A 121896-nucleotide genomic window follows, 5' to 3' on the forward strand; every position below is an offset into this window, starting at 1 on the left:
CGAGAAATAGTGCCTAGGCTGCCGGAAAGAAGAAGAAGACACTGAAGCCGGAAAAAGCCGAGGCGCCAAAAACGAAACAATTCTCTAAGTTAGAATAGATGTAAACAAACGATTATTTCCTAGTAATCGAGTTTATTAGTTATCGTTCAGACTCCTGAGTGTGACCATGGAGCCCACGGAGCTGTTCTTCTCCAGACTCCGGAAGCTGGCGGGGACTCTGGAGTCAGAAACCACCAAACTCCAGCAGGCTTTCGAGAACCGCGACAACAACGAGGTTGACAGCGGTGAGAGATACCGTCCAGCTCCTTGACAGTGTGTTTAAATACTTCAAGTAAAATTCAATATGTCCACACCAACTCCTTCTCTTTCCAGAAACCACCGCGAAGGCGATGCGAGCATACCACGAACTGAACTGCGACGTCGGGAACCTGAAGGTAGAAACTGTCCCAACCAAAGTCTGTTCAATAATCTCATCATTTAAATCTGTTTAAACTCCCACAAATACTACAATAACATGTATTACAAGTACTCCTGTCGTTCCCTCTATTGTATAAGTACTCATAACTTAACTAAAAGTAAGAAAAAAAAAGTGTCTGTCAGAGCCACCATCACAGAACTGCACTAAATATACCTGTCTCCTTGCACTGTGTACCCTGTACAACACTCCGCTCCATATACTGGAACACTTACTTCACATCATATGTGATATGTGTTAATATAAATCATATTGATATTATATATCATTCTATACAATAATATTGTCTTTTGCACACTGTCTACATATTCTTACACTCATAGTATATTATATTATCTATTGTATAGTCAAATTCTTATTTTTATACCTCTACTATATATCATATCATATATATACATATTTATACATGTGTACATGTTATTATTATTATTATTATTATATTTACTATTATTATTATATATACTGTTGCTGCCATTATTACTATATACTGCTATTATATTGGTGTAATTACTATCATATATAAATATATATTATGTTATATTATATACTATATATACTGTACTATTTTTATATACTGTCTAACAATAACATTACCATCATATCATCAGTACTATTACCATCATCTTGCCACTGCACCTTATCTATATATTTATCTTGTGTTTCTGTTTTTATTCTTTCTACCTCAATATTTTTTATTTTATTCTATTGTATTGTATTTTTTTGTATTCAAATATACTGGCTGCTATGACGACTGAATTTCCCTTCGGGGATGAATAAAGTAATCTATCTATCTATCTAATACATGAATATATACAGATATAATGAGATAAGATCAGATAATCCTTTATTCGTCCCACTATTGGAAATTTCCCTTATAATAATTTGTCTATGAGTGTGTTTACTCATAAATGAATTACTCCTCGTTTTGTGATTGCCTGTCATCACTGTTAATTTGACTACGGCCTCTCTGAATAATGTAATAAAAGTAATAATGATTGATTAATTAATAGTAGATCATTAGGGAAATACATTTATAGCTGCAGTGCTAAGTGGCAGCAAATAAAAAAAGAACTTTATCTGGGACAGATTAACACTTTTCCTCATTAAATATAATATGGAATTTCTACTCATAAAAGTTTTTTAATGTAACCTCCAGCCTGCTTCTAACACACCATCTTTATAATGTGTCAGTTTTGTGAAGAATATCTCGTGTCTGTCCTCGTGCAGGAGCAGGTCCAGGATCAGCTGACTCAACATAAAGCGCAGGACGACGAGGTGAGCAGCTTCATCAAGTCCTGCAGAGTGATGGAGCAGAGGGTCAGTCAGGACATCCAGACTCTGAAGGAACACTTTGAAAACTACGGCTACGAGGCTCCCAGAGATGCCCAAAGACCAACCAGTAAGTCACCAGCCGGCGGATGTCTGCACAATTTGGTACGGACTTTCTCTGGAGTTTGCCTTTTCATAAAAAAAAAGTTTTTGTGTCTTTCGCGAGTAGGGTTGCAAAATTCCGGGAATATTCAAAGTTGGAAACTTTCCATGGGAATTAACGGGAATATACGGGAATTAACGGGAATTAACAGGAATTAACGGGAATAAACTGGAAATGTTGTGGGTAATTTATACTAACTGTATTTACCTTGTCATATACAGACATAAATATAAACATTTTGTTGTGTCATAGGCTGATTTGAGCCCTGAGGAAACTTTGGGCCCTTGACTATACGCTTCTGCATCGTTGTGTCATTCTTAACATAGGTCTTTGCACAGTATTTGCTAATGCAAATCCTTTCCTTCTACATTGGATGGGGTGAAATGTCTCCACACATGAGATAGTGCACGTGGCATTGTTCTGTAGAATAAGATGAGAAAAAGGTTGTAATAAAAAAACTAATGCAATGCCAGAGATATAAATAGTTAGCCAACCAATTGGAATCGTCTTTAAAAATATTTTAGAATTGATGGATAAATCAATGGAAATAGGTTAGATGAACGGATGAACAATCCTCAATCAGCATGCTAATATATTTTCCTCAGTAATATCATCGAAACTTACCTGACTAGTCCTGCACTCTACAGCAGACCTCAATAGCCCTGCTGTAGAGTGAAGGATGCTGGGAATTATCTGTGCATGTGATGGAAGAATGCACAGTGGAGGGTTGAAACTCAAACTCATTCCATACATCTTTAAAATAGAGTTTTGAATGATGTTTTTATTGCTCAGCGTTTAATTTGCATTGTTTGTTTTTTTCAAAATTCCCCAAATTCTCGAGCTTAATATTCCCGAGGAAGGTTTCCGGAAAGTTTCCGGAAATTTACCGGAAACTTTCAGCCCCTTTGCAACCCTAGTCGCGAGTTAAAAATGTCATCAACACACCTACTCACTCGAGGTGAATCCTGCTGTATTCTGACATTCTCCAGGAGGTTTTACTACGAGGCTGGTCAGAGAAAACCAGGAGACTTTCCCTTGGACATTGTATTTTTACCCAGCTGCACTCAAGCTGTGTTATTATTGTGACCTTTTCTTACACAGAAGACAACCACCAGGACTCAGATACTGAAGAAGTGGCAGATGAAAGTGAAAGTAAGTCAGCAGGAGAAGAAGACGGAAGCCAGGAGGAGGCTGGAGATGATCAGGCCTCATCATCTCTGAACATGGGGCCACCGCCCATCACTGACGTAATGCGAACCCCGCAGCTCTCTGACTTTGGTCTGTCTGACAATATGCTGAAGAGATGTCTGGCTGGGGCAGAGTGGTGCTCTGAAGTGCCCCCCATGCCTGAGATGAGACTCCCTCATCCCACACTGAGCACGCCCACGCCCTTAACACCCAAGTGTGCCCTGCGGATGGATGACGCCGAGCTTCAGAGTCCTCAGATGCACAACTTTGGCATCTCCGAGCACACAATGTGTCTGTACAACGACTTCACTATGAATCTGATCAAGAAGAACATCGACAAGCCCCAAAGGTAAAGGATGAGTATTAGGAGCATTACAAAATATGTCCAGTACGGGATCTTTATTGGCCTCTGCTGGGAACATGCATGATTTGCAGCAGTACTGTCAGAGGTCTCAGGAGTCTATAATCACTGCTTTTTCCTACTTTATAAAAGTCTTCTGCTTTAACAGATCACCACAAGACAAACCTGTACCTACCTTGGAATCTCTAAAGGAGAGTTTACAGACTAAAGGTATGAAACCATTTTGAAGACATTCCTTAACTGACCATTACCTTTTCCTGTGAAGGGATTTATTTTCTGTTCTTCTACTATATTTCTCTGATTTTTCTCATGTCTTTTCTAAACACTTCCAGATCAATACCTATTTAACATTTGTAATTTTCTAACTCTAGAGCCAATAAAAAATTTGATCTGGTACCAAAATGTGTTTTACATTTAGAAATATTAACCTTTTTTTTTAATTAATGAATTAAAGACTATCTTATTGAACTTTGACATTCATTAAATAATATTCTAAAATGTCACCTAAGAGTATTACTAATGATGATGACATAGCAATGGTAAGATGCTTTTTTTTAATAATGCTACTTATAAATTAATTTTTTTTCAACGTCAAAATCCTCAATGCATGAAAAGCACTGAATTGAAACATGTTTGCTGTTCCCCCTCATATGACATTGCTCTTGCCATCAGCAGAAAACTTGGAGTCCCCAGAACTGCCTGTGTTTTGCACCCAGGGGTTCAAAATCAAAAAGACAAACAAACCAACAGCAAACTGCTCCCCAGCAGCGCCAGGCGGTGGTGACCCAGAATCCCCCACTCGTCCGGGACCCCTGTGTACCACCCCTGAGGTCCCCGCTTTTCAAACACCATACTTGAGCCGACTTGTGAGCACAAAAAAGGTAGGAAGAGTTTGAGTGTAATATTTTCAATTAGTTAATTTCCTCATCCAGACTGGCCTAAAACATCCAACTCAGAGTTTGTGCCTTTTGCACGTGTTCACAGAGCGCAAAGCAGCCAGAGCCTATCAGCATGCAAACTGATGAGGACGGCCACAGCTCGGAACTTTCGACGCCAACTCCTAACACAGCAACCGGCTCCAAACGCATGTGGGAGTACAATGTGCCGGAGATATTCATCATGGGTGAGGAGGACAAGCAAATGCCAGAGATGCCCATCCTGGAGTCTTGTTTGGGGAAATCTCTACAAAATGTACGACCAAATGATTTTTAGCCAAATATCAAATTGATCAAATTCACAAAGTTGACTTTAATCCTGTCTCGTCTCTACCTCCCAGAGAAGTGCGAAAATCCCAAAGAAGACTGGTGTGCATGAACAGGAGATGGAGGAGCTTGCTGTTAAGAGCCTGGAGCTGGATGAACCCACCCAGGAGTTCAGCTTGGGGACACCTCGCATCAGGAGGGACTACCAAGAGCCCAGCACCCCCGAGATGCCCGACCTCAGCTCTGTGACACAGGACATCTGTAAAGTAAGCTGTGTTTTCCCTTTAATGAAACTTCTCACAACTGAGGATACTATTTCCATATACTGGAACACTTACTTCACATCATATGTGATATGTGTTAATATAAACCATATTGAAATTATATATCATTTTATACAATAATATTGTCTTTTGCACGCTCTGTCTACATATTCTTACACACATAGTATATTATATTATCTATTGTATAGTCAAATACTTATATTTATACCTCTACTATATATCATATCATATTATATCATACTCTTTGTATATTCTTGTATATACACATATTTATACATGTGTACATGTTATTATTATTATTATATTTACTATTATTATTATATTTACTGTTGCTACCATTAATACTATATACTGCTCTTATATTGGTATAATTACTATCATATATAAATATATATTATGTTATATTATATACTATATATACTGTACTATTTTTATATACTGTCTAACAATAAGCTTACCATCATATCATCAGTACTATTACCATCATCTTGCCACTGCACCTTATCTACCTATTTATCTTGTGTTTCTGTTTTTATTCTTTCTACCTCAATATTTTTTATTTTATTCTATTGTATTGTATTTTATTGTAATCAAATATACCGGCTGCTATGACGACTTAATTTCCTTTAGGGGATATATAAGGTAATCTATCTATCATCTATCTATTTATATAGCAGATGTAAAATTCCACTTACCTCTCATATGCTTATTTTGTTCATTTTTCTCTTATGATTTCTGTTCTCTAGCTTATGTCCCAGGGTCAGTTGAAAAAGACAGGAGTGGCAGTTGTGCAACCAAACGTCAGGACAGAAAAACATAAAAACAGGTAAAACTGCTCTGAAATGTACTTGTTATAGATTCTCCCAACTCAAACGTAGGAAATCCAAAAATATTGAGTTTTATGTTGAATATATTTCAAGTTTTGAGGTGATTTGCTTTATGTACCGTTTATTTCTAATTAAGATTTATGTTTATTTCCTTCCATCCTGTTGCTTCATTTCCTGATATAATCCAGGCATGCAGTCTACAAATCAAAATGTTCATAGTAATGCATCCTCTCTCCAGTGCTCCGAGTCTGTCTGCGGTGTCAGAGAGCGAGTTCCAGAGTTTACCACGCTACATGAGGCAGATGACACTGTCCAACCTCAACCAGGGCGTCCAGAACATCAACAAGTTCATAGCAGAGTTTCCAGGTCTGTGCCACAGTCATTGCCCTTTTATGATTAAAGCAAATATATCGACTTTTTGTCTAAATATCCTCTTGGAGTTGTAAAAGACTTAGAAAACTACATCATTGCCACTTCCAGACTAAACCAAGATTAACCTGTTATTGGATACATGAAGGAGACAAGTTGGATGTCACAGTGAGACGTTGAACCTGATGTTGTAGAAACTGAGAACGGTTCTGAAGCAGCAGGGCAGAAATAGGAGCTGGTGTGTCGACAGTAAGAAAACACCTTGATGCACATGAGTGGTCATAATACTATCATACAGGTAATTGGGTACAGTGCCCAAAATATTTGGAAAATAGTGAACACAAAAAAAAACAGATAACCACAAATAGAGCCCAAATATGTTGGTTTTATAAGTACTGGCCGAAAAATATAAGACCCATTGATAGCACTTTTAGCATTTGATCCACTTCTCACCGGTTCCTGTTCTGTGCTGCCCTCTGCAGGAGAAAAGACTGAACTGAATATGGAGGAGCTGAAGAGGATCACCAACGTGGGGACCAAGACGCCCGTGTTCGTCCTGTGTCTGACCGAGCTCAAGAGGCTGCAGCAAGTGGGGGGAGCCAAGAACAACGCCGTGTACAAACTGAGCGCACATACTTAACTGTTGCTTGAAACTGAAATCTAGTTATATCTCAACTCACAAAACGCTGCTCATACAAGTTGTAGCTGCCGGTTTCTGGTTTTCTCAATTTGCACTAATGTGAGTTTATGGATCTGAATATAAATTGACTTGTATATAATAAATCAATATAATAAATCATTGAAAATTGTTTGGACATGTGTTCTCCAGAGGCTCGTGTAGTATATTTAAAAGTTTTAGTTAAAGTTTAACAAATTCTGAACAAAAGGTGATAGAAGTATTTACTAAATATTATTTTAACAAACGCTAAAACAAAGTGATGTCACCCCAAACGGTCCAATTAGATTGTTGAAATGTAAAGGACCATTAAGGACATCACAATTCAACTAGAAGTTTACCATTTTTACATGTTTTCTTCTTTTAAGTACCTGCACTTTACTTGTTTGGCTATTTACACCATGTTAACATTTAACATTCCTTGTATAACTGCATGACCTCCCCGTTTAAGTTTACCCAGATATTCCAATCACATTGTTGAATGCAAACAGCCGTTAATGATAAAGATACCATTTTGTATTTCTTTCCTTATGTCTCCCTCCTTTTGTCTTCTTCGTTTAAGTGATTATGGTTTTTATTATGCCGCTGATTGATTTGGTTTCACCCGGGTCTCCACACAAGTTAGAACCCCCACAGGTTAGTTATTAATCTAAAATACATTTGAAGGCTAGGACAGTTACATTTCTCTATATTATTATATATTATTTTTTTGGCATTTAAATTATATATATATATTTTTTCAACATATTTATTGAGTTTCACATATAAGAAACATACATTCAAACATTTATAAACATACAAACGTTTATGAACACCCCCAACCCACAATCAAACCCTAAAGAAAAAAGGCAGAAATTAAATAACTTAAATAAGATTAAATAAAATAATTTAAAAAAAAATATAAGAATAAATGGAAGTAAATAAAGACAAAATTATATAAATACAAATAAATTAAACTAAATCCCAATCAATCAAATCAAAAGCCTAGATAAATAACGTTCTCTTATTCATAATATTAGTCAGTTACAATTAATATTCATCCTATTAGGTGCTGCTATTTTATTCTGTTTCACTCATTAATTTCCACTTGGTCGCTTTCCAAAAATTGGTATATATGACTTTTAGTACTTTATTCTGATTTTTTTCCTTCTTTCAACCACCTTTCACTTTTCCACCATATTTACATTTATTTTTCTAAACATTTAAAACCGCACCAGAGTCAACTGACGTCACCCCAAACGGTCCAATCAGATCGTTGGAAAGCAAACGAGCATCAATGACGTCCCTACCATGTGGTGTTTTTTTTTTATTCTTTCCTTTTGTGCCCTCCTCTCGTCTTCCGCCATTTTGGGAGTCAAACGGCCACCGAGCGGGCCCGGCTCCCCTGCTCTCCTCCTCCAGGCTCCAGACGATGGTTCACACATGTGTGGTGACCGGCTGCAGGAACAGGAGGACCCCGGGAACCGGCCTCTCCTTCTACCGCTTCCCGCGGGACCCCGACCGGAAGCAGCGGTGGATCGAAGCTGTGAACCGGGAGGGCTGGATCCCTAACGACGGCAGCAGACTGTGTAGTACTCACTTCATCTCAGGTACTAAAACATAGACTGAATATAAAGTACCACTAATTAACTGTTTATAAAGTAACAAGCCTGTGAATAAAGTACCAACCATAGACTTTTTATTAAAGTACAAACCGTAGACTGTATAAAGGTACCAATCATGGACTGCATATAAAGTACCAAGACTGTATATAAATTACCAACCATAGACTGAATATAAAGTACCACAAATTAACTGTATATAAAGTAACAAGCCTGTGTCTAAAGTACCAACCATAGACTGTATAAAGGTACCAATCATGTACTGCATATGAGGTACCAAGACTGTATAAATTACCAACCATAGACTGTATATAAAGGTACCAACTCTATATAAAGTACCAAGACTGTATATAAATTACCAACCATAGACTGTATATAAAGGTACCAATCATGGACTGTATATAAAGTACCAAGACTGTATATAAAGTACCAAGACTGTATATAAATTACCAACCATAGACTGAATATAAAGTACCACAAATTAACTGTATATAAAGTAACAAGCCTGTGTATAAAGTACCAACCATAGACTTTTTATTAAAGCACCAACCGTAGACTGTATAAAGGTACCAATCATAGACTGCATATAGAGTACCAAGACTGTATATAAATTACCAAGTTCCATAGACTGTATAAAGGTACCAATCATGGACTGTATATAAAGTACCAAGACTGTACATAAATTACCAACCATAGACTGAATATAAAGTACCACAAATTAACTGTATATAAAGTAACAAGCCTGTGTATAAAGTACCAACCATAGACTGTATAAAGGTACCAATCATGGACTGCATATAAAGTACCAAGACTGTATATAAATTACCAAGTTCCATAGACTGAATATAAAGTACCACAAATTAACTGTGTATAAAGTAACAAGCCTGTGTATAAAGTACAAACCATAGACTGTATAAATGTACCAATCATGGACTGTATATAAAGTACCAAGACTGTATATAAATTACCAAGTTCCATAGACTGTATAAAGGTACAATCATGGACTGTATATAAAGTACCAAGACTGTATATAAATTACCAACCATAGACTGAACATAAAGTACCACAAATTAACTGCATATAAAGTACCAAGACTGTATATAAATTACCAACCATAGACTGTATATAAAGGTACCAACTCTTTATAAAGTACCAATACTGTATAGATATATATACTCTGCTTTCTCTGTCTCTTATTATTCTAAGTTTATTTATTATCTATCTTATTCGGTTATTGTATTTTTATTCTCTTGTTTTCTCCAATTTATTCTGTACATGTCATGCACTATTTTCGAGAAAGTCTGTGTAATATCTTGGTCTTGTAATAATTTGTCCAATGTCACTTATGTATTTTTTATCAATATATTGTTTTGTTTAGTTTAAAATAATACATATGTCTCAAAACTGTTCACAACGGCAGCTATAACTTTACTTTAATATCCCCCCGGGAAGATTAGACAGATCCTACTGTATATCTAACCATCAAAATCTGTTATCAAACTGCTCCTGGCACTTTATGTGTGGGACAATGTACCAGTTATGGCAGGAAAAACATGGCTGCATGCCCATCATAATGAGTCCTCAAACTACTGCCGAAGTAGACTGATACTGGGGAAAGTGCCAGAAATGGATACTTACATTATGCTATATTTTTCAGATTTTTCACCCCCAGTGTTTCCACATGCAGGTAAACAGGTGAAGAATCCTCGTTCGCCAGATTATGTTCCATCTGTGTTCACCACAGCTCCCTTATCCCCAGAGATGAAGGAGCCAGGTTCCCTGGAGATCCTGGACAAGCAGGAGGACCGCGTGGAGGCGGCCAACGCCTTGTTGTTCCTGCAGGGTCAGGGCAGCTCTGCGGCGGGTGAGAGGCTCCAGGAGGAGCACCCTGAGGAGAGGGAGCAGGAAGCCATCGTGGAGGAAAGTGGGTCCTCCTCCCTCAGCACTGACGATGAGGATGATGATGAATCTGTGAGTGAAAGCAAGAAAGGAAAGTTCGATGCGGCGGTGAACTTCGACGACATCCTGAAAGCCCTGAAGAAGGAGAACCAGGCCCTCAGGGAGTCTGTGGAGAAAATGTCTCTGTCTGAGAATTTCTTGAGGAATGATGCAGAGAAAGTAAAGTTTTACACGGGTTTACCCAACTACTTTGTCTTAGAGACTGTCATGTGGCTGCTGGCTCCACACATGGACGGGATGAAGAACGTCCGGCTCTCCAAGTTCCAGCAGCTGCTGCTCACACTGATGCGGCTCCGCCTGGACCTCCGCAACCAGGACCTGGCGTACCGCTTTGGCGTGAAGGTCGGCATAGTAACCAGAACAGTGCACCAGATGGTCAACATCATGTCCTCCACTCTGGTGCCAACGGCCGTCTTCTGGCCCTCCAGAGCCGAGCTCCGCAAGAACCTGCCGGCAGCTCTGCGCACCTCCCACCCGGACTGTGCTGTTATCATCGACTGTTTCACCGTGCCTTTTGAGGAGCCGGTTTCCCGGGGCAACCACCAGCAGCAGCAGCAGCATCAGCAGCAGCAGAGGGCGGCGGCTACCTCTCAGGGTGCAGGGACGAGTTCTAACATGTTAAAGTACCTGATTGGTGTGGCTCCGCAAGGCGTCGTCACCTTTGTGTCCAGGGGTGTGCTGGGAAACGTCAGTGACAAGACTCTGGCGGAGGGCTGCGGGTTTCTCTGCAAACTGCTCCCGGGCGACATCGTGTTGGCGAGTCGCAATCTCGACATTGCAGATTCTGTGGCTGCACGAGGAGCCATGTTTAAAATTGCTTGCAGCTACCAAGGAGAGACTTGCGGGAGCTCGGAGGCCTCACCGCTTGCAGATGCTTCCTCTGAGGTGGTGAGCGTGCCGAGGCATGTGGAGAGGGTTATCTCCATGGTGAAGCGGAGATACGCCATGCTCACCGGCCCCGTGGAGAGCCCCTTCACCACCGCCTCCGAGCGCACGTCCAACCTGTCGACCTTTGATAAGATTGTGCAAGTCGCTTGTGCCTTAAACAACCTGTGCATCTCTGCTGCTCCACTAGAGTGATTCGTACAGAAACACCTAGTGATCCTTACTGCTGGTCGGGCACTTAAAATCCCTTTACTGCTTTGGACCTTATTTCAGGTTCCCAAACTACATCCCTGTGTCCATACTACATGATAACTACAGAAGGTTAATTTACACTTATCCACTTTAATTATCGCTTGGAGAGTGCGTGTGACTTGGGCAGGTTATACTTGGAAACAGGAGCTTCTCCCAAATCCAGAAGCCACATTACTGAAGCCGTTTTCAAACATGACCTGCTGGTGAAATCTTGAGAATTAGCCACGGAGTTACTCACAGTTTTCCTTTCACACATGTACAACACAGAGGGAGGTTTTCTGCACAGATGCATTCACACCTGCATAAAATTCTCTGCATTATTATTTTTGTTATTTTTGCGTCTGTCACGCGTTCAAAGCATCATCATCGACCTCTCCTGGATTTCTATGAACATACTACTAGGTGGCCAGGTGGAGTGAGTCTTTAGAAACTGACTTTTGCGTTCACACCTGCACCTCATCCAGAGAAAGTATTGAGGAACGGCGGAGCTCAGTGCATGTCTGAAAGCACCTTAAGATGTGATACCATGGGGTTATGCAACTCAACTGACAAAGAATTACAGACTTGCAAAGTATGTTATTTTTTTAGACCCTGAATTTGCCCTGTATGACTAAGATTCATCTTTTTTAGTCAACCTCAGCCATTTTTAAATACCAAGGTACAGTATATAAACTGCAGTGTGGGTGGTGATGTCCTGTGCCATGCAAGCGTCTGCAAGTTCCTGTCACTCTCAGCAAACCCTACAGCAGCTGACTTCACTGAATATTTTCTCCCTTTGCAGGACACACAATGCAAAGAGATGCAGCACAGAACAGGGTAGATTAAAAAGAAAAGCATGCACAGAAGTGAAATGTCAGCTCCAGTGCAGCTCTGAGATGAACACTTCTGCTGCTTGTTTATCTTGCAAGGAATCATGGTTAATTACGGTCGGGATGAAATACTGGAAATACACCATTTTTATTTTTATACCATAATCTGGCATTTTCCAACGCTTGTTAGCAAGAGTTTAAACGCAAGAATACACTCACCATGGGATGATAAGTCTGGTGTTGATTAATGTGCCGGACTGATGCACTGTATAAAAAGATAGATGACGTATCTGCCGTACACGTTATGAACTTCCTTCTCCATGTTAGCAGATGGGACATGTACTAAATAAAACAGTTAAAGTAGACGTCAAATACATCTTTTTCAAAGATGCGAGGTAGGTCTATCACACAGATTTGTTCAGGTATGTTTTGTTTTAATTAGATATTTGATGAAATAAAAACTTGGGAAACATAAAGATGACTTCAGAAATGTCTCATGATTAGTCGAGCACGTGTAAAGTATGGACTTCATTTCTGGGGCATCAATATACTTATTTTCTGCTACTGGGACCTTTTTTTTTTAAACTCTTTATTTATAGATCATTTTCATCTGTTAGTACAGGGAGGTAGAACAAAAGACAAATACAAAACATTGAACAATTACCCAAATTCAAGGTCCAGGGGTGATCAATAAATCCAAAAGACAAAGTATCAAACCCAGTACGTGCATACAGTCTCACTCATTGGCCAAGTAGGCTTGCCATTTCTGCCATCGTTTTTCACCTTAGTCTTTTTGGAGTCTGACTGAATAAGTCATTTGCTCTAGTACATTTAGTTGTTTTACAATATTAACAAAAGAGTCTGTAGTGGGAGTGTTTTTCTGGAGCCAACATTTTGTGATGTGGACTTTTTACTTGCAGCCAGCAAGACCCTAAGTAGGTATATATCAGCTTTACTCAACCCATCTGGCATATTCCCAAGATAGAGAGTTGTGAACAATACATTCATATTAAAGCATAGGACCTTTAAAACAATTTTTGACACTTCTCTCCAGAAAGACTGGATGGACCAAAAAATATGGGCATGATCAGCAAAGACCTCTCCGCATTCTCTCCAGCAGGCCAGTTGTGCACCAGTCTGTTTGGCCTTTTGCTTGGGAGTTACTACTGGGACCTTTGATGTGTAATTCAAAATTATATTTACCACGCCATCTTATGTTTAACAACATTATTGCTTGTTTACTTTTGAATATTCAAACAATGTTTCTCCAAAATTTAAACCATTGAATACAAAGTTTCAGATTTTAAAAAAACAAACATTGAAGTGAAGTTGTTGTTCCTGATGTTTCCAGATTAATTATGAATATATATACTTAGCTTTATTGTCACATAGAGCGGGACAAACTCACAGGCAAGCGCTTGTGTACTGAGACTAAGATCCATTCTTGTACATGCTTCTGCAATTCTCCACAGTCACACAGCGTCAAATGATCATTACAAGTAATTGGAGCAAATGGGGTTATGAAAGGAAAGATTTCCCGAAGGCGACCAGTGTTCGTTCCGGGATGAGACAGCGCAAGTGTTGTTGATGAGGTTGTTCGGCTGAGCGCGTCGGCCTCGGAACTCTGAGAATGTACATTTTAATTTGTGACCGATTAATTCCCATCATCTGCTTTGTTCAATGTGTCCGGCTCTAATCGATTGTAACCGCGCTGAACCATGACTACATACCACTGAGAAGAGTACAAAGCTGGAGGCTGTTTTCAAGAATGGTTACCAGCCACTGCAAAGCTGTTGTTAAACAGTTTGTCTATCTTGGCTCCTATATGGGCTTTCGTGTCCTCATTTGAAGTGAAAAATATGTTTTGGATTTACAGAAGAAAATAACTTCAGTATAACCTGTGTGAAGAAAACCATGTTAATTGAAACGTATCTTCTGTTGTCCTGCGGTGCTGCTGACTTAGTTTGTAAAGCCGCTGTTACATATCAGCCTTCTCTACATCCTATAATATGCTTTAGACTGTTGTTCTGCTTTGGTTACGAAGCTTAATGTGCGTAAACACTCAGCACTGCACCATAAATCATCCTTTATCCCCGCTCACTCAGATCTGTGTGTGTGTGTACAGTGATAATTGTCAAATTTCTATTTGGAGGTATGTTACTCCCCCTTGTATTCTTAAACATGTACAAACACCAAATGATGTCAAATGGATGGAATGTACATTTCAACAGTGATTCTTGTGCTTTGGCTCAGCGCCTCTATTTAATCAGAGAATGTTTTTCACACGTTGAGAAGATTGACCCAGCGAAAAAGACAAAACCGTGTCAGTTCTGGTGCACGGCTTTAAAAGATGTCCGGTTCATAGGCATGTTGTGGGACCCCAAAGTGGATCGTGCCTTCTGTTCTCAGGCCCCTGCATATTCTTGTATGTGACTGGTTGTGTTTTTCATGTGTTCTGTTTCCATTCCTTCAGGTTCCACATCAAACTGAAACTGATTTTTTCCCCAGCTGTGATGTCTTTCATTACTTTCACCAAGAAGGTTTTTGTTTTCACCCCTGTATTTGTTTTTAAGCAACGTAACACAAACAACTGAAGGGATTCCATTAAACTTGATGGAAGAACTCAATTTTGGTGCAGATCAAGGAATGTTTTTTCTCTGTCTCTAACACTGAGATAGAAATTCTCATCCAGAAAGTAATTAATGCATCTTGACGAAAATAAATCCACATATTTAGGGGACTAATATCTATGGCTGTGTGAAGCTTGCTTGAATTGAATGGTCTCGGTGAAGTTATACGCTACTGAGGGTGGTCCCTGCTTACGTTAAGTCTTCCATTTACTCCAAAGAAAAAGCAAAAAATGAAATCCATTAGCAATCCTTAAAATTGAAAATTTAATATTTCCTTTAATAAATTTGCTTTTCGGACAAACCTCAATGCTTCCTCTCGAAGACAAACTTTGACTCACAACAATTTAATGTGCAAACTTCAATGATTGTTGGTTAAAAGATGAAGAACACAGAGTTGCTGCTACACTTAGAGGAATAGTTTGGAAATTGGTATTAAGACATAGTTATAGGTACTGTGCTGTCTTTTTTCCTTGGATTTTCATGTTGTATTTATCACTGTTGCCATCTCTGAAAGCATCATGTCTAGGGTTGGCATCAGGGAACACCAGTGTTAGAGGGGAAATCTGGTATTTTTCAACCTCAGCGCCAAGTGTATTTAAAGAATGGGTGCGTAAATGCATGGTTCTCCCAAGGGCTTAAGGAATCTGTCCTGTAGATCACTTCAAACAGCAGTTGCAGCAACGACAGCAATTTTATCATATGTATGTCATCTACAGACCCAGGGTAAAAATACTAAGCTTTTTCTCAACAAAAAAAAACAGATCCACTCTACTAATTCCAACGATTTTATATAATTATAACATATGGAACCAGATTGAAAAATACCAGAATTCCCCTGTAGGAATAGTTAATAATACCTTACATAAACAAGATGTTGTTTGAATTTATTTTAGCTGGTAGAGCAGATGTTCTTTTTTGCTTTGCATTTGACAGCAAATTGACTACTAAAATGAACAAAACCTATGAGTGGAAATGTGTGAAATGTGTTCAGTGACAACTGGTTGATGTCTTATGTTCTTTAAGTTGTCATTGTGCATCTCCACAACACCTCTACTGTTACTGTTTACCTTTATTTGTATGGGTGCATGAGCTTCCATGGTTAAAGTCTCCACCTTTTCTTCATTAGTTCCTCAGTGACTGATTCAAATAAAGTTTTGGGAAATGCAGGATGAGTCTTTTTTCCTCTACTGTGTCTGTGTGAGTGTGATTTCAGTTTTGTGGTGCATGTGCGCTCTCGTCTCTGGTCTTCGTGTTTGATTTATGATAACAGGGTATAGATCTTTATTTGCCTTCGCAATGACTCATGACCTTTGGCTCATTAGTATAGATTCCTCCCAAAGCCAGAGAGGATTGACTGAGTAATGTACTGAACTTTTTTTTCATCTATCAAAGACAGAAATGCTCTGGAGGAAGCTCCGCCTAGAATATGTGCGGTCAGAGTGGAGGAAAAAGCAGGAGCTCCCACTCTGCTTAATATTTCAGCCTCTGGGAAGCTGCCATACTCTCTTTTTTCCAATTTCTTGCAAACTATCATTAGAATAATTTCAAAGATCCTACATTCTCGTAAAAACCCTGCATGTAGTGGTGTTATATATGTTTTGGATTTATCCATCATTGATGCACAGTCTGAAGATCTGGTTTTATTTTATTTGTTACCATTATCTGGATCTGCTCTTGTTAAAACTGAGCGAAACAAATTTACATTAAAATTGTCCTGTGTTAGAACTATGAGGGCTCAGGATTTTGTATCATAATAGGCAGTAATATACGGTTATGATGGAAAAAGTCAAAATAATACTATAGTAAAAGTGTAATATTTGGAGAAAGCTGTAATATAACGAGAATATATCAAAATTAAGAGGGGGGGGTCACTAGATTAGGAGAATAAAACTGTAATATAAGAAATCCTCATAATACAATAATAAAGTCGGAATGTTATGTTATTAAAGTTGTAATTAGGGTTGCAAAGGGGCGGAAGGTTTCCGTAAACTTTACCGAAACTTTACCGAAACTTTCCATGGGAAGTTAAGCTCGGGACTTTTGGGAATTTTGAAAAAAATTGTTCATCTGTTCATCTAGTCTATTTCCATTAATTTATCCATCAATTGTAAAATATTTTTACAGATGATTCCAATTGTTTGGCTAACTATTTATATCTGTGGCATTGCATTAGTGTTTTTTTTACAAACTTTTTTCTCATCTTATTCAACAGAACAATGCCACGTGCACTATCTCATGTGTGGAGACATTTCACCCCATCCAATATAGAAGGACAGGCTGTGAACATTTGCAAATACTGTGCAAACACCTATGTTAAGAATGACACAACGATGCAGAAGCATATAGTCAAGTGCCCAAAGTTTCCTCAGGGCTCAAATCAGCCTATGACAATACAAAATGTTTATATTTATGTCTGTATATGACAAGGTAAATACAGTTAGTATAAATTACTCACAACATTTCCAGTTTATTCCCGTTAATTCCCATAAATTCTCGTTAATTCCCGTATATTCCCGTTAATTCCCGTTAATTCCCATGGAAAGTTTCTAACTTTGAATATTCCCGGAATTTTGCAACCCTAGTTGTAATATTATTCATTTTTGGGTGAACTATCCCCTTAAGGTGAATACTGATAATTCTACTATGCAAAAATTAAAATGCTAGTAAATAAATGTAAACATGGTGTTAAAAAGCCACAAATCTAAAGTGCAGGACGTTAAGAGAAGTACAAAAACAAGGAGGGCAGGAACACAGGAACACACAGCTGGAGCACATCCTGTCTTTCGCTGACGATCTCTGGCTCTTGCGCTGACGTGCGTCGGGCGCGTCATGTGACCTGAGGAATGTTAACAATGCAGCGAGTGTCCAACTTTGTGCTGGTTTTCTGAGAGTGTGGAGAAAATGGAGTCTGCGTTCATCACGTCCACACAGCCCGTCCGCCTGCACTGATCCCCCCGCCGGCCACCTCCCGGCTCCTCGCTCCGGGGACACGGAACTTCTTTTTTGGTCCTGGTGGGTTTTAACCGGGGGAGTCGCTCCACGGACCCGGAGACTTCGAGGCTTCTTCTCACATGGTGAGTCCGCCGGAGGGGAGTGGTGCTGGGGCTTTCTCTGTCTGCACGACTCCGGGGGGAAACAAGCTCCTCCGAGTCGAGGGGGAAAAGTTCAGGAGGAAAAGTAGAGTGTGTGTTCTGGTTGTTTGTGCAGGGTTTTAGGGGTGAGGGTGGTGGGGGGTGAGGAGGGTCTCTGCCGTGGCCCCCTCTCTCTCTCTCTCTCTCTCTGTGTCGAAGGCCACAGGACGTTCCAACAGGGATTTCCTCTCATGTCCAAGGCCCCTTCAGCACAAACTACACAGACACCATTTTGTAACGGTTCTAAAGCCCTGGCCCAGATGTTGAGTTGAGGTTACAAACATGAGAAGAAACAGAAAAAAGTTAAAAACACACAACTCCAGCTGGAAAGTTGTTGCAGATATGTTGAGGTGCTTGCATGTGGCCCCCCAGGTCCAGGGCCCCCATGCAAAGAGCTGGGAGGACTTCAGTGTTTCTGTCTTTTAAAAGGGCTCCAATTTAAACTATTGGATCATATTTTATTCATAATTTTACAAGTTGGGTGAAATATCTCTGTAATATGAGTCTGGTGGCATAAAGAAAAACTCTTAACTGTGAAATACAATGGTTTGTGTGCAATCCTTGTTTTTCACACTATTTTTTATCTCATTCATATTTTTCTATAGCTTTTATATTCCTTACACTTATACTTATTACTTACTGATGCCTATTTTTAACTATTAACTATTTTTATATGTGTTAATATAAACCATATTGATATTATATATCATTTTATACAAACATATTGCTTTACACACTCTGTCTACATATTCTTACACTCATAGTATATTATATTATCTATTGTATAGTCAAATACTTATATTTATACCTCTACTATATATCATATTATATCATACTCTCTGTATATTCTTTGTATATATAAGTCTATATACACATATTTATACATGTGTACATGTTATTATTATTATTATTATATTTACTATTACCATATTACCATCATCTTGCCAATGCACCTTATCTACCTATTTATCTTGTGTTTCTGTTTTTATTCTTTCTACCTCAATATTTTTTATTTTATTCTATTGTATTGTATTTTATTGTATTCAAATATACCGGCTGCTATGACGACTTAATTTCCCTTCGGGGATGAATAAAGTAATCTATCTATCTATCTATCTATCTATCTATCTATCTATCTATCTATCTATCTATCTATCTATCTATCTATCTATCTATCTATCTATCTATCTTGACTCTTGCTGCTGTGATATTGCACATTTCCCCATGTGGGTCAAATGAAGGATGATTTTTATCTTATCTCCAAAACGTTATGGTGATATTCTAAAGTAATTGCAGTTATTCTGAAATTGCCAGATGTTTGCATGGGACCATTTGAAGTAGATAACAATATATATCCAGGAGCGATGCTGTTCTGCAGGTGTGTGTGTATCTGTCAGAACATCCTGTGGTAATTTCAGTGTTTTATTGAACTTTCACTCTGTCTTTTTGACTGTCGTGGGGAATAAGTCTTCAAATTATCCCACAAACTATTGGGAAATAAAAAAAATATTATTACCCAGTGATCATTTCAAGTACCTGCATGGTTCCCCATTTTTAGGGCCATCAACAGGGATCCAGGGGTTATCCCATTTTATACACATGAGCGTGTACGTGATCATTTCAGTCTTTTAGTTTAACTTTCGCTGTGTCTGTGTGACACATGTTTTAGAAGGTCTCCCATTTAATCCTGAAACGATTGGATCGTGTTTTATTTATCATTATAACATGCGTGGGTGAGTAATATAAGTAATATAAATTATGCTAAAACTGCCACGTTTTTTCAGGTGTCAACATTTTATGGCCCTATAAGTTGATAGCAAATGTGATTAGAAGATATCCCTGTGTTTTAGGACCTTTTCCAGCATAAACACACATCTAGTCAGGACCAGTGGACCTCATGGGGACCAACGCTTGGTCCTAATGAGGCAAAACATCATTTCTGAGCTCCTGGTTAAGGTCAGATGTGAATTGTGGTTAGGTTAAGGTTAGAGTTAATTGGTTAAGGTTAGGGATAAGTGTGTGTGTTCTCTCTGTGACATGTGTTTAAAATGTCAACAATTTAACCCACAAGGTATTGGATCATGTTCTATCTATCATCGTAACATGCTGGGGGACATTTTCTTAGTCTGGAATCATAAAGGGGGGTTGATCATGCAGACGTACGAGTGAGCGATCATACAATCATCATAAATCATGCGGTATAACACATAATTGTTCAACCTCAGATCTGTTTAACATGTGATTTGTCATTCTCTTGAAACCACAACAGTCCCTCAGGAGCTAAAGTCAGTATTTATACTTGATGGAAATTAATCCTGATCATGATCAGTATTAGCTGATAGGAAACGGGCCTCCTGATAACCTTTAGGCCATATCACAGAGCTGTATGCAGAATTTATCATTGAATGTGCTCTTTTCACTCAACTCCTGCATAGTTTGGCACTGATGCAACCATGTGCTCCTTTCAGGTGTGCTGCTAATACTACAAGGTTTGAACACTCTCTCCTTCTGCCTGACACACAGGCTCCACTCCTCTGATTGCTCAGCAGCAGGCCTGAGTTATGCAAAGTAGATAATAGCACCCAAGACACTTGCCAGTTTATTTCCCATGGGTGAAAAGTCACTTTTTCTTTTTGTAACAATACGGCCTATTATACTGAGGTTGTGCTGGCGGTGCAACAGTGCGTCATCAGGTATTGAGCCACAGCTGGATCTAATTCTGTCAGGCGGTGCAGAGGCATCTGTCAGGGAATAATCGCAGGGAGGACTGCGGTGAGAAATCACCCGCTGGACTACAAACGGAGCAGATGCTGGCAGATGTTGGCCGTGGCCATTTTAAGGTGCGGGATTTTATTGTGCATCAGCAGTGAGCCAGATCCCAGCTCTGCAACAAAACTTAGCTCGAACTGGGTGTAAAGATAATGGGAATAGCTGAAGGTGAAATCTGGGAACGAGATGATGCCCGGGCTTGGGCTGGTTTTTCATGTGAGTGTGTCTGTTGTTGAAGATGGATGGATGAACTCTGTGGGTGTGTAGAAGTATGCACAAGGGATGTTTCAGATGTCCAAGTAGAATTTCTCTTCACTTGAGCTCAGATTACAGGGTTTTCTACAATCCTGTTTTTTTTTTTTTTTTTTTAACAATGTTTTTTTTATTAGTTTCCAATAAGAACCTACAAAACACATTGACACATACCACACAAGTTGCACAATGAAATGCAGACGAACTTCACTGCATACACATACATACAAAAATTTAAAAAAAAATAATAAAGATAAACACGCACACAAACATACATACCTACATAAAATAAAAACAATAATAAATAAAATAAAATAAAAATGTCACACTCGATATCCCTACAGATAGATGTAATCTACCGTTGCCTGAGAAAGTCCATTAAGGGTGCCCACACCTCTTAAAATTCCTGTGCTTCACCCCTGATTACATAGGTTAGCTTTTCTAATGTAACATACATTGCCATCTCTCTAATCCAAGATTGTGTAGACGATACTTCAGTCTCTCTCCGAGATAAAGCAACCATCCTCCTGGCCTGCAGGAGGCCAAAGTTGATCAGAGTCTTAAGTCCAATTTATGCCTCTCCGTTTTTTCTATTACGGACAGATAAGACCGCCCTAGCCGTCGTGAAACGTCCCCTCCGAATGCTTCGGACAGCTTTTCGTACACGTCTGATTTTTCTAACTATCCGTCTTCATGTTGGAGACCCGACGGACCGCTCTTGGCTGTGATTGGTCCGCGAACGACATCATTTCCGTATGACGTCATTTCCGTATTTCCGGACCTCAAACTTCCTGTTTACTAGTAGCAACAAACACGAACACAACTATGATTCTACGATTAATGTGACGTGTGTGTTAAGCCAGCGGAGTTGTCCGGCTGACGGTGGCTCGTTAGAGCACTGAGGGCATGTGTGCACGGTCACATACGGTTATAACGAGCTTTCAAAACGGCGCTAGCAGGCTAGGCTAGCGGGCTAGGCTAGCGGGCTAGCCACCATGCTAACTGCGGTGGTAACAGTGCAAGAACCCGCCGTCACGACTTTAATTCCACTTCTACCATGACACTGTTTCTATAATACCGTCAGGTTAGAAGCAAACACTGGATAGTAGTTGTTAGTGCCGGGAGTCCCTGCTGACTGTGTGTGGAAGCTGGGGGGGAGCTAGCTCCGTGTAGCTTCTAGCTACATGTAGCCTCAAGCAGATTCAAGCTGTGGAATCAGCAACACAGTTCGGAAACAAGACCGGGGAACCGCTGCGCTAAGAAACGAATACATCAGCATCTTGACCCGCTGGGTGTCACTTTATTTAGTTCTGTTAGTTGCCATGGTTCAGTGTGTGGGACGCAAGCTAACATGTAAACAGAGACACGTGGACTTCTTCTTCCCAAATGGGGTAGGCTTCTCTGAGCTCGTCTTTCGTTGCGCCACCTATGGGTTTGGCGGGGAATTGTTTTTAGACGGATAGTCGTCGGAGAAGTAAAAATCAAAAAGACTCTTTGCCCCCCGCTGAGACCTCTCCGATAAACGGATACGTAGAAGTATATAAGAGCCTTTACACTTAGAGTTGACAGAAAAGCAATCTGGGTATATCCCTAAAATACAACGTTTTTCTACGCAGGGTATCTGAATACCTGTGATTTTACCTAGATTTTGAACAACCATTTTCCAAAAAGCTCAATCCTGTTTTTTAAGTAATCTAGTGTCACATAAGGAGTAACTGTTTGCAATTCATCCAGTGTAGAAAAATCAGTCACACCACCAACAGCAGTGCTAAAATAATCTTCCCAGGGGGGTTTACACACCACTGCAGCTTTCTGCTTTGCAGTGACAGAGACGTCTTTCTCTCTCAACTTCAGATGCTTTTTCCTCAAGCTTTCTCTTTGTCTGTATAAACATGGACAAATTGACCGTGCCGCTGGCTTTACCCTCATCTAAATGGCATCTGATATAAAAGGTATCCGGCTCGACATGGTGGCGCTCCTGAGGACATATCTGAACTGGGCTCTGTCGATATACAAGCTTGAAATACAGGCTCGATTTTAAGATTAGAGATGTTCTGATACTGTCTCTTTTGATTCCGGGACTTTGCATATTGGTCGATACGAGTACCGATTCCAAAAGCAGATCATTTAGATCATTTAAAAGCTATTTGCTGCTCATTCTTTATTAAAGTGACAATTACTGTCGTTGTTGTATGGCCTGGCTCAGGTTGAAAAACGAATATAGCAACTTTAAAGTCTACTGGATCAGTTCATAGATTTACGTACTTGTAAACTCTTGATCCGGCATTTTCAGTATTTCCTTGCTTGTATCGAAACATTTCTCAAATAAATAGCTTTACCCATGTCTCAATAGCAATATGAAACTCGTCAGGTTCTATATGTGCCATATATACCAATTACATATCCAAACTTAGCATTGTCCATATAGAAAATAATAATTGGACAACTCAGCTCAAAGGTTCAGTGTATAAGATTTTGGTGAAAGTGATCTATTGGCAGAAATTGAATATATAATAACGATTAGTTTTGCAAAATTCCGGGAATATTCAAAGTTGGAAACTTTCCATGGGAATTAATGGGAATATACGGGAATATACGGGAATTAACGGGAATATACGGGAATTAACAGGAATAAACTGGAAATGTTGTGGGTAATTTATACTAACTGTATTTACCTTGTCATACATAGACATAAATATAAACATTTTGTTGTGTCATAGGCTGATTTGAGCCCTGAGGAAACTTTGGACACTTGGCTATATGCTTCTGCATCATTGTGTCATTCTTAACATAGGTCTTTGCACAGTATTTGCAAATGTACACAGCCTTTCCTTCTACATTGGATGGGGTGAAATGTCTCATCACGAAGCATTGTTCTGTAGAATAAGATGAGAAAAAAGTTTGTAAAAAAAACACTAATGCAATGCTAGAGACACAAATAGTTAGCCAAACAATTGGAATTGTCTGTAAACATATTTTACAATTGATGGATAAATGAATGGAAATAGGCTAGATGAACAGATGAACAATCCTCACTCTGCATGCTAATATATTTTCCCCAGTAATATCATCGAAACTTACCTGACTAGTCCTGCACACTACAGCAGGCCTCAATAGCCCTTCTGTAGTGTGAAGGATGCTGGGAGTTATCTGTGCATGTGATGGAAGAATGCACAGTGGAGGGTTGAAATTCAACGTGCAGCGTGTGCTGCATTCCATACATCTTTAAAATAGAGTTTTGAATGATGTTTTTATTGCTCAGCGTTTAATTTGCGTATTTTTTTTTTTTTTTGTTTTTCAAAATTCCCCAAATTCCCGAGCTAAACTTCCCATGGAAAGTTTTCCGGAAACTTTCCGCCCCTTTGCGACCCTAATAATGATAGTGATGTTTTCAATATTTTGTTTCACCCAAATTGTACGAATAGTTAGAATGGGCCTTTTATATTTAAATACTTTATTTATTTGCATCGGGAGCGGGTCGTTTTTATGACAACTGCAGGATACCAAGGTTCTCTTTCATGTTTGGAAGGGGAGGGTGAGTTGAGGAGTCTTCAGCTGCAACATGCAATTTCACCACTAGATGTGACAAAATTTGACACAGTGAAGCTTTAAGATGGAATAGTTTACCTCTACCAGATTCAATTTTTACATCCTAATTTTTTATATATATGTATAGTTTTTGTTTTTATGTATTGTTTCCGTTTCTGTTTTCTTTACAAGGTCACGCTTTTTATGTGAGGCTCTTTATAACTTTTGATTTGAAAAGTTCTGTATAGGTAATGATTTACTCCTCTTTGCTGTCTTTTCAAACCTGTAGACTTCACAAATTTTGTTATTTTTCCTCTGTGTACATATTTTCATAGAATCATCCAGATTCTCAAATCTATAACACAGGTTAGATTTCATCTGAGCTGCAGACGGTGAGAAAGGGTCGAATTTGAATCTGTGAACTCGTGTTTTCTTATACTCACATTTATTTTCCTTTTAAATTATTCAGGTTGTACTCAAACATCCTCCTACCACTTATTTCCAGACAGCAATCATCCATAGATCTTTGTTTTTCCTTCAGTTTATTTCGGTCAGCACAGTCTGTCCCATGATTCATCGATGGTATGAGTATACTTGTAGTTACTTGTGGAATGGCATGCTCGTTGGTCAGACATGGCGCCTGAAGCATTGCAGGAATGGATGCAAGAGATCCCAGAGATGGGGCTTCATTTATGCAGCTTGTCCCTGCCCTTCCCCAGCTCCCAAAAATATAAAAACACCAACATGTTTTCGTCTGTACAGAGTTTTATCTGTGCAAACAGGGAGAGCTGTGACATTCTGAGAAATGTTCCAAAGGGATAGAAATGGGGGTGGAAGGGGGGTTAAGTTCAGCAGTTCTCTGGTGGGAGCACAGCGATCTTCTGCATCTACTACATGGATACAACTTATTTCTTCATATCTATGATAGAGAATATAAATATATGTAAATCACATAAAATCATCAAATTCATTTTCATTTCATGAGCTTTTTTCCACTCTGTCACTGAACAACAGCTAAATCTTCATGTGGTGGTTTCCTTTTAGACATTTTTCATTTATTTCTGAGCAGTGTTTCAACTTGGTATCTGAGAACTCATTAAGTCAGATGGTCTGTTGCATAAATACTACAATATCTAGAATCCTCAGCGGCTGTGCTATGAAGAAGTCGATCAGATGTTTGAATCAAAGGTGCAGCAAGTCTCACACACTTAATTGTAGTAGTTATAGTGTGGAGTTGAAACAGGATTTACTTTCTGCTTTATGTTAGCAGTTTTAAATGGTGTTTACCTCCAGATGCCTGGATTTACAAAATAATTTTCTGCTGACCTTGTATTTCAGTAAACAACAGTGCTCTGGCTTCAAAACTTTGTCGGCTGTCAGTTAAATAAAGCAAATACAAATCTGTAGGTGTAGGGATTGTTTTTGGTAACTGCAAATATATACATTTATTAGCAAATGAAAAACATTCCGAACATCATAGGTATGTTGATGTTTAGTTTATTAGTTTACAGTCTCCATGAACAACAGAGCCTTTGAGCTAGTTTGCCATATAGCTTGTTTACATCTGCAGAAAAGACAACACCGTACAATATATTTGAATTTAGCTCAAAGCATTGCATTCCCAAGTACAAGCTTACTTTACAGAAGAAGAACAATGGCCTTGTGCTGTTTGTTGCCTGTATGACGCGCTGTATTTACTATCTACAATGTTTATTTTCTTAGCAGGACAGCTATATTTCAGATATTAAGTCAGTTGATCTGCCAGCTGGTATTTCACCAAGCAGTAATATCTCCATCCTTTGGTCTGATACAAGGTCAGTTTGTTATTTTTTGTGTTCAGGAAATTCAGAAAGGCATGTTGGCAAATTCAGTTTTAATCCATTGCTTGACTCGAGCTGTGACAATGGTCAGCACAGTAGGGTCAAAGTTCAACGGATTTGAACTTTGAATGCATCCCCTCCTCGAATCTGTGCAGATCTGTTGTAACAGTCAACTGACAACATTCCTTTCTGTAGTAATAGGAATAAAGCAAAAGTCTGGTTTACATCCTGCGGCTGTCACTCCTTAGAGAATTGTGTCATTGGAAAATTGATTATCGATTCATACACATGCACCAAATCTGTAATTTTTAAGTTTACAAATGGAAATTGTGCAGATACAGAATATAAGCTTTCATCAGCTATACACTGGTACCAGCACGAGGTTTTCGATTCAATATGTGTCACTTTTCTGCATTAATTGTAGATTTTTTGCCCGTTATCCTCAATCCATTGCTCCACATCTTCTCTTGTCTCACTCCTTCTCCAAACACTGTACATCCCACTGTTGCATTGTCCATGGTCACGTACGGCGTCTGACAGGAACATGTGCATTTGTTCCGCACGTCATCCCATCTGCCCCGGAGGAGTAACGCTGAGTATGTTCCTCCAGATAAGACTGTCAGATGGTGTTAAGTGTCGGATCACAGGGGAGCATCGCAGGCAGAGCTGCGGTTTGGTGGGGTGGGGGCTGAGGTTGCAGCAGGGAGGGCTCCTGACTTGTTTTGATCCCACGATGCAGCGCTGCACTCTCACAGGGGTGTTTACTGATGACCACGTAGCAGAGGTATGCAGTGACCGGGCCTGACTTGTGCAACAAGAACTATGCATAGATGTGATGCAGAGGAGGGGCGGTGGGGCTCAGGTGGCATTTCGGCATTTCATCACCCCTTACTAGGGATGGGGGGGAAAATCAATTCAGTTACGAATCTCGATTCTTGTGAATGAGATGCTGCCTCTAATATCTATTTAAAAAACAACATATTTATTGGTCTATATGGGGGGGATATATGGGGGGGGGGCAAGTTGACCAGCTCTTGTTTTTGCACAAGAATCTAAACATATCCAAGCACTAGCTTTGCATCGCCTACATGCAGACAACAATGAAGCATAGCCTACTTTTTGTTTATTTCAAAGTTGAAATAATGAATGAACTTTTATTCATTCTATTTAATTTACCTTTTATTTATTGTTTAAAAGTAGCCTAAGTGGCATACATTTCTTAATCTGTCAGTTTGTGTGCAGTTGACAGGGGCTAAACAATAATAGGGCAAATTTTTATTTATTTTCTCTATTGGCTGCCCGGCAGTCATTAAGTTAATGTTAATATTTGAAATAAAACTTGTAAAGCTCTAAGTGAATTTGACTGTCTTGTATTTGTACTATGATTCAACTTTTTTCCATGGTCCAATATTTAAAAAAAATAATAACTAAAAGAAATCGCAGTAAATCGTAATATCGAATCTCAATACTTACAGAATCTCAATACATATCGTATCGCCACCCAAGTATTGTGATAGTATCGTATAAGGAGGTCCCTGCCGATTCCCGTCCCTACCCCTTACATTCCTGTATTTTGCATTCGGTATTCACCAATGCTGCTTCTGCACCACTGATACTGAATCTGGCATCCAGGTTTTACCAGATTCTAACTGGAGCCATGATTGAGACGTCACTGACAATATTCTAATCATGATATTCGGCTGGAATAGAACTTCCTCGTTTCAAATACCAGATAACAGCTGATCAGGTCAGCCACCTCTGATGTGATGCGTTTACTTTTAATCATTCAGAAGACAATGCCACCGCAAACCTTCCGAGCTGAAATGATGAACTGATTTATTAAGAAATTTGGTTGTTTTGGGTTATTCTTCAAGCCCAACATGTATTTGTCAAAATATAGCAAACATATTTGTTTAGACATGATATCACCTTGGGCTCTTGGAGGAGGTGGTTTGTTTTTGCTATTCTCTAGCATGTAAAAGCCAATACAACTTAACAACACGTCAAAAAATCATTTTAATTAATCAAATCCTGTAGTTTGCCAGTAATCTTTAATGGTTGTTTGCATAAAAGTGGCGAAAGATGATGTTTCCATAGAATTTAGATATTGTTAAAGGATTTTAGGGGGGCCTACATCGGGATTGAAAAAATGTTGTGCAATATATTGGCATTGATTCCTAAGATGCCGTTTTCATACTCGTATGAAAAAGAAATGTAACTGAGTCTTTTACTGTTAAACCATAGAATTTATTATAAATAACTATAAATAAAAGGACAACATAAATACAACCAACAGAGAAATGTCGTTGAGGCTTGTTATATTACTGTTTAACCATAAAGTTTATTATAAATGATAAATAAGTCGGGCTCTACATGTTAGTACTGTCAATCCTTTCCCTTTTCCAATGTACTGACAGCTGTTCAACATACAACATGTCTGAGGTATTAAAGCTCTGTTCACTGAAAAGCACTTTTAAGGTTCCTGTGCTCACGATGTAAACAGACCAGTGTTGGCTTTAAGTTTAGAATCTCAGAATTTGAAAAGCACCAACACTTTAGGTGACCACACTCTTGATGCTCAAACTGTGTCCCTTCCTCCACAGGCGCAGATTGGCAGCATCATGGTTTGGCTCCGCAGTGCCCTCGTGACCGGCTGCATTTCCTGGAATAAGCTGGAACCTGAACCTTGAGAGCCGCACCATGGAATGTTTGTAGTATCCCCACATCAGCCTCAGCCACCCCCCCCCCCAGCATCGGCAGGAATCAGAAAACACAAAGAGAGACGTAAACAAATAAAGGGACACACACACCGGGACTCCCAGATCTTTTGCGGGACACTCTTCATCTATTTAGGTCAGCCGGCTTGAAAGGGATCCTTCGGAGGGTGCAGGGGAGTGAGTGTCAATTTTGTGTGAGTGCATGTGCGTGCGTGTTCCCCTTTTAGAGTAGGTGCCTGTCCTCGGGCACTGAGGCCATGAGGCCAAAGACTTTCCCGGCCGCCCCGTACGTGGGCAACACGCGCCAGAGGCTTCAGGAGATCAAGGAGGGTCTGAAGCAGCCGGCCAAGCTGGTGAGCCAGGCCCTGCATGGGGGCAGCTCCCGGGGCGACAGCGGCAGAGGGGCCGACTGCAAGAGCGGAAAGGACACGGCAAGCCGGCAGCAGCAGGTCCGACCCCCGCAGAAGTTTAACAACTACCAGAATGCCCTGCGGGAAATCCGCAAGTCGCTCATGCCCTTCGCCAATGAGTCGGGCCCGTCCTCGGGGTCGGGGCACCCTGTAGGCGCCGGGGAGGTGAACCGGCAGATGCTGCAAGAGCTGGTGAACGCCGGCTGTGACCAGGTGAGCCAGAGAGAGAGGAAGAGAATGTGTTGTGCATTTACTGCATGTGTTTGGTTTTCATTAGTCTGTGTGTTTTTGTCCTGGGCGTGAGAATGTGCTTCAGTTCGTTCTTTAACCAAGGCAACCGTTACTTTAAGATCATTGTTGTATTGGTTTCTTGCAGATGATGGTTTATATCACCACCATTGACTGCTGTCATGTGATATTAGATTATCAGAATTTCCCCAAAGATCAGCGGCAAAACAAAATGTCCTTATTGGATATTTGATCAATAATGATTAAACTACCATACTTTTTTTTTGTATGATTCAAATTTGAATGGATGAGATGGACAAATGTCTCAACTTAGTTGAATAAACATTCTCAATACCTCGGTTGGCCACAAAGAACTTCATATACTCTAATTAAACAGTTATTTTACAACTTTAATCGCATGAAGCAGATGAGATTGCTTTAATAATTAACAATGTATGAAATAATAAATAGAACGGAAAATATCTGAAAAGATGAAGCTGCTTTTACTTAACAATTCTGTATCTCTACTTAACAAAAACACTATAGTATTATGTCCTGTAATGATCGCGTAATCCTGCCGACAAACAAACAAACAAACAGTGATGAAAACATTAGATCCTTGGCGGAGTTAATAATTAGACAGAATCTTTGTCAAAAAGGAGCGAATACCTCGACCTGGTTGATTAAAAGTTCTCAAACACCTCAACCAACTTCATAAACTCTCATTTAAGATTATTTGTATACATTTTTTCTGTCAGTGTTGATTCAATGACGTTTAACGGCACCATGTATGAAAACCAAACCGGAATCATAACGGATAAAGTTACTGTTTTTGCTTGAATTTCTTTTCATTGCTCTGATGCATGATACAAGAAGCAGAAAGAGATGGGATGTGCTGTGTCTGAATGCAGTTCATGAATTTGTTGCTGTGTTTCTCTCAGACATGCAAAGTCACTCTGCCTCCTTCAGTTAGGAATTCTTAATGAAAGCAGAGAAAGAAAGGGACAGCGCTGCCATTACACAACACAGGCCTGAGCGTTGATATGTTGAAATATGGTGTGGATTTCTTAACCGTCCGAGTTGAGGAATGCAAATGCGCCATCAAACGTCTAGAGAGTTTCCATGCCTGTGCTACTCTCGACCTTCACTCTTAGAAATCACTGAGAATCATGTGGATCCTGTTAATCAGGGGTCACCGCCCTCGAGTTGCAGGAGAGGTGATGTCAGCATCACACCACTACACTGCAGCTCCAAAGGTTTAGAGCAGATTTCATCTCACAATTTCAGAGCTCATCTGCAAAGTGAATGTGTGAAGTGGTGCTGGTGGATGTTGCCGTTGCATCAGGGATGACACTTAGTTAATTTTCACATCAACACCAAGGTTTGAGTTGTAGCAGATTTATTGCTGTGATGTTCTGTTAGAAGACAAAATATAACCAGAAAGTCCATTCAAAGCTTTTTTAACACTATGACCACATAGTTTTGCCTGATACAGGATTCACTGTGAAATAAATGAGCAAGTCTGTATGTTTTGCTTCGGCAACATTATCACACTTAATGTTATTTCTCTACATGGAGAAGATGAGGAAGATGTTAGGTTCCCTCTCTTTCACTGGACTTGTAGTTCATCAGAGCAGAGAACACAAACTTGTCAGCCTCTCAGAGACTTGCGACCTCGGAACAAAAAGCTTTAAAGCTTGAGCCATGATGTATTCCATTTTTATTAAACTGCCATCTACCTATTGTCTACACTGCACATGTTATAGTCACTTTTACCAATCTGAATTTGTTATTTTATTAGTTTACCACATTATTTTCTCAGAAAATGCTCAAATATAGTGTAGTGAATGGGGAATTACATAATTCACCCTTGTGCTCGGTATAGTTTCACACCGTTATTTACTTAATGTGTTCGGCGTCAGTCTCCTACGTGGGTGATGACGTCGACCCCAGGGCATGCCGGGTTGCGTGATGACGTCAGGATTCCAATGCATGATGGGAACGTAATCACGTCTGAGACCCCAGGGCATGCTGGGATATTTAACGCCATCTTGGTTGTTTTGTTTTGATGCTAAATAAACGGAGCACCACTTGTGTTTCCGACTTGATGGAAGTTGTGTTGTGTTTAATCGCAAATTCCACAATAGCATATATTTGGGCTGCTAACAGCTAATTGATTGATCTACCAGTATTTTTGTTTTGCCCTAATCTAGTCTGACAAAAGTGAAAAATATCCTTACATGTTGGCTCATATTACGGCCATTAGTATTTTAGCTTGTAAAGTCGTGATTAAGAACCTGTTGCAGATTGACCTGCTTGTGTACTTTAAATCTGCGTGAGAGATTCTAGTTTGTGCAAGTTTGGGTTTAAAAACAGGATGAAAATGTGTAACTTCAACCAATTCTCTGCTCTGTGTCTCTTCACAGTTGTTCTTAAAAGCGCTTCTTTGTTCAGTGTGTTGTGTAACTGTTGACACAGACTTTATTCACACAGTTAATCTTTTAACAAATCATCCTAATCTTTTCTGCTGTCTCTAAATTTGAGACTGTAGTCATTCTCGATCATAGACTGTAAATCTTGCAAACAGGAGGAGAAATCTTGCACGAACAACTTTGCTTGGAGCCAGAGTTTCCACTGAATTGATCATGGCGTGGAGCTATGGTTTGGAAGTCCCGCCCGAAACAAGCGCTCGACCAGTTGCGATGCAGTCAGGCTCGCGGTTTACAGAGGCAGCAATTTCCTCAGCTCGTCGACTTCCATTGCTGCCACCTTTTGTGAATGTACCAGACCAATATGGGCCCAGTCAATACAAACAGGAAGTGAACATTCAATGGCAGCAGGGTGGAACAGTTCCTCCTGCTGCAGACGAGTCGCCTCCCGAGCTCCGTCTGTCCCAGTCTTTGTCCTTGTGTGTCTCTGCAGGTCGGTGTGTGTGTGTGTGTGTGTGTGTCTTGGTTCAGTTCTTGTGAGGAATGCACAAGTTGAATTATTTAGTTTGACTGATTCATTACACTTAATGAGTAATAAATCATAACTGAAGTAAATCCAATAGTAAAAATGTGAACAATGAAGAAACCAACACTTATTTTAGCTTGAGGCAGTTTCCACATTCAAAGCACATTAGACCAAAATATAGAGCACAGAGCAGAGTTTGTTCACAAGGCTGTTAAATACCAACAGGCAGAGGGACGTGGTCTATGGATGGTTGATCCAGGTCACGCTTTACTATTTTCTTTTATACGCAGACTACATTTTTGGTTAAATATTTAATATCAGACTGTTGACATGGATTTTAAAACCTAAATATCATGCACAGTGTTGGGTCTTGACCTGGTTTGATGTCTTTACTGACGAAGGTTGACTGAACAACAACGAACAGTTAATTTATTATTAGTTTTTGTGCATACGATTTCAGTAACTAGTGAATGCCTCGTTATAATCGAGTCCAAGTGGATCTCTTAATGTCTTGTTTTGCCCAACCAACAGTCCAAACCCTGAAGAGATACATTCTTCTGTCTTTTCTAAAATTTGGAAAACTGGAAGTTAGATTTCATTTTGTCACTTTGCCTTAATTCATTAATTTAATCGTTAATGATTCACTAAAGCCAGGATGTCACAAGAAACCCAAGTTTCTGAACCAAACTTTAATATATTTCAGCTTGAACAAGTTAATTTATGTGGGACCTCTTCTGTGTAACAATTTTTTTTTCTTTCTGTCTTTAAAACTTTATTTTTATGATCCGATTCTTTTTTTAAATGTGTTTTTCTTTAAATGTATTTACAAAGATGGATCCCATCTTGATGCTGGATCGTGACCTTGCTGGCTGCTGACCAGAGATTGCAGCAGGACTGCTTGACATATAGTATTGAAGTTATCCTTATCCATTGCTGCTAAAACCTTTATCTTGATGTTTTCCTACACTTGACATATATAGCACTTCTGTCCGTCCTGGGAGAGGGATCCTCACATGTGTCTCTCTGAGGTTTCTACATATTTTTTCCTGTTAAAAGGGTTTTTAGTAGTTTTTCCTTACTCTTGTTGAGGGTTAAGGACAGAGGATGTCACACCATGTTAAAGCCCTATGAGACGAATTGTGATTTGTGAATATGGGCTATACAAATAAAATTTGATAGATTGATTGATTAACTATTTGTTGCAGCTTCACAACACCTAATGTTTGCTAGAAAGCTGCGTTTGAAGATGGATTGCGTCACAGTGTCGTGACAAGGTTGTTCTATTTCAAAGGCCGCTGCAAAAGTGCCCTACAAACATGTCCCTTGCTCCAATAGTTGGATCCTTCTTGGTCGACCTTTCCCACGATTCAGTGGGCTTCATTGACATCCTTTTTTTGTGAATACCAATAATTCACCTTTGACACTTTTGCCTGAGCTGAATCTATATTTTTGTATCTGTTTCAAACCAATCCAGAGCAACAATGTCAACAATCAGCTTCTACCTCCTTCGAGGTCACACAGTATTTATTATCAACAAGCTGCTTCTTCCGCCTCCTCCTCCTCCTCTTCGTCTTTCCCGTCTTTTCAGTCTGAAACTTACAGTGTGCAGTGTGGCTCGTTACATAATCACTTTTTCTTTTTTTAAGGAGGAAATGCTTTGGAGGGGGAGTGAGGTTGGAGGGGGGGGGGTGTAGTGGCATGCCACGCACCAAGATGACAGAGAGAGAAAGGAAGTGAAGTGAAGGGAAAGGAGGGGAGCGGTCAGCGGCAATCCCAGCAGGCCTCCTCCTGCTGTACGTGCAGGACAAACTGCGGCAGCCAAGGAATCTGTAGCACGATGAGCGTATTAAAACCTTCAGCCTGTGATCAAGGCTGATTTGTCAATATGGTGAAACTTATTTATGAGTACTTTTTTGTTTGTTTTGTGCGTCACTGCCATGGTTGAGATAGAGGAATGGAGGAAGATGGCGCAGGTTTCAATGGATCTCTGTGTGGAAACGATGCGTCGCTCCTGAACATCTTCCATGTGGCTTTGATTTGAAGGGAGTGTGTTTCTGGTTTGGTCAAGTTCGGAGGATAATGTTGTTGACCGTCACAAGAGAAGACTGTTTGTGTGTCAGTCTATCAAGCTGTATAGGTGTGTGTGTGTGTGTGTGTGTGTGTGTGTGTGTGTGTGTGTGTGTGTGTGTGTGTGTGTGTGTGTGTGTGTGTGTGTGTGTGTGTGTGTGTGTGTGTGTGTGTGTGTGTGTGTGTGTGTGTGTGTGTGTGTGTGTGTGTGTGTGTGTGTGTGTGTGTGTGTGTGTGTGTGTGTGTGTGTGTGTAGAGTTTGTAGGCTGGTGATTATGCGTTGAGATAAGTTGGCGGCTCGCAGCCCGCAACCATTGTGACAAGAGTGAAAATGTGGCCTGGATATTTTCGACGGAGAGAGGGAGGGAGAGGGAGGGAGAGAGAGGGAGAGAGAGGGAGAGAGAGCGAGAGAGAGCGAGAGAGAGCGAGAGAGAGCGAGAGAGAGCGAGAGAGAGCGAGAGAGAGAGAGACTATCCAGATTGCAAATAGCTTGAATTCTTGCTTCCTGGTCTGAGGAACGTGAGCAAGGAACATCTGTCGCCATGACAGCCGGGGTCACTGGGCCCGCCCCTGCACATGCACGCATGAATGCAAACACATGCACAATCAAAAAGAGGAACAACAAACATAACTTAACATAAAAATATAAAATAACTGTCTCTGAACTGTTCAATGTCAGCTTAGATATCTGTGGTTAGGTTTTAAACCAAATGTTTATCCTCACTACAGACTATTCTTTCAAAGATGAGATAAAAAAAAATATCTCCTTATTTCTGTCTTTTAAATAGTTGTTGTTCGACACAGGGATATTTTTGACAGGCCCTCTAACCAAGATTGAAGAAAATGAATATTACAAATGGTATTTAAAGTGTTTGACTGTTCATTTATCTCTTGGTTAGATGTGTTTTTGAGTATTTTTTTTTTTATACATCAAATGCCTTTCTACTCTTACTGTAAAACACTGAGATCTACTTTCAGTTGCTTAAATGTATCCCGTCAGGCGTGATTTGGATGAGTAATAGTTAATCTTGCAAAATCTGCAACATTGTCTGTAAAATACTGTATTCCAAAAATCTGATGTTTCTGCATTTTTCATGTGTAAATCCGAGCAAAACATATTCACACGTATTTTCATCTTTTGGATGCGATAGCTTATGTTTTCCCACAGCTTGTTTTTCAGCCAATAGTTGTAAAACTCAAATAATTTTCACTTTACCATAATGAATGGCAAAAGAAAAGTATCAGATAATGACATTGAGAAGCTAGAATGCTTACAACCTATTGCATTTTCCCATTTACAAAAAAATATTCAACAATAAGTGGATAAAATGGTTGCTTAACAATTAACTAACTGATTGGACATTTGGCTCAGGACCATTTGTTCTTGGTCCTAAAGCTCTTCTTTATCAACTAAATGCAGAAATACTTAACAACCAATCATGGTTTGGTCATTCTGAATTCATTTTTGCAGTTAAATCCAATTAGTCATAATAGGAAAAATGGATATATGTGATAAGTACAAGAGAAAGAGAGAGAGAAAGGGGGACATAATGTGACATTACAGGGCGGCTCCGGCAGCCAGCTCTCTGCTCGCTACACAGGAATGCAACAGACACACATCCTCGTACACACAGGAAACAGAGTATAAACAGTTGTGTGTATGTGTGTGTGTGTGTGTGTGTGTGTGTGTTAGTGTGGTCAGGCTCAGGGACGTACAGTTATTTATGTGCATGGACATGTATATGTGAGGGGACAAAAGCAGGCATGTGCAAGCTGTATGATTTAGTGTGTATGTACACCTATGTAGATGCGCTGTGATGGACACTACACACACACTCACACACACACATGCACACACAACAGAAGCCATAGAAAGTGTGTGGCCTTGGTATTTCCTGGCTTTCAGAGCTGACTATGCCCACAGTTTCTGTGCACTTCTACTTTTAAACCATTTATGTTTGATTTAGTTTCCGCCTAATGAATCAAAGCATCCAGTCAGTCCGGCAAACCGCAGGAGGAAGGGGCACAAAATGGCCGCACAGGGGTTAAAACCTCTCTCCTGAGCTGTTCTTGCATTTCCTGACACTCATTCTCCGCTTTTTCTTCACTAAGGTTGTCATCAAGGTATTTTTTAACCAGCTTCAAAACAGGTACCTCCGTTACATGTGATATTACACAGGTTAATTTACGGTACATCTATCAAACATAGTCAACAAAGTTCAAAGTGTTTTTGATAAGGCAAAGAATTACATAACAAAACATCCCTCCATCCAATCCATTTTCTACTGTTTATCTTTTCTGGGTGATGGGGCGGGGGTTGACAAATGAGTTAAAATAGATAAAAGAAAAACAATGCAACAACAAACATTGTTGCAGAGCAGTCGCACCAGAGAAAATTTAAGTTTTAGGTTGTAGCACTAGCAAGAGCATTCTTCCATCTGTATTCTGCCTAGTAGCTAAATTCTAGTTTTACCACTTTGCTTCTGACCCCCAGGCTCTTTTATCTGAGTGCTGAGCCAGGCCGCTGACTGATTTATAAACTCGCAGCAGCCCTTTTAAAAACTTCTAAAATAATCTTGAAGCCATTGTAAAGATTTAAGAGAGGGAATAACGTGCTCACTTCTCCTGGTTCTTGTTAGAAGTCTGGCAGCCGCAGTCTGAATGCACTGCAGGTGTTTAATGGTCTTTCTGGGGAAGAGCTCAGCACAGCTCTTCCCAAAAAAGTTGTACATATTTAGTTGTATTTGTGTATTTTGTATATTTAAAAAAGAGTTGATGGTTAAACTGTAAAATATGTCTCACGGTTTTGAGAACAGCATCTTCACAATCACTGCCAATATCTTTTTGATTTATATGGGTATCCGGAAGTTTTAATCATTTCATCATGCATACAAAATAAAAAATAACAGTAAAAGGTATAGAAGATATGTTAAAAAGACATCAAGTTAAAAAAATGATGGGTATTAAAAGACTAGTGAGTCTTGAGCTGAATTAAAAAGGAAGATTAAATAGGTAGAACTTAAAATCATATTTTAATTTATCAATAGTAGGTCCTGATGCAGACAGGGAGACTGTTCCAGAGCTTTGGGGCAGAAGCAGAAAAGGCTTGGTTTCATTTTGTAGATTTTTCTTAAGGAAAATAAGTAAATACAACATCTGCAGCAAATATACATTAAAAATTAGTCTCTTTAAGTAAAAAGGCACCACTTCGTATTAGTTCATGGACTTTTCACATTAGGGCATGTGTAAATTATTTAAAAAAAATTGTTTTACTTTTCTCATCAAACATAAAAAACATGTGATTTGCCTGGGGCAAAGCTCTAAAGCAAGAATTTAACACTGTCACGGTTTGTGGTTCAACTCCTGCTGTGACCCCATGAATAATGGCATGCACTTAATGTCATCTGTAAAAGTCTCAAGCCCTCAATTTGTTGCTGCTGTCCCTCCGTGTGGCCAGCAGGGGCGCCTTTTCTGGCTCTGTCCGGCCGTCTGGGCAGAGGTCCGGGTATAAATGTCTCTGCAGTGAGGTCATAAGCCATACAAGAGGATTTCCTCATCTAGGTGTGGGTTGCTCTGTGGAGAGGGGACGACATAGTCTGAGTTTCTTATCTTTCCACCTCGGTGTCCTGTTTGTTTACCCGTGTAAAGAAAACTGTCAAATAATGAAGTATGATGGCATCCACCTGGAGAATATTTTATTTGCAGGCAAGGGGATGTTATAAAAGTTTGTTTCACTCTGCAATAAAGACAGGAATTCTCGTAAAAAGTATTATTGAAATATTCTCCCTGTTAAATCTATAATAAATAAAAATGCATAAATCCAACCCCATAGAAAGAAATGTAGACAAACAAACAAATAAACTTCATAATGATCATGATAATAAATTATAATATAAACCTGCATATACTATATAAAACACTGGCAGCCGTCCTTGTGCAACACCGTAGGCAACTATCTATGCTCTCACTACAATGACCAATATATATTCTGTAGCACTGCTGCAGCCAAAAGACGCTTTGTTATCATTTAAGTCTATGAAACTGTCGCCTAGGCTTTAGTTTGCCTGTGTTTTTTATTAACCTGATATAAAGCCAAACATTAAAAACTATCAATCAGAAATACAATTGCTCACTGTGTCTTAAAGGGATAGTTCATCCAAAAAAATCAAAATTCACTTATCTACTCACCACTCTGCCGATGGAGGGGTGGGTGAAGTGTTTGAGTGCACAAAACACTTCTGTAGTCTCAGGGGTAAACTTTTTCAGAGCAGAATCCAATACGATTGATGGCATTAGTGAACTATCTCAAAGCTCCAGTTTGTAAGATTAAGGTAAAAGGGATATTCAAAAATTCAAAAATAAAAGATAAATAATCCAAGTGATGTTTTCACAAGTATGTTTCATCTAAATTGTAAGATTGTTGTTTTATTTACCCAAGAATGTCCCTTTATATTTAATTACTTTATATTTACATCAGGGGGGCCACCATGTTTCCTGTAATAGCCCAGAGTGAACAAACTAAACACCTTTTGAGTTTTTGAGTTGAGGGGTTTTCAGCTGCAACATGACACTTCACAACTTTGTCACTAAATTCTACACACTGCAGCTTTAAGAAGAATAAAAACACAACATGACTCGTATGGAGTCATACGAGTGTCTGGAAGCGTCAACATTCATTTTCGACTCGAAACAAGGTCATTTACATCGTGTTTTAAACCTAAATGACTGCTGATAGCTTCCAACAAGGTGCATTCAGGGGCCGTTGGAAAATGCTAACGTCCGTAGCTTAGCCACTTCTGGTGTACTTTTAGCCCTAAAACACAGTGGAAATTTATTTTATCTCGAGTTGAAAAGCTTCCTACATCTCCCCCTTTTCAAATTAACATGGACCAAAGGAATGATTGGCATTACTTAATAAAAGGGCCATAAACAGGAAAGGAATGCCCTGCATGTTTACTCCTTCACATTTTTTGGGGCCGCAACATTTTTCACATAGGTGACCTACATACCAGAGGGCTTTTTACAGTGACCCACCTGTTGGTAGCACAAATCCCCGGGCCTGGGATGAGATCCAGATGCCCTACCTGTGGGTACGAGAGGGAGGGAGACAAGCCGAATGGCAAATAAAATACAGAATTGTATGAGGAGGATGCCATCCACTTGATGAGAAGAGCCTCAAGAGAAGTTATGGCCACACACAGTTAACTTTAATGCAAATAAAACACTTGAGAGTTTTTTAATATCGAGGCCAGGTCAAAGTTAATAACTTGGGGGGTGCATTATTGATGATGGGGAAACTCCCGTATCCAAGTTTTCAGAGTTGGCGGACGAACAGGAATCTTTTAATGCAGCAGGATTCTTTCCCTAGATGTTTTTCAGAATATCCACGTGTGAACTCTTACCTGGCCTGTGGAGATGCTGGTTGCAGGGTTCATTGTGAAACTGTAAATGTGACCTGTAGTGGTAAGGTCGCAGAAAATATAGACTGACTGCAGGACTCAGAAAGCTGTAGCTGCACAAAGAGCTGTCTTTACCTTTTTTAAGTTCATTGAAGCTCATTTCAGAACGTAAAGCCTTGAACTGGAGAATCGATTGTCGTTGCTGATGTCTTAATTGTTGAGCTGATCATTCAGTTCAGTTTATTCATATTGAACAAATCCTGTGATGGTACCAAGTTCAACACTAAACTTCCTTGGGCCCTTAATAATACAAATGACAAGTGTGAAGCCAGTTAGATGAACACAAGATATGCGAGCCACATACAGTGATATCTGGATTACATTAGATGGAACTGTAACACAATGTAACTGTGACTGAAAGTAAAGATGAAATGTGATTCACTATATCTGCACAAGTAGGTTTTTGAGACTGTTGATTTTAAATGAAGTAAAACAGAAACTCCAGTATTGTCCCTAAAAGGTATAAGTGTACTGATTTCTAATAAAGCCTGTCTGAGGTGCATACAGGGCCGCACCCTGCTGACAGGCTGCAGCCACTGAATCATTGGGTGGAATGCATTTAAGAAACTCGTTCTTCCGTAACTTTACCATTTCCATTTGTCATGGTTAACTCTTTGGGTGCGTTTTGAAATCACATGTTTACCACAAAACAAACCATGATTAAAAAAACACCATTCATTTGACCCATTTCATTTCCATTTGTCATTTGCCCTCATTTGTTGTGGTATACTTTTTGTGTGTCGCTGGTACGTGACCCCACGTTTGGTGGATGCAGGTGCTTGACCACCTACTGGGTCACAGTGGTTTTGAAAGTTTGTTTTAAATTTGGGTTGGACACATTCTAAGCAGATTCAGCTCATTTCGTGTACGTGTGTTGCAAGCATACATGTTTTTGTTTATGTATTTTTTGTGTGATTATTGCAGATACTCAAGCAAGATTTTCCAATGATCTTGTGTGCTTAAATGTCTTTCAATTTCCGGGTTTTCCCAGTTGTCACCAATCACATAGTTCCCTAACTGATGTCCCAATGTTAAATTGTATTATTTAGGCATACAAAATCTTGTGCAGCTGTCTGTGTGTAGATGACATTTTACATGAAAATTGTGTCTTTACTTGAGAAAAACGTGTGGATAATGGAGAAAGTACTTAAGTAAGGTGTCAATAGGATTCTCAAATTGTCTTTATTTGTATGTGTGTGCTTTGCAGGAGATGGCGATGCGGGCATTGAAGCAAACAGGAAGCAGGAACATCGAAGCAGCCTTAGAGTACATCAGCAAAATGGGTTACCTTGACCCTCGCACTGAGCTCATCGTCCGTGTCATCAAGCAGACTTCACCAGGTACAAATACGTCCTCTCAATTACATACACTCGCTGTGTGTGCATATAATCGACTTTTAACCACACAGTTAAGATGCCGTTTCTGTTTTATGAGTGATATTTATTTTCCTTACAGGAAAAGCCGGCATGCCAAACGCTATGGACCACCGGCCTACGATGGAGGGTTCAGGAGAAGCAGCTGTGATGCCTTCATATCATCAGATGGGGGCTCCCATGTATGAGGGGGCCGGGGGATACGGTCCTGAGGGTGAGATGCCCAGACCCTACATGAGCGCGCCCCCTGGGATGAACTACATGATGCCCCAACCTGGTGCAGCACAGGGCTCTGCCATGGGAAACCCGATGGGTAGGCCTCCCAGTATGGGCACCTATCCACCAGTGATGGCCTCCCAAAACAACCCAGCCAACACCATGTACCCTCCAGGGGGGCAACAGAAAGGCTACCCTGGGAGTATGGAGCAGCACTGTCCCATGATGAGCTACAATGTTCCTGGTCAACCATTGCAACTCCAGCCACAGCCACCAGGTGGCCCTGTTTCAGGTCCACACTACGACTACGGTCATGCCAGGCCTCACATGATGGAGCCTGCCAGCTATGGCGTTAAGAGGACCCCCTCCTTCCAGAACAAGATGGCACCGCCCCCCATGGTGCCCCAAGACAACTACGTCAACATGCAGGGGAAAGGGGCCATGGGTCAAAATGGACCTGGGGGAGGAGGAGGGGGAGGGTACCCCGCTAACCTGTACTTGCCTCCTCATTCCCACCCCCGACAGGCAAGCCCCACCTCCCACCAAGTCCACATGATGTCCAGGTCTCCAGGGGGAGTGGCAGCCATGGGCCCTGACTTCTCAGATCTGCCGCAGAGCCTGATGACACCGTCCAGAGCCAGCCTCAACCTGGACCTGTATGAGCACCACTGGGCAGGACCCCCAGGCCCTGAAGGGGCCCCTCCAGCCAGGCAACCCCAGCCCCAGGGCCCATTCAGGGGGGAAGTGCGTGTCCCCAGTAGAACCAACTCTTTCAACAGTCGCTCCGCAGGACCCAACGTTGTCCGGCCTGCGATGGCTGCACCGCCTGCAGCTGGAAAACAAGACCCCTCCTTGGGCCAACCAAACACCATCACGGCTGTAACCTCCCCACCGATTCAACAGCCCGTCAAGAGCATCCGTGTGATGAGGCCAGAGCCCAAGACAGCGGTGGGACCGTGTCACCCAAGCTGGATGACGGCTCAGGGCCAGGATGCATCAGATTCTCTGGCCTACATGCCGGAGGAGACTTACCCACTCGAGCCTGCTCAGGAGCCGCGCTGCCCACCCCCACCGTACCCCAAAAGTCTGCTCATGTCTGGCACAGCTGGCGAACCAGGGAGCCTGGACCTAGCCATGTGCGGAGCCCAGGACCACAGCAACCCTGCAGCCAGGAGCACACACAACGGCAGCGGAGGGAGTGGAAAGGGAGAAGAGAGCCAGCAGGTGAAAGAGAAGACGAAGATGGGCAAGGGAGAAAAACCTGTGAAAGACAAGAAACAGATCCAGACGTCACCTGTTCCAGTGAGGAAGAACGGCCGGGACGAGGAGAAGAGGGAGTCGCGCATCAAGACCTACTCACCTTTCGCATTCAAGTTCTACATGGAGCAGCACATAGAGAACGTGATGAAGACCCACCAGCAGAAACTCAACCGCAGGCTTCAACTGGAACAAGAGATGTCGAAGGTAAAACTATATTTTTACAGCTGCTCATTAACCCACACACAGGTAAAAGTGAAAGCCTCACTGTTATTAATGAAAATGTTTTGTGCCACATAGAAGCACATAATAGCATAGTTAATTTTTTTGAATGTCAGAAAGAATTTAGATATTAAAAGATGAAAAGATTGCTGTGGGATGCTGCAATATATGACTTATAATTAACATATCATTTGATGTAGCTCCTTAAATAAACTTAACTTTGGGATTCACTGAAATTCTTCCATAGGTGTTCAGGCTAATTTGATTAAATCCAGGCTTCATTAAAATATAAAATCTACCCAAAGAGGTTTACCACATGCTTGAGATCAGTTCTAGTTAAAAGTAGCAGCTATTTTGCAAGCAGCAACATTTTTTTATTTCATTAAACAGCCAAGTTCACACTATTAAGTGAACATCCTGAACTAAATTACAGAAAATTTATAATGGCAGGAAATTATTCACTGTGACTGGGTTTTTTTTAAGCAAGCATTGAGACTCTGGAAGTTCATTTTGAAAGAGAAAGAAATGGCTCGCTCTCTTCAGGTTGAGAATCAATACAGAAGCCATTTGTAAAATGGTCAGAAGTAGTGAACAAGCCATATGTAGTTAAAAGTCTAAAAACCCAGTGGAAAAGCTCTTGAGCAACTTATAGCAATTGAGATGAGAAAGATTATGTGTTGTTTGGAGCAGTGCTGTCCAAGACGCTGCCGCCCAGAAGCTTCTCCCTCCAGACTTTTTGTGATTGACAACAAAACCTTTGTCTTGGTGTCAGGAGTCAGTGAGTTCACATTAGTGTTTGCATGAGCTTGTCCTAAATCATGACTTTGGCCTCTGACCTACTTCAAATTGACTGAAAGACATTCTTCAGAGGAGACAAAATACCACAGCCAGACCCAGACAGTCCAATAACACAACGGGTTAAATGCGACCAAAAAAGGTCAGGGTGTGCTGGGTTGGGCTCATGCTGCATTCCAAGGGCGTTACTAATCATTAATATGAAACTAATTTCCACCATCTTTGTCCAGGCCGGACTGTCAGAAGCGGAGCAGGAACAGATGAGGAAGATGCTGAACCAGAAGGAGTCCAACTACAACAGGCTACGCCGAGCCAAAATGGACAAGTCCATGTTTGTCAAAATCAAGACGCTGGGCATCGGCGCCTTTGGTGAAGTGTGTCTGACGCGTAAAGTGGACACGTGTGCCCTTTATGCCATGAAAACACTTCGCAAGAAAGACGTCCTCAACCGCAACCAGGTGATTAAATTGTTCATTTTCTTACAGACTGAATTTATCCACTAATAATGTGCCTTTTGAATATCATTTAAGTTATTGCAAACTGCTGGTAACAAGTTGTTAAATATCAAATTTAAACTACTTCCTCTGATGCAGGTGGCTCACGTGAAAGCGGAGAGGGACATCTTAGCGGAGGCAGACAACGAGTGGGTGGTGCGTCTCTACTACTCCTTCCAGGACCGGGACAGCTTGTACTTCGTCATGGACTACATCCCCGGAGGAGACATGATGAGCCTGCTCATCCGGATGGGCATCTTCCCCGAACCTCTTGCACGCTTCTACGTGGCGGAATTGACGCTGGCCATCGAGAGTGTCCACAAGATGGGCTTCATCCACCGCGACATCAAGCCCGACAACATCCTCATCGACCTGGACGGACACATCAAGCTGACAGACTTCGGCCTGTGCACGGGCTTCCGCTGGACACACAACTCCAAGTACTACCAGAAAGGTGAGACACTTTATTATGCTTATGATGCTTTTACTAAATGACTTAAATATCTTATTATGCACATCCACACAAAAGCCACAAAAGCACCAGGAAATAAATAGTATTATAGTATATATTTGTGGCAGTGCACCATGCCACAGGCTCTCGCACACACAGCCCAAGACGCTTTTATTATATTTTATTAATTTCTCAACACAAAATGAACCTCAACTTAAACTTCTTCAGCTTTTGAGCTCAGTCTCTCCTGTGTGAGTGTCTCTCCTCAGTGTCTGTCCTCTGTGTCCCTAAAGGCAGCTCAGTTGCTGCCTTTTAACCGTTAAGATCAATCTGCCAAAAGCTCTCACCTGTGCTGATTGATCCTCTTTGGTGAAGGTGCTCTCCCAGCCCCTTCACCTCCACAATAATATATATGTGATATTTTAAATTAGTTTGTCAAATACAAAAATGTAACATGTTTTTTCGCCAAATTTACATAAGACATATTCATCCAAAGTTTTTCTAAATATAGAAACATGAACAAAATATTTCTCAAGCCTCCGCAAGTTATTTGAACTATTTTCACTGCACGTCATTATGTTGTCTTCACTGCATTTGACGAAACATTAAGATGTCATCACAAGCGTACAGCATGATGAAGGAGAAGAAAGAAGCCTGTGTATTTTTTGTGTGTGGAGTTTGACGACATTGTCCCTCTTCTTCTGTCTTCAGGAAGTCACATCAGACAGGACAGCATGGAGCCCAGTGACTTCTGGGACGACGTGTCCAACTGTCGCTGTGGTGATCGGCTGATGTCACTGGAGCAGGGCGCCAACCGGCAGCACCAGCGCTGCCTGGCTCACTCCCTGGTCGGAACACCTAACTACATAGCACCCGAGGTGCTGCTGCGCAAAGGTGGGTGACAATAAGACGGATACTCAATGGAGACAGTAACAGAAATAATAATAATAATAATAATACAGATACGTATCTGACAACTGAAAAACCTTTTTATTTTGTGAATATTGAACCAAATTTGATCCAGATTTAAGGGTTCAGATGCTCCTGCTTTGAGTCACATTCACGTGGAGGACATGTGACAACTCGTTTAAAATGGACCAGAGGCTGAAGAATTAAAAATATTCAGTCTTTGCATTTGTCTATTGACGATTTTAAGATTGTATATCGTATGTATAAAGTATGTTTATCCAAATATATGTTTATATTTTAAACTTTTATTTTAGTTTCCAACTTTATCTTCAGGGTGAGAGAAAACTTTATTCTTTGATTAGGGCAATTTAACATTTACTATTATGAGGGATCATGTAAAAAACATGACCCACCCTTGCATATACAATACTTAATTTTTGCATATACAGTAGTCTGTAAAGCATAAAACAATAACTATATTTGATTAAACACAGTAAAAAATGTAGACCTACTTTTCCAAAACTATAGAATTGGGTATAAAAAGGCTTCAGTGTGTGAACACCCTCAGTTAGTGTTTGATTTCAAATAAATGTGCTTAAATCACAGCATGTGTCTGTACAGATACTTATAATAGCTGATTGTGTGTGTGTGTGTGTAAAGTGAGCAAACTTATAGATACATTTGATATTTGGCCTTGTGTGCAGGTTACACCCAGCTGTGTGACTGGTGGAGCGTCGGCGTTATCCTGTTTGAGATGCTTGTGGGACAGCCGCCCTTCCTGGCTTCCACACCCACCGAGACCCAGATTAAGGTCAGTGAGGAAGACAAATATCCCCAGCTTTGATTTGCAATAGAAATCATTGATCAGCAGATGAGTGAATGTCAGCCTGGTGTCAGTTCAGGTGCCGCAGGCAAACTGTCAATCTCAAGTCAAGTGGTTATATAAACCTGCATCTGACGTGGGTGTAGCTGGTAATCTCATGTCTCTCCCTTCCACAGGTCATTAACTGGGAGAGCACCCTACAGGTGCCTGCACAGGTCAAACTCAGCCCAGAGTCTGTCGACATAATCGCTCGCCTCTGCTGCTCTGCAGAGGATCGGCTGGGCACCAATGGAGCCGGCGAAATCAAGTCCCACCCCTTCTTCACCCAGATGGACTTCTCCAGCAATCAACGGCAGCAGCCGGCCCCCTACCGGCCCAAGATCGCCCACCCAATGGACACGTCCAACTTTGACCCTGTGGAGGAGGAGGGTGGCCCCGGGGCATGGAGTGACAGCGGGGACAGCACCCGGGCTTTGGACATCCTCTTCTCCCCACATGGGAAGCACCCGGAGCACGCCTTCTACGAATTCACCTTCCGCAGGTTCTTTGATGACAACGGCTGCCCTTTCCGCTACCCCAAACCGCTTGAGGCCAGCGAGATGCCGTTGAGCATCACCGGAGCCAGTGGCATGGGAGAGGAGGCGGAACAAGACGAGGAGGATGATGAAGAAGAAGATGAAGAGGATGGAGAAGAGCAAGGAGAGGGATGTGAGCCAGTGTACGTGTAGAGCTGCAGACTGAACTCTTACTTACGCTCATCGTTCAGCTCGTGACCCTCCCGCCCTCCACTGCTCTTCTTCTGTTTATGTGTCTGTGTGTGTTTATACATATCTGGCATGTGTGATTGTTAACTTGAGGGAGCACGAACATCGCCACCTTGTGGAATCTATAATGCCTCCACCCTGACTTCAAATACAAGACTCCCCTGATCCGGGACCAAGAGACAACATTCAGCACGTTACTGACTGCATCTAGGGTGAAGCGAATGCGGTTGGCAGAGCAAGACTCAGACTGGTCAGGTTGCACTGAGATCCATGGGAACGTAAGGATGTCTGGATCCAATGGTTCTAGTTAGAGGACTGCTTCTGGTTCTTCCAGCAGTTTCTTCTCCCATTCCTTCCACCCTTGGTCTTACTGACGATCGAAACACCTTGACGGTGATTGTCTGACACGGGAAGTTACTTCCTGTTCTACCTGAGCTGCTTTTTACGGCAATGTGAAGAGTGGAACTAGTTTACTTGTTGATCGTGCACGGGAGGCAGAGGGGGATTCGGGTGGGGTGGGGACTAGCGACACACCTCTTTCACAGCTGCTGCAAAATAAGCTACAAAATGCATGCGTGCACGCACCCACACTTATTCAGTACAGGTCGTGTTCGGGTCACAAAGGATGAAAGTGCACGGCTCTCTGCAGATAGATTGCCTCTTCTCTCAGAATTCGTCTTAGACCAGAAAAAGTTGTTTTCGGCGTGAAAGAGAATTCGACATTGAATTTTCAATTTTTTTTTATATTTCTGTGCCTTTTCTCTTAAATTTCTACCTTTGTGACATGAAATTTAAAGGAGACATATGATGCTTTTTTCAGTGTTTCTTTCATGTAGTGTGTTGTCTGTAAAGGTGCTGCAATGCCAAAAAGCCCAAAGTCTGCAGTAAATGGAGCTCCTCTCCCCCGGAGATAACACTGCTCCTGAGGTCCTTAAACGCCTCATCAGATGTCCGGCTGATACTTCTGCACCATTGTGACATCAGTAGTATTGGAATTGTCGTGATTGGAAATAGTTGATCAATCACAACAAAGTGGGTCAGGTCTAGGATGGAGGCCTGAAAGGGACAGTAGCTAAAACTAAGTGTTTGAGACAGAAGCTGAGAGAGGAGCTGCAGCGATGGACACTCTGAGAAAAGTGACTTATTTTCTGAAACACTCTTTAGAATTGTCAAACTGAGTATGAGCAGAATATGTCTCCTTTAAAAAGAAAATAGAAAGAAACCAAACCAAATAGTTTTTGGTTGTTCTGTCCTCTACATCCACAGCTGCCTCAATTTGTGCCAACTGACGTTAATGTTTTGTCCTGTAGATGGAGCCAGATACTCCTTCCCTCAGAGGATGCTGTTACAAATATCCTCGTTATTGTGAAATACTTCATGTTACTGACTCTCTGTCTGGACTGACCATTTCAAATGTTACCTCCAGAAAAAATCCACAACCTACACAGACACAACGAGTCTGTAGAGTTTGCTTAGGGCTCTACAGCCATATTTGATTTCCAGTCTGATCCAAGACTGAACCACTTATTTAAACCATAAATTTCACTTTCAGCCTCACATGCAGTTCGTTTCTGCTTGTAAATCAGATGAAAAATACATATTTCTGTTCATATGATCAGTCTTGTTTATTGAGGGGGACAGATTCTTTCACACGTTAGCACAACAGTTTCTCATGGTATGTTTTAAAGACTTATTCACAAAGGCCTGAAACATCAGCTCAGGTCTCTGACTGAGAAGTACAAACACACACATACACTCAGATTGACCAAGATTTACACCTTTACAGCAATTTTTGAAAGATCAGCCCCACTGTTGCATTTTAACTTAACCAGCCTCATCGGATCTCCGGAGGCAATCACAACACAAAGCGACGCGTTCTTACAACAGCCAAACATGTGATAGTTTGACTATGTGCAATACAAAAAAAATACATTATATATAGTTTTCTAAACACTTACTATCCTTTTTTTGGTTGAGCTTTTAGTACTGAAATGTACAAATATATTGGTTTATATATATTTTCCTTTTCAGTTACATCATGCTGCTTATTAATGTGGTTAATATTATTTACATTATTATTATAATTGCTATAACATGTGTACCTGTTTTTTTCCTTTCAAAAGAAGTGTTGGCTCAGTTGCCGTGTGTGCGTGGGTTTGAAAGTAACGAGCTATGTGCCTTTTCTAATGAATGTTGGAGTGTGTCGCGCCCAGTGACAGCAGGCGGCGACGACGATGATCAGTGTTTGCAGAACCTTTGCTCGCTTTGCCTCCTGCGGCCGGGCTGGTCCTGAACGCAGGAGAGAGGAGCGTGGAAAAGGTTTCACGGTTCAGAAAGAGACGATAGAAGTTAGAGGAGGAGCGAGGCAGGTCGGCTTTAGGAAATGTCATTGTAAAATAAGAATGAATTGCTTTCTCTATTTTACGAACAAACGGTTAAACTTCAGTTAAGAGTTGGTATTTGGTACATTTTCTTTATTTATCCGAAATGACCACAACGTTTGAGTGATTTTTAACTCTGTACTTTTAACTACAGAATCATGCAGTGTTCTGTATCACTCAGCAGATGACGCGTCATCCTACAACTTCATGCTTATTGACAATCAGTAAACGGTGACCGCTCTCTTTGAACTGAGCTGTGCGCTTCATTAATACCCAGCCGTTCCAACAGTATTGTGAATTTGACTCGATGGCGAACGCTAAAGAAGTCAAAACCTGTCCGGTGATTATCTGATTCAGAACTGGTTGAATGATGAAAAATGTGTGGATAAGATTTGTTACAGATGATTTTTTTATTATTATTTTGCTTGACAATGTATTGAACGTTTAGCTTTTTTATGTAAATGTGCCTTGTGTTTCTAAAGTGAGCAGCACAATCTTTAAAAGATTTCCTTCTCTAAGATCTCTTCTTCACAGTCATCTGTTATTACTGTTGATGTGGGGAAACTGACAGAGCAAATTCTGATACACGTTCTCACTGGCTTTGTTTACATGCACAAATATTATAGTTGTTATTCTGGTCAGCAATTTACCCCAAGTAGAGCTAAGATTGCTCCCAGTAGAGCTCATACATCTGCCAACAAACCCCTTCATTTTGATCAAACCGTAAAACCAAATTGCACACAATATAAGCCACGGATATAAGCCCTCAAAATATGGGCAAATTTAATTTGATTAAAAAAATAAAAATAGATTTAATCAAGTTTCCTAAATTGTGCCCTGTGAAATTGGTGGGAATGTCAAAATAAGTCCCTATCTCAAAATGTTACAGAATTGGATGAAAAAAATATTCCTGGATTCGTCCCTTTTTCAGATGTGCGGTAAAATTTGGTGTGTAAAGAATTAAAGCTTCTGAGATCAAAGACTGAAACGACCTATCTGAAAGTAGCTTTTTTTCCTTGGGTGACACGAAAACACCATAAAAATTGTGTTTACCGTGACTCTGTTTACTTAGAGTTACAATATACAGCTTCAGGATGGTTTTATTTGTAGTGGACTGTTTAAATTTAATTTCATAGACTGAAAGACTTTTTTCAAATGTGAAAGTGTCTGTAAACTCAGCCACTGTTTCCTAACCACAGTCTTCTGCAGATCCATCACTTGTGGATGAGGTGACTTGCTCGATGGCACCATCACTGTGACTGTTACAGCAGGCAGACGTTGCTCTCTCACTCTTCCCCATCCAGTTGTTTCTGTGATCCGGTCCAGACGTCCTTCCACTTCTCTAAACCGCTCGTTGACCAGGACAGACTGCTGCATGAACAAATAGCTTTATAACGACTCTGTGCAGAGTGTGTGAGTGCCACAAAGTGTGTGAGGTGTTTCCTGGATGTGTTTTTTTTAAGGTTAAAGAGTGATGACTGACAATCTTCAACTGACTTGATTGCTTCACTTGTGTATCTTTTTCATTTTGTATTTTTACTCTAAGGAGCCTCTGCTCATTTTTGATGCTTCTTAATGTATGATACAATTCTGTTACTCTTGAATTTATATTTATACAGATATACATATTTTTTGTATCTTTTTCCCCCCCCCTTTGTGCTAATGTTCAAACATCCATGTCTACACAGTATTATAGATGATGTAATGTGGACAGCTATCTCTTTTTTTTACATTTATGTATGAACTGAGAATTTGTAAAAATGCTTTCACAGTCCTTGTGTGTAAAATGTATGTATAAATTAAATTAACCAATGTGGACTCGGGTGTTATTTAATTATATTTGACGTGTGAACAAGGTGACAAAGAAGCTTTATTACAATTTTTTTTAATGTTATGTTAGGGAATGTCATTGCTTGATATCCCATATTGATCTACTAAAAAGACTCGTGAGTAAAAAATCAGTTAAGAAGAGTGGAACATCCACAAGCTCTCCATGCTACTTTCCCCCAGAAATATTACTTTTTTTCTCACTTAATTAAAACTTTATTCTCATATTTAGAATTTCTTCTGAATTAATACTTTATTAAATCTACCACTTTACTCTCAATATATTAACCTAGTATTTTCAAATTGTGACTTGTCTAATTACAACCTAATCCTCTTAAATTACAACTCTATTCTCATAAAATTATGACTATTATCTTAATATGACATTTCTCAATATAAAACATTTTTATTGTATTGTAATATTACAATTCTCTTTAGATACAGACTTGTATTCTTGACTCTCATAATATAGCAACTTTATACTTCTAATCTAATGACATGCTTCTCAATTCTGACTTTATTCTCTTATATTATATCTGATATTACAACTTTCTCAAAATATTAAAATTAAGACTTTTTTTTCCTCATTAAATTACAACTGAATTTGCATGATATATATTTGCTCCAGGCAGGAGGATATCAGAGGACATTTAGGCTCAAAACATGTAAATGTAAAGCCGTTTCAAGTTGAATTTGAAGTTCTGCCATTTACGGACACTTTAATGACACCACACGAGGAGTATGGAGGCATTTTCTGTTGATTTTCTGTTTTGTTTTTATATGTTTGAAGAATTTGCCGCCATTTACACTAATTGTATTGGATTTGGCTGCAACACCGTTTACACTTGAGACTCCAGAGGGGTTCTGTGGAGTTAAACACTTCACCTACTCCTCCATCGGCATAGTGGTGGTGTACAGTTGCAATCAGAAATATTCAACCCCCTCACCTCAATAGACATTATAGTGATGTGGACGACAGATAATGACAATAAATGGCAAAAAACCTCATTAAACAACAAAAGATATTTATTGATGCGTATTTTGTTTATTTTGACAACAGAAGTTGACTTAACTTTGAAGTCCAAATGAAAAATTTAACTCTTTCAACACATGTGCATGTGCAGTATTATTCAACCCCCAGCTTCAGTACTTAGTGGCGCATCCTCTAGCTTTTATAACTTCTAACAAACGTTTTCGGTAAGTGCGGACAAGCTTCTTACACCTCTCGATTGGAATCTTTGCCCATTTTTCACGTGCAAATACCTCTAGCTCAGTGATGTTTCATGGCTTCCGTGCTCCAACTGCCTTCTTTAAATCCCACCAAAGATTTTCAATAGGATTTTAATCTGTTGACTGGGAAAGCCACTCCAGGACGTTCCAGGATCTTTTTCTCAACCAAGCTTGACATGATGCCATGTACACGATCAAGATTGCTAGTTCCTGCCACAGAAAAACAGCCCAACATCATCAATGACCAACCTCCACACTAGACGAAAAGCAGTATTATTGTCACAGTGAACCTCTACGGACAGGCCTAATCCCCTGCTGTAACCAACTGTTTCCATGATGTTACCTCGGCGTTCGCCAGTGAAGACAAGGTGGGTCTATCGGCGTTTGCGGACCTTAAGGGGGATTTGGAGAACAAAGGAGAGAGCCGCGGGGGGGCTCGCGCCGCCGCGCGGACCGATCGCGACGTGTGATCTAATTAGCATATGAATCGGAGTCCAGCCGCTGGCTAGAACCTCTCTCTACTCACCATTGGAGGAAACCACAGACCCTTGAAACTAATGTCACTCGTGATTGGCTGGTAGAAGTGTTGCTATTGGTCACCTTATGGGTCATTGCAGTGCACACGTGGGGTCACAGCATTCCGCACGTGGGGTAAGCCCCTCCCACACAATATTTATAATAAAAATGTATATATTAATATTTATTATTATTTATAAGTAAGCCTTTACCAAAAGCACTGCAGTTAATTAAAACTAAACATTCATGTGATGCTTGATGCTATAGGTGAACATATTGTACAGGGAACAAATGTGAACAAGGTATATGTGGAGTGAAAGCTTTATTTACATACAGCAAAAATATTGTACAAAATCTGAGGTGAGGCTTGAAATGTTTCTCTGCAGCCTCTGGGTCATGACTTCTTTGTGGGACTCTTCTCCAGTGTGTAGACGTCTGTGGTGTGTAGCTGTGAGATCAGTGTAGCTTCCAGTCTTATATGAAGTGTGGGACACAGGTCGGTGTGCTCCTGGCTGTGGAAGGATGGATCCATGTCATCTGTCCCGCTTCAATCAGCTGTAAACACATTCAGTAAAATTAGCACAGTTCAATGACAACATACACCTTTACATGTAACTGGAAAATTATTTAATGAATATAACCTTACCCTCTTTCTTCTCCGACAACTCCTCAATGCTGATGTAAGGTCTGGTCGGATCATACTGGCTCATAGTGTGTCTTTGTACGTCATGGACAGGCAGCTGGAAAACAACACATGTAACATGACTTTATTATTAATAAACGGAAATAGCCGCGCTGCATCACCGTTGGAAGATCCACAGCAAAAAAACACCAAAACAATTCATAAACAGTTACTTACATTCAATGGCTTAATTTTCTGCACTTTAAATCCGGACTTTCAGCGTCTCAGCCTAACGCCTCTTTGTTTGTGTGTGTGTGGGGGGGGGGGGCTGAGGCTGTGAAAACATACAGAAAAAAGTCACGTTGATGAAAAAACTTAACGAGAACAAACTGTTACATCTAAGTAATTCATACATATTTACACATGCACTAGATCTGCTCCAGCACTCGATGCTGTATTCGTATTTTAGCAACTTTCTCGCTATCCCAAAGAGTGGCGGACATGGTTTCAGATGTACCAGTTAGCTTAGTGGTTAGCATGGCGTCTCTAGCTCACCGTAACTCAGGGACTGTGCTTCCGTCTTCTCCGCCTCGACTCGTCCACACCGGGCCCGCGGCTCTGCCTCCACACGCACTCATCTTCTCCTCCAGGGAACAGCGTCGTGTCGACTTCAGCAAGTTATTTACCCCGAAGACAGAGTCACTCGTACGGGACAAGCTAAACACGACCCGCTTCCTGTCTGCGGGACACTCGACGCTGCTGCACGGCGTTTACGAGGCTCTGATTGGACGAGTCCATCAGCTGATGACGCGAGCGGGTGACGTGAGCAGCGGTTACTTCATGGGATAAGTATTTGACTGAGGCCAGGTTTATTTTTTGTGGTGTTTAGTAAATTTACACACATGATTCACTCATGCTGTTCTGTGTTCGTAACCTTATAGTTGAATGCACTTATTGTAAGTCGCTTTGGATAAAAGTGTTGACTGTTTTAATGGAATACTGAGAAAGTTTAATAACAACAATTAGACAATTGAAGTTCAAATTATGAAGGAATTTAAGCTCTATATTGTGTCTCCTTTATATTTAAAATAATAATCAAACTGAGTGGAGATGTATGTTGTATCCAAACAGCCGGCTGCTGTGTTTTGTCACTGTGCAGTCCATGGGGGATTAAATATTACACTGAAAAAATAAATCATTAAATCAATGAATGTTTCATAGCAATTTTGAAAGTAGTGGTGAAAAGGTACCATTTATAATTCATGGAACAGCTTAGTTTGCCATTGACATGTGAATTTGATGCCAGTATTTTGGGAGGACAGATATTTTTATGGAAAGCCAGTAGAAGTTTGGAGCTTACAGGACACAGATGATCATACCCAGCATCATTTATTTGCTGGTAGAGGTGTGGTTTACACTTCCTCTGTGCATTTAACCAGCACAATTGAAAAAGTGACTGTAATCATGCCACTCTATACAGTTGTTGAGATTTAGGATTGTTTTGGATGACAATAAAAATTTGAAATAAAGTGCATTGTTTCATTTCTTTTGACTGCATTGACCTTTGTTCGTGGTATACAATATAATTCATTATAGCACACTTACTTACTTAAGAACAATTTAAAATTTCAGGTTTAATATTTATTTTAAGCCTGGTTTACTCAGCCAGATAGTTTGTTGGTGCCTCTTACACATTGGTGTTATCTGCTCTCAGGGAAACTGATTTGCATTTGTGAAGCTCAGAGCATTGTCATTTGCATATGAAAGCGTCCTCTAGGAGTTGGAGCAGGGGGGGTCAAATCTCAACAGCTCACAGGCTTGACAACTGCAGGAACCCTGAGCGTTTCCTTTGCTGCCTGCAGATACGTGTGAAAGTCGTTAACCGAAGGATGTGCCAACACTTCTCTGCGACACAGATTGACACAAACGCTTCTTTTCATGCAGTGCCATGCTTGACCTTATGGTCATAAGCCTGGCCTTTCATACGCCAGACATACCGCTCGTCCATACGTCCAAACAGTTCCAGTTTGGTTTCATCAGTCCAGAGAACTGTCACCCAAAACTCAGTAGTCTTATCCAAATTCCTCCTGGCATATTCTAGTCGACTTTTGATGTTCCTTGTGGTCAAGAGCTGAGTGCGTCTTGGAGTCCAGCCATGGAGTCCTTGTTTATTCAGTGCACCTCTTATAGTTGCCACTGAAGCACTTGTACCAGCCTTCATCAGGTCATCCTGTAGGTGTCTTGCAGTCACACAGGGGTTTATCTGAGTTGTTCTGACTAAGTTGCTGAGGGCCATTGATGAAATGTTGGGCTTTCTTCCACCGCCAGGCAGGTTTGCAGCTGCTCCATAAGTTTTAAACTTCCTTATAATGTTCCCAATGGTGTCTCTTGGAATATAATTTTTTGGGGAAATCTTCTTCTACCCAAGGCCTTTCAGGTGTATTTCCTCTCTCAGCTTTTGTGCAAGCTCCTTTGTCTTTCCCATGATTGCAACTCACCTTGAATACCTTCATTGGTGGAGTTTATATATGCATCACAGCTGAAGCAAAAGGATCATTATATTGTTCCCAAAGGCATAATTATGTTACAACTCCACTTTAGGACAAAAAAACTGTCAGACACCTTTTAAAACAACAATATTTTATAGGGGTTGAATAATTGCGACCTGGCTATCTTTGCAAAATATACTGCTACACACAAATACTACATCGTGCATTTTCCGTGTTGACAACTCATAAATAAGTCATCTGAAGCAGAGTCTTGCTCTTTGATCAAGATTCTGTCAACTTTAATTGATAAACCCACCGCCTCCGATTAATATTACAACTTTCGCAAAATATTAAAATTAAGACTTTTTTTCGTCAATAAATTACAATTTAATTTGCATGATATATATTGGCTCCAGGCAGGAGGATATCAGAGGACATTTAGGCTCAAAACATGATGTAAATGTAAAACCATTTTGAGTTGAATTTGAATGTTTACAGACACTTTAATGACACCACACGAGGAGTATGGAGGCATTTTCTGTTATGTTTTTGTATGTTTGAAGAATTTGCCACCATTTACTTGAATTGTATTGGATTTGGCTGCAACACTGTTTACACTTGAGACTCCAGAAGGGTTCGGTGGACTCAAACACTTCACCTATACCTCCATCGGCATAGTGGTGGTGTAGATAAGGAGTGTCTTTTCATTTTTCTGTGAACTATCCCTTTAATTACCCAGGTGCTTAAGGTCTACAGGGCACATTGTTCCAGTAAACTCATTAAATTGTGATAAGCATGCCTATATAGGCTCTTATAATTTCCCAGGATCTTTTTTGGGGGGGTGGGGTGCAGCGCCCCGTATTAACAAGCCGTGACTAGTGTTCCCTTAATTTTTTTGTATTCAACTTTCTTACAGTGCTGGTAAGATGCTCATATTTTATTTTTTGCTTCAATATGGCCCCAAAACTTAGTGGTTGTATTAAATCATGTCCCACATGCTAAAATCCGCTAGAAACAGATATAAGAACAGCACTGTCATGTACAATTCCTGGTAATACTGTAATATTCCATATATATTTCTACTGTACAGATCTTATTTATTACATTTTCACTTTAATATGCACGATACTCTGCACTTTTACTGCCTTTTTTTTTGCACTTCTGGTTAGACGCTAAACTGCATTTCGTTTCATATGTACTTGTACTGTGCAATGACAATAAAGTTGAATCTAATCTAATCTAACTGATTTAGACTTTTCATCAATTAAGGAGACCAAAAAAACATTGCCATTCTATACATTAAAATATGAAAAAGGAGACGATGCAAAGTAAACATTTGGTGAAATCAGGAATATGATACATAGTTTGACTGCGTCATCAATATTAAACCAATTATTTTTAAGGACTCCTTGTTACCCTGGTGATAACTCGTATCTCTACAACACAAAAAAGGGAAAAATAAAAGATACAAAAAAGAATCAGACTGCAAACATCAAGAGTTGGCCGACAGCAAACACTGTCAAGAACCACATGATCTTCAGATGTATCAATTAACTCGAGTAGATGCATATATAAATTAACATTTAGATTTAGATTTAACATTTAGATTTAACATTTAGATTTAACATTTAGATTTAGATTCAGATTTAACATTTAAATTTAAATTTAACATTTATATTTAATTTAACATTTAGATTTAGATTTAACATTTAGATTTAGATTCAGATTTAACATTTAGATTTAAATTTAACATTTAGATTTAAATTTAAATTTAACATTTAGATTTACAGTTAACATTTAGATTTCAATTTAATATTTAGATTTAGCATTTAGATTTAACATTTAACATTTGGATTTAAAATATCTCTAAGTTGACTAATATTGTTGTAAATGTGCAAAAAAGTGACTCAAAAATTCACACCAGTTTTTTAAACATGGTTTGAAGCTAAATGTGACAAAATGTTGCTGTTATTTTCAGCGTGAGCTGCTTTACAAACGGCACCCCATATAGAACTACAAATTAGCTTTCTGCTACGGAAGCCTATTGCATTCACTTGAAAAACAAAATTCTGTTTTTTTAAGATAATCATCTCAGAAATTTTCGAGATAAATTTTCAACAAAATAAAAAATACAATAAAAAAAAGAACTTTTTTTCAAGTGAATGCAATACGCTGCCATATTCTTCTGTCTGACTTTAATGCTGAGTCGAGATCCACATACATAAATCAATTTGGTCCTATATTGTTAAATTACAAGTTAAATGAGACACAATTAAAGATAAAGTGTTTAATAGCATAAGTACAGCTGAAATACTCTGTGCATGCAAACCTGTTCATATATACAGGTTGTATTACAAATTAACAATTAACATTCAATTTAAGATATACACTTTACAGAGTTCAATTTTCATCTCTCAAAACATTAGTAAATTTAATACACAGTCTGTTCTGTTTAATAAAGTTTACAAACAAGCTGTTTCTTAAAGGAGCGAGCAAACATTTCCTCCACATCAGCAACACATGATAACTGCAGCCAGTTTCCACTGAATATGGATTTGAAGAATATGTTCCAATGTTGTCTTCCTCTAATAATAATGTATGAATCTTTCATACCTGAAACCTGCTGCTATATATGCGTCACTATTATTAACATCAATATTACAACCACTCTGAAAACAATTGAACAGGTATTCTACTGATATAGAAATTATATTGAAGACGTTTCAATACGTATTTATTATCACCACCACCAGAACATTCTCAAGCTACATGTCGTTAAACTTAAACATTTCCTCAGGATGAAAAACGAATGATCAGCAACACAGTTCGGAAACAAGACCGGGGAACCGCTGCGCTAAGAAACGATAACATCAGCATTTTGACCCGCTGGGTGTCACTTTATTTAGTTCTGTTAGTTGCCATGGTTCAGTGTGTGGGGACAAGCCGACAGAGATAAACAGACACACGTGGACTTCTTCTTCCCAAAATTGGGGTAGGCTTCTCTGAGCTCGTCTTCCGTTGCGCCACCTATGGGTTTGGCGGTGAATTTTTTTCAACGTACAGTGGTCGGACAAGTAAAAATCAAAAAGACTCTTCGCCCACCGTGGAGCCCTCTCCGAGAAACGGATACGTAGAAGCATACTGGAGCCTTAAAACTTTAAACCTTAACTGTGCCTGATTCATCTGCCTGTGCAATATCAAACGGTTCATGTGGAATACATTCACTGTTCACATTCTGGTGTGTCAGGATACGGTTGTAAAAAGTAATTCAAGCCTTGGATTTGATAACTGGTCAAAAGTCATTTGGCTGCAACAGACAAGAGACTTGGTTGTGAAATTCAGCCTTGTGGCCAAATTCAGAGGTCGGTGAGGGGGGGGGGGGTCTGTGACGTAACTGCAGAGCTGAAGTCACATTAAGAGACAGAAGCAAAGTACAAACAAATGGAAACAAAGTCAGAAAATTAAAACATCGTTTTATAAATTCAGATCGATCGAGTTTGCTCATTAATTTGTGTGAGTGCAGTAAAAAGTATGATATCATGAAATGATTGTACACTTGTGATTATTATACCTTAAGTGTGACACCAGTATATAATGTGACTTTGGGCATTCAATAAATGTGGCTATCAGAAACATATTTAATACCAGTCGTTAGTTTTTGCTCGTCAAGGGAACTGTTCGGTTTCTCCATAACTTTGTATAAACTTGACTTTCATTTAAGAAATTAAGTTAAGTTGCGGATCTGGATCAGGGGTCGTATCTAGGAATTGTTTCTCTTTCTTAACATTATGATGTATAGGGCTTTTCATTTTCACTGATTTCCCCGGGGAATAAATCACGGATCTTGATGAAAAAAGATCAGGTGGATCTAGGTAACTCTAGTAGTAATAATATTAATATTAATATTAATATTAATATTAATTAATAACAATAATAATCTAAAATTTCTAGGACTGCAAAGCAGCACTGGGCGGGCCCGAGCACATGCATTTTGAAGCGTTGCATGCGTTTTTGCCTTTTGCATGAAAAAAAATAAATAATAGGTAAAAACGTGGAATATGGCCAAAATGACCACTAAATGCAAAATAGCAGGCTTCCTGTTGTGTTTTTCCAATTGCACATAATAATTTGTATTTGTCTGGTCATGATACACCTGTATATCGAATTTTGTGAAGACCGCTCAATGTGAACACGTTCAGGGGGATAGGGGGGGCACCGTTGAGCCATTTTGCGACGCCCATTGAAAATTCCTCCAGAATACGTAAATTTTCACCACTTTCTAACTTTCTGCAAATTTTGGTTAGAATTTGAGCATGGTAAAGCCCTCAAAAAGCCAATTAATTTGCCTGAATAATAATAATAATAATCCTTACAATTTCAATAGGGCCTCACCTGTCAGTGCCTGTCAGTGCTCAGGCCCTAAATACAGGATCCAATATTATGAATAAGAGAACGTTATTTTATCTAGGCTTTTGATTTGATTGATTGGAATTTAATTTAATTTATTTGTATAATTATGTCTTTATTTACTTCCATTTATTCTTATATTTGGATATATGTATTTTTTTTATTATTTTATTTAATCTTATTTAAGTTATTTAATTTCTGCCTCTTTTTCTTTACCCTGAGTGTTTGATTGTGGGTTGGGGATGTTCATAAACATTTGTATGTTTATACATGTTTGAATGTATGTTTCTTATATGTAAAACTCAATAAATATATTGTTAAAAAAAAAAAAAAAAAAAAATACAGGATCCCCATTGAATGCCCCCCCCCTCCCCCCCCCCCCCCCCCCCTCTGCCCGGGTACCAGCGCTGCGCTCCCACAATGCAGAGCGCCTGGCGCGTCATCGGAGAGGGACGATGATGGCGGCGGTCGGTGCACCAGAAGTGATCACACAGCTGGAAAGCGCTGCCAAAGTTTTAATGGTGAGGAACCGCTGGTTGGTGTGGGCCACATGTGTGCTAACTTTATCCCGGGTTAGGTCCGGAGCCGCTTGTTGTTAAATGTGTTCACTTGTCTTTTTTATCAACCGGAGAGAAACGATGTGGTTCGAGTGGTGGTGGTGGTGGGGGGGAATCCACCAAACTCCTATTATTCCTTTAAAAAAAAAAGGAGAATCCCACATTTTTCCCCCCCTCCTCCACCTCCACCTCCACCATTTTCCCTCTCTTAGCCCTCCACCTCCTGATGGTGTGACCCCGCGTTTAGACACTTTACCAGAAACTTCGGCTCATTCAGGTGTCACATGAAGTTTCCCCCGCTCCCAGTGGAAGCATCCTGGGCTTCAGCTTTAGCTTCATCCCCCTGAAACCCCACCAGGTTCCACCCTATGGTTCCTACCATGGGTCCGCTTCCTCCTCTCCAGCCCGGTTCTCCCCCATGGTTCTCCCTCGTCCAGCAGCCTCCACGCAGGGAGCAGCTCCAGGAGCTAGACCATGTGGCCCGAGGAGCCCGGCTGTGTGTGTGTGTGTGTGTGTACTGCAGACAGGAGCTAGCTGCAGCCTCCTCTTGCTTTCTGCCATTTTGCTTTGCCATTATTCTGGGATTCGAACCCTGACGTTTCAGCTGCTGGTTGCACAGTTTAAACCCTGAGAAATGAGCCTGTTTATTACATGAGCATCACAGCATGTGAGTCAGCAGGTGTCATTTATTAATTTATTTCAGTCATTCAGTCATTTATTTATACCTCTACTATATATCATATCATATTATATACTCTCTGTATATTCTTTGTATATATAAGTCTATATACACATATTTATACATGTGTACATTACTATTATTTACTATTATTATTATATATACTGTTGCTGCTGCCATTATTACTATATACTGCTATTATATTGGTATAATTACTATCATATATAAATATGTATTATGTTATATTATATACTATATACACTGTACTATTTTTATATACTGTGTAACAATAACATTACCATCATATCATCAGTACTATTACCATCATCTTGCCACTGCACCTTATCTACCTATTTATCTTGTGTTTCTGTTTTTATTCTTTCTACCTCAATATTTTATTCTATTGTATTGTATTCAAATATACCGGCTGCTATGACGACTTAATTTCCCATCGGGGATGAATAATGTATTCTATCTATCTATCTATCTATCTATCTATCTATCTATCTATCTATCTATCTATCTATCTATCTATCTATCTATTTCGATCCCTTTATGTCTTATTACCTCTACACATTAGTTTAACAGATGGCTCCTTGTTATTCTAGTCTAAGTCAGTGCTGTTTCAGGCTGATTTGACCATGTGTTAGTTTACTGCTGCTGGTGTACATTGATGCTCGGGCCACATGGGAAATCTCAGGATCAACTGTGTGTTTTAATTCTGAACTCGATATCAGCCTGATCTTTCTTATCTCATCTGTTTTTGACTTTTGTGTTGAGTGTTGAATTTCAGAAATCAGAAATCAGAAAGGATTTATTGCCAAGTAGGTTTACACCTACCTGGAATTTTCTTTGGTAAAAAGGTGCATACATTTAACATAAAGCATAAAAACACAATAAGTGCTTCACATAAGAAAGAAATAACTGTATATAAAACAAATATATATACAAGACATAAAAGTTAAATAAAGAGTAAAATGCAAAACAGATATATACAAGATATAAAAAGTTAAATGCAAAGCAGGAGAGAAATGGGGACGTGCAATATGCAATATACTGTTATGTTATGTGTGTTAATGTAACACAGAATTGACACGTGGGTGCGGGATAAGAGTCCAAGTTTGAATCAGTACATGAAATGAGAACAGTCAGACATGTAACCCTTTTTATTTTGTTCTAGCGATAGTTGTATTCAGTTGATAAACAGTTGTAACACATGCAATCAAATGATGAATTTTAGTAAATTGGTGCATGTGCAGTCAGATCTCTCTTAGAATGAAAGATGAGCCTGGTTATTTTTATTTATTGCTTCATTGCAGCCACTCAAGAGCTTTATCTTCCCATGTGAGTCAGCAGATGTCATTTGAATCCAAGTTTATCCCTGTTTGAGACATAAGTTTGGTTACTGATACACATAAGTGTGTTGATGACTTGAATGCATGTCTCCTGACTTGTTTATAAAGTCTCAGTCAGTGCTGTGGGTGTCAGTCTGTCTTTATATCTGTTTCAGATTGATTTTAACATGTGATTGATTACTTATCTCAGGCCACATGGGAACATTTCAGGATAAACTGCTTGATTCTTTCTTTATAATATTTTTCATTCTCTTAATCTCAGAAATAGCATTTTTACTGTATCGCTTTATATATTTTGTGGCATTACTCACAACAAATGGTCCTGATTCAGTCAAACCGCACATGTTGCCATTGTTTAATTTTACTCAGTACCTTTAAAAGTAGAAATCTTTTATTTTGTTTGATTGTATTATGATGATAAATGGGTGTAACTCATGCAATCAAAGTGTGACATCAGGGGTATTCTGAATTATCCCTTCTAACTCCCTGGTTAAACTATTTGATTTTTATTTTAATGAATAAAATAGCAACATATTGTTTGGTCTCCTTGACTGATGTAAAGTCTAAATCAGTTGGACATGACAGTGCTGTTGTTATATCTGTTTCAGGTTGATTTTAGCATGTGATAATTCACTGCTGTTATATTGATGCTTGGCCACATGAAAGATCTCAGGATTAACTTTTTTGTTTCATCTGAAACTTAATATCAAAAACAGATACGAAGAATTAAAATATCTCAAAATAGAATGTAATATACTGTACATACTCCCTTAGTAAATGCTACACTATATAGTACTAGAATACGCAGTAAAGTATTTAATATAATAGAAGACTAAGCCTATAATAAAGACTTAATACAAGATATGACAAATTATTAAGAGAGAAGTCTGCAAATTCACAGAAGTAGTTTGCATTTAAACACAATGTAATCAGGTAGGTAGGAATATGAGTAAAATATGAATATAAGATGTGCAAATTCACAGTTATTGCATGAGTAAGTAGTTCAAACTCAGACATGTCAGTTATATCTACATATTATTTTCCACGGTCATACATCCAGCTTTGGAAACAATAACAACAATGGTTAAGTTATAATAAGAAATACATTCTGCACAGGCGGTCCTGTTAACTACCTCACTTGACCATTCAGAACACTTTTTACATTACACACAACAGGTCATTATTGCAGCTTTAATATTGCATGTCATTGAGAAGGTGATCAATTTTAAATGTTTGATGTGTGTATGCCATTATAATATGACGTGTGTATGGGTGGAGGGGTCGTCCTCAGATGAATGGCTCTTTTTTTGTTCTCCTACCTTCTACCAACTACACAGTTGCTAATACAACAATCAGGCCTGGAATGTGACTTTCCTGAGCTGTACTATGCTGATGCCTCTCAATAAAAGAGTGTGTTCCTGTGAAGAACTCAAGAACACTCAAACGTGCAACAACAACAACACACATATATATAGAGAAGGACAAAGAGGCACAGAGAGCAAACATGAAAGTACATTCACAGACAGGAAACACGAGGAAAAATAAAGTGTTATTCAAAGTGTTGCGCACATTCAGAAGCATTGCCTGATTTTTTGTCTAGTTTTTATCTAATTTATAAAGAATGACGACAATATTAATATCACGGTGTAGGATAGTAGTAGTCCTTTCATAACGCACTGTTGGATCTAACTTGTTTGTCTTTTGCAGGCACCGCCGTCCATGGTCAGCACAGAACAGAGGCAACATGCAGAACACGTGTTCCTCTCCTTCAGGAAGTCCAAATCTCCTTTTGCTATCTGCAAGCACATCTTAGGTAACTAATGACTTCAGATCATTTTAAATCTTTAAAATGTGCCATAACCCACTGACGGAACAAGCATCCTTTTTTTGAGTTTGTACTTTCAAGAGCTGTAGGTCCTTCTTTGTGTTGCCCTTTTAATCAATATCTGCAGATATTGTTTAAAGGGAGGACTCGTGTATTCAAGTGTGTTGATCCAGTCTGGACTTCAGCCACTGATGATATGATCACAAACCTTCTGCTCTGATGTTTGGATATAACACAAACATTTTTAATGTCATAGACCCCCATACTGACTCAGAAACTTTCATTTGATCAGTGAGTCTGACCTTTAGCTTCCGTCACAAAGGAGCTATGGAGCAAAATATTTTATATTTAACATCAACATTTGTCTTTTTATACAAACCAGATTTGAAATAGCTTCTTTTAGGATCAGATCTAGTTCATATGATTTTGCATTTAGCTCTTATTGGCTCTGAGTGCACAGTTGTTGTTGTGTCCCACCCAAAGTCTACTTATTCTCTTATATGTATCTTCTCTCCCTCTCCAGAGACCAGTAAGGTCGACTATGTGCTGTTCCAGGCAGCCACAGCCATCATGGAGGCTGTTGTGCGGGAGTGGATCCTGCTGGAGAAGGCCAGCATCGAGTCGCTGCGGGCATTCCTCCTCACCTACGTCTTACAGAGACCCAAGTAAGAAATACATTGTATTTATAAACTTACTGTTGAGTGGTAAGATTCACAAGAGCATCAAACAACCCCATCACGTGCTATATAAACCCCAGGAAACTGAAGTCATCCAACAGACGTTATTATTCACCAACAAACCTTTCAAATCCCACAGATGTATTAAATAAGCCGACTACATGCATAAACTCAATGTTGAACATGTAAATCTGAGTGGATCACTACTTGCCAGTTATGAGCAGTAGTTAATTTGTTTGTAGATATAGATATACAGTGCTGTGATATATTTACCTCCTTCCTGATTTTTTATTTTTCTTGCATATTTGTCATAATTAAATGATTCCGATGATCAAACAAATTTTAATATTAGACAAAGATAACCCTAGTAAATCCAAAATGCAGTTTTTAAATGATTATTTCATTTATTAAGGGAAGAAAGCTATTCAAACCAACTTGGCCCAATGTGAAAAAGTAATTGCCCTCTAAACCTAATAACTGGTTGTGCCAGCCTTGGCGGATAAGTGGCAATGAGTCTTTCACCTCGCTGTGGAGGAATTTTTGGCCCACTCTTCTTTGTAATAATGTTTTAATTCAGGCACATTGGATGGTTTTCAAGCATAAACGGCTTGTTTAAGGTCATGCCACAGCATCTCAATCGGATTTAAGTCCGGATTTTGACAAGGCCACTCCAAAACCTTCATTTTGTTTTTTTTGAGCCATTCAGAGATGGACTTGCTGGTGTGTTTCGGATCATTGCCCTGCTGCATAACCCAAGTGCGCTTGAGCTTGAGGTCACAAACTGATGGCCGGACATTCTCCTTCAGGATTTTCTGGTAGAGAGCAGAATTCATGGTTCCATCAATTATGGCAAGTCGTCCAGGTCCTAAAGCTGCAAAGCAGCCCCAGACCATCACACTATCACCACCATGTTTGACTGTTGGTATGATGTTGTTTTTATGAAATGCTGTTTTAGTTTTACGCCAGACGAAAAGGGACACACACATTTCAAAAAGTTCAACTTTTGTTTCGTCAGTCCACAGAATATTTCCCCTTAAGTCTTGGGGATCATCAAGATGCTTTTTGGCAAATGTGAGACGAGCCTTTGTGTTCTTTTTGGTCAGCATTGGCTGTCACCTTCGAACTCTCCCATGGATGCCATTTTTTCCCAGTGTCTTTCTTATTGTTGAATCGTGAACACTGACCTTAACTGATTCTGAGGCAAGTGAGGCCTGCAGTTCTTTAGATGTTGTTCTGGGGTCTTTTATGACCTCCTGGATGAGTCGTAGATGCGCTCTTGGAGTAATTTTGGTAGGCCGGCCAGTGCTGAGAAGGTTCACCACTGTTCCAAGTCTTCTCCATTTGTGGATAATGGCTCTAACCGTGGTTCGCTGAAGTCCCAAAGCCTTAGAAATGGCTTTGTAACCCTTTCCAGACTGATACATGTCAATTACTTTGTTTCTCATCTGTTCTTGAATTTCTCTGGATCGCGGCATTATGATGTCTTGCTTTTTTTAGATCTTTTAGCCTACTTCACTTTGTCAGACAGGTTCTATTTAAGTGATTTATTGATTCAACAGGTCTGGCAGTAATCAGGCCTGGGTGTGGCTAGTGAAATTGAACTGAGCTTTCCAAAAAATTTGGTTAATCACAGTTCATTCATGATTTATCAAGGGGGGGCAATTCCTTTTTCACATAGGGCTAGGTAGGTTTGGATAGCTTTTTTCCCTTAATAAATGAAATCATTTAAAAACTGCATTTGAGTATTTGCTTGGGTTATCTTCGGGTAATATAAAAATTTGTTTGATGGTCTGAAACATTTAAGTGTGACAAAAACTAAGAAACCAGGAACGGGGCAAATACTTTTTCACAGCACTTTACTGTATATAAAATTTCCAATAATCTAACCATTTTTGTGCAGTATGACTTGAGCAATGACAACTTACACCCTGCAGCTCTTCATACAGAAGGACTGATGTGGACCTCGGTATTTGGGAGTAAAAAATTCTTTAAGGCTAAATTGAGGCTTGATATTTTACAGCTTAACCATTAACTTAATAATAAATAACACAAATATCTAGAACTTGCATTAACACTTGCATTAAGAAAATATATATAATTCTATACGTAAGAAGTAAACATAAATGCACTTAACTGATAAAAATATGAGCATTTACCAGATTAAGTGTAGAAGAGCACAGGTTAATTTTATATGCGAAGCACAGGTTCCAGACACTATAACCAAAGTTCCTGCCATTATGCATTGAAGAGCTACCAAAGCTCTCTTCAACAAACTAAAAGGATTTAACAAAAAATGCAATAAAGTAAAGTTTTTCTTGCGATACACAAAAGAAGAAAACAAGCTGCAGCTGTGATCTCACCGTCAGACACTAAACTCCTCTTTCAGTTTACTTTTCACTGTCTCTACTGTGGCCTGTGATGATTCTCTCTTACATTCACTGTAATTTCTCTGTGACTGATCATCCACCTTTTTTATTTCAGTGTGCAGAAATACGTCCGTGAGCAGATCCTTTTGGCTGTGGCGGTCATCGTGAAGAGAGGCTCTCTCGATAAATCCATGAACTGCAAAAGCATCTTTCTCGAGGTCGGACAGCTCATTAGCAGCGGGAATCCCACAGTGGTGAGCAAGACATCCCTGAAAGTAGTGATTCGCATTTTACAGCACATAATTCATTGTTAACTAGTTTTTAGGATTTAGGAATCATTCAGATTATAATGATTATTAAGCAGCTTTCTTCAAAATGGGACATTGGCTGTAAAGGAAAACTTGAAAGTGATGAATTTAATTGTCCCTTTGTTTAACTTTTCTACTATATGAAAACTTCTCAATTTTGCACCCCATAAATGATCTTAGGCAGTAATAATGCTGTCTGTTGTCAGTGATTGCTGCTCTTTCACATGTAAGTTTAGTCTGAGGTGTATGAAAAGTGATGAAAATATAGAGATGTGCTGAGATCTTTCAGTCGATTCAGTTTTACATACAAAACAAACTATCTCATCTCTTTTTAGACCTGTTCGGTAACAGGTAAGCAGTTAACCAGAATAAAATTCAAGATGTATTCGAGAGCTTGTGAAATCTTTGTCCGACTGATTTGTGGAGTTAAATGAATGCCTCCTAACAAAACTGGGTTAAAGCTTTGATCATATTTATTTTGTGTTTTGCCTTGATGGACGACATTTGTGCCCTGGTTCCATTTTTTTCCTGCCTGGGATCTGGCTCAGATTACAGAGAGCTCGGTCTGAAGATAAAAAGTGGCACAAAGGCTGAGCTGGGATAGAAGCTCCAGGCGTGTTCCTGTGGTTAGAAGAAAGTATAATGTTGAGCGCCTGTTTTCTTTGCTCATGCCCTCAAATCAATTTTGTGTTTAGATCATGGACATGTTCATGATTACATATTTTTTGTGTTTTGGTTCAAGTCACAAATAACCATTTAAATAATTAAGACAATAGAACCTTTCTACAAAAAGGCAAAATATTTTTTTCCAGTTTGTAATAGTATACTACTAGCATTACTTTTTTAATTGTTTCAGTGCTGCTCTATATTATACAACCAACTGGTTGTCCCCTTGTAAGCCACTAGATGGCGGTATTTCATTTGTTACATGACCTAAATCACAAACCAGAAAATGTCAACTGTGCCATGGAGAGCTGACAGTTCTGAAAGTTTAATTGGAGTTTTAATTATGATGCACAAAACCAGATTCACATTCATCATCCCTCAGTCACAATACATTTATTTACAACTAGAAGGACACACAGTAGAGCACGTAAACCTCTGCCAAGGCCCAGCCGTCCCCTTACATTCAATCAACTTGCACCGAAATTCACACACTCATAAGATATACACTTCATTTGTTTGCCTTTGACTGATGTTAAGGAATAAGTGCAAAAATAATGATTGGATTAGTCATAGTATCAAAGATGTCTCTGCACACCATAAGTGACACAGCCCTAACTTCAGAAACAATATTTTGGTCCAAATCTGACTTTGTCTGTTTGGTTTTTTTCCTGCTGATGGTCTGCTTGGTATTGAAAAAACGATTGTGATGGACATGGTCCACGGCTCTTGGGGGTTTCTTGATTAGTCCAAGTGAAAGAAAAACAAACAATTAGTCGTTGAGAGATTTATCAGGCCCAATGTCAAATATATGCTGGTTATATGTGAGGATTAGCTGCTTGTATAAATCGTCCCACCTGATGTTTGACATTTTATGACATTTGAAAAAAACAAATAAGGGATTAAACGGTACCTAAAGGCATCTTAAACTAAAACAGTTTTAACACAGACACATTTAGTTTTTCCACTCACGCTCATCCCTGTATTTACTGATGATACTTGCTCTTTTGACCTGAGTACTTTTTTCTCAATCGTACAACCTTCTCTGCTGCAGCAAACTCTGGCCTGCTCTATCCTGACGGCACTGCTCAGCGAGTTCTCCAGCTCCAGTAAAACCAGCAGCATCGGCCTCAGCATGGAGTTTCACGGCAGCTGCAAGCGAGTGTTCCAGGTGGGTTATCTCCACCTCATCTCATATTCTTAGAAACAATACAGTTGTTACAGAAGGGAGAATTGTTTTACTTTCGTTCATTATTCTCTATTTTACGTGGATTCATTCATATTTCTCTTTTTCATCCTCCATTACTTCCTTGCTTCCAGGAGGAAAGCCTGCGTCAGATCTTCATGTTGACCATGGAGGTACTGCAGGAGTTCAGCCGCAGAGAAAACCTCAACGCCCAGATGTCGTCTGTCTTCCAGCGTTACCTGGCTCTGGCCAACCAGGTCCTCAGCTGGAATTTCCTGCCACCAAATCATATCCTTTCTATGTCAGTGGTTGACCAGGGTTTTTTACACATTACAATGGTCAGGATCATAAATTTGAAGAACAGGTCAGTTTCCTGTTACTCACACTTTTATCATGGCTTGCCATTTCATGTGTTGTATATGAATATCTGTGTCTGAAGAAGAGGGTACTTTCACAGCCTAATTGGGCAAAGACAAATAACTTTAAGCTTGACAACCCTAGTGGTGTAATGTTTGTAATTATTTCGATTGGTTTTAGAGGCATCTGACACCATGACATTGCTACACACACCTTTTATTATTTAGATTAAAGGTTCAATGAAGGTGATCATGTAAGGGTTCAAAAAGGCTCGCAAAAACAAGGGCCTCCTCATTTTAGGAATTTGTTTTTTATCACTTATTAGAATCTTATATGTGTGAATATACACTGCTGTTGGGTCGGGGGGGAGGGTCTTTTGAAATATGTGATACCGAGGAATGTATATCTGTCCGCCTGGTTGCTTTGTAGTTTATCTCTTGTGCTTGCATCTATATTATCTTTGCAGTTGGCCGCATTGTTGAGCGAACTCGGGCACTGTGTGTGTGAGTTATGTGTGTGTTATGTGTATCCAGGCTCATTATGGCCTAAATCCCAACCAGCCTGGCATCCTCTCTGCCTGTCTGAGCGGATCTGTAGTGGCGCTTGCTGCCACCCAGGGCCGTGTATCACTTTCAAAGAGGTGTCTGTGCGTCCATCCCCGTATCATTCCAGCAGCACACCACCCCCGCCTTGGCTTGTTGAGGCTCCCCTTGGTATGCCTGGCGCGCTCAGTTCAATATGTGTGTGTGCTCTCAGAGATGCACATTCACACACAGTGTGTGTTAGTTTGTGCACAGGCAATTTTTAATTTTATTCGAGTGGTTACTGTACATCTATGGAATGGTTTGAGTTGAGGTTGAAGCAGGATGCTTTGGGCTGGAGAATGATATTCACACAATGCTATAAACATTTCATTAATTTATTAGTGGTATTAAAAGGTTCTTTTGCATTGCACATCGGTGATAAAAAATGTAAAAATATACCACTTCACTGTACCAAGACAGTGTTCCCTTTGATATCACAGGGCGTTTGAGACCATTATAGACTAGTTATTCACATCTATAGATGCCTTTTCAGTTGAATTCCCTATATCACTTAACCATCAATTTACTATACCTCTCTGTATTGAAGCCCCATCAATATGGATTTTTGGGGCCTGATATTAAGGAGAAAACAATACCAGTATATGTATCTTTTATTAGTCAAGATACAAATATATATATTTTAACTTATAAAAATAGAAGATTTTATCATATCGGCTGATTTTATTCTTTATAACCAATAAATAATTTTGGTTCTCACATTAAGAATTTTTCAGTTGTTGCCACCTGCAACGTAAAGATCTCATTAAGTGAATTTAAAAGAATGTGCTGCAAAGATGAATTATAAATAAAATGAGCCCATCCCTGTGCTACTAGTTGCTTGGAATAGAGCTGTACATTAGTTCTCTGATTTCTTGCTGCTGAGTTGTCACAAATGTTCAAAGGACTTTCTTAGGCCATAAAAATAGCATATAAATTTTCGAATCAAGTGGCGTTCCCCTTTAAATTCTGCGTGCGTGACGCGTACAAGTGTGTGTGCTGTTGTTGAAAAGGAGAACAGATTGATGAAGGCCACTGGGACGCCAGAATGAGTGTGGCCGCCTGTCGGCAAGTGTCACAACACGCCCGTGTGCTGCGATGCGAGCGTATGCCAGGATGGGTATCAAGGGGCCTCTCCTTAATTGCGTGGCTGACAGCGGCTGCCTTTCACCCTCATGGGCACACACACACTCTTCAATCAGCTCTTTTTAAAAAGCCTCCCTCCCTCAGACAAACTGGGCGGCATGTGTGTTATCTGTCCACACCGCCGTCTGAAGCTGGGCCCTTAGGCTTTGGTGTCATCTGGTGGAGGCACGCTCCCCGGGCGTCTGTACGACACCGTGTCACTCCACACCTGGCTTGACTCTAGCCAGGGTCGTGGTCGGGACGAGGCTGCAGCGGCAGTCAGGTGCTGTAAATGGCGGTCGGAGCTGACAGATAGATCACCCTCGACCCCACTGCCTCAGCGTTCCTGCTCTAAACAATGTCCTTTAGCCACTTGTATGTTCATTTGTCTTTGGTATGTTTATCGCTGCCACTTGTGTTGCTATAATAGCCAGTGGAGCTTTGTTCTAAAGCAATTTTTCATTTTGCCATCTGTTCCTCACTTCACTGGAGAGGAATGTGTAGATTTCATGGGGTATCGGCTCTTAATAACTCAAGTTGTTTTAAATTAGAACGGCGTTCCCTGCATGCCTCTTCCAACTATTTTCCTCAGGCTACATCCACACTACATTCTAGTTTTAAAACGCATCACTGTTGCTACGTGTATGAAGTTTGGAAACACTGCTGGCCCGTTTAAGTTTAAAAACTCGGGCAAAAATTGAGACACTAGGAAACTTATGCAGTCACCTGCATTTGCCTGCGGAATCTTTTCAGTCACGACTCAACATGAATTTTGCTGCAAAACTTAAATTTTCTTTAACCTTGTGTGATAGGGTGTTTCTTGACATTTTCACCGGTTTCCTATGGGATAATTCTTGGATCTTGAATCTTGAATCTGGCACATTTCGAGGACTGGTATCTTTAAGTGTGTGCAATTTGGTGCAGCTTGATTTAACTTAAGAGAACTATTGAGCTTTGGTTGGAGGTATGTGCTTGACTTAGTGCCATTCTACTTTTTGGTTTAGAAACACTAAATTGAAATTGTATTAATTTGGATGCCCCTTACTTGACATGTCCTGTGAAGAGACAAAACTCTACTTTTTTCTTATTTTTATTGAGGCGCAATAAAAGCAGCATTAACATCTATAAGCTACCGTAACCCCCTGCCGCCTCAGTGGGGGTTATTCTTGTGCTGAAAAGACGACAGTCAGTCCAACACTAGCCTTGGCCTGGCTCAGGATTCTCATTAGCTGTGCAGAGGTCAATTTATGGGCATTTTGCCCCCTCAGGTTAAGGTTAGGATTAGGAGTGTGTAAGCTGATGCTGGCTGTTTGCCTTGGCCCTGACCTGTGCAGAGAATCCTCAACTACTGCTGTCTAAACACAGGCAGGAGTGTATATACAGATGGCTAAAATGCTGATTGACATTCGGCTGATGCATGTAACTTCTGAGCTGAAGTTCCTTCACGACACGTTCTTGTCTATCATCTGACAGATAATTATATACATTGATTTTATTTTAATATAGCAAAGAAAAATGTAGAATTTAACACAATTAGCACTTATCAATAAAGACTCAAAGAAAGTTTCACTGGTAATCTTATGTGAAAGCATCACACAAAAACATGTATTTTTTTCAAGATATCTTTATTTCAAATCCTCGCTTATAGAATGAGCAGACAATAAACTTCCCAGTGAACATACATTGTGTATACATTATTGGTTTGATTGGGTAGAGTGGAGATCAATGACAGCTGCTGTCTAAACAGATGGAGGCCAAACAGTAGAAGGAAACAGGACAGAAAATGAGGAGGGGGCGGGTCGTGGAGGAGGTATTCCTGGACTGTTATTTCACATGGTGCGGCTGCGGGGGGGAGACTTAATGCAGGATATATCACTTAAACCCTAGCACACGCCTTAGCATAGTGCTGCCCTCTTTGCACGGCGGCTGGCAGACGCACGGCCACTCTCCCCCGTGCAGTGGGTCCATCCTCTGCGAGGATCAACCATAATGAATAAAGGATACAGGAGAAGCTCGCTAATCCACCATCCTTGAGCATGAAGGTCGTTCAGGCCTGCAAAATGTTCAGATTACTGAAACTGATTGTTGGCTATTTAAGGTGGTCATGTAGATACTTTGAAATTAATCTGTGAGGTGTTTTGAACGTTGTCTGCAAATTGTTGGGAAAGTGTTGGACACTGTTCACTGAGATGGGCTACACGTTTCAAAAATCTCCCACAGTGAATTGATGGGAAACCGACATTTGGCCAGAATAATGTAAGAAACTAATCATTTATTTGAAAGAAGTCAACAATTATTTCAAATATACACCATATGATGAATCTTACCAGCAAACACTCTGGTATTACTGTTGGTCCAACGCTTTGTTTTTTCAAGATTTCATGGATATTTGATGTCCAGGATGTTTGGTTCAGACATTGATGATCCCCAGATGATTAATCCCACTGCTATAAAAACAGGATGAAACGTCATGACTGACCACAATACAGTGGCTCAAAGCTCACAGCTTGATCACTACTGCTCAACACAAATGATGTCAAAGGCACAAGATGGCAGCTCTCGTATCCAGGATATCTTGGCATCATTTTTGTACAGTGGTTCGAAGTGGAGAGGTGTTGTCCAACTTTATTCACAGTCATTGATATAACAATATATTATCTGATCTGTGAAGTTACTAACCAGGAATTCGGCAGCATTTCATTTGGTTGACTTTTGTTACATTGTAGCAACAAAATTATCAAATCAATTAAACATAATCCAAAGTCTGCCCTTGATACATTTTTGCTCAAGGGCAAGTGCTCATGTTTGCTTTTTCTAATCCACATATTTCATCCAATCTTTTACGTTCAGAAAAAAGGCTCAGCCCGCATATGCTTTTTTGTAGCCATGTGGTAAGTTCATGCACAGCAACGCTCACTGAAATACAACCCATCATGGGAAGAATGGCGGGGTTTTTATGACGACTTTATTCCCTCGTCATGCTTGGAAGTTGAGAGCTGTGCACACTACATGGGGTAAAGGTCACACGCAAAACTATAAATACCAGAATTCTCAAGTGTCTGTCACTGAAGATGCGGTGCTGAAAACAGTCTTCTTCCTTTGGTGCAATCTCATAACTGGATTCAAAAGGAGGAAAATTCAACTTAATGTTTCTCAGCCAGAGTGACAGGCGGATCAGACAAGTCTTACATCAGCAGTTTTACAGGCGTTTGACTTGTGGTTGACATTATTTAAGATTTGACAGCGTGTGTTTATGTGTCTGCAAATTTGGCGACTATAAGTGAGAACTCGGGGTGTGGGAATTTCTTCACTTGTGTTTGATTTGAAGTCTCGTGGTCAGTGGTTTACATTGGCTGAGTGTGTGTGTGTGTGTGTGTGTGTGTTAATCTGTCGGTGCGTCTTATCTTTCCAGTGGAAAATCGACATGTCACATTAGTTATTCTTGAGGCTGTTGGAAGGGTTGAGATCGTGGCAGGTGATGTCTTTTAAAAACCCAACAAACCACAGCCCACATGTCCGAGTCACTCCGCGTACATTAGTCACCCTGGAGGCATGTGCACTTCACACAAACACACACGTACACAGTTTTTATTTTTTGATGAGAATGAGTGTTGTTGAGCCTCTAAATTTACTCGTCAGCTCTTAAACTCGGTCTTTTCCCTAAATGTGAGGTTGAACATGATTTGAAGGGACTGTCAGACATTATTTCAACTGTCAGTTGGAATTTCAGTTCACGTGAGTGGTTTCCAAGACAGTGCATAATGTGTCCTGATTTCTTTCCATTCGGAAAACATAGAATTAGTGAATAACTGCTGTTACCACAGATCACAGCAAATTTCTATTTCCTCCACAATTAACTAATAGTTTATTTATAATTGTTTATATTAATAATAAAAGGTTAGCCATGGTTTGCTGTTGATATTCTGTGTGACCATGTTGATTGATTAAGTTGATGTCACATAGATATGGGTTGTAATAACTCATAATTAAAATAGGCACCAGTTCACCTGTGTGTTGCTGTTAAGAGAGAGGATGAGTGAGTCACAGTGTTTTTCATTCACCGCCACCTCTTATGGTCGCTGTGATTATTGATTAGAATTTGGATGTGTTCAAATAAATGTATCCCTTTTTAAATAATTTTATACAGTATCTTTCATGAAAAATGTAGATTATTTTGTAATTTGGTTTTGGCCTTTTCCTGCTTGAGCGTAAAGTGAGAATTGTTGTATTAGATAAAACATCAGTTTGTCTCTTTAGGAAGTTGTGTTGCATTCTTTTCACTATTTTCAGACTTTTTCTAAATCAGTGGATCAAGAAATAATATTAAAAACTAAATTATCAGTTAAAGTATTTAGATGTGTTTCCTAAATTATTCTCTTGAATAATTTGGAATTTATGTTGCGGAGACGTCCTTTTCTCTCTGTCACAAGCTGTCAGAGCCTTTTTACATCTCTGTCCAGCTGTGTAAAGTAGTTGAAGAAGCTGTGTAGTTATCATTCCTGAGGTCTCTTGTGAGTTTTGTCTCAGTCATATGATCTTTAGGAGCGGTTGTATGGCCTCTGTCACCACGGTGGTCCTTACCCGAGGAGACAACCACCATCTGCAGGTTGTAGGACTTTGTCAGTCTCGTGTTTGTAGAACCAAATACGAACTAGCTCCTCTCTTTTCCCCCTTTCTCTCTCTTGGATCATTATGTTTTAAATTAGACAAGAGATAGAATTAAATGTATAAGCCAGACAGTTTTCATTTCAATTAAGTTTTGTGAAAACTGCTAATACAGTTCATGGATCAGGAAGTTATTCAGATAAAGAAAGAACAAAAGAAAATCTGGTTATTTTAAAATCAGAAATGAGTGGTTAAACCTGAGAAACCAAAACAACTACACATGAACTTACTCAGTCATATTGTCGCTCTTACTCTTATTTTTCCCAGATCTTTTTCTTATTCTTTCCTTTTGAAAAAGTTCAGTTAGAGGTCCTGTGCTCCACCACGACTATTTTTAAAGAAGCCTTAAAGCCAAGCATTGGACAGACACACACACACAGTCACTCAGACCCTCAGACAGGTGCCAACTTTTGTGCCGAAAAGTGTGTTGTGGTGTGTCGTGGTGGGGTGTGTGCACTGGGAGTGACTGTGGCCTGGTGTCAGAGGAATGCGTGACCTCGTAGGCCTGTGCCGCTGCTTGGCTTTGATCGAACATTCCTCTCAAAGTTTCCTCCTGCTGTCATTGAGCTGCAGGGAGCTGATATGGCCGTGTGTGTTTGTGTGTGTGATTGTATGGGTGATGGAAAATGAAAGGAAGACTGTCTTTTATTTTCATTAGTATTTATTTTTACAAGCAAACATGTGCAGGGTGCCATTAAAGCAACACAAGTTCAGATTATTAGTGTTAATTAGTAGGTAGTTCTAGTTTAAATATTGTCCTCAATCCAATATCTTTAATAAATATCCAATGAACAAATAATTTACAACAAGATGATCAATGGAGTATGTTTAACCCTTTTAATCGGTCGAGTATTAAGAATATATTTTTGTATTGAGTATTTCTCACATTTTTAACATGGATTTTGTGATCGATGAAATATTGGAGAGAGTCTAATAATAAATGTTGAAATGGTTCTTTTGTGAGGTAAGAGTAAAGATTTAGTTTGTTTGTTTTTCTAAAAACTTACTAAAGCCAAATCGATCATCCTGCTGTGTTGATCTATTAGGTACATTTATTTGGAAGTCTTCCTCAGGAAATTGTAAATTTTATAAGGAGAGAAAGATTGTCTGTTTTTGGGTGAAAGTAAAAACGTATGATGGTGGTTAAGAGAGTCTGGCATATACAATGGATGTTTGCAGAGAGTGTTGTTGCTTTGTCAGATGTTTTGATTGAAGAAATTGTGTTTCTGAGGGTGAGTGTAAGAAAAGTCTAATTTGGGAGGATTGTTTTTGATGAGCCAAGGAAAACCCATGTTGTGGGTGTGTTTAGGAGTCTAGAATAAAGACATGAAGGGTTTTGGGTGTGTCGGGAGAAAGTGTGTGTTGTGGGTTTGTAAAAAGCTTGTTGTGGGTGAAAGAGCGCTTAAATGAGACTCTGTGTGTGCGTGTTGTGGGGGTGTGAATTTAGAAAGACTGGTTTGGGAGAAAGATTAAATTGGGACATTTTACAAGCAATTAAGAATTAAGTGCAGTTTGTGGGTTGTGAAGTGGGTGTAGATGAAATTGTAAATCAGGAGAAATTGTGTAACATGGGGAAGAAGAGACAGCTTCTTGTTAGAATAAATAAAGAAGACATTGGAAACTGTCAAGAGGGAAAGAGTGTTGATAGTGTGAGGATTGTTTGTCGTGGGAGACAAGAAAAAGAGCCTTGCCTTGGTCTTGGAAAGCCCTCAAGAGGACAGACAAGGTGATTGGCCGATGAGTTGGAGGGAGTGTTTTAGAGCAGTAAGGAGTCTCAAGCACGTCTTGTAGAGGAGCGGACAGAGGGGCAGAATAACGCAGAGTCTCGATTGACTGCAGGGAGTGAGAGAGAGAGAGACTGAGATCTGTGTGTTTTAAGATCTTGAGGAAGCAGAGAAGAGAAGTCTGAGTGCAATAGGAGGAAGCTCTGCTGGGAAGAGAAGTGAGCAAGAGGACACAGGAAGGGAAGAGGAGGGTGGCAGAGAGTCAATTACAGGAAAAAATTGAGTTGGATTAAAGAGTGAAAGGAGAGAAGTGGACAAGAAGGTGAGAAAGAAGGAAGTGGAGGAAAACAGTGGCGAGAGAAGAGCTGACGAGGGAGAAAGAGAAGGAAGAGAGGACAAGACAACAAAGCCAACCACAGAGGTGATGGTGAGAGCTGCCAGGGTTAATGAGAGGGAGGGTTAGTTAACAAGTGACTTACAAGTGTCTGCTGCCACTACCAAGATACCAAACACCCGTTGAGAAGGAGCGTAGTGACAGGAGCTGGTGTTTTGTTTGTGGCACTCCTCCTCCTCCTCTTCCTCCTCCTCCTCCTTTACTCCATGCTGTTGTTAGCCTTAACTGGCGGAGGATCACTGGGGCGCCACTACATCGCGATGTTTGAGGCCACGCAGAACGTCACGCTGAAGCCTGGGGAGACCTGGAGGGAAGCGCTGCTGGACACCCGTGTCATGGACCTCTTCTTCACCGTGAGTATCCCTTCCATTGTTCATGTGTTTCTGTTTCTCTGGGTATTTTGCAGCCCTGGAGGAAGTCTGAATTTAGTCTTTTAGTTTTTAAGTTGTGAGCTCTGCAGTATGAGTTGTGTATTATTTTTTTTTAATCTTGTAGGCCACAGCGGTATTACATTTTTTGTGTTTGTGTCGCTGATGAAATTGATTATAGTTTTTATTTTACACCGCACTTTGAAAATGGAAAGACATTAAATTAACTTGCACAAACCTGCAGATTCTTTGCTCTCTGCTATTTTATAGTTCACTGTTGTCCGTTTATCTTCACATCTGTCTTTATCTTCTTCCGTTTTCCATCCATCAGATCTTTCTGTCAGGGAGGTCACTTTTGAGGTTTTCTGTCTAAATTCAAACAATTTCTGTCTCATGTATTCCCATCAGAGTTCTCTTGTGTCCTCCTTTACCCTCTCCTCATCTTTGGGTTTTCTCCTGACCTCTAGCTGGTGGTTTATTTATGATCAACAGAGAGAGACAGTTTGTCTTTTCATGTCGGGAAAAGAAATCCCACTTGACCTCGTCGATTTGGCACATCTCACGTTTTCACTACTTATGTGGGTTTCTTCAATGCACCATTAAGTAGATTTATGGGTGCTTTGCAGTAGGGTCGTGTTATTGTGTTACTGTTCAGCAGACCGCCGGGTGAAGTCAATGTGTATTTTTGTGCAGTGACTTGTGTGTTTTAAGAGACTGCCCACGCTGGCTAAGCAAATGGTGTGGAGGGGAAGTGTGGAACAAACGGGTCAGCTCTTCTTCCATTCAGCGTCATTCAAACTTCTCTGGCATGCTCATCCCATGATGCTGATCCACCAGTTTGCCTTTCACCATACACTACATCCTTCTTTTAGCCTTTACCTGCCACAAGCATTTACCTATCTTCTCGACACTGGCACTTGCTGCATGCTCACTGTTTTACTAACCAAATCTTAGCCAAATTCTTCCTGATATTCCTTCTGACCAAACCCCGCTCAACTAGAATGGCACTCAGTAGACAACACATAACCTGAATCCAATCAAGCTCTGCCTAATTGCATGCACTCAAATAATTCTGTTCCTCTTTTCCTGGGAAATCACTGAGGTCATGATTTGTACAGATTTTCACATTGGTTTTGCTTTTTGTTGTGTCACAAACATGCACAATTTATGTATATTTAATCCTTCCTTTGTGTGATGGAAATGCATTGAGCAAACGTGTCAGAGGAATTTTCAGTTGGCTTTGATCTTATGGTGCGTTCAAGTGCAACAATAAACAGAAAATACAGTATGAGGTGACCCATCCGTTTGTGTTTTCTGGCACGTTTGAAGTTGTCTCTGAAGTCAGCGCGCCAACACGCCCGCTGCTAAATTCTGCTCCACTGCAGCTTAATCACACATCTTCCTTGCCAAATACTGCTTCCTGAGCACCATTTGTACCTGTAATATTTGTGAGGCCTAACATAGCACAGAGAACATCTTGTGACAGGTCCTCTGAATGACTCAGTTATAGGTTTGCTGTCAGCAGCACCGTTCTCTGATGTTTGAAACTCGACATAAATTTGATGTTATCATTTTTCTATTAAAAACATTCTCATGAACTGTAAAACAATTCTTGAGAGTTTAGATGTGAACACATTGGTTAAACGTGCCCCGGACTTGTCGCTTGAAAGCTGACTGTTTGCAACTCGGCTCCATCTGTAATGCGTCTAAAAGATCGAGACATTTCTCGATGGAAAATTATTTCCTCTCAAGTTTCCATTCATCAAATTCAGAGGCATTTGTCCTTCAGCTTTGTGGACAGAAAATCAGCATCTAAGTCTGTGAGTTTCTCTGTTTCTCTGCTCTTTGACATGGTGGCTTTTATTTGCCTTGTGTGCCTCTTGTTTAGAGGGAAAATAAAACAAATACGGAGTAAAAACACTTGTACTCTCCCCATATCTAAATGCGTTTCTCTTTTCAGTTAATGACATCCTGACCGTTTACATACTTTGCCTTAAGTTGGCTCAGGACCTAATTTACTGTTTGTAGAAAAGACAAACAGAAACAATAATTCTCCTTTGTCTAATCTACAGATGCCTGATTGTAGTTTTCTTGATAATCACCCTTCACTGTCTGTCTAAACCGTTTTGTCATGCAGCTGAAAAAAGTTCTCAGTCTGATTGTCCTGATTGTCAATTCTCAAAGCAAATACAAATGACTGCAATTGGCTCTGAGCAGCGATTGTAATCAGAGATTTAATATAGCAGGCACACAGGCTCCAATCAAGGATTTGATCGGCCTCTTGTCGCAGTCGGGCTTGAATAAAAATGTTTGTCATTTTTCGGCTGGTTCTCTTTGCTGCTGGAATCTGCACAATGTGTTTTGTGTTGGTTTCAGTTTTCAGGCTTTCAGTCTCATCTCGCACTCTGGTATTTCTAGTAGCTCAACTGTTTATTGTAAGGCTCCTGTGACGCTGTCAGCTGTCTGTGTGTCTGTGTGTGTGTGTGTGTGTGGGTGGGTGGGTGTGTGTTTGTTTTACAGCATCCCCCTGGTTGTGTGGTGTGCATTTCTGTGTGTGTTAGTGCATTTCTGTCTCTGTTGGACTGTCAGTTAGAGCTTGTGTATTGTGTGTGTTTGTTAGTGTGTTAAATTGTCTTTCTATAGCTATGAGGACACTTTTGCCAGTCCTTACAGCTTCAATGGGCTGTTTGACAGTCAAAGATGTATACAAAGATGGACGACAAGTCTCCACTTCCTCCCATTATAAAGAAATAAAGACAAAAAAATACCCGTGATACAAACCCATCCCAGGCATATGGGCTCCACCAATGAGTCAGTCTCAGCTGCCAAGTTGACGTTTCACCTTGTTTTAGTTATCAAATAAAACCAAACTCGACACATGAACACTTGAATATACAATAGTGAGATATGAACTTGACAAAAAAGTATTTAGTTATTGGTTTGGCCCATGACCTTCTGCTAACATGGAGGAGGCAGGATTTATGACCTATACTCCAGCAAACCATCAAGTGGCGATTGAGACACTTTGGCTTCTTTTTGGGGAGCCGTCATGTGGTCCGTCTGTTATCAGGACTTGGTTTTAGGGCTTCAGTTAGAGTTACGTTTGTCCATAATGGGCTCGGCAGTCAAGAATGTGTGCGTTTTGTGTTTGTTGTATTAAACATGGTTGTCTGCTGTCTCAGCTGCTGCGTGTCCTCAGCTGTGAGGGGTAAAAGGCTGTCAGGGGCATCTATGTGTGTTGAGGGAGTGCTCAGAGACACGCGCCATCAGGGTCACAGTCCACAGCAGACCAGTGGCGGGATTAGAGCCCGGCCCCAGGATTAGGGGCCCCTGTTAACAACCGCAATAAACCCACCCATCACACACACCCGTCACCCTGTGGAGGGGCTCTGGGGGAGTCTCCGTCCCTCTGTGGGAGGGTGTCTGTCAGTCTCCCATGAACTGGCTCCAGTGCTCTCTCACCCATCAGTGTTGTTTGCAAACAGGAGGATGCTGTCAGTCACGTTTCTATGGTGATAAGAATAAGTCGTTTTTATATAACAATGATATGTGAAAAAAACGTGGTTTTACTCTAATGAAAAATGAAACGTTCTTCAAATGTCAGTGCACTTAAAATATATATATATATAAGTAATTGGGTTATGGGGGGTATATTGTTCAAAAATTGGGACTTTTGGATTCCACTAAATATCAGTCAGTTCTGGATGCAGTCAGTCAAGAAAATGAAAACTGATAAAGCTGACTTCACGTCACAAGACAGTGATTCAAAGCAGACCTTTTTAAAATCCTCCATGAATTGCTTCAAGAGACACATTCTGAAGCTTTGGGGACGTCCCTCACAGTCCTCAGATCTGAACATCGCCGAAAATCTGTGGTTTTGCATGCTGAGTGTGAAGGACAGACTAAAAATATCCTGATGCTTCAAGTGATCTGCGGGATTGGAGAAACATTTCTTAAAGGAAAAAATGAAAGACTGAGAAATGTCCCGAAAATTGGGTTCAACACTTTTCAGACTTTGTCTTTCAAATTTGAAGAACGCAGCAGGCGATTCAGACTCGTTCAGAACAACAGGAAAAATGTTTGGAACATTCATGTGAGTTGACAACTTGGCCGACAGCTTCTGCTAATAATAGTCGGACAATGTGGTAAAAAGAGACGGGTGGGCATGAGAGAAAGTAAAGTTAATTTTCAAATGGTCTGTCAGAACTAAGTCTGTCAGAACTAAGTCTGTTATCCTGGAACCATCCGGATGATAGGAGTTCAAATCTCAGACATGATTGTCGTACAAAAGCTGATTAAGTCAGTCTGCCATTTCCTTGACAATAATAGCAATGAGTTAACAAACTAATGAGATTACACTGGAGCCAGATCATTATTGACGCCTGTCTGTCCCAGCAGGGCCTGAGGTCACAATTTCCCCTCCGACCTACAGGATAAACCCGTTTTTAGGAAATCAGCTCAATAATTATGCAGCATGTAGTAGTTATTTTGTTCCTGAAGCCTCAAGTGATTTTGATTCTGATAAAGATTCACGTCAGCTGGTGACAGCTCCACAGACTGAGGGATAGGGTGTCATTGAGGATTGAGGGAGCAATGAGGGGAGGAACATTAAAAAAAAAGCCGTTTGGAGACTCGAGTGGAGTGGAAGAGAGAGCAGGGAGGAAATGGACTAAGGAATAGAGCTGTGTGTGTATAATTTAATGGGGGAGACAATGAAACAAGATGGAACAGAGAAATACAATTTGCAGAGAGAGTGAAACGTGGAGGCAATTTTCCGGAGAGCGAGAGAGCTTCCAGGATAAATGGTCCATGGGAGATTGAAAAGGAAGAAGACCCTGTTGATTGTTGGCCTCCTTCAAAATAACCCACTCAGTTTTTGTCGATTTCCATGTGCACTCTCCTCACAAAAGCTCACACAAACTGAGGCATCTGTAATTTTGGCGTCAGCTGTCTTGTTTCAGTTTGTTTGTGTTTCTCTGGGTTTTTAATTTCAGTTTGACTCTGAGTGATTAGAGAGCAGCATCAGATTGTGATTGAGTGTGTACCCGCATGCAAACACAAACCATATATAATGTCTGACGCATCTGGTTTATTTCAACGTATCAAATGGACACGTACACGCACACTACAGAAACACACGTGCATACACAGACGACCACGTGGGACATGTGTTATACAAGTTTTTACACACATTGTACTCACTCATCCTTTGATATAAACACGTACACACACACACACAAATACAAAGTCGTTTTCACTGCTATATTTATGGAGACTTTAATTGACATTACATGTGCTTTGATGAGAAGTTATTATTTTAATGATCAGCTTAATGTTTGAATACATTTTTTAAGCAATAAAAAGTGAGAGAAATTGATTTATTCAGGTTATGTATTGTGAATATTTTTGTTTTACATGTAGACTGTATAAAAAGATGCATGGTGCGTCGCCTTTGCCTCCGGTTTCACATTGACGTGAGGTGATAAGCTGGTGTTTCCGTTGCTACGTGAATATTTTAGCTTATCTCATCCTAATGCAGCGCAAGTGACGACAGCAACGCAATAGAACCAACACTGCAGTTCGGCAAAACATGATGTCACTCCATTCAAAGCTAATGAGCATATGTGTGAGTCCAGAGTTAATGTTGTATTTTGTTATATTTCATTTCGTCAGATCATTAATCCATCGTGATTTTATACCCATGAATGGCTTCTCAATTTAATTTCAAACATACCATATTGTAATTTACTGTATATTGATGATGCTATAAAGTTGCACACAGCAGGATATAAGCTAAAGCGTATTCGTGTTTTCCGAGTAAACTGAATCAGTGTAGAGAACAGAGACTGATGAGGCTGCAGCAGGCGCCTGTGGGCAGACAGTAACACAATCTGGGAGGCAGAGAGCGAGAGAGGAGCGAGGGAACGAAGAAAAGAGCGAGCAGAAGACAATAAGTTGGAAGCACAGTGTTGATTTTGAAAAAAACGGAAAGATGAGCTCCTGAGCCCCCCGAGGTAACAGACACCAGGCTTTGTCTCCTTCTATAAATATCATCCCTCATTCTCCCTAGCTCACTCTTTCTCCCACTCCCCTCCTCTTTCTTTCCATCTCTTCCTCTGGCTCACTCTCATCTACCTCCTCCTTCCTCCTTTCCTACACTCTGTCACTCTCTACCTTGCATTCATCCCTCATGTTCTCTCCTCCTCTTTGATGTGTGTCTCCTTCATTACCTTTTGCCTTTGCTTTTCTCTTGAGCTATTCTTGCTCTCTGTAATAGGCTTTGGTGTCGAATCCCAATACTTCTGACAAAATGTGTGCAATTAATCTGGGAATGGAATAATTTGATTGAATCTGAATCCAGAATCAATGATTCATTCTGTTGTATATTTATACACACATCACACTTGATTGTTGGGGTCAGACTTCAACTGGTGAGAAGCCAAGCTGATGTTTTTCCTCTAAGGTCCCCTGATAATCTTTGGAAATTAATTTCCCAATCGATGACGTGATGCTTTCAGGGCAAAGCAGCTTTAAATTCTGAGGCTCCCTCCAACATACTTCATTGTTGTGATGATGCGTTCATGTTGGTATGCATTCCCCTTTTTATGCCATATTTACTGGAGGTTGTTCCTCCCTCAGTCTTATCCGTCCACAAAACATATTCCCCTGTAGTGTGGAAGTGTGGAGATTAAACTTGAGGCGAACAGGTTTCCCATGGTGTCGTGCCTAGGGACGGGAATCAGCAGGGACCTCTCGATACGATACTATCACGATACTTAGGTGGCTATACGATATGTATTGCGATTTCTGTGGGTATTGCGATTCTGTAAGTATTGCGATTCGATATTACGATTTCCTGGGATTTCTTTTAGTTATTTTTTTTTTTTTAAATACTGGACCATGGAAAAATGTTGAATAATTTCTTCAAATACAACACAGTCAAATTCACTTAGAGCTTTACCAGTTTTATTTCAAATATTAACATTAACTTAATGACTGCCGGGCAGCCAATAGAGAAAATAAATAAAAATGTGCCCTATTATTGTATAGCCCCTGTCAACTGCACACAAACTGACAGATTAAGCAATGTAAGCCACTTAGGCTACTATTAAACAATAAATAAAAGATAAATTAAATAGAATGAATAAAAGTTTCCTTAAAATATAAACTTTGAAATAAACAAAAAGTAGGCTATTGTTGTTTGCATGTAGCCGATGCAAAGCTAGTGCTTGGGTATGTTTAGATTCTTGTGCAAAAACAAGAGCTGGTCAACATGCTCTGGGGTGATGTTGCTCCCCCAATATATCCCCCCCGGTATAAACCAATAAATATGTTTTAAAAAATCGATTTGGGAGGCAGCATATCAATTTAAAATAGTCATTCACAAGAATCGCGATTTGTAACTGAATCGATTTTTCCCCCCATCCCTAGTCGTGCCATTGATGCCTGTTGAATGATTTACAGATGGTAGATTTTTTTATGTAAGTAACTCTGACATCCAGTTTTGTTTCGTAGCAAGAAAAAAATGTTTGACATTGGGCGGTGGTATATATCGTTATCAGCATCGGTGCCCAAAAATCCACATTGGTCTGACTTTTTTACATAAGCTGCTAGCACAGCAAACTTAATAAGAACCGAATTAGCATCAGTGACAATGGTGTAAAGATTCTTCACTGATCCTAAATCCACAGATTGATCAGTGTGTAAAATCTACTGCCATCTGATCTGCGTTCCCAAAATGTCTCATTGTTCTACCTTGTTTTCTCTCCTTGCATCAGCCCCACTCCCCACATACTCGCACACATACACACTCACACATACATGTGTATCTCTAACTATAGTCAGACTCAAGGCGACTGACATTACTGGCATTGCACGGATCATTTGCTGGTGCAGCTGCTTTTTCAGACCCCGCGCTGTTCAATCCTTTGGCCTTGCGCTGTCTTCCCCACCCCTCCCTCTCTCCTTTTCTCTCGCTTGCTCACTCGCCTCCCCCCCTCTCCCGCCCCCTTCTACCTCCCCCGTCCTCTCGCTGAGCTCTTCCAGAGGATGACTTCACGCTCAGGAAGAGGGCAGCAGCAGCAGCAGCAAGGACTATGGTGGCTACGTTACGTTAGCATCTGAGATTTCTTCCCAGCAGCGTGGCTTACGACCAGCACAGGCACCCCAGCTGGAGAGCAGAGAGGGAAGAGAGGAGGAAGAGGAGGGGATAAGGGCTGCGAGAAAGAATTTGGAGAGGGAGGAAGTGAGAAGATTTGAGAGGAGGAGGAGGAGGAGAAGGGAGAGGGAGGTTGAAAGTTGGATTGCTTCAGCGATGGGGCTGTGTGCTGGCATAGTACGAGGACAAGAAGCGCTTACTCTGGATCTAAGAGGATGACAGTAAAAGAGACGGGAGGAGACGAAGAAAGAGCGAAAGACTCCTGACTGGCCGAGGGGAGAGCCGCAGCTCAGAGGAGGAAGGCAGATGAGCTCCAGACGTCCACATAGTAACCATCAGTGGAAACACATGTTGCTGCAGGGCTGTGATGACTCGCACTGCTATTACTGCTACTACCTTCGTCTGTGTGTGTGTGTCTCGCTCTCTCTGTGCACAATCGGAGACAATGATGCTTGTTCTCTTGCTGGAGTGTGACAGCTCAGCACGGACAAATCTCACAATCCCACAACCCAACACTGGCTCTTAACTGAGATGAGACCGAGTCGAACAGATCTCCTCCAGCCAAGTCTTCGATTGAGGTGGTCTGTGGGCTCAGACGAGCTGTTTGTTTGAGACCAGGGTCACAGTGTCTGAAGATAGACGTGTTGAAAATCATCTCGCCATTTTGCTGCGCCTCAGCTTGTTGTGGGGTCGTGGGTTACACACCAGTGAGTATTAATCCTGCCGGGCATCAGCTGATGTTTTTTAAATGCAGTGACAAGAGGATGAGGCAGGTTCACCTTTTCATTCTTGGCCTACTTTTCTGTTTTTAAAGTTTAAAAAAAATTGTATGAATGAAAATATAAATATTTTTCGTTTTAATTCTCCTACCATAATGTATTTAGTGGATATGACCTGAGTCCTTGTTTCTCCTCAAATTAAGGTTCTTTGAACGATTTTTAAAAGTCTTAAATTTGATTTGCAAAGCTCTTGAATATGTTTTCCTTCTTGCCATAGTAATCCTTGCTATGACTGTTTTTGCATGTGGTTGCGGCCGGGAGATGTAAACTGCAACTGACCGGGTGCGACAGAGAATGTGTGTACAGTCAACACAGCCTGCAAACACCGTCGCTGTTATTTCCAATAATTATTATAAGAAGAATTAGAATTACCGACAAAACTGTTGATATAAAGTGAGTATATTCATAATAAATAATAGCCCATCATTAAATTGCATCATGCATGGTGTATACAATAAATGAGGACTCCTAAGTATATTCTTATGAACATTTACGTGTTAAAAAGAGCACAGGTTGGTCACTTATAAGGAAAATATTATTTGTGCTAACTACTGATTACTACAGATGTGCAAAGACTTGGGGCTCTGTCCACGTGTGCGTGTAGATTTTTTTATTTTTTCAAATACTGTTTTTTCTACGAGCTTTCCCCCACATGCAAACAGTGTCAATGAAGAAACATTATTTCATTTTCAGAAATATCAATTTTCATTGTTGAGTGTCTGTGGGGAATTAAAAGGACCAAGAAATGTCCAAAAGTTAATAATCTGAATTGTTAGGCCTTAATTACTGTGATGCTCATTTTAGTGCTTCTTCTGTCGCACTTTAAAATAAGTTTTATTTTTTCAACATAAATGTTTTGCCTGCATGCCAAGTTCATAATCTATATCAGTGTTTCAACGATATGGATATTAGTAGGCTGTGATAAAACTTAAAAGAGACCAACATCAAACAGATTACTGATCATCTGATACTGTATCTGCCTTTAGTCTGAGAGATAAAATGGTGTTTCCGTTGTTGTTCTCTCCTCGGCTACTTCGAATTACTTCTTCATATCCGTCGTGCTTGCAAGGTCTTAAATTTCACTAATTTTAATTTTTAATGTCACTAGTTGAAACTTGCGAGAACTCTGAGCGTTGTCATGTAGACAGAGAAAAGTTAAGTTTTCGGCTTGTAAGCGGAACTGCTAAGGGTGTCATGGTTTATGGTTAGATATATTTTGCAGACTGTTACTTTGGCATTGCCCTGACCAGCCTTCACCTGCAGTGTTTTCATGAGGTCAGAGAGAACGATGGAAACTTTAATGTGATCAATTTCAAATAATTCAATACAATTTCAATTTTTCCAAAAGTTTAAACATAAACACTAAATTATATTCTCAAACACTGTATTCAAATTAAAAATGAGCAATGCACAGTGCACACATCTTTAAAAGCTAAAATATCTAAATTGAATCCTACACACAATATTGTACCCCAACTAACATTTGCAACAAGAAGCAGCCTTTAATATATATACATTTATTACAAACAGTCACAGGGGAGTAGAGGAGACGGTTTTAAACAACCTTATTGTCGAGCGCTCCCAAGTGTCGCTAGCTGAATATATTGTTGCTCTGCTGGTAATCCTGACCTCCCTGCGGAACCATAATAGAGGTCTTGTCAGACCACATACGCCAAAGCTGTCACCATTTTTAAAAAGCACCTCGCTTGATGTTTGTGCTTATTCTCCTTTAATCTATAAACAAATCCTCTGTTTAACCTCAGCCCTGTAATTTCTTTTCAGTTGATGTAAGCATTTTCACAGCTGAACGTTGTTATATACGTATTTCAGGAGTTCTATGGTCCTACTGTTGTATTTTATTCAAGTCTCAGGGTGAGGATGTTAGTGAGATGCTTTGCAGTCGTGCAGGTGGTTTGAGAGACTCACTCCAACCACATTACTCTATGGAGCATTCCCTCCTTATTAAAACAGAAATGTGGAGAATTGAAGAAAGCCCTGACTCCTTTTTTCTTTTTCCATCCTTGTTGTCTCTCTTCGTGATGCAGGTGGGCACGAAGACAAAACTGAAACCATCTGTGCTTTTTCAGTCGGCTGTTTAAAGTGACAGAGTGCAGGGGTTTCCACATATTTTTAGACTGTCTGTTTTTTTTCACCAGTGCGCTCATTTCCACCAATGTTCCGATATTCAAAGTACCTCCTGCTTTCTTGTGGACTTCACTTGATTAGATTCCTCTTTAGTAATTTGTAAAAACTAGACAAAATGAAAACTATTTCCTCCGCTCTCATCCTCAGGTGCACAGGAAGACTCGGGAGGACTCGGACATGGCACAGGACTCGCTGCAGTGCCTGGCCCAGCTGGCCTCCATGCACGGGCCCATCTTCCCAGACGAGAGCGCCCAGGTCTCCTACCTGGCTCACCTGGTGGAGGGCCTGCTGAGCATGATCAACGGGTAAGTGTCACTGTGCTGGAAGAGTCCAACATTTATCTCTACATTTTGTTGACTTGTGCACTTACATTATTATAATTATCATCAAAAGATTTTATAAAAGCCATTATAAAGTGTCACCTCTAGAGCTGAAGGGGCTATTATACGGCTCCTACAATGAATGAAATTAGTCTTTTCTTTCTAAATTATTCTAAAAAAGACTCTAAATGTAAAAATCATGTAAATCCAAAGCATTAAATTAAGATTAATGTATGCTAAAGTCATTTTCCTTTATTGATTTGCCTCATATCTAAAACAATGGCACATAAGGAGAAGCAGAGGAGTTAAAAAATCATCTCAAATCTTTTAGAAGCCTCAGACGAGGATTGTGTAACGTACACGGCAACAATATAGTCCGTATTTAATGCTTCTTTTAAAACCTCAGCTGTCCGTTTTAACTGCATGTGTTGCAGGAGCAGTAACTATAGTTGATGTGACCTTACCCTTGGAGACAGTCTGAGATGTTAAATCTCCCTCCAGTATCTCAAGGATGTCATGTTAGTGAAATTCCAAGACTAAACAAGTGATGGAGGCCAACGTCAGCAGGATTCTGACTCATGCTTTGCCATCTCTGCTTTATTTACAGGAAGTGATTGAATGTTGAGTCTGTGTTCTTTATGGCCTGTGATTTGAGCATCTGTAGACACGATGGGAAAGTGGCATTTGGGGAAATATTTTGTCTTCCAGTTCTGTAACTAATGGAGTTAACCAGAAACTTATTTCCCAAATCATGTGAAATTGGATCAAATAATGCATCTCACAGAAACTGACATTTTAACCACAGAAAAAAACACTGGCAACCATTGAAAACACTGGCAAATGTAAAAGTATTTTAGTGTTTTTAAGGGTACAAGTTCCTCAATTGTTTAGTATTCCTTATCTGATCTGGTACGGAGCTGATGATAAAACTAATGTGGATGTTTTTCAGATACAACTCACAGCTCTTCAGAATTTAATGAAATCTTCATTCTTGTATCTTTAAAATCTTGGATGTGTCAGCTTTCACATATTCTTTTGTAACTTGCTATATTTTGGTATCTATCTCTTTTGACAATACAATATTCTAAATAATGAGCATAACTTCTTTAAAGCTCTATTGGATTTTTTATCACAATTTTTTTGCATCAATTTGAGCGAGATTTGCTGTAAAAACCATTTGATTTGAATGATTATTTATTATATTGTGATATTAATAGTGGTATTGAATTAGATTTACAAAATATTGATATTTGACATGTAGTCAGTTAAGTAGTATAATAAACATAATGTATTTTTTAAGAGCAAATTTAAGTTAGACCAAAGTAAAAAATATATAAATAGATTCAACATTCAACTCAAAAGATTCAACTCAAAATACCACACAAATTATTGTTAATAAGTCAGAAACTATATAATAATGAAAATCACATTTCACAGAACGCAGTTGAACATTGAAAGTGGCATGTAAAATCTGAGCAATTGTTTTAATAAACAAAACAGATTTGTCTGATTTTAATACATTTCAATAACTGTCTCTTTAAATTCTATATATTCCACAGATTTCATTGTGAAGTTGAAAAAAAAAAGTACTTATTCAAATATAACATGAATACAGGTTGAAATGTGGACTTGTGTCAGAGCTCTCTTCAACTTGTACGCTGTGTCAAAGTCAAAGATATGAGGCTCTGATCTAAATGTCGATCTTTTAAAAGGGGACGTGTGCAAATTCAGGCTTGTTGACAAAAAAAAAAAAAAAATGAGCTCATGCCGTTGTTTCGGCATTACAGCATCATCATTACTCATAAAGCAGCAAATGCATGGAACGCCAATAGGTTTCCACTGGAATAAATTGTGTGTACTCCAGTGTTCAGCTCAATTTATTTTGTGGAAATCCCTTTACTAAGCAGAACAGAACCTGGGTTCTATGCAGAGCAAGGTTTTTCATCCCTAATGTTCAGCTCAAAGCCAATTTTCCTTCATCCTTTTGCAGAATTTTCACGATAGCTGTTCACCATCACTTTGTGCTGTGTGTGTGTGTGTGTGTGTAATCAGAGCAATCAGAGGTAACCCCATGTCCAGCAGAAATTATCTGATGCTGAATCTGTTTCAAGGACCAAAGTTACCAAAGTGCATGACATTAGATAGATGGATAACATTCTAACAGAGCTCCCTGTTACTCCAAATGGGATCCATTGTATTTATATAATACAGTGGGATATTTATAACTGACATACTTTTACTGGCATTACGCTTGAAGAGGCCATGGGGTTTTTATCGTCCTCTGATTCCTGTGTCGCCTTGTTGTCAGAAGAGATGGAGCTTGTGATCGTGTGCATGACGGGGTTTCGCGGGCAGCTGTTTGGAGGCTATCGATTGTGTGGTGCAGGGAATTCAGAGAGTGTTTTGGTCTTCAGGTGGATGCATTAAAAGAGATTACTGCTCTGTTTTTAGCAGCAGGGTGAGGCGGCAGTTACCCAGAGGTGAAGACAGAGGCTGTATATTAGACTGAAAGAGACAACTGTTTGTGTCACACACCTGCTTAAAATATGTGACTGGAAAAATAACGCCTAAGTGCAGTAGAATAAATTATTTCCCCCCAATTGTTCACCCTAGTACACAGATTATTTAACTAATTATTTGTCATTTTATGGAAAAAAATGTTGGTCCATAAAATGTCAGTACATTGTTATGAATACCAATAACACCTTTCTAAATCTCAGCTTATTATGATATAAAAAGAAATCGTCGATGCTCACATTGAAGCAGCTGAGAGTTTAAGTTTTTTGATTGAAAAAAATGTATATAAGGATAAATCATTAAATGAAACCATTGCAGATTGATTGATCATCTTTTAAATGTTTCGGATCATTCAAGCTCTTAATGTTTTTTGTTTTTTTTATGCAGTTTTTATTATAACTTCACACATATGCTGCATGTGATCAGATAATCCTCCTATCACTGTGATCTCATGTTTCACTTGCTTTATTTTGACCTTGATAAGACTTTGCTACCACAGCTCTTTACAAACATGGTATTTTGAATCTTATTTGCAGTCAATTAAAAATTCTCCGAGTACATCAGGTTCATGCTTTACTCTCATTTAGCAATCACCCCGTCTGGATAAACCTTAGACTTCAACCTTGCATCTGCTTTTTAATTATTCCCCTTTTATTAAGTCAAGCCTGATTCCTAATTAGACTTTTGTTTTTTACAGAGTAAACACTATAAAAACGAAAGCAGGTTATCCACTGAAAAAAATGATAAATATAAACTTCTCATCCACAACTAAAGATGCTAATATTTAAATGTAATGTAGCCATTGAGAAGTGAACACATTACTCCTAATAAATATAACTAAGTGTAACATATACCTAAATCTGACTTTTTCCTAACTAAAGATTCTGGCAGCCTGATCATGTCATCATTCTTTTCCAGCTCACTGAGGATAAAGCCCTTCAGCCGAACAATGGAAGTAAATGAGAAACTGGTTTCATTCAAACTAAAAGTAATCCTCCGTCAGAAACTCAGAAAACAAATAAAGAATGATTTCACTTTCTGTTAAAGTTTTTTAAAAAGGATTCAGGGCTGAAGAGTTAATTCAAAGTGCAGCTGCGCGTCCTTTAACAAGAGCAGAACACATTAGTCTTATTTTATCATCCTCCCACTGACTTCCAGTTGCTCTTCATATACATTTTAAATTTTTATTGCTCAGCCATAAAAACCTGTCATGGATTTTCCACCTGTATAAATGATTTGCCACGGTGGCCCCTAAACCATTAAATGACCCTGTGTTTAAACTTCTCTGCAACCTCTCTGTCCTCCTTAAAGCATCTTTTTAAACTGACGCTCAGTGTGGGCACTCTTCTGAATTTATAGATTTTTATTAATAAGAGCTGGGTGTCGACACTAATGCTGACTTTTTGTACCAATGTCAAAACGATTTCAATTTTTATATCAAGATATATCCTTGGTCGTTTTGTTTTCCCCCTAGTAATAACCTCGACAATAAATTACTTTGATTACTTTGAAAATTATGAACTTTCTTTCATTTAAAGCGGCATATCTGATTTTTTTAATGTGCTGCTCATAATGATGAACCTTACAGGTAATAATCCCATGAAACTGCAGCACCTCTCAGCTCTCCAGTTCTTGAAGTGAATTTCAGCTCATTGCTAAGCTTTCTGCTCGCACCTTTTAAAGTTTTTGTTCACTCTATCTGCGCTCAAACCATTTTCAGCTGCTGCAGATGTTTCTTACCTAAAAACCTAGTGCACAACACCTGCTCAGCACCAGACAGCGTACAGACACTGTATGCGATTCCGTGGTGAAAAAGGGTGGGGCAGCTAAAAAGCCAGATGTTTCATTGAGAGTCCCAAATCGAAGCCAAAAAGAATGAACATAAATATGACTCCAAATGATTGATTATGCTGTAAATAAGCAACTGTTTGTCTACTATTTCATCATACCAACTTAAACACGACAGTTCAGTAAATCCACTTTAAGACATGAACTCCCGAAGATGTCCACAAGATTGGGTAATTTTCCAGAGTTTGTCTTTGACATATGAAGAATACAGCAGGAGATTGTGTCAGGAAAATGTTGGGGACATTCAGACGAGGGGTAAAGCATGAACAAGATAGGACATGACGTGTTAACTAATTCTTGTCGTCTTTACAAATAGATATCTTCTTCATTTATATGTATGGCTGCTCTTTTTCATCCTCAGATATTTCTATTCTTCAAGTTTGACATCCGTTGTATGTTACAAAAAGGTCATCAAAATCACTGGACATTTTCAGGACATTTTCCTGCTATATATTCTCAAATGCGCTAACTCCGGAATTTTCCACTCCATGATTTATATCAGAAGCTGATGGAGCAAATAATCAATTAACAGGAGCAAATACTATACTGTACTTTATTACTGTTAAAAGTCCCATAGAAGAAAAGAGCTGTCAGTTTAGATATCAGTCAGAAATAGTGTTCATGGGATGTATGTGTTTGAATATGAGAGACAGATGATTATCTAGTGCCAATAACTACAGTAGAAGTAGTTAATGTTCTTAAGTGGGTGTGTGTGTGTAGTCGGCGTGTTTCTGATCTGAATTAAGGGGCGACACTCGTGTATAAATAACTAAGACACATTTCAGCGTGCAAACCAACTTGCAAACCACGTGATTCAGCGTGTAGGGGTCTCTCTTTCTCTCACTCTTTTCTCTCATGCCTCTCACTCCCTCTCTCTTCCCTCCGCTCCTGCTCTGCCTGTAATCACCTATTCTTGGAACTTTTTTCCAATTGCCTCATCGGAAAACCATGCGGAGAGGGATGGCCGATCTACAGTGATTGAACAGTTCTGCTCACAATTTAACTTCATCTGATAGGGGTTAGCGTGGCCTCCCTCACTGCGTTCCTCTCTCTCGGACTGTGGAGAGGTGTGTCAGTTCGAATACAAAGTCAGGATTATGATTTGTACTTTTTTAGTGCAGCAGAGGCTACTTAAGAAAAGGACAAATGGGAGAGAAGATGTTGGTTTCTGTTGAAGTTAAAGACGATTTATTAGATAAGCAAAAATACAGAAAATCTTTGGAGGCAGACACTGTGACTAGTTGGCAGTAAATGCATCAGCTGAGTGAACAGATTTTATATATGGGTATTTCATCAGCCTGATGTCCTATGTCAAGTTGCAGACTATATATATCAGATTTTGGGGTCTTTTTCAAATAAAAATAAAAAAATGTGGGCATCCTAAATATTTGTTTTTATGTGCTTAATATTATCATCACATATTTTTTAACCTTAAATATCAGTATCACTAAATTTAAACTACAAACGCTAGAAATGTGTTATAATGAAAATTATAAATCTGAAGTGAGACAATTTATAGAGAAACCCAACAGTTCCTACAATGAGCAGGCACTTTGGCAACTTAACTCTCCCAAATGGTCTAAAGGGCATCAACCAAGTGCATTTGGTCAAATCCACATTGGTTACAGCAGAACAAGCATAGTTCAAAGGGTTTGAACCAAGTGTCTTGACTTAATACGGGGGTCTTCTGGGTGTAGGTGCATGTTTCTACCTTGGTAATGCTCATTTAAAATAACAGTGAAATTCCTGACCAGGTTTCTGTTGGTCACTTATTGCTGCTTCAGCAATGCACCTGACAAAGTTTCGTTTTGGGACTAATACGCCGATGTTATGTCAATATTCTTGTTTTTGGACACATCTGACCCTCTATGGTCTGACCCAGACAATATCCTGCTCTGTTCTCCATATGTGTGAGGCAAACTCCAGCTATAGGGACCTGATCCTTGTTAACTGGAATTTGATACCTGACAAAGTGCTCTGTTTTAACTGTGACCCTGTAATTATTTTTTAAACATGGCTACCTCACTTCTTCCTGTGGCTCTTCACTGTCTGTTCACATTGATTTTCCGGCTCTGTGGTTAGATTTGTCCAGATTATGTTGAATTCAGATTACAAATCACTTTCATGTGGTTTTAAAATGTAGAAACAGTAGAAAATGAATTTTTGCCGTGTTCTAATCTGTCACTTCATTTTTCATGGAACGATTTGATAAGTCACTTTAAGATCAGAAGGATAATAACAGTCATTCATTCTCCCGTGTCTTAGTGTGTGTGTTGCACTATGAGGCATAAATACCATAAATATAACCTCAGATGCAGCTGTGGAAAACCGTTCAGGGGTCAAGTTGCCCACGAGTTTTGGTTAAGGATCAATTTTCATGACCGTTTCCAAGCCGCAGTCACCAGTGCGTAAACTGGAAAGTGACCCTGGTTTAGCCTCTGCCTCACCCGGGAGAGTGGAAAAAATCCTTCCTCAGGCCAGAGCACGGGTTTGGACAAAAACTGGAAAAGAGGGAGTTTGAATATTCTCAACCTTTTTTCTCGAGAGTGAAACCGATTTTTACAGCTGAATTTAAATGCCAGGGGCAGAAGGATTTAAACCTCACGTCATCAATGTGTTTTTATTTTGTTCTCCCAACCTGATTCTCCCTAAAAGCATCACTAGCAGTTTATCATGATCGTTTTAGATCGTATCTTAAGATCTTGTTTTATTATCTGCATTCCCAGGATTGAGATCGAGGACTCGGAGGCAGTGGGCATCTCCAATATCATCTCCAATCTGATCACCATGTTCCCTAGAAGTATTTTAACAGCACTGCCCAGCGATCTCTTCACCTCCTTCATCAACTGCCTCACTCTGCTCACCTGCTCGTTTGGACGCAGCGCCGCCCTGGAGGAGGTGGTGAGTAATAACCCCCGAATCATCCTCAATGTGGAACCAGATCTGAGATATTACTTTTGATAGAAAATAACTATATGTAGACACAAAGTGCTGCACAATAAGAAAACAAATGGTTAAAATACACAACAACAAAAAACAATACGGACAGAAGTACATAAATAATAATAGTAAGAGATACAACAGCCTGTAAATTCAGGAATATGCCTTTTGAAAAATAATACTCTTAGCTGAGAAAGATATATAAAATAAATTTTAGTTGATCTAAAGAAAAGTAATCAGCAACTGTTTTGATGATTAGATGGCAAGACAAGATATTTGAAAGCGGCACTTTGGGTTTTGGTAGATTATAATGGGAGTATTTTTTATCATTTATTTTCATATTTATTTATATGTAGTATAGCTAAATATATATATCGTCTAACAAAATATCAGCAGGTTTTCTAATCAGAAAAATATTGGTTAAATTCTAGGCCTCTGAACATGACATCACCCAAACCTGTGAAAAGTCTACGAAAGAAACGTTGACATTGTTTTGCTGACGTCCGTGTGCTCGCTCTTTCTTCCCTCAGCTGGATAAGGACGACATGGTTTACATGGAGGCCTACGACAAGCTGCTGGAGTCCTGGCTCACGCTCGTCCAGGACGAGGAGCATTTTCCTCGCGGTTGTTTCGTGCAGCCGGCGATCCAGGTCTTCAACTCGTATATCCAGTGTCACCTGGCTGCTCCCGACGGCACACGCAACCTGGTGCGACTCTCTAGATACAAGTTTTTGCTTTTACGATTATGTTTCCTACATTTCTTTATTGCACTCACTGTATTTGTAGTTTAAGGAGGGAAGAGAGGTCTGTATGATCCGGAATCTGCTCGAGTTTTTTAGCAGATTTGTGTTCTTTATTTTTTCAGTTAGTTTAGTTGTCAAAATTCACATCAGTATCAACATAGCTGTGTTTATTTTATATCCTCATAACTGGTTGACTAACTTTTTCTCTTCTCTTTGAAATTCATAACCCCCCCCCCCCACCACCCTCAGTCAGTGAATGGCCTAGCGTCTCATGATGAGGAGGAAATCAATGAGCTGCAGGAAGATGACAGGGAGCTGTTCTCAGACCAGCTGTCCAGCATCGGCATGCTGGGACGTGTAGCTGCTGACCACTGTATCCCCCTGCTCACAAAGTAAATGTTTAACACCTTATCAAGTGCTTCATATACAACTCTTTATTAAATTCTTGATCTTAGTCTCTGGAGTTGTCATTAACTTTTTTTTTGTTTACGCCTTGCAGCCTGTTGGAGGACCGGGTGAACCGGCTTCACGGTCAACTCCAGAGGACACAGCAGCACCTCATGGCGACCTCTGACCCTGGATCAATGGACCGCAAATACCTGGACGACCTCTATGAGGACATCCACTGGATCATACTGGTCTCAGGTCAGCGTCAGGACAAAACATTGTTTTTGTTTGTCTTTTGGGTTTATCTGATCTCGCAGCAAATTTCCTGTAAAGTTGTGAGGATATTTGTTTTGACGAGGAAGACATAATTTTTTCCTCATTAATGTTTCTTTTCATATTTCGGTCCAATCTGCTCACTCAGAATTGTTCTGACAATTAGTGGTTTATTTCATCAGGCCTGATGCATAGATTAGATTCGACATTTATGATATAAAAGGCATCTTGTGTTTAGGCTGTTAAGTACAGAATATTTTAAATGTATAATTTAAATATTAAACATATTTTTAGTTTGTACACATAACACATTTACAGAATACGCAACTTTCTGTCAGTAATAGCCATCTACAATTTTAATAAAGTGAATAATTGTACCCTCGTCCTCTTTTTTCCCTTCAACACATGTATTTAAGCTTAACATGGAACCATCATACGGACGTAGTTAATGAAATGCCTTGTGAAATTTTAATACACTAGACTACGGCTGTTTATATAGTTTATAAATGACTTTTCCAGTGCAGCTTATTCCACCTAACTGAGTTAGTTGTGAACAAGACAGAAGAACTGAACTCCACCCGGTTGAGTGACTCAAATATTGTCTGAATCAGCATTGTTTAAACAGCACTGTTGATTTCTCTCCACTGATTTACCACTTGAACTGGGAGGAACATCTTGCCATCAGAAGACACCTTTACAGCTGAAATCATTTTTTTTGTGTGTGTGTGCATAATTTTTAGGGTTTATAGTTGAGAAAAACACTTAAACTCAAGGAACATTAAGTTGCTCAGTTGCCAACAGAAGTGAACATGCAGTAAAACACTGTCTATCTGTCTGTGCACTCTGCAGGGTATCTGTTAGCAGACGACCCTCAAGGTGAAACTCCGTTGATCCCCTCAGAGGTGATGGAGTTCTCCATCAAACACTCAACAGAGGTCGACATCAACACAACGCTGCAGATGCTCGGCTCGCCGGGAGAGAAGGCTACATCCATACCAGGCTGCAACAACACAGACTCTGTCATTAGGTGAGACGAATGTTGGTCTGAGCACCATCTCTGTTGTGTCAAAGGCTGACAGACTGCAGGCAGATAGATTGTTGTATTCTATGTGTTGGCTCTTCTTTTTATTACAAGTCCTTGGATGTTGACAGTTCATTTCACTAAACCAGTCAGACTTCCCGTAAAACTGTCCCAGAATAGTCCCTGTCCGAGGCTGCTTGCTCTTCCTAGTATTGTCAGTTATCGTCCCATAAAACTGAAGGTGTGTTAGTCCCTTCGCATTCACACTCAGGCACCATGTGAATGTTCAGCCAGTTAAACTCTGGTCTCAGGATGAGTTGTAATACACTTGCCTCTGGATGAGGAAACTTTCTCTAGCCCCTTAGGCTCTAGGGATTTGTTTGGGTCAAGGATAAATACTTAATGAAAAGAAAAAGGGATATTAATCGGTAATAAAAAATAATTGTTTGTTGCAGCAGCCACCCAACTAACTGCCCTTTAAGTCCATAAACAGTTCCATCTGTCCATAAACGGATCGGGTGCAAGGTTGAGCTACGGATTGAAGCTGCTTCTCTGCTGCACCACAGCTAAAAATGACAATGTGTCTGCAGGGCGGTAGGAGTTGTTGATCAATACAAATTATTGAACGCTTACTTCTCCAGGACCTCAGATGTACGATTCTGGAATCAAAATGTCAACCTGCAGTCACCGTATGAGCAGAAATGTCAGTTTATTATCACAACCTCTCTTCTGGCTAATGGCTATATGGTGTCTTCCTGCTCTGGTGGCTTCAGAAATCGTTGTCTCACACAATCGATTTCGGTATGTGTGGTGGTTGAACATCAGAACAAAAGGATGGCCCTAAAAATACACCAGCAGATAATGAAATGGACCTTGGGAAGGAAAGCTTGTCTCTCGTTCCTGTTATCGGAGACGGTTTGTTTTTTAACAACAGCTAATTGTGAGATCCCGACAGAATGTGGCTGTGGTGTCAGAAAACCTTGTGCGGTTCAGAGCTGTTGGCAGATGCACATGATGCTTGTTTGTTTAAGTGGTGTGTTTGTGTGCGTGTGCCCGCGCACGTGTGTGTGTGTGTGTGTGTGTGCGTGCGTGCAGATAATCAGTGACGACAATAGACAGTCACAGCAGCCAGTGATATTGTCTGTTGAAGGTCATTGAGCATTTTTTTTTGTAGATTGTTCGTCTGTGTGCGTGCGTGCGTGTGTGCGTGCGTGTAAAGGGGATGACAGCACTGACAGAGGATTGCGGAGATGAGCGGATGATGGCATCAGGTTCCCCGTAGCGAGCGAGCAACCCCGGCTCCGTAAATGTCAACGTGGTTTTGTTTTCTGCAAACAATGTGAAACTGTGCACTGGGGGGGGGCGGAACCATAAGCTTCTTTAAGCCCTCTGTATCTCTGTCCCTTTATATAGTGTATGTCTGGTGGGGGGAATAAAGTGATGACTTTCTATTACACTTTGATGAATTTGTTGTAGGGTGATTGACTTTATTAATTTAAAGTAGAATTTGTTAGTATCATATGTTAATAACACATGTGCGTAAGAGTCTCGTTCTTGCAGTGCAACTCTGTCGTTTTGAATGAAGCCAAAGTGTCATCTTTGTGCTGAAGTTTCTCCAGATTTCAAATCATTTAATGAATCCTGAACATAAATCATCAACATACCAACAATAAATAGACAAAAAACAGGGTGTGGCTCTCCAGATATTGTAGAAAGGGACACAATTTTAAATAGACTGCTGATTGTCATGACATAACTCTGAAATCCTTGCAATTTTATTCTTTTTACCCCCTTTTTTCATTGAGATTTGTATCTTTATCCATCTTTAATGATATTTTATTGTATTTAATGCCCCATTTTTTTAATCAAGCAGTGGACTTGTTAGTTTGATGTTCAAACTTGGATGTAATCTGCCTGCTGAAGGTGCTAACACAGTCTAAAATTGGACATGTCAGACACGATGACACGTTTGTCAGCAGGTACTTAGTTTTCCTTGGACATCATCGGACGAGCCAAAAATGCATGAGCAGATGATTCATCTCTTGCAGACACATACACTATAAATTGAGCTTTACTCTGTAACCTTTGCATCATGATGTTTGTCTTAGGGTCTCTCTGATGAGCCCTTTGTCTTGTTATGACGTGGTTTGTATTATCTAGTCCGTTTCAGTCTAAATTTCTTCCTTTTGACCTTCTCTTACAAACATTCCCTGTGTTCTCATGCCCTTTTTATTGTGTATCGACAAGATACTGCGTCAGAGCATCTCCAAAACGAGACTCGCCGGCTGCTTTAAGTGGTCGGTACGAACCGACACAAGTCTGAGGAGGGACAAACCATGAACCAGAGACGGTGTATTGTGGGACAACCTGTTGAAACATTGCAGCAGCTCCACCTCCGATTACAGGACTTGAATGTTAAACGGGGGCACGTTGGTCCCAGATACTACAGGGTAACTGCAGCGTTCTTGTAGAATCCTCAGTGCGTCGGATCTGTTTTCGGGGCACATGATGGACCAGAAGACACATTTGACTTATCAGTGGATGACATGAGCCGATGCCAGATTCCACATCATTTATAGGCAAGGCTAATTTGCGATTCCCCTTTCCTAGATGGTCCTTTACAATATGTCAAGCTCAAAATAAAATAGACAGGATACAGCACAAATCCTAACAACATAATTAAACAGCAAAAACAATACAAAACAGCCCACAACCAACACTATAAAATCAATAATAGTATTTTAAGTAAACTAAATGATAAGCACCTGCTCATTCATGCTAACTTGCCTGACTACATGGCCTTTAAATCCAGCTCCTCTCACATTTATATTCTTCTGTCTCAGGTTACTGTCAGCGGTGCTGCGGACATCAGAGGTGGAATCTCGGGCGACCAGAGCGAGCCTGACGGAGCTGCTGAGTCCACAGATGGGAAAAGACATAATGTGGTTCCTCCGACGCTGGGCCAAGACGTACCTGCTGGTGGATGAGAAACTATATGAGCAGGTAGGAAGCTTCCTGACCCCGTGTTGCCCCCCTAGCCTCATATGTGACCCTGACCCCTGGTCACTCAGGCTTCTCAGGGCAAACGTCAACCATGGTATATTCTTTACCTCGTAAAAGCAATAAACCGAATGTGTCTCTAACATCTGTCTCCCCTTTTCCTCTCTCTCTCTCTCTCTCTCTCTCTTCAGATCAGCGTACCCCTGAGCACAGCATTCGGTGCAGATACAGAAGGGGCCTCGTGGATTGTGGGATATCTTTTGGAGAAGGTGATCAACAATCTGTCGGTGTGGAGCGCAGAGGCGGAGCTGGCCAATGACACCGTGGAGCTGCTGGTGACGCTGGTGGAGAAGAGGGAGAGGTGAGGACGAGCGATAGTTGTGAAGGAAAGAAATGCTAAAATCATGTGGTTCCATCAACTTGAATGTGTTTTTATTTTATTAAGCCAAAATATCTCTCTGGGTCATTAGGGCGAACATTGTGGTGCAGTGTGAGAGCTGGTGGAACCTGGCGAAGCAGTTTGCCAGTCGCAGTCCGCCCCTCCACCTGCTGTCCAGCTCTGTGCAGAGGTCACTGATGAAGGCGCTGGTCCTCGGAGGCTTTGCTCACATGGACTCTGACACCAAACAGCAATACTGGGCTGAGGTAAATAATAAGAGCTGAATCGATCAATCAAGTACTGTTTTTTTTGTTTCTTACTGAGTTATAGGGAATTGAAAATGTCCTGCAGCCCTAACCAGTATCTTCACCTGGTGAACTGGTACCAAATATAATGAAAACACAAAGAATAATTTCACCAGAGCTAGGATGTCTGACTTTAAAAGACACTAAGGTGAGTAAGTCCAGTTCAGAGCTGCAGATCCCCACAGACTCACTGTCAGACACACGGATTACGAGTGATGGATACGTTCATTAATATTCCCCCCGTCCCGTCTTTTTCTCGTGTGTATAACATGATCCTCGTCCTGATCCCACAGGCCTCTGATTTAATAGGCGGACAGTAGTAAATGGTGGTGCAAAGCCACAATGACTCCAGACCAATTATGGGGGGGTTGTATGAGTTAGACAGCAGCTGTTGAATCGTACAGCTGCTCTGCTCAGCTCGAATCTAACTGTCGGAGGAGGAGGAGGAGGAGGAGGAGGTTGAGAAGTCAGACGCCCCTTTGTTACATCTTTGTTTCACTGCTCTTTCTCTTACATCACCAAATACACAAGATACTCATTGACATTAACTTTTCCCTTTTTTTTTTAACTGTTCCTATCAAACTATTCAATGCCACTAATTAAAAAGAAATACTAAGGAACACTGCTTTAAAATGGTGTGCCAATGTTTAGTTTTTATTTGTATTCCTCCAAGACCAGAGGTGTTATGGTTTCAAGTCTTTCCCATGTTGTCAACACGATGTCTCTAAAAGGCTCTGAAGGAATTTCTTCAAATTTGGTACCAGCGTTCACTTGGACTCAGGATGAACTGTTAAGATTTGAGTGGTCACAGGTCATGATGGCCACATGAAACATGTTTGTGTTTGAGGAGACATACAACCTCAGTGCGGTAATTCTATTTTCTCAAAAAAGATTTGTATCTTTTTAATCGTAAAAAAAGATCTTATTAGAGCACAGTAATTGAAAACAGAAAATAGTCTTTTAATTTAATTATATGAGTTAATAAGCTGCAAAATAAAATTCATGAAAAAGACACATCATACATGAATCATCTCTGATTAAAAACGACACCACTTATATGCAATCTTCCAATTTCCATTTGGTTTGATCTTGGATCAACAAAGAAAAACGACCTTTTAAAAGATATGAAATTACTTGATTTTTGCATTCAAAATGTGTGGGACGTTAATAAATGATTGATGCTATACAGTCTGTCCCTTCTGATCCCATCTTTCTCACATTTGATTGATTAATTCCTAAATTAACTGAGGACCTCCCGTCTCTCCATCCAGGTGCTTCACCCTCTTCAGCAGCGTTTCCTCAACCTCATTAACCAGGAGAACTTCGCTCAGATCAGCCAGGAAGAAGCCGTCAAAAAGGAAATCGTCGCCACGTTAGAGGCGCTGTGCGGCATCGCAGAGGCAACGCAGATCGACAACGTGTCCTCGCTCTTCTCCTTCCTCATGGACTTCCTGTCCAGCTGCATTGGCCTCATGGAGGTAAGAGCAGCACGGGAGGATGGATCCAAGTCTGATAAAAAGGGAACGTTATTGTTCCTGTGTAGTTCAGAGAACGACGCTAACTCAGCTTACCATGATAACGCCAGTTTGATCCTGGGGTCAAATAAATTCAATCATTTACAAAGACTGAACTGATTCAACATAAGACGGGAAACAAAACTCTTCAATTCAAATGAATCTTGAACTGTGTTTACACGATTAAAGTTACTAATGAGACTTCTCTTGTGCAGGTTTACAGCAACACGCCAGAGACAATCAACCTCATTATTGAGGTTTTTGTGGAAGTGGCTCACAAGCAGATCTGCTACCTGGGAGAGGTGAGTGAAGCATCATTAATGTACATCCACACACACACACACACACACACAGTAACTAGAGGAAAACTAACACACAGACAAGAGGAAAACGTGCAAACTCCACGCAGAAAGACCCCTGGGTTGCCTTCAGGTTCAAAGCCAGAGCCTGTTAAATGACAGTGCTAACCACTGCACCACCGTTCCACCGTTAAAATGACTCAATTGACCTAATTTGAATATTTTCAGATGAGTTTACAGATGACAGAAATATGTATAGTAAACTGTAGACGTTAAATTTAAGAAATTAATTAGGCATTGTGGTTGAATGAAAACACGCTTTATTGTTGTAGCCTGAGTGCAGGATGTGTGTGTGGTGCCTGATTTCCTTCTGCTGCCTTGATATGTGACAGTGTATTATATTTATTCATCAACTTTATGCATGACTGCAGATGATTGATGCTTTTTCTCTGTATCTGCTGGATATGGAAATTAGCAGCAGTTTTCTAACAATTTCAGCATTTATTAAAAAATATATATTTATTTAGGTTCAAATAACGGTTTTGTAATAAGCAATATTTAATGTAGATCTTTTTAGGTTCATTAAACCTAATCTCTGACGCTACGTGTCCTCATCTCCTCGCTCAGACCAAGTCCATGAAGCTGTACGAGGCGTGTCTGACGTTACTGCAAGTCTACTCCAAAAACAACCAGTGTCGGAAACGAAGCGATGCAGCGGCAGAGGAGGACCAGTATCAGGACCTGCTGCTCATCATGGAGCTGCTCACCAACCTGCTGTCCAAAGAGTTCATCGACTTCAGCGACACAGGTGGGTCATCTCAATGTTTTCTGTCTTCTATCAACGGGAGTAGAAGATTTGTTTGGGTTTTCAATCACTTGAGATTTAACTTTTTTGCTGTGCTATTAGACGAGGTGTTTCGGAACCAAGACCAGGGAACACCAGCCTCCAGCCGCACGGTATCAGCAGCAGATGTGGTTCTTTACGGCGTCAACATTGTACTTCCACTCATGTCGCAGGACCTGCTCAAGGTAAAACTACACAACATGGATTTCCATTAATGCACGACCCAAGGTTTGACATTTCCTCCGTGTGTTTAACTGAGTCCTCCTTGTTGTTTTTACAGTTCCCGTCTCTGTGTAACCAGTATTACAAGCTCATCACCTTCATCTGTGAGATCTTCCCCGAAAAGATTCCACAGCTGCCTGAAGACCTCTTCAAGAGCCTCATGTTCTCGCTGGAGCTCGGAATGACTTCGTATCCTTTAAAGATCTGTGCTGCACTTGATATTCAATATTCATGACGGGATAATAAGCCCCAGAAATTCATAATGCTTTTCCAGTCTCGCACTTTCTTTCTCCAATCTCCAATAGCTATCATATTTGAAGTGAAGTTGGCTATTAAAAAAATATTTCTTTGGTTTCCACTGAAAGTCAGATACTGTTTTTGTATTAGATCAAGATATTAAGACAATTTTATTGCCCCAAATCTCAAAGTGAATCTACAGCAAAGAAGAGAATCACATCCTGATATTAATTTACAACAATGTTATTTTACACTGGTCGCTCGTGTTCCCATTAGTCTCCTGCTCTAATCTGGAGTCAACGAGACGCCTGGTGAAGCTTCAGAACTTCTCAAAAAAATGTTGTTTTGTAGTTTCTTCTCCTTAATGTTGCTCTTCAGGATGAGTTCAGAAATCAGTCAGCTGTGTTTGGAGGCTTTGTCTCCTCTGGCTGAACAGTGTGCCAAAAACCAGGAGAAGGACACGCCTCTCTTCATTGCCACCCGTCACTTCCTTAAGGTAACCACACGTCCGTCCGTCTGTCTGTCTGTCCATCTGTCTGTCTGTGGGTCACTTAAGTTTAACAAATAAATCTAAATAACTTCGAAAAGGACAAAAAAAATCACTGATGTGCTCTCTTCTTAAAGTATCAGATACATGACTTTCCTTTCCAACATGTCAGTTTTATACTGGTTTTTATTTGCATCAAACAAATGGGACATTGGTCTATTTTTCTATTTAAAGGTGCTGGTACGTGGATAATTTTTTGTGTTGACAGCTAATTTTCTGGTTGTGGCTTCATGTATGTTGAACAAGAAAAGCTCTCAGGAGGCAAAAAACTGGCACATTTGGCAAAATGTTGAACTTTAAAATCAATTAATTGAACTTTGTTTTCTTCAGTTGGTGTTTGACATGCTGGTTTTGCAAAAGCACAACACAGAGATGACGGTGGCGGCAGGAGAAGCTCTTTACACACTCGTGTGCCTGCACCAGGTGAGTGACTAACTAATGAACTTTCAGGATGATGAAATTAGACATACTGAGAATAAACAGGAAACAAGCTTTGTTGTTTGTTATTCAACAACAATAAAAAGTGAAGCCTGAGCTGCTCAAAACTCCAGAAGAACGTTTTCTGAGAGTAACACCAGGCGCCCTCTGGTGCCTGATCGGCACATGCACAGTTCCACTCTGAAAATTCCATTAATTATATTGATTATCTGGGTAGATGTATAAACGATACCAAAAATATATCTATATATATATATATAAGCTTCTTAGTTGTGAGGATTTGTCACTTTACTGTTTCTAATGAAAAAGAATAGGCTAAATATCTTGATTGTTTATTTTTTTTTTAGAATAAGCAAATGGATGAGAAATGAATCACCAAATAAATCAACAGTGAATATTATAATTTATGACACATTTGTCATTTATCTCAGCCCTAAACACTTTTGATAAATTGAATGTTTATTTTTAGCTAATCCAGTAAGGTTGAATCATAATTGTGTACATCAGCAATAACGAGCAAGTAATTTCAGCACAAAAAGACTGAACTAGGTCATTTATAATGAGGTGATTTAGCAAAGATTATTTTAATCCCAAATAATAAAGATCACAGTGACAACACTGTTTCCTCAGACATCTTTGGTTGGTAACAAGTTCTTGTTACTAATCAGTCAATGAAATTAGATCTAAAGTTTTGTCCGCTCACTATATCTCCAGTCTTTTCTTGGACCCTGATCTGATGTGTTGTTGCTCTCCTCCGTCAGGCGGAGTACTCGGAGCTGGTGGAGACGCTGCTGTCCTCTCAGAGAGATGCCGTCATCTACCAGCGGCTGGCCGACGCCTTCAACACGCTGACGGCCAGCAGCACGCCGCCCACCATGGACCGAAAACAGAAGGTCGCCTTCCTCAAGAGCCTGGAGGAGTTTGTGGCCAACGTTGGCGGCCTGCTCTGCGTCAAATAACCACTGGAAACCGCCTCTGCCTCGAATCGTCATTTTTGAAAAGCAGACTTCCCCCCCCTCGCGCCCCCTTCCATCCCTATGAACTATGGGTAAAAGAGCTCTGAGGACCTCGTTGTCTCTGCGCCTGCTGGGGAATCCATCTCATGCCTGAATGTCGACCGGGTTTTCACCTCCTTGGATTCCTTTTTTTATTTTCACCCCAAAGCCACCATCCTCTCCTGCACCACCCTCACCAGCATGATTGACAGATTTGATGATGATGATGTGGTTACCATAGAGACTAAACTGCAGAGCAGACAGACTCAGTCGGAGGATCACGCCCTGTTGGTCGGAAGCGACAGAGCGCTGAGCATCATGACCACGAGAGACAGAGCAGAGGCTAATGTTGACAGGGTCCACCCCCACCCCCCCACACCTCATCATGTGCCTGGAGGTTTACAGGATACACACACACACACACACACACACACACACACACACACACACACACACACACACACACACACACACACACACACAGTCTCATCGAGGGTCAAACAGTTTGCTGTTATGAAAAGTGAAGAAGTGTGAGGTTTCGTAGATGAAGGTAGAGGGGCTTTGTGGACCCACTTCATTTTAACAGTTCCCACTTTACCAAACACACACACACATATGCATACACACACACACTTCGCCCCAATCCTTCCCAGAGTGCCTTTGTTTTGTTGATTGTTCTGCGTGTGTGTGTGGATCATGTCACATGTCAACTGACAACAAGTGTCAGCTGTGCCTGTCATACGCTCGCACACACGCACACACACACTTGCACACAACAGACACACACACAATAAGTGTTGCCATGACAACAAAGGTATGGCCCAGCCTGGGCTCATTGAACCACGGCGCACAGGAGGGCGTGCGTTTGTTGGCGATTACAGAAAACCAAAATCATATTTGCATTTGACTAAAGGATGTACATATATATACATTTATATATATATACAAATATATATATAATGTTTTCAGACCAGAAACCAGAAGAAATGTTCGTTCAAAGACGAAAAAGAAAAACGGACCGAGATGTTTTTATATTCCAGCGGACGGCTGGAAAAGTTGTGAGTTCGACATTGTATTATTTCATCTAAAGAGGGAGTGACCGTCTCTGTTTGAGCTTTTTGCAGTTTGATATTTTGGATCGTAGAATTAGGTTGCAGCCCCTCCTCCCTCCCTCCCTCCCTCCGGACAGACGAGGGCACGTGAGACGGATGGAGCTTCTATAGTTAAGCAGAATCATTTCAGTGGTCAAGTTTTTTTCCTACAGCAGCACATCCACCGTATCACTCTTCAGCACACACTGGATTGAAGCAGAGACTGTTCAAGGACAGCAATAAGAAACCAAATAAAAAGGAGCAGAGCCACTCGTCAGAGCATCGTGTTGGAGACAGATTCCTCCTCGTTCCAATCCTGGTTGTTGTAGAATGGCTGTTTTGTTAATGAAGTGTAAAAGTGTACATAAACTTATTGTATAAAATGTTCCTGCCTCTGCATTTTCCTTCAACATGTGTTGTGTCTGTTTGTAATGTCTTTTATCTACTTTAATAATAAATAAATAAATTGTTAATTATATGATTCAAAAGCTTCAGAAGTTTTTGTAGCCACATCCTGCACTGAGTAAGTAGCCCGAAAAGATAATTTAATAAGTATAGTTACACTCTGTAACATCTGCATTAATAACCTCCATCAAGAGTGTTATTATTTCACCCTGTATTTTTGTTGGTTAGCAAGATAACACAAAAACTACTGGAAAGATTTCCTCAAAACTTTGTGGTAGGACGCAGTCTGTTCCAGGAAAGAACACATTAAGTTTTACTGCATATTGGCGAGACTGATGGAATTACATGAATAACTTTGTTTGGATGTTCCTAATTTTCAGAATTATGGCTCTTGATGAAAAAAGGCCAACACGTCTGATTGCGAGTGTGTGAAGTTCAGCTCCATTAAATTGAGTGGGACTGTTGGGTCTTGGCCTCAGAGATATGCACCACACTGGGCTGAATTGAAATTGTCAATTTGATGTTTTTTCAGTTTTGTTTTCCTTTCATAAAAGTATATTTTTTATACACTACCTAAAATATAAACATGTAAATTAGTTTGTAAAGGATCTAAAAAGAGAAAAATGAAGATGAATCTCAGATGGAAATTATATACAAAATATAGATCACAACAAACGTGTCAATGGACAAGCAAGCACTGTAATAGTAGCAATAAAATACAGTACATGAATACAAGAGATATTAGTTATAAATAAGATATGTTAAATCCAACTGAATGACATAAATGTTTTATTTCACATTTATTACACGTCTAAGGTTTTTGTCCCTCCGCAGCAGCCATACTTTCTGCCGTGACGTCATCCTCCTGCGACTCCTCATGTGGTCCCTTCAGAGGCTCTGAACCGGTTCGTCCACTTTAGCTTCGAAGCGTCGTTCACAAAGAAAACAGCTGTTCGTAGTTTGAAAGTAGCTCAGATTTCTACGATGTGCATGTGGACGTGAACGCATCAGTAATTAAATTACTATATATCAGGATAAACGTGTTAATATTCAGCATCAGGAGTATTTGTACGTGTTGTGTCTATTTTGATGCTCAGACTGTTGTGTTTTTACTCTAGTAAAATATTTTTGAATGATTGTTGTTACATGTTAATGACGACATGAGTATTAATGATGTGGACACGTGACTCAGCGAGTTTCCTCCAGTTCGAATGAATCAGTGAAACGAGATCAATGAGTTTATATTAGTTTCATTCCTTCTTCATCCCTGAAGCACAGATCTCCTCCTCTTCATCCTCCGCCTCCTGTTCTTCCTCCTCTTCATCCTCCGCCTCCTGTTCTTCCTCCTCTTTAGTCTCCTCAGCCTCCACTTCTTCCTCCTCATCAGCCTCCTCTTGTTCCTCCTATTGAGTCTCTTCTTCCTCCTCCTCTTCTTCCTCCTCCTCAGCCTCCTCTTCTTCCTCCTCCTCAGCCTCCTCTTCGTCCTCCTCTTCTTCCTACTCCTCTTCTACCTCCTCCTCAGCCTCCTCTTCTTCCTCCTCTTTAGTCTCCCCAGCCTCCTCTTCTTCCTCCTCCTCAGCCTCCTCTTCTTCCTCCTCTTTAGTCTCCTCAGCCTCCTCCTCAGCCTCCTCTTCTTCCTCCTCCTCAGCCTCCTCTTCGTCCTCCTCTTCAGTCTCCTCAGCCTCCTCGTCAGCTTCCTCCTCCTCAGCCTCCTCTTCTTCCTCCTCCTCAGCCTCCTCTTCTTCCTCCTCCTCTTCTTCCTCCTCCTCAGCCTCCTGTTCTTCCTCCTCCTCAGCTTCCTCCTTCTCAGCCTCCTCTTCTTCCTCCTCTTTAGCCTCCTCTTCTTCCTCCTCTTCTTCCTCCTCCTCTTCTTCCTCCTTCTCAGCCTCCTCTTCGTCCTCCTCTTTAGTCTCCTCAGCCTCCTCCTCAGCTTCCTCCTACTCAGCCTCCTCTTCTTCCTCCTCTAGCCTCCTCCTCCTCCTCAGCCATGAGTGAGAGTGATGAAGATGGCCCCCCCGCCCTGTCAGCTGACTCTCTGGCTGCCCTGCAGGAGTTTTACAATGAGTCCAGAACGGATTGTATCAAGTGTCTGTCAGAGCAGTTCAGTGTGGGGGAGGTGGAGGAGGACTGGGTGAGCTCACACATGAACAAACTCACACTGAACACACCTGTGATTGTGTGTGAGGTTATATAAATTTTACACATAAAAGTCAAAAATATCTTTTATATTATCTGTTGTTTTTTTATTTATAATATTTTATTAAACCAAGATTATTCTTATATTTTAAGAATGCTGTTTGTCCTTGAAGGAAGTTTGTTATTATTATTGGTCTGAGACAGTATACAAAACAAGTTGTGTGTGTGTGTGTCCGTCCACCAGCGGATGAGTCAGTTCTGGTACACTGAAGAAACAGCCACTCGATTAGCTGAGGAAGTCGTACGAGAAGCAGGAGAGGGAGGCAGGTAAACACACACACACACACACACACACACACACAAACAAACACTGACCTTAACCATCACATAAAGAAATGTAATTGAGGCCGTAATAAAAATAAGTACAATTCAATATATAGAATTTGAATAAAGAAATTTTAAAAGTTTTGTAACAGCAAACTAATGCTGATCCCAGAATGACTAATGTCAGGTGATTGTTATCGTCTGTCAACATGTTTGTTTTTTTCCAAATATGAGAAGAGCCAGTCTGGTCTAATTCAACAAGTATTTATTAAGAAGCAATGAAAAGTTAACAGCATAGCTATGGGCTCTCATGCACAGCCCCAGCTAAATCACTAGCACGATGATTGTCATAATTATAACAGTAGGTATAATTTGATTGGTCAAAATAATGAAGGGGTGTCACCACTAGGGTTGCAAGATTCCGGGAATATTCAAAGTTGGAAACTTTCAATGGGAATTAACGGGAATTAACGGGAATAAACTGGAAATGTTGTGGGTAATTTATACTAACTGTATTTACCTTGTCATATACAGACATAAATATAAACATTTTGTTGTGTCATAGGCTGATTTGAGCCCTGAGGAAACTTTGGGCACTTGACTATATGCTTCTGCATCGTCGTGTCATTCTTAACATAGGTCTTTGCACAGTATTTGCAGATGTACTACAGCAGGCCTCAATAGCCCTGCTGTAGTAAGAAGGATGCTGGGAGTTATCTGTGCATGTGATGGAAGAATGCACAGTGGAGGGTTGAAATTCAACGTGCAGTGTGTGCTGCATTCTCTATCGGCTGTATGTTCTGTTTGTGTAAACATTCGGATCCTCCAAACCAAAACAACGTGACTGTCTGTCCCCCAGAACCTGGGGCAGCTGCTTGAACTCTGTGTGATGTTGAATCAGTCTAAGGAAGTTATGCTTTAATAGAAAAGTTAAGTATGAGAACAAGTTAAAGTGCAGTGTATAGTATGTCACAGATTTATCCCACAACAGGCAGCGGCTCTTATCAGACCTTTTATCAAGACAGGTGTGAGACTGACCAGCGAGGTGACACACACATAGGGTTGCAAAATACCGGGAATATTCAAACTTGGAAACTTTCCATGGGAATTAACGGGAATTAATGGGAATAAACGGGAATTAACGGGAATAAACTGAAATGTTGTGGGTAATTTATACTAACTATATTCACCTTGTCATATACAGACATAAATATAAACATTTGTTTTTGTCATAGGCTGATTTGAGCCCTGAGGAAATTTTGTGAACTTGAGTATATGCTTCTGCATCGTTGTGTCATTCTTAACATAGGTTTTGCACAGTATTTGCTAATGTACACAGCCTTTCCTTCTACATTGGATGGGGTGAAATGTCTCCACACATGAGATAGTGCACGTGGCTTTGTTCTGTAGAATAAGACGAGAAAAAAGTTTGTAAAAAAACACTAATGCAATGCCAGAGATATAAATAATTAGCCAAACAATTGGAATCGTCTGTAAAAGTATTTTACAATTGATGGATAAATGAATGGAAATAGGCTAGATGAACAGATGAACAATCCTCAATCAGCATGCTAATATGTTTTCCCCAGTAATATCATCGAAACTTACCTGACTAGTCCTTCACTCTACAGCAGGTTTCAACAGCCCTGCTGTAGTGTGAAGGATGCTGGGAGTTATCTGTGCATGTGATGGAAGAATGCACAGTGGAGGGTTGAAATTCAACGTGCAGCGTGTGCTGTATTCCATACATCTTTAAAATAGAGTTTTGAATGATGTTTTTATTGCTCAGCGTTTAATTTGCTTATTTTTATTTTTTTTTTCAAAATTCCTGAGCTTAACTTTCCGCCCCCTTGCAACATTACACACACACATTCTAACTTTAAGATTAACACCAAACAGCAATGGTTATTATAAATCATTTTTTGTGAAGGCCATAAATCTGACCCAAACTGCTCCTGCCCCCACCCTCCTTTCATGTGTTTAGAGTACAGTTCCTTAACCATCTTCACAGACACAGACACACAGACAAGCTACAATTTAAAATCATAACATCTCCAACTGATAGATCTCCAGTATTTGAAGTTGTAGAACTTCTCCCAGCCCTGGTTGGAAGTGTCCCCCTCTGTGTTCAGGGTCGTGTGTGTGAGCGCGCCCAGTGTGTACCAGAAGCTGAAGCAGGGCGTGGTGGACGGCTCGGACCGGGTGTCCGCCGTCGTGTTGGAGTACGACCGCCGCTTCGCCACCTACGGAGACGACTTCATCTTCTACGACTACAAGCAGCCGCTGTCTCTGCCGGCCAGCGTGGCTCCTCAGAGCTTCGACCTGGTCCTGGCCGACCCCCCCTACCTGTCCGAGGAGTGTCTGAGCAAAGTGGCCCAAACCATCAAGTACCTGAGTAAAGGCAAAGTGCTGCTCTGCACAGGTGAGAGGAAGAACATCACAAAACCCCGGCCTGTGTTTCTCTTGTCTATTTTTTACACTTCTGCATGTATTAGCTTTAAACTAACAATCTTCACCTTAAAGGTTCAGTGTGTAATATTTAAGTGAAAGGGGTCTATCTCTAGATATTGAATATTAAATAATCCAAATGATTTTTTCGCTACTGTGTTTCATCTGAATTGAACGAATCGTGGTTGTCTTTACCCTAGAATGAGCCCTTTATATTCAAACACTTCATATTTACATCAGGAGTTTTATGACAACTGGAGCTACCACAGGTTCTCTCTCATGTACAACACTCTGCTCCATATACTGGAACACTTACTTCACATCATATGTGATATGTGTTAATATAAACCATATTGATATTATATATCATTTTATACAATAATATTGTATTTTGCACACTCTGTCTACATATTCTTACACTCATAGTATATTATATTATCTATTGTATAGTCAAATACTTATATTTATACCTCTACTATATATCATATATTATATCATACTCTCTGTATATTCTTTGTATATGTAAGTCTATATACACATATTTATACATGTGTACATGTTATTATTATATTTACTATTATTATTATATATACTGTTGCTGCCATTATTACTATATACTGCTATTATATTGGTATAATTACTATCATATATAAATATATATTATGTTATATTATATACTATATATACTGAACTATTTTTATATACTGTCTAACAATAACATTACCATCATATCATCAGTACTATTACCATCATCTTGCCACTGCACCTTATCTACCTATTTATCTTGTGTTTCTGTTTTTATTCTTTCTACCTCAATATTTTTTATTTTATTCTATTGTATTGTATTTTATTTAATTCAAATATACCGGCTGCTATGACGACTTAATTTCCCTTCAGGGATGAATAAAGTAATCTATCTATCTATCTATCTATCTATCTATCTATCTATCTATCTATCTATGTTTGGAAGGGGAGGGTGAGGTGAGGGGTGTTCAGCTGCAATTCGCAACTTCACCACTGGATGTCACTAAATTCTACACAGTGAACCTTTAAACTAACGCCCTTCATGTTAAACACTAAGCAACTACGCTTCACTTCCTGTTCCATGAGCAGCTTTTAACACCTGATTTTTCTTCTGTTGTGCAGGAGCCATGATGGAGAATCTGGCCAAAGAGCTTCTGGGTGTAACAAAGTGCAGCTTCCTGCCGCAGCACAACAGGAACTTGTCCAATGAGTTCCGCTGCTTCGTCAACTATCCGTCTGTCCTGCTGAGGAGCTGAAGCTCCAGCTGATCAGGAATCTGAGTGTTGGCTGCTGCTTCCTGAGCACCTCACACAGACACTTTACAGCTGTGGTTTAAACTCAAAGTTATAACTTTGATACGTGAGGAAAAAACATGTCTTGCTTCAAAATGTCAAAAAGTCCACTGACTTACATTGAAATGACTGGACATTAGTTTAGGTTCATAATGTCCTGTATGGTTAACTTATTTCGAGGTTTTGCTGCTTTTATCTGTTTTATGTCGTTTTACATTAAATATATTTCAGTCGCTGTTTCAACAAAACCAGCAAATTGAAGATATCAACTTGGACTCTGAAAACTAATTTATTTTAATGTTATTTTATGAATAAATAAAAAGATAAATAATCATGTGTGGAAAAAAAGCTGTAAAATAACTTAGAAAATTGAAGCAGTTCTTGTTTCCTGAAAATACAAATGAGAAACAAAGGAGTATTAAATGTTTGTGTAGCTTTGACTCTCTTCTCTCTGCAAACGACACCAACAACTGCTCAACTTTAAACCAAAGTACTGCAAATATGATGTTATTCAACATGTAATGAAACTTTAAGTGGTTTCCCACTAGTTTTTATGTATTATGTTTACAACATAAGTGATTCAAACAGTAAGAGTTTTTTGATTATATAATTGTGTTTTTGTTCCATCCTGTTATTTAATCAAAAATATGAAATATTTGGAGATAATCACATTTTATTATAATGATTAAATGTTTCTCGGTGAAATCCACTGTTTACTTTTCTTTTCTCATCAAATTCAATCAGTTTATCAGCAACAGATATTTAGTTTCACTAAAATCCCTGGATTGTGTTTTATGTTGAAATGACATATTTAAATATTAGTTTAAATTACTTAAATGATTTAAGTGGGACTGAAAAGTGTTTTAACACCAGTAGATGGCAGCAGTGATCAGGTCACTGATAATACAGACTGGTTTTATTCCACAGGTTAACGTGTGTTTCATTCTTAAAGGTCAATCCACCTTAAGTACAAATAAACACATTCTCATGGTTTCTCGTCCTGCAGATAGTTTTGGTTAAATGATTTTTGTACAACTGTCGTCAAAACACACTTTCTTGAGTCCAGGTCAAGTCCAAGTTCGGGTCCAAATCAAGTCGAGAAGGAAAGAAAGGATGAAATTAAGTTTATTCTTTTCTGATGTGAAAACATTTGAGGCGTTTATCAAGGATGAGGAAAAGTAAATCAAACCTTATATCATCCGAATAAGAGAGTTTAGGGAAGCAGGTCAAATCATTACATTTATTTATTACATTTACTTCCACGCCGGCGACAGCCTGTGGGTCAGAGGTTTTATGTTTTCCGGATGTCTGTCCGTTCGCCCCATTCTTGTGAACACGATATATCAAGAACGCCTTGAGGGATTGTCTTCAAATTGGGTACAGACATCCAGTTTGACTCATGGATGAACTGATTAGAAACATCTCAGAAACAACTCGAGAGAATTTCTCATTTGGTCGGACAGAGTCAAAGATGAATTGATTCGATTTTGGGGGGTTGAAGGTCACAGTGGCCTCACAAAACCTGTTGTTGGCCTCTTGAAGATTATATCTGAAGACTGACTCAAAGATGAACTGATGTTATAGACTGAAATTGTTCTGGTTGGCTGTAATTCTGGTTTGTAGTGACAGTGGAAGATAAGGGAAACACACAGATGTGGATGAGGTGCAGAAGCTGCTTTCTTCACACTTTCTTGGCTGCAGACATGAGCGGTCTCCTGGCTTTAGGCCCGGCTCTCTCCAGGCTCTGGTTGCTGCTGTGTGCGTCCCTCTCTTTCTGCAGCAGCGGCACACAGGTGCAGCCCACGGCCACAGAGACATAGATCTCATTGTAGGAATGGCGGCCTCCGACACAGGAGCCAGTTCGCCTCAGGATGACGGTGGGAGCGTAGACCGGGGTGCTGCGGAACTGGTGGCTCTCCTCTCCCATCAGGCAGCCCTTACACAGGCAGTAGGCCTCCGGGATGTAGCGGGGGTACCTGCTGGGGTCGTACGACAGCCTGCAAACACAAATTACATTGCAACACTAATAAATGCTTTAATTACAGGACAAGCTCATATCAACACAATAAAGTTCCTCCAAAGGCCTTTTCTGTTCAGGTGTGAGCAGATCTGACTCCTTTTCCTTTTTAAAATGTCTCTTCTCAGGACTTTGGGTCTGAAATAACTTTGAACTTCTTAAAACGGTTCATGCTTTTTATCCGAACTCTGATTACTGACTAGTTTGCTATGTTAGAATGTTTTATTTTATTATATCTTACTCTTTTCTCACCTGTGCCATTCTTGTTGTTATATTTCTGACCTTATGTTGTCTAACGTTGACAAAACTCCATCTGGCCTCTCATCCTCTTTTAAATCTTTTTAAGGCAAAGAGACAGTGAGAGTTTCTAACATTTTCACTCTTATATTTCTGCCCTAATGTCTGAGCTTCAAACTGCTCTTTATTGTTTCTTATCGTTCGCTTTCAACTCCAATTTTTTTAATCTTTTAGACTAAAGCCATTTGTATCTGAGTTTTATCAATAAAGTTTATAATTATAATTTATATATTTTTAGATAGAAACTTTCTGTCAAACTAATATATTCTTTTGTTTAATCACAGTGTAAATTGCAACTGAGATACATCATTGAGCTGCATTGGAAGCACATGTCCGAAAACATCATAATATCATATTATAATAACAATAACTTTATTTGTATTGCATTGAATCCTGCTCCCTTCAGCCCCATGCTCCCTCCCTCTCACCTGTAGGCCCAGGGGGAGATGCTGAGCAGGGTTTTTTTTTTAAATATTTTATTTTCAGTTTTATATGTAATGTGTACAAACAAACATATCAGTATACCAACAGTATAGAGACATAACAAAGGACAACAAAGGACAACAAAGGACAAAGTGCCCCCCTCCCCCAAAAAAATAAAAAATAAAAATAATAAAAAGGTCAGTGTTCAATGTCAATACAAACAACTACATTAAGTCATTGAGTATTTGGTGTAAGAGATGTACCAATATGGTCTAAATATGGCTGCCAAATTTTCAAAAAGGTGTTATATTGTTTTCTGAGACAATAAGTGATTTTTCCCAGGGGGATGCAACTATTCATCTCAACAGACCACCTGTCAATAAGAAGAGGGGAGTCAGATTTCCATGACACTGCAATGCACTTCTTAGCCACACATAGAGCAACTTCAGTGAATTTGAGTTGTGCATTGGTTAGAGAACAACGAATACTTGTTAAGTTCCCCAATAAACAAAGTCCAGCTGCTCTCACCTGTAGGCCCAGGGGGAGATCTCATGTGTGGAGACATTTCACCCCATCCAATGTAGAAGGAAAGGCTGTGTGCATTTGCAAATACTGTGCAAAGACCTATGTTAAGAATGACACAACGATGCAGAAGCATATAGTCAAGTGCCCAAAGTTTCAGGGCTCAAATCAGCCTATGACAAAACAAAATGTTTATATCTAATGTCTGTATATGACAAGGTAAATACAGTTAGTATAAATTACCCACAACCTTTCCAGTTTATTCCTGTAAATTCACGTTAATTCCCGTTAATTCCCATGGAAAGTTTCCAACCTTGAATATTCCCGGAATTTTGCAACCCTAATCATATTATAATGAAAATAACTTTATTTGTATTGTATTGTATCCAGCTCCCTTCAGCCCCATGCTCCCTCCATCTCACCTGTAGGCCCAGGGGGAGATGCTGAGCAGGTTGACCGGGAGGCGGCTCTTGCTCTCGGCCGGAGACGGACGCGCGGTGCCCGGGCAGCTCCGGTTCAGTTTGTCCTGCGGCTCCAGCTGCAACGCGTGATGGAAGGCGCTCATCACTCCCACCGAGAGCCGGCCGAACATCTGCTCCAGGATCTCCTCCGGCAGGTCCGTGCAGGCCCGGGTCCTGGGGGCCTTCTTCCGGACCCGACTGGCCGCTGCAGCCGCCGCCGTGCCGGGCACCAGCAGCAGCAGCAGCAGCAGGACGCGGAGCGGACGCGCCATCGCTGCGCGCCGCTTGGTGCCAAAGCCCACAGAGGAAAGGTTCCTGCTCGTCTCTCTCTACTAAAAGACGACGAGTCCCCCAAACACCAGAGAGCTGTAGTGAGGAGCGAGGTCAGTGTCCTCTGTTAGAATCCACTGGGACGTGTGAAGCCAGCAGCAGGCGGAGACTCCACAGTCCTGGAGACCCGGGCGCACCGCCAGGGGAACATGTCTGCACCGGAGCGTCGCTAGGAGGAAGAATTCCCTTTGGAACAGAAAATATTACCGCGCTGGTAGTTTTTCCACACTTGCTGCTTTCTGGGTGTGACGAGAAAGGGCCATGGAGAGGGTTTCTCTGGTGCGTTTCTGCAGCGAGGCGTGCGTAAAACCCGATGGCGGCGT

At 40.2% G+C, this 121896-nt stretch overlaps 5 protein-coding genes across 6 annotated transcripts; 4 read left to right on the top strand and 1 right to left on the bottom strand.

Annotated features, from left to right (window-relative positions):
• The first annotated feature begins 56 nt into the window (after positions 1-56).
• Positions 57-7333, top strand: ska3 (spindle and kinetochore associated complex subunit 3). 2 transcript variants are annotated; one of them, XM_061088788.1, is made up of 11 exons: positions 57-284; positions 373-434; positions 1703-1874; positions 3009-3444; positions 3605-3666; positions 4129-4337; positions 4441-4647; positions 4733-4924; positions 5689-5768; positions 6008-6135; positions 6621-7333. In XM_061088788.1, exons 1-11 carry the CDS (start codon positions 167-169, stop codon positions 6776-6778), a joined length of 1824 nt encoding a protein of 607 aa, XP_060944771.1. In that variant the 5' UTR covers positions 57-166; the 3' UTR covers positions 6779-7333. The 2 variants fall into 2 exon arrangements, with proteins under 2 accessions (XP_060944771.1, XP_060944772.1); XM_061088789.1 differs by having other exon boundaries at positions 4132-4337.
• Positions 7334-17816: 10483 nt separating this feature from the next.
• lats2 (large tumor suppressor kinase 2) lies at positions 17817-48110 on the top strand. The gene is made up of 9 exons (XM_061087968.1): positions 17817-18024; positions 29054-29790; positions 41494-41626; positions 41742-43339; positions 44380-44607; positions 44743-45097; positions 45806-45988; positions 46708-46814; positions 47003-48110. The coding sequence occupies exons 2-9, from the start codon at positions 29425-29427 to the stop codon at positions 47552-47554; spliced, it is 3522 nt and encodes a 1173-aa protein (XP_060943951.1). The 5' UTR covers positions 17817-18024; positions 29054-29424; the 3' UTR covers positions 47555-48110.
• Positions 48111-61499: 13389 nt separating this feature from the next.
• On the top strand, positions 61500-110202 carry xpo4 (exportin 4). The gene is made up of 24 exons (XM_061088338.1): positions 61500-61583; positions 65361-65466; positions 66002-66143; positions 68637-68775; positions 70547-70663; positions 70813-70966; positions 79765-79877; positions 91122-91279; positions 98386-98560; positions 99130-99306; positions 99592-99734; positions 99842-99987; positions 100852-101029; positions 103867-104026; positions 104215-104384; positions 104494-104668; positions 105979-106185; positions 106437-106523; positions 107148-107328; positions 107428-107549; positions 107645-107775; positions 108202-108319; positions 108701-108793; positions 109570-110202. Exons 1-24 carry the CDS (start codon positions 61518-61520, stop codon positions 109765-109767), a joined length of 3456 nt encoding a protein of 1151 aa, XP_060944321.1. The 5' UTR covers positions 61500-61517; the 3' UTR covers positions 109768-110202.
• A 1952-nt stretch (positions 110203-112154) lies between these two features.
• On the top strand, positions 112155-118145 carry eef1akmt1 (EEF1A lysine methyltransferase 1). Its single transcript, XM_061088778.1, has 5 exons — positions 112155-112204; positions 113267-113430; positions 113680-113762; positions 115892-116181; positions 117354-118145. The coding sequence occupies exons 2-5, from the start codon at positions 113287-113289 to the stop codon at positions 117485-117487; spliced, it is 651 nt and encodes a 216-aa protein (XP_060944761.1). The 5' UTR covers positions 112155-112204; positions 113267-113286; the 3' UTR covers positions 117488-118145.
• Positions 118146-119157: 1012 nt separating this feature from the next.
• il17d (interleukin 17d) lies at positions 119158-121515 on the bottom strand. Its single transcript, XM_061089094.1, has 2 exons — positions 121205-121515; positions 119158-119520 (listed from the first exon to the last, which is right to left on the bottom strand). Exons 1-2 carry the CDS (start codon positions 121513-121515, stop codon positions 119205-119207), a joined length of 627 nt encoding a protein of 208 aa, XP_060945077.1. The 3' UTR covers positions 119158-119204.
• Positions 121516-121896: the final 381 nt, after the last annotated feature.

The sequence above is a fragment of the Limanda limanda genome, chromosome 16 (genome assembly GCF_963576545.1).
Source record: "Limanda limanda chromosome 16, fLimLim1.1, whole genome shotgun sequence".
Classification (NCBI taxonomy): Eukaryota; Metazoa; Chordata; class Actinopteri; order Pleuronectiformes; family Pleuronectidae; genus Limanda; species Limanda limanda.

Coding starts and splice junctions, on each gene's coding strand:
- xpo4 (XM_061088338.1), top strand. CDS start 61,518: ATGATGGCGGCGGTCGGTGCACCAGAAGTGATCACACAGCTGGAAAGC. Junction 66,144..68,636: donor TACGTCTTACAGAGACCCAA/GTAAGAAATACA, acceptor TTTTTATTTCAG/TGTGCAGAAATACGTCCGTG. Junction 99,735..99,841: donor TGTATCCCCCTGCTCACAAA/GTAAATGTTTAA, acceptor TACGCCTTGCAG/CCTGTTGGAGGACCGGGTGA.
- eef1akmt1 (XM_061088778.1), top strand. CDS start 113,287: ATGAGTGAGAGTGATGAAGATGGCCCCCCCGCCCTGTCAGCTGACTCT. Junction 113,763..115,891: donor GAAGCAGGAGAGGGAGGCAG/GTAAACACACAC, acceptor CTCTGTGTTCAG/GGTCGTGTGTGTGAGCGCGC. Junction 116,182..117,353: donor CAAAGTGCTGCTCTGCACAG/GTGAGAGGAAGA, acceptor TCTGTTGTGCAG/GAGCCATGATGGAGAATCTG.
- lats2 (XM_061087968.1), top strand. CDS start 29,425: ATGAGGCCAAAGACTTTCCCGGCCGCCCCGTACGTGGGCAACACGCGC. Junction 29,791..41,493: donor TGAACGCCGGCTGTGACCAG/GTGAGCCAGAGA, acceptor TGTGCTTTGCAG/GAGATGGCGATGCGGGCATT. Junction 43,340..44,379: donor TGGAACAAGAGATGTCGAAG/GTAAAACTATAT, acceptor ATCTTTGTCCAG/GCCGGACTGTCAGAAGCGGA.
- il17d (XM_061089094.1), bottom strand. CDS start 121,515: ATGGCGCGTCCGCTCCGCGTCCTGCTGCTGCTGCTGCTGCTGGTGCCC. Junction 119,521..121,204: donor ATCTCCCCCTGGGCCTACAG/GTGAGATGGAGG, acceptor TTGTGTTTGCAG/GCTGTCGTACGACCCCAGCA.
- ska3 (XM_061088788.1), top strand. CDS start 167: ATGGAGCCCACGGAGCTGTTCTTCTCCAGACTCCGGAAGCTGGCGGGG. Junction 4,648..4,732: donor TGGGGAAATCTCTACAAAAT/GTACGACCAAAT, acceptor TCTACCTCCCAG/AGAAGTGCGAAAATCCCAAA. Junction 4,925..5,688: donor TGACACAGGACATCTGTAAA/GTAAGCTGTGTT, acceptor TCTGTTCTCTAG/CTTATGTCCCAGGGTCAGTT.